The 109,701-nt window shown below is 42.8% G+C and overlaps 3 protein-coding genes across 4 annotated transcripts; all 3 read right to left on the bottom strand.

Annotated features, from left to right (window-relative positions):
- Positions 1–27,007: 27,007 nt before the first annotated feature.
- Positions 27,008–71,568, bottom strand: VXN (vexin). 2 transcript variants are annotated; one of them, XM_039526080.1, is made up of 9 exons: positions 71,505–71,568; positions 70,056–70,119; positions 51,062–51,234; positions 45,007–45,062; positions 36,379–36,526; positions 33,139–33,200; positions 32,175–32,268; positions 31,670–31,758; positions 28,120–28,246 (listed from the first exon to the last, which is right to left on the bottom strand). In XM_039526080.1, exons 3-9 carry the CDS (start codon positions 51,126–51,128, stop codon positions 28,241–28,243), a joined length of 522 nt encoding a protein of 173 aa, XP_039382014.1. In that variant the 5' UTR covers positions 51,129–51,234; positions 70,056–70,119; positions 71,505–71,568; the 3' UTR covers positions 28,120–28,240. The 2 variants fall into 2 exon arrangements, with proteins under 2 accessions (XP_039382013.1, XP_039382014.1); XM_039526079.1 differs by lacking the exon at positions 32,175–32,268 and having other exon boundaries at positions 27,008–28,246.
- Positions 71,329–102,973, bottom strand: ADHFE1 (alcohol dehydrogenase iron containing 1). Its single transcript, XM_039526076.1, has 14 exons — positions 102,837–102,973; positions 100,840–100,877; positions 96,383–96,426; positions 96,145–96,198; positions 93,340–93,494; positions 92,656–92,852; positions 91,228–91,305; positions 88,851–88,956; positions 87,569–87,721; positions 83,925–84,023; positions 82,629–82,707; positions 82,382–82,478; positions 78,141–78,298; positions 71,329–72,310 (listed from the first exon to the last, which is right to left on the bottom strand). The coding sequence occupies exons 1-14, from the start codon at positions 102,890–102,892 to the stop codon at positions 72,227–72,229; spliced, it is 1,398 nt and encodes a 465-aa protein (XP_039382010.1). The 5' UTR covers positions 102,893–102,973; the 3' UTR covers positions 71,329–72,226.
- Positions 102,974–107,991: 5,018 nt separating this feature from the next.
- On the bottom strand, positions 107,992–109,449 carry RRS1 (ribosome biogenesis regulator 1 homolog). Its single transcript, XM_039526078.1, has one exon. It carries the CDS (start codon positions 109,302–109,304, stop codon positions 108,258–108,260), a length of 1,047 nt encoding a protein of 348 aa, XP_039382012.1. The 5' UTR covers positions 109,305–109,449; the 3' UTR covers positions 107,992–108,257.
- Positions 109,450–109,701: the final 252 nt, after the last annotated feature.

Genomic DNA, 109,701 nt, shown 5'->3' with positions numbered 1-109,701 from the left:
AAATTGACCCCGTTAATCTGTTTTGTTATAGAATAGTCAACTAAATGGATCTGTCTGGTTTTAGTAAGCAGTATTGTACAGTAGATTTGATTTTAAAGTCATAAAGAACTGCAGGAGAAGTCTGTGTTTTAAATAAGGGAAGGAATCCTGGAGTATGTGAAGCACTTTACGTTCCTCTCATCTGTATGGCCTGGCTGTCATTTCAAGATATATTATTAGATGATTACTTTGTTGGAAAGTTGGAAGTAAGGTTGTGTGCTGCAGTGGGACTTTAAATTGATAGTGCCCAAAACAATCTTAAAGTCAACAGAATTAGCACTACACTTGCAAGCTCTGTTTCAATATGTTGGAAATGTCTATGTACTACTTTACTGAATATTGCCCTTAGATGTTGCTCTCTCCTCAATTCTATGATGAAATATGAATCACAGAGTCTACGGATGGAAAAGACCTATCAGAAACCTCTCGTCCATCTTCCTGTCAGTGCAGACTTGTTCCCTACAGAATATTTTCTAGTAATTTGTACCAACTAATTTTAAATGCCTCAAGTACTAAAGTCTGGTCTACAGTGGGGATTTGCCCTAATTTCAACCAGCAGCAGCCAGCTGCCACTGTAAATGCACTGATGCAAACCCCTAGTGTGTCTCTACCAATGCAGAGACAAAGCTGCTCTCTGCATTGGTAGAGCGTACCCCTGCTTGAAACAGGGTTAAGGTGCACAGATGCAAATCATGGCTTATATTAGCTTGTTCCTGCTGGTGGCTAGTTGCTTGTGGCTGAAATCAGGGCAAGTCCAGGTGTAGCCAAGGTGTGGGCCACTTTAGCACTTAGATCAGGATTGTTATTCATATTAACATGATTGCTCAAGTGAAGAAAGCAGAGCATAGGGACAACCCCAATAAGCATAATCACTTATTTGAAAAAAAAAGTCCTTTGTTTGCTCATGTGGAGCTACTCAGCAGAGTTTGCTCATGGTACAGCCCTGCTGTGAAGGAAATGGGTTTTAAAGGGTTGGGCAGCGAGAATAAAAATAATGGGCCCAATCCACTGTTGCATTACTCCAGTCTTAAACTAGTGTAACTCTATCAGAGTTGCTCCAACATAAAACGAGGCCCACAATGGTGAATCACCCCTAGTGTTTATTAAAGATATGTTTGGGGTATTTCCATCTGCATAGTACCCCCTTTAAAAGCTCTGTAGATCAGAAAAATTCATTTTTGGCTTTTAATCTGAATTCTGTTTGGCTCAAAACAATATATTTGTCTTCTGCCTTCACTTCTCCCCTTCATTCTTCACAACAGAGACCACATGTGTTTCCAGTAGACGGCCTGTTTTACCCATAATCCATAGAATCACATTAACTAAGTCACACTGAATAACTCACCAGAATCACCCAGCACTAGCAGCCAAGTATGGCAGGTAGATCAAAGCAGACCAGAGCATTTATGGAAAGAAATAAAGTGGTGCTGGGACTGACTCTTGCAGCCAATGCAATGAGCCAATTTATTGATGCAAGTAGAGCTTTGTCATCTTAATATTGGGCCACGTTTTTATTCCAGTGACCAGCAATTAACTTGTTCTTGGACAGAAACTCTGCTACAGACTCAAACTCAAAGCCTTGCCTATGTAAGGAAAACTGAGAGAGAGAGTTATTTCTACATCAGGTATGCCAATATCTCTCACTGTCTTGGCGCCATAGTGTACTAATCCGTGTAGTAACCAGTCTCTCTCCCTACACTGTTAGCAGGAATCTTGCCTTGCCGTTGCATGAAGGTAGGAGGGAATAATAGGCTTTCTGTAGTTTCTTCCCCATGCTAACGCATCTGCACAGCGCAGGGTAAGATTTGGTTCTTTGTACATATTTTTATGTCCTGTATACAATTTAAAAAATCCAAAACTCTTAATGTTTCTTCCCACTGCAATTTTTACTTTCCATTAATTCTCTCTCATACATTTTTTATAGTATTGCTTTTATTGTAGGCTACAAAAGAGATAAGCCGTTGCCTGCAGCTAGTATAGACAGCACATCCCCCAACAATAGTAAAGCAGCTGCAAAGAGGCTTCTGCCTACTCACTGCTATGTTCTCTATACCACATTTATTTCACCAGCTGCCTTTGTAATCCCAGACTTTGTTCAAGTTTATTTTTTAAAGACTGTATATCAGATTTCTGGCTTCCTGTATATGGTATCCACATGGCCTCTAATTGCGGAGGGATGGATTTGTTGAAGCCTATGGCTTGCAGGAGCAACATGGAAACTGTCTGGGTCTTTAGTGCTGATAGCCTGGGGCTATGGAGTGTCCTCTGTTTCTGACCCTGGGAGAAAGAATGTTCCTGTCATAAGGCACAGGGTTGGGAGTAAGATCTGAGTTCTAGTAATTGCTCTGCCACATACTTCCTGTGAGATCTTGGACAAATCACTTAATCTTTCTGTCTCTCAATTTCCCTATCGATAAATGGGAGATATTTACTTACATCACAGGGGGCTTTTGAGTCTTTGTTTACGAATTTTTGTTAAAGGCCTGGTCTACACTACAGAGAGAGGTTGACATAAGGCAACTTGCATCGACCTAACTCTGTAAGTATCTACACTAAAGTGTAGCTCCCACCAATGTAACTTACCCACTACGCCGACTTAACTGCACCTCTATGAGAGGCAAAGCGCTTAAGTCGATGTAGTTAGGTTGCTGCAGCATCAGTGTAGACACTGCTTTGCTTACATCGACTGTTGCTGCCTTTCAGAAACCATCCCACAATGCCTCACATGGATAGTTTAATTGGTGCAAGCGCTCCTGGTAAGGACGCACACTGATGACACAAGAAGTGTAGTGTGGATGTATAAAACTGACTCAATTACTGTGGTGGCTATATGTCGATGTAATTTAGGTCAATTAAAGTTTGTGGTGTAGACTTGCCTTTAGATACTATTGTGATGGGTATATCAGTGGCTTAAAGTGTCCTATCCCATTGATCAAGGGTTGTGTATTGTGTAAGGGTTTGTGTATTGTGTATTGTGATATTGTATTGTAGGTATTGGTAAAAACCTGTTATGGGAAGAGAGAACAGGATATTGGATTGGTGAAAGAATTTAAAATAACCTGATCAAAATTTTATTGGTGATCTATAAAATTATCACCTACCTTACATCTATTGAGTGGATGCTGCTCAGAACATTACAGGATCAGACCCTTAGCCTGTGTTTAACTGTAAAGAGCATAAGATACTTTTGTAGTTAGGGGTTATATAAGTTATGCCTATTAATTACTGGTATTTGTTTTTCATTAAAACTCCTGTTGAAATAAAGGGGAAACAGCTGAGATTTGATAAAGCACTCGATCTCGTGAATTAATCTCATGAGCACTCTTTCTCTCTCATACTTCTTCAGGTAGGGTTTAACATTCCTCTCTGGTCTGTGGGATGAGCAGTGTTGCAGGAGATGATTTTCCAAGACACAGATCCTGTCTTGAAAGGAGGATAGAGTCCTGCTGTCTGCTTGTCTGCACATTGCAAACATTTGTTTGCAGCAATATGTTACTGAGCTCATCAGTGTAAGTTATATATTCAGTTGAATGTGTGTGGTGATATTATGCAACAGTATAATATATGGAAGGATGCAGATCTGTTTCAGGTTGCAGCATATAGCAAATATCTTAGGCACATTAGTTGGAAGCGTGTCCAGCGTTGGGTCAGAATAACTTTATAAATCAGTTGACTGCAATTTGCAAATGAATGAAAAGTTCTCTGTAGCCATAAGGAAATAAGCAGATCAGTAGTGTCTGGAGGGCCTGCTTCACCAGAAGTGGGCCAGTTTGTGAGTCATTTTGCTCTGGCAAACGGCCAGGCTTTGTGTATTCCAGACACCAGATGGGAAGCAATTATGGATGTGACAAGCAGGTCATCTGGCAGACATGCTGTGGACCTGCTGCTGCTGTTGCATAATTTTTGGCGGGAAGAAGAAAACTTTCCTTTTCAAAACAACAACCATCTCTTTCTAGGTAATGGATCCTTCAGAGAAGCCTTTTATTTACAGTGCATGTAGTCCCTTGCTTTTGTTTAGGGTTTGCTTCCCTAGTAATCTCTCTGGCTCTGGCTTTTGCTTCCCAAAGGAGCAGGCATTTTTACTGGGTCTGCAGTAAGTGATGGATTTGTGTTCGTATCCCATGTAGTTTTCAAGTATTGGCCTGCAGAGTTAACATTGGGCACAAGCAATGCAAATTAGGTCCCAAAAAGTGAAGAGTTCCTTTTTAGGGTCCTGCACTAACTTGGCAAACCTGTGTTGATTGCCAGTCCGTTCAGCAGCAGAACGGCAGAGAGAGAAAACTCCTCTCCTGTCCAGATCTCTCCCTCCGAGGGTTAGACGAAAGGGGGGAAGAAACTCGGCACCTATCCAGATCTCCCCATCTGATGGCAGGACCAGATGAAGGAAACTCACTAAGTCTGGGTCACCCTTTTGGGGCCATGTTAAATCTATGTACAGAGTACAGTTCTTTGACTGGCCTGCAAAAGAGGAGTTATGTCATCTGGGACAAATTAGCTTGGCTGACTCCAGCTGAGTTCAACAACAGAGCCCCTCCAATGAATACACGTTGCTAATTGCACTACAAAATATGTATTGCCCATAAAGGAAAGCAATAGAACGTGTATGTCTACACAGCAAAGAAAAACCCATGGCTGGCCCATGCCAGCTGGCTCAGGCTGTGTGATGGGGTGACAACCCACACAAGACTGAAAGGGGTTATGGTAGCCAGGTTGGCCAATTAATTCCACAGGCTGCACCTGGAGGAAAAGCCAGGGAGCAGGGAACTAATTGGAAGCAGTTTCAGCCACAGGCACCGACTTTCCAGAGTGCCGGGGGTGCTCAACCCCCCGGCTCTGTCCTGTGCCCTGCCCCTAAGTCCCCAGCTCACCCCACCTCTTCCTGCCCCCTCCCTGCCTCTTCCCACCCAGTTCTGCACCCTCCTCCAAGCGCCATGTCGTCCTTACTCCTCTCTCCTCCTCCTCCCTGCTGCGCGCGAGCTGTTCACAGCAGGTGGGGCAGGGGGGGGGGGGGAAGGGGGTGGGTGGCGTGATCTGTGAGTCACCACACCTCAGGGTCCGCCCCCGCCAGCCAGCCTGGCTGGCCAGAGTACACCACAACAGCCCCCCAGCCCCAGCCCCTGAGCCTGGCCTGAGAGTCCTCTACTTGAGCCACCTGTGAGTGACTAGTTGCTATGTAGACATACCCTATCACACCTGGGAAAAAGGAAAACCAACACCGTGTGTGTTTGTGTTTTTTACATTTTATTTTCAAAATTTGAAAAGCCAAAAAGAGCAGCCTCTTTCTGCACATCAAAGAGAGGGCAGAGAGCTGGTATCTGAGAGGATTTTCACTATTGCATCACCACCACCCGAGACACCACCAAAAAAAGAGGGAAAAAAAAAACTTATTAATCTTTAACTGTTTTGTTCCTTGTTTTTTCTCATCACTCATTAGTCATTGTAAACACTAAACACTCCTAAACTTTTCTGAGCTCTTTTTTGAGAGCTGAGGACTACGTTAGGCATGTAAGGTATATATATAGTATATAATATATAGTGAAAGTTAATAAAAGTATGAAAAAAATTCAAAAATCTGAAAAACAGATTCAAAAGTTCAGATCAGCTCAAGCAGCTCAAATCTCCTCAGTGACTCTGACCACTGACCAACTCTCCTTCAGTTCACAGGGCAAGGCTTCTGCTTGAATTGGAGCCTTTATATAGTTTTCATTTATTGCTGTTTCTTTTTAGATAAAGGTATGTAAGGAAATAGATATAAAGGTAATAAGGGGAGAGATCAATCAGGTGAGCAGGTCAAGGATTCAGTCAAGGGCCCCCTGCCCAGGCCCCTGCTAGCAGGAGCTCCCCTAAGTTTTTCCCATCAACCTAAGCTCTCCCCCTCATTGAGCTTTCCCTCCTCAGAGGGTTTAGCAGGCTACTGTCCTCCACTGGGAGGCTGTCCTCCATAGAAGATGACTGAGCAAGTGAAAAGCCAGAGCAAAGGAAGAGTTTAAGCAGGAGTTTTGAAGTGAAAAGCAAAGATAGGAAGTGAAAGTGAGGGAGTGAGATGGGCTTGGGCAGAGGGGGAGGGAGTGGGAGGGGGAGGGTGAGAGGAGGGGAGGTGAGAGTTTTTGTGTGGGGCTTTTTTAGGGGAAGGAGGCAAATTCAAAGGGAGGAGGGAGGGGAGAGGTGGTGGAGGAGTGATGAGAGGTATTTTTCAGCTCCCCATCCCCTTCACATCCCATACCCCCCCCCATCCCACCCCCATCCAGTGTTGCAACAGTTCTTCAGCTGTTCATTTCAGTCAGGCAGCTGAGCAGTCAGTCTGCTTGCTTTCTGCAGAAGAGAAAGCAGAGTGCTGTGCAGAAAGCTGGAGAGCAGCAGACCTCAGCAGCAGAGTGCTGAGCCTCCAACACCTGGGAAAATAGTGCAGCAGCTCTATTGACAATCCACACTCTCACTCTCCTCCAGGCAGGCTCATAGTCTTTGCAAAAAAAAAGCATAATCTCAAAAATCATTGCCTGCCCACCTTAAAAAATAATAAAATTCCAGCCCTGTAATTCAAAAAAAAAAGAAAATTAAAATCTAAAAAATTAAATCTCAAGAAAATATGCAACATGTATAATATTGAATGCAATCTATTATGGTGGGGGGGCAATGAAAAGCAAGTGGCAAAATAAATCCACTTCAGCAATCTGAAATGTAAATGACAATCTGAAATAATACAAATTGGACTTTAAATAATGTTCTCAGTGTTTACAAATCTGAAGTTTCTTTGGTTGTTTTCTGTCTTGACTCCATTGAGTGTTTACTGGAAGTTGCTTTTGGCAATTTTTAAGGACATGAAGTTTGCTCAGACTGAGCCTTGACTGAATTGGGATTTTTTTGGTCCCCCCGGTTTTTTACAATTTCACTGGACCCAGTTTTTTTTAGGCCATTTTTTTTATCAGACCCATCTCTGAGTAAGATTTCGCTCGATTGCATTAACCTGTCCCAACTGGGAAAACATTTCACGTTTATTGATTGTTGTTTTTGTGGAAATGTTTAATAAATGGAATGGAAGTTATCACATTGCATTAGCTACGCCTAGTTTAGTTCCTTAACATGAACACCACAAACCCTTACCTGAACCTCAGCCACACCAGACATCCTGTCTCCTGCTCTCTCTGCGTCTCCACTGATCATGAAGAAGGCTGTGCCAGCTATTGAGTTGCCTGAGCAATATGTCAGCTGCAAGGCAGGTGAACTGAATTTTAAAACACATGATCTCAGACTCAGATCATCTCAAAAGGAATGAACCTTTATTCCAGAGAATCAAATTGAATTATCTGGGTGATTTGCCAGACTTGTTGCTCTCCCATGATTGCCTCATTGGAAGGCTGTTCTCTCCCCTCCACTCCCTCTGCCCTGCCAGAACTGGGAGCATGGGGGGAAAGCTGCAGTTTGGTTTGATGCAAGTGAAAACCAGCATTTTATTTCTAAGGGCAAAAGTTGGGTGGGGGGAGCTGAGGCCCGAGCACTGATTGGTTCCAGTAATGTTGCCATTGAGATTAAGTGTCATTTCCACTGTTGGCTGGAGTGGGGCTTTCTGAATGACTTCACCCAGGCTGTCTGCGCTGGCTGTGAGTCTTGCCAAGTAATCCTGGTGATATCTGAGTGAAACTAAGATGCAATCATCCCTGCAGCCACTGCTCTCTGCCACCTCCCATGAGGCCGGGGGTAGTTACATTTCACTTTCTTTGCTTGTCTTTATTTGACTTCAGGATAAAAATCTTGAATTTAAATTTCCAGCCTTGCTTTAGAGCTGTCCCAGTGGAGAGCTTTGGAAAGCACCAGTCACGGGTACTTCTCTTCCCCTCCTCCCTCCCCTTGGTGTTATCTTTGATTCTGGATTCTCCTTCTCTGTAATTCTGCTGCACCGTTTGCCATCTCTCTGTCACTGCTTATATCTTTTGCTGCCTTAGCAACTTAGTCATGATTTCCTCTCCTCTCATCTCATCTCTTATTATGCACTTCTCTATCGCCTACCCCAAATTCCAACAGTATATTTGGAGGGCTGCTGCTCCGCTTTTCACACTGGCAAAAGAGCTTATCCACACAACTGCATCATCCCCAGCCTCAACCAATCTCAGGGTCTCCCATTCATTTCAAGATCCAGTTCAAAACTGCCCTGCTTGCTTTTAGACTCCTTCACAGATTTGCTGTGGCCTCTCCCATGGGTCCTTTCTCTCTCTATTCCCCTTTCAACTCCCCCTGCTTCTGTTTTCTGTTCCTCAACGCAATTTACCACAGCAAGTAGGGTTCTTCTTTGCAGCTTGTGCCATTTGAATCACCCTTCTTGTCTTTCTTTCCCCCAGGCAGGTTCACGAGAGGCTTGTAGGGTGCCAGGGTGACCAAAGGAAAGTAGGAAAGGATGCATTTCAACTGAATGCTAATGGCACTCCAAGAGATTTTTGGATTTGGCTGCAGCCTGGGGCAATCTGACCAATCTGTTGGCATTTTCATTCTGGGTGAGGGAGAGGGTTCAATTTCTGCAGCAGTTGTTGAAATGCCCCGATGCTGTTCCTGATCACTAGATGCCATGATGATGCAGTTTGGTTATGCTGGGCAGAAGGTTATCTGAGCTAACTAAATGTACAGCAGAGCCCATACCTTGCAAGGAACAGCAGAGAGAGACCAGACAGAGTCAGGGGTGTTGATACAGCATTTAGGAGGGGTAGGGGGCTGAATGTTAAACAGCACAAGTTCTGCCCTGGCTATGTTCCACTGCCCTCCACTGAGGGAATGTGAAGCCTGCTCTGGGATTGGTGATGATGTGACTGTCTAGAGACTGGCCTTCTGAAGGACAGACAAGTCTCTAATAAATTCTCTTTTTGACCAAGTGTAGGGTTATTCTAGGTTTTAAACAGAAGATCCTGAGTTCTGCTCCCCTCTGATGACATTGAAGTACATGTAGCCAATGAGTGTAGAATAGATGAATGTGAAGCCCTACATGGGTGGCAAGTTTGTAAAAATTTTGGTGGTGTCCAGAACCCGCCCCCCCAACTCCGCCCCCACCTGCCTAAGGCTCTGGGAGGGGGCTCAGCGGGGGAGGTCTGGGGTGCAGATCCTGGGCTGGGGATTAGGGTGCAGAGGGCAGAAGCAGCACATGGCAGTGGCGGGAGGGACAGCTGCAATTGTTAGCCTGCTTGGTAGCTGCTGCACAGGGAACTTAGGGGCATGGGGAGCTGATAGGGAAGCTGCCGGTCCACCTTGGTTCCAAGCCCCCACCAGCTAGCTGCAACAGGCTGCTCTTCCTGCAAGCAATGGACACAGCAGGCGGCTGCCAAACAACGTTGGAAGGGAGCATTGCACAACTTTAAATGAGCATGTTCCCTAATTGATCAGGAATGAAACAACATTAACTGGGACGACTTTAAGTGAGGAGTTACTGTACATAAGATACATCACTAACAGGAGACACTAAAAATGATGAACACCCTTAAAATAAACTCTTTGGAAGTCACTGTATAGAGCTGAGTGCAAGGGTTGAGATACTCACCAACAGCTAATGCCCTGTTAGGAATGGAGCTGCCCGGATGCCTTGAATGTAAGCACCCGTTGCTGCAGGTCCTCTCTTTGTGGGACTGCCATTGAAGTCAGGGACAACTCTGCATGGAGGGCCTGCAGGATTGGGCCTTTAGGCTCAAAAACACAGAGAACGAGATCCTTGGTCTCTACTTTATCTCTTTGTGTTTCTCCTGCAGAACAAAGGTGACAGAAAGCTGCCCTGACAAAGCACTGGTGATTCCCTTGGCACAAGAGAATGCCCTGGTGACCTAAAAACAATGGAGCCAGCTTTGCACCATCTGCTTCTGGCCTCTGCCTTCCTTTCTCACCAGAGTGGGCATGTGTGGATGGGAGAAGCAATGGATAGAGCAGATGATGTCTTGGTGAACATGACAGTTACTTCTGGTACAAGTTAGAGCAGCCCTAAGGGTGCTCCAACATGAACTGGGGGCTGAAGTAGTTACAGTTACCCCCATGATAGGGAGGGGGAGTGGAAAGCCAGCCTCTTTTTTACCTAACTTCCCCTCCTCAAGTGGATTCGGTGGTGCTCAGATGTACATCAGGATCTGGCCCAGAATCTTGAACACGGGTCTGACAGATAAAAAAAATTATTTCAGTTTACTTCTACATTTAGATAATCATGGTTTACTTGTATCAGTAAAATATTAATGCAAGGCTTTGCTTTGTGATTATGAATAAGGCATTTCATCACACAGGATTGTGTAGTGTAAGGTGGCATTTATAAGAATTACTTGGATAATTTTTAAAATGTTCAGGGAAAGCCCATGAAGCATATTTTCTTCCTTGAGTCTGGTATCTGCATCAGTTCTCTGTCCAGTAAAACTCCTGCCTACAGGCAGATTTTCCCAGTTAAATGAGTTTGCTTATAGGCAGATTAGATACTAATGAAGGCTTTGATGTCCTGCCAGTTTTCTGTTAGCTTTTATTTATGATCAGAAAACAAACATAACAAAGTTAATTTCTTTCTGCAGTTTTTTTTGTCAAGCATGTTGTTGATTGATCGTAGGCTCAATTCAAGGCGTGCCTTTCGCAGAAGAAAACATTGGGAGCTCCACAGCCTGACTAATTAGAAATGACATGGACAACTTTCCCTGCTTAGTATTTCATAAATTGTTATAAGCCCATAATAGGAGGATTTTAGGATCAGTGTACAGTTTCATAATATAGGGACTGTAGGCATTAAGTTGTTTCTTTCACTTTCTGTGTACTGTACTTTTTAAATGTCGAAAATCTCTGTTTGCAGAGGAGGCAGCAATTTTCTTCCTGTAATTGCTGCAGCCCGATACAGGTTGATGTACACCTTGTGCTCTTTCAAGGAGACTTAACTTTATTTATTTTTTGTTGGTTCCTTAATCTAAGATGAAAGTATATAGCTGCCCTTGGTGTATGGAAAGTTATAACGACGTATTAAAGTACCACCTGCTGGAGTTTCCTTTCCATCCGTGGAGCCCAAGGGAGAGGTCTCTAATTGCTGTCACCATGATTGTTCAATGACTTATAGATTTCTATGTGCAGAAGGGGCTATTATGCAGGGGGTCAGACTAGATGATCATAATACAGGCCAGAGAACTTCACCCAATAATTTCGGCCACGTCACACACTACTTCTGTTAAAGCTACAACATATCTTTCAGAAAGACACTGAATCTTGATTTAAAAAACCTGATTAGAGGATTAGCAAGCAGGGTATTCTTTATGGATCAAATACTGGGAGAGTGGCGGAAGTCCAGCTCTGTTGAAGATCTGCTGCAAAACCCCAACTCCACCAAAAGTACTTGAATATTGCTTCAAAAATTGCCAGTAGTTAAGAACTTAACAGCGTTGACATGTGCACTGTTAAGTGTTGACTGAGTCCTAATGTTCATTTGTTATGGATGAGGGCAGGTTAAACCTCTAAAAAATGTTGGGCTAGATTTACTTTTGCATGCATAGGTAAGTCTAACTTGCCACTGAGGGCCCTGATTTTTGCTGGTGGAATCTGGCCCATTGTTTCTGTCTATTTGCAGACTCAATAGGAGACAGCTCATTATATGGTCACATTTGGAAGGTTTTTCACAAACCTAAGGGCTAAAAACATTTTTTTTAAATTAAAATGTAATTTGTGCATACAACGATGGGGGCCACCAGAAAGCTGCTGGTACATCTTTTGCTTTGTATCGGCTCACTCAGATCCTTGGAATTTGATTTATATTTTCCACGGCTCTTTATTAGTCCCTAAATCTTTAAAAAAAATTAAGTGATCGTACTGAAATTCTAGTATGCTAGAATCCAAAGTGCTTTGCTAAGATTAGGAAGAAAGTTCACAGGAATTCAGACAGTAACCTAGTGTTGTCTCATTCAGCTGTCAGGCAGATACATTAGCTATTCATGGAAAGTGACATCTGTGAGCGGTTATTTGTTTGAAATATACACTGGTTTGTTTTTTTTGCAAGTCTCAAAGAGCTTTACAGATTAACAAACTGCAGCCACCTCTGGAGTGCAACATGACTGCCAGTGTAATGGTACCAGCAACATTAGACCATGATTTAGGAGCTGAATGTGAATAAGAATACTATGTCTAGTTAAAGCAAAAGGGGGGATTCACTAAGTACATAAGGATGTAATTACCCAATTGGAATTTTGCCTGAAGTTATTACCCCTCTTCTTACAAACAGCCTCATGGGATCTTTAATGACCAACTCTGTTTTGTATCTCATCTGACAGCAGTACAGTGCCCCACAGGGATGAGGCACTGGTTACATTGTGGCTCAGACTGCTACCTACTGCTTAGTCCCAAACAGATCTTTAAGAAGCATCACAGTAGGTATTTGGACATTGTAAATATTCAATACTCCTTCAGCAAGGTATCTTACACCTTTCAGGGTTTTCAGATCAGAATGATTCATTCCCAACCTTAGACACATAACAGTGACGTTGCAAAAGAATGAGAAAAAAGCCTGATGGCTCCTGAGCATTGTTCACAGCAGGTATGTCAGTGCTGCTAAGAGACAAACAAATTAGAAAAGAGGTTTCGTTTCTAATGAAAAGAGACATTGGCATTGCTCATCAAGGCAAAGATGCGTGAAACCATCAGCTACAGTTAAGTATTTTTAACTCTCATATTTCTGAGGTAAAGTTAAGTGGGTCTGTAGAAGGAGTTTTGATATGTCCCAGACAGCTGCTGTGGTTGGTATGCAAATTGGACTAGAAACTGGTTTGCATGTTTGCACATGAGAAGTGTGTGCATTGCATGTTTTGCTGCTTCCTGTCAAGAGGAAATAGAGCTTCTTATTGAGGTTCCTGATGCTATTACCACTCACATTTTACCGTATTCACTGGACCTTTCTCCTGTGATGGAGACGGGTGGCTCCAGGCACCAGCACGCCTAGCGTGTGCCTGGGGCGGCAAGCCATGGGGGGTGCTCTGCCGGTCGCCGTGAGGGTGGCAGACAGGCTGCCTTTGACGGCATGCCTGCGGAGGGTCCGCTGGTCTCGCAGCTTTGGCGGACCTCCCGCAGGCATGCCACCGAATCCGCGGGACCGGGGACCTCCTGCAGGCAAGCCGCCGAAGGCAGCCTGCCCGCCGTGCTTGGGGCGGCAAAATACCTAGAGCCGCCCCTGGATGGAGATGAATGTAGATGATGGGATCTCTAGATGCTTTTAGAAAACTAGCATCAGGCACAGCAGCCAACCAGATTATTGTCTTGTGCTTCTAATCTGCTAGGAGGACTGAAGTGTAAACCAAACAGCTGCTGGGAGTTGTATGCCAAGCAGCTATACCTGTTTTGCTATGCATATAGAGAACATAATGCACATCTCCTCTGGGTACAGTAGATATTTGTCCTATTTCTTTTAGTTACAGAAAAGTCAGAAAAGGACATGTCATCTGAGGTATAATACACTTGCTATGCTGCTCAGATTACCAGCTTTGTGACCATGCTGTGCAGTTTTGGAGCCCTCATTTGTAGAGAGTTATCAGAAAGCCACACAATTTTCAGATACATTTAATTTAAAAATGCCACAGGATCTTGCAGAGGTGGTCATTGTCTCAGCAGTCACGAAATTAGACTTTGCAAATCCCCATGTGCTGTTAGAACAGTCCATACAGCGAAAACCTGGCTGAGGGGAGAAGTTGTACACTGTGTACTCAAGCTTACTGTATTTGATTAATACATAAGAAAAGGGGTACTCCGACCTGCTCTCTTTAAGGGTGAATCTCCCTTTCAACACAAGAAGCTGAACTTGCATTGGGAGGTGTGAAGTATTCCTTCTAGCACCAGACTCAGTGAATCTTGTCCCATGTTCCCCCAGGCTAAATACTAGAACAATATCAAGAAGAAACAGGAAAATATTCTATGGGGAAGACATTAAAGTATTAAGGTAATACAATTCTGGTTTTATTTCATTTAGGGCCTGATCCTGTGTCCCTTGTGTAACTCTCCCACTGAGTTGAAAGAAGGTAGGACCTAGCGTGTAGCTAATATATGTGATGTGAGATTTTCCATAGCAAAAACATCCTACGCTTTTAACATATCTCTTCACAGATTGAGCACCAAGTCCCTTTTGGGGATTGTTTCCCAAGGATATTAAAGCAAATAACAGACAATTATTTTGCTTTCCTTGGTTATACCATTCAGGGTCAGGAATGATTTCCTTAGGTTAGAGGAAGAGACATGCTATGTAACACCCCGTACACTATGTATTATATCTGTACCAGATGCTCAACAACCACAGAGAATCCTTCCCAGATTTTGCAGTGGACACTGTGCATGGGAGGATAGAACTTTGGGAGCCTGCTCTCTGCCTACACTCAGTTTTAACCAAGGTTGTAACCAGTTAGTGGCATAATTGGTAGTAACTTTGGCTTCTGATCCCTCACACGTATAGTAGTAACTGTGGCAGCTGACTGTGTTGTCCTTGCCCAGAGGTCTGTTGGTTTACGTTATTGACAGGCCCTATAGAAGTGTTTATGTAACCAGGTTGGCCAGTCCTCCTTCCTCCCAGTGTTCTGTGCAGCAGGATGTCCCACAGTGCATTGCTACAAATGCTCCTGATTTTGCCATGTGTGCATGACCCATAGATCTCTATCCCTTGCTGAGGTACAATGGGGTAGCTGCTCAAGTTTTCCCAGAATTCACTGGTATGAATCCAGTGAGGCATCTGACAGGTATCGATATATAAAAACACTCGTCACCTGGTTATGTTGTGAAAAAAGCTGCTATGTTGACACAGCTCAACTGTATTTGTTGTAACTGGCTCCAATGAGAAGATCATGACCTGGTATCAAAAACGTAGTTGCTCTTATAGTGTAGACAGGGCCTTGGGGGGCACAGTGTAGATATAGATGAATGCAGTACAGACAAGATCAGTATGTAACTCATTGCTGAGTCTCAGGGCCCTATTTAAGGCACTTCCAGTAACACAACAAAGTAGAGCTGCTAATAATTATCTAGACAACTTTTATTTTAAGGTTGAGAGCAAAGGGTAAAAAAACTCAACAGAATGTTGTAGTTCCCAAACCCCAGCTATTCAAAGCCTAGGGCAGTCATAAATGGGGTCAAATTTACACCCGAGCACTTGTAAGACTGAAAGTTGACAGTACCTCAAGTAACTTGGTGCTTGGAGTACCATCGAAGACTCCTTGGCCCAAAGATTGCTGTAGCAGGCTGATCAGCTTGCTAGTAGCTGGGAAAGTGCATTATCCTGCCATGCCTAGTGTCAGGGGCGGCTCCAGGCACCAGCACGCCAAGTGCGTGCTTGGGGTGGCAAGCCATGGGGGGCGCTCTGCCATTCCCTGCGAGGGCGGCAGGCAGGTTGCCTTTGGCAGCATGCCTGCGGAGGGTCCACTGGTCCCGCGGCTTCGGTGGACCTCCCGCAGGCTGCCGCCGAATTCGCGGGACCGGGGAACTCCCGCAGGCAAGCCGACGAAGGCAGCCTGCCTGCCGTGCTTCGGGTGGCAAAATGCCTAGAGCCGCCCCTGCCTATTGTGTCCATTTTGATGGAATATATGGGCCCAATGGATCAAAGGTGTTAGCATGACCCTGTAGCTGTCCAACATTAAACAGTTTTAAACATGACCTGGGTTTTGGCACAGAGAGACCTCAGCCTGCTTGTAGCATAGCACAAACACTTAAAATCATTTGTACCATTCATTAAAGATACAGAAAAGAAAGACAAAGACTTAAAGCATTTGAAATATAAAGTAATAAGTATTGCTTTCATTTTAACAACATCCTGTGTTCCCTTTTCCTTTCTCTGGAGAGAGATTTTGAAAGGCACCCCCTACTTAACAGCCACTTAGATGGTATTAAAGTGGTAATAACTGTCCTTGTGGGGAAAAAGAGAAGACATTAGGCCTTGTCTACATGACACAGTTTTGTCAACAAAAGTCAGCTTTCATTGGGTGTACATGCTACAATGCTCCCACTGCCGATTTAACTCGCCTGCTACACTGACAAAATAAAACCATCTCGATGAGACGCGTAGAGCTTTTTGCAACAAAGTTAGATTGACTCAGGGTCAGTGCACACATTGTGCCTGCTTACATCACCCTAATTGGTCTCCAGGAAGTGTTCCTCAATGCCCATCATGACCACTCTGGTCAGCAGTTTGAACTCCGCTGCCCCCTCCTCTCCTCCTCCTCCCCAGTGTGCACTGTGTCCTCGCTCCTCCCCCTCCCTCCCAGAGCTTCCTGCCTGCCACCTAACAGCTGTTTGGCAGTGCTTAGGACTTTCTGGGAGGGAGGGGGAGGAGCGGAGATGCGCTGTGCTCAGGGGAGGAGGTGGCGGGGTGAGGGTGGAGCAGGGGTGGCAAAAAGGCGGGGAAGGGGCAGGGCCAGAGTCGGGGGTGGGGGGTGTCGAGCACCCAGTGGGCAGAGGGGAAGTCGGAACCTATGCTGAGAACAATGTGATAGATGAGGAAGTGGAGTTGGAGGAGGATGTGGAACACACAACAGGGTCCGGTGGCACGGCGAGTCAGGATTTCTTTTTGAGTCTGGAGTGCTCTAGTCAGTCCCTGCTCTCCAGCTCTGGCATGCCTGAAGCAGAGGACATAAGCTCTGGTACCGCACACATTTTGCTTTGATACTGCAGGATGGGAGGAGATTGAGTTCTCATGTACTTTGTTGTATGGTAGAGGAGGGATAAGGGATAGAAATTAACAAATAGGCTATGCAGTGGGTGTGGGGGGCCTGGCGGAAAAGTTTGTTAACATACACCAGGATGTCCTGAGAATCCTCCATAGAGATCTCCAGGAAACTTTCCTGTAAGTATTCTGCAATCCTCTGTTGAAGGCGCCTTGGCAGAGCTGCCTTGTTTCTCCCACCACTGTAGGAAACTTTGCCGTGTCACCCTTGCATCCTGGGTTACCCTCAGGAGTGAGATCGGGTTTGATTATCCCAGCCTGTGGAAAAGGGTGCCAATATACAGAATAGTCTCTCTAGTCACTTGTAGTGACCCTCTTTGCAAACCATCCAGAACCTTTGTCTTTTCTTACCCATTCCTCGTTCCTCACCCCACCAAACTCACCATTTTCCAGACTCTCGCCGAGCTGTGTGCTAGCCAAGGCACCGTGTGTGTAACTTTTGAGATTCATGGCTGTGAGCAAACTCACAATACTGTCTCTGTTCATTGTTGCTTTGGCTTCTGCAGCTGTGCCCTTGAGGACCTACTTCTCCATACCGGCGGAAGTGAACCAGGAGGAGTAAGGAGGATATGATTCGCTCAGTGCTGCAGTCAACAGATGTAGCACATAGTGAAACAGGAGCATGGAGGGAGACAATTTAATGAAAGACTCAGGCTGGATAGCCTGGAAAGGACATGGGCAGGAATGGATGATAAAGCTACTAGAGGGCCAGACAGAGATGCTTAAGTCTCTCATTGCATCTGTGCTTGACTCCCCCTGCAGCCAATACAGAAATCTGTTCCATGCCCTTCCCAAACTCCCCCACCACATTCCTCTCGCATTCCCAGTTCCCTCACAGTAACCTGTGCACTCAGCCTTAGCGACTGGTTTCACAATGAAAGCCGGAGTTACACGCAGCTCTGAGAGCCATGACTGAGAGAATGTTCTTCATTACCATGTCATCTGTTTCCAAAATTCTTGTTTTGTTCTATTGTTAAACTTTAGTCTTTGAAATAAAATAAGTCTTTATTTATGTCATACATATGTCCATCAGTGCTAACATTCAGACACAGTGGCTAGAGAAGGAATATTTGCTCAGTACTATTAATGCTCGGGAATCAAGCACTACCGGGATAATTCAAGGCGACAAGCAAACATTGCCAGGCCGAAAGCATCACATACACACACATTACTGGGAATCATTGTCAAAATGCTCCTTCAAAGCCTCCCTTATTCAAATAGCTACCTGCTGTATCTCTCTAATGGATCTGGTATCTTACTGCTCAAAATCAGTAGCCACCTCAGTGCTCTCCCCCTGGGGAAGCTTTCCCCCCTTTGCTTCCCAAATGTTATGTAGAGCACAGCAGGCTGCAATGTCCATCGGAATTTTTTTTTCTCATTGAGGTCTAACCTGCCAAAAAGGCAGCACCAGTGACCTTTTAATCATCCAAAGGCACATTCAGTGGTCATTCAGCACCTGCTGAGGCTGCTGTTGAAGCGCTCATTGCTGCTGTCTAGGTTTCTGATGCAAGGCTTCATGAGCCACAAGACCCAGGGGTAGGCTGGGTTCCCAGGATCACAACTGGCATTTCCACATCCCCCCTTGAGTCTTCTGGTCCAGAAAGAAAGTCCCTGCTTGCAGCTTTCTATACAGGCCAGTATTCCTAAAGATATACACCTTTCCTGACCAACTGACATTGATGTCAGTGAAACGGCCCAGGTGACCCACAAGTGCATGCAAGACCATAGAGAAGTAGCCCTTCTAGCTGATATACTCCCTCGCAAGATGGCCTGGGGCCAAAATTGGGATATAAGTTCTACCTATCGCCCCTGCCACAGTTAAGGAATCCCATTGCTTCAAAGCCATCATTTCCTGCACATTACTGAAAGTCACAGTCCTTCATAGTAGGAGGTGAGTAATGGCCCTGCACACTTGCATCACCGCATGCCTTCACCTCCTACCCCCCCATGGACTTTCCAACTCCAACCTGATTCACGACTGACCAGTAGCAGTCTGGAGTTACTAGCTTCCACACAGCGATCACCACTCACTCTTCCATAGTGAAGGCAGCTCTCATTCTGGTCCTTTCAGTGCTGGGGTGAGTTCCACACACAGTTCCAGAAAGGTGGATTTGCACATCCAAAAGTTGTAGAACCACTGCTTGTCACCCCATACATGCATCACAATGCAATCCCATCACTCAATGCTTGTTTCCCGAGCCTGGTCCACTGTGTGGAGCTGCTCTGTGACTGCCAACAGCAATCTTGAATTATTTCTTTCCATGGCACGAGCAGGGCAGGTGCCACTGATTCACTTTCTGATTCGCAATTCATGAAATACTGCACGACCAGCTGGGTTGTAGAAGCAGCAAAGAATCCTGTGGCACCTTATAGACTAACAGATGTTTTGCAGCATGAGCTTTCGTGGGTGAGTACCCACTTCTTCGGATGCAAGCAGTGGAAATTTCCAGGGGCAGGTGTGTATATATAAGCAAGCAAGAAGCAAGCTGGAGATAACGAGGTTAGATCAATCAGGGAGGATGGGGCCCTGTTCCAGCAGCTGAGGTGTGAAAACCAAGGGAGGAGAAACTGGTTCTGTAATTGGGAAGCCATTCACACACAACACAGCTGGGTTGTGTTCATAATGCTCATCACCAGATTGGTCAGCAGTTCAGGAGCCATGCTTTCAGGCAGAGAGGGTGGGCACACAGTTAACAAGGGCTGTTGAAAAATGGCACAAAATGAAGTCAGAAGCCCATGGAATGATGAGATGGAAAGAACTGCATCATGGGATGGTGAGCATGCCCCCATGATGCACTGTGATCCGTTCTCAGAGCTCCCAGCAGCAGAGGGTGGCGAGTTGTATAGTGGGTAGCTACCCATGATGCAACACTCTCTCTGTCAATGCACTGACGTAACTTAAGTCGACTTAACTGTAGCGTATACATGGCCTTAGCTGAGATGGGCATGAGCTAGTGTTGCTGTTGCTAAGGTTTGAACTAGGGCTGTCAGTCAAGCAATTAAAAAAATTAATTGTGATTAATTGCGCTGTTAAACAAGCATAGAATACCATTTATATAAATATTTTTGGATGTTTTCCACATTTTCAAATATATTGATTTCAGTTATAACATGGAATACAAAGTGTACAGTGCTCATTTATATTTATTTTTATTATAAATATTTGCACTGTAAAAATAATAGAAATTGTATTTTTCAATTCACTTAATACAAATACTGTAGTGCAATCTCTATCATGAAAGTTGAACTTACAAATGTAGATATGTACAAAAATAACTGCATTCAAAAATAAAACAATGTAAAACTTTAGAGCCTACAAGTCCACTCAGTCCTACTTCTTGTTCAGTCAGTTGCTCAGACAGACAAATTTGTTTATGTTTGCAGGAGCTAATTGTAACCCCCAAGGAGATTACCTAGATTCCTGGAGCTCTGTCTGCACACTGTCCTAATGCACACTGTCCCTGGAAGGGAGGGGGAGCTAAGACAGACTCAGAGTCTGCCTGGCAACCAATAGGGAGTGAGATGCCCTTCCCGGGTAGCTCAGGAAAGGGGAGCAGCCATTTTTTGAGGCAGTCTGGAGCCAGCCAGAGCAAAGGCAAGACTGGCTGTGTGGGGAGCTGGTGAGTTCCAGGCCTCAATGCAGGGTTCCTCCTTAGAACTGGCCTCTAAGGACCTGAAAGAAGGATCCCTCAGCTGGGCTTTTCCTTTCCACTGATGACTCCTGGTTTGTAGAGTTTTGCTGGGAAACTTCCCCAGCCAGGCTGAGTTAGCCCTCCAGCTCCCTAGGTGAGACCAGTCACCACATGGTCAGCTCTGCTAGTCCAGGGCTGCTGCCTGCTGTGAGTGTGTCTGGATGCTGGGCTAGGAGACTACAGTTTGGATTTTAGTGTAGCCCTGCACCCATTTGTGGTGAGGGGAAATCCTGGGACCGAAGCAGCCTGATTTCTGCCTGAAGAGGAGCCCTGCCAGCAGAGATCAGCCCTTCTGCAGTGACAGAAGAGTCATCTTTGAACCTGAGGATCATTCATGGCGTTTGAGAGTGCACCATCTTTTAGTTAGTCAGGGAAATTGTTTTGGGGACGCTCAACTCCCTGAACTGTGTCCTCAAGCCAGGGAGTAAGGGTCTGGGGATTTTATAACCTGCTGTGTATTAAACCTGTGGAGGGACTTCCCACCTCCCCCCACTTGTGAGTCCTTTGGGCTGTACTGAACCCAGTCAGCCACACCACTAAACCACTGCAGAGAAGACATCTTGGTCATAGGTCATCAAGGGCCCCAACAAAGTACGCGTACCAACAGGACACTAATCCTACATTTGCTACATCAGGTCACGTGACTGGGGAAAGTCACAGGGATTAGCAGCGTGGGCACCAGTGACCCTCTTATATTTGTCTCCTGTTTAATATAATTACTGGGTTGAATATATTGTATGTATTTGTGTTATTTCTTGGGAGTCTCCCAACTATCTGGCAAGTCAGTGGAGATTACCGTGTGGTTAGAATTTTTCTCCCAAGCTGCCCTGGTGACTCTGCCTGGAAGGAGTGAGGCAGGGTGGAGGCACCGCCAAATAAATTCATAGGGAAAAATAAAGAAGATACACCCTGCTGAGTGGGTGACGTGATCCAGAAGAACCCAGACCTGTCCATCAAAACCTGTAAGCAGATTGGCATTAAAGAAGGTAACTGGGTGGAGAGGGGGCGTTACATAATGCTGCCCACTTCATGCTTACGACATCACCTGAAAGTGAGAACAGGCATTCTCATGGCACTGTTCACATGACTCAAAATTTGAATCAGTGACCAAACCCCCCCCCAACTCCATGAGGCACACAAAACTTCAAGGCGCTCTGACCGTGCAGATTGTAGAGCACAGAGTCAAACTTTAAACAGAAAGTTGGTCTTCACCTTAACTATAGCAGGGCTGGCACCCTGCTACATAATAATTTAACCATAAAATAAAAACGCACCAAAATTAGTCCTAAACTGCCAAGTTCAACTAGACAGTGTTTTATGAAGTATTTACTGTATGTTTAGTGACTCTTGTTACTAGGACAACTGGTTTGACAATGATGTCATTGGTTCCTGAGGTCTACCTTGCTTTCACTGGCACAAGAGGCTAGCAGGAAATGCCTTGGAGGGATGTTTTGTTTATGAAATGTCAACGCTCTGCTTAGTTACACTCAACTAAGCAAGTGAAGTTTCCTTTGAGGCGCACTACATTTAAAAAGTGCACAGTTCATCATGTGAGGTGGGGTATTTGTGCACTTGCAATTGTCTTGTGCACCTTTTTTTCTATTACACAGTTCAGTGGCAGAAGAGGGCGGCATTGGGCGAGTGTTGCCTTTTGCCATTTCACCCTGATACAAAATGTGACTAGGCAGCAGGAAAATGTTCGTCTAAAAATAAAGTGGCGACAAAGTACTTAGGCAGAACTTGCAGGTGAATGTACAATTGATGTTTAGTATTCACTCAGTATCCGACGCAAACCAGGGCATTCAGGGCCTGACAGTCTCCACAGAGTTCAGTCTTCAGGTCTTGGTCAGTGTGCTGAGCTTACCAACAAAGGTACTAACAGTGATGTTGTCTTTTGTGACCAAGACAACCTGTCCCCTGGGAACAGACAAGAAACTGTCAACTGCTTTCACATGGGCTCCCATCTGATAGTGTATAGTGCTGAACTGCTCTGTTTATAAGCTCAGCTGCGGCTCCCTTGGTTTTGTGAGTTGTGTCACTCTGTTAACTTTACAGGGTGGTTGGTGTTCTCCCCACCCTCCAATTTTAGTTCCTCATTTTAATGAGACGCCCATTAATTTAAATAAGGAGTCAGCGTTCAAGCGGTGTTCAAGCCTAAAAGTTGGACCTGATCCTATAATTTGTAATGAATAATTTATTATATTAATTTAGCTTCTTTTTTTTAATTTTTGGAGTGGTCACAAAAAGCTTATGCTTTTTCTCAAATATCATTTGACTTTATTATATTTTTTACCTATAATAGTCTGTAGAGTGTTCACAAGTAGCTCTTTGTGCAAGTGTTTGATATGGGATATTTGAGCTCTGTTCATAGTGTCTGGACACATGGTGTCTCATAGGTCAGGTGGTGTTATAGCTGGTTTTTGACTGGCTGAGTGTCACTGCTGGACATTAGAGTTACGGTACAAATGTTTGAGTTAATTTTTAACTTTCTGCACCTATTTGTGACAATTTCCCCAAACAGTGCTGTTCCTGTGACCATGCCAGGGTGACTACTCATTCACTAGAGTAGTCATAAAATGAACATAAAAGAGGAAGCTAGGTAGTAGGCAAAGCAAATTTAAGATTTTATTCAAGCCAATGCATGGTGGACAAAAATGTTGAGATAACTTCCCAGCTTTGCTAGCAATATAGTTTATTTCAGCAGTGATATGCAAATAAGTTATGCAAATTTTCATGAGCAATAGCCCATTTTTAAAATTAAATATTGTGAAGTAGTGTTGAAAAACTAGGCCCCAGTTCCCTGAAAATGAAAAAAAAATCTTGATTATCAATTGCTGGACAAAATAGCACCATACATTTTTCTTGCTGCTTTATAATCCCCTGTATTAATGCCCTGAAGCTGACGTACTTGGGCGTTTTAACCTTTTTTCTGTATATTGTCCATCTGGAAATTCCTATGTTGTACTGCACACATGCTGGTATTGTTACCAAACTGAAAAATTATGCAGTCAACTGAATTCCTAGAAAAAGCCAAATGTCCTGGAAAAATTGAAACCTGTGGCCTGAATGATTCATTGAAAGAAAGGCATTCTAAATGTAGACCCCACCCACATTGTCCTAAGGCTCTGCAAATCTTTGAAGCACTGCTAATGAAAATAAGTTTGAACTGAAGCTGTCTGGGATAAAGGTAGCTAGACTGAAAGATGGGGCCAGTCATGCTGAATTCACTCAGAAAGTCCAAGTTGTGAGATGATGTCAAAAAACAGAGATTTTCATTCTCTGTTGCATCCTGAAGCACCAGTCCTGCAGTCAAAACCATTAGCATGGGACCCCCGTCTCAATATGATATCCATGCTGGTGGATCTGACTGTAGGCTTGAGGCCACGGATTGTTTTGTGGTTCAGCACAGCGTGTTATGCTTTATTAAGGTTAAGGCACAGAACCAGGAGTTCTGTACTCTGCCACAGTCTTTGTGGGACAGTGGGAAATCTTTGCCTTGGTTTTCCTCATCTCTTGAATGGAGAGGATAATACTTATCTCACTTGGGCAGGGGGGAAGAGTGGGAGGCAAAGCTGAAGCCCAAGGGCTTCTGCCCTGGGTGGGGGGGCATATAACCTTAGCCCTGGGCAGTGGGCCTTGGGCTTCAGGCCCAGCACCAACACCAGCCTTGGTGACCCCATTAAAATGGGGTGGTGACCAACTTTGGGGTTCCGACCCACAGTTTGAGAACCCCTGATCTAAGGTACCACAAGAGTTGCCTGTATTTTCCATGAAAGGAATCCATTTTTTTTTTTAAATAATCAAGACCCACATGCTGCCATGTGCTACCTATTTGTTTTATTCTGTATGAAGAGGACATACTTTATTTCAATCAATAAAATAGATACTTGCTACGATACAAGAAATCACCACAGTACCTTTTGGAGTACAAATTGAATAATTTATACTGTCTGTCAGTCTCCCACTGTCACACCGATTGCAGTTACAAATGAAAAGAGAACAGAAATACAACACATTTCAAGATACAGTGACTGTTAGGTACAGCATGTATTAGCTCTTCTGCCCCATCCCCCTCTTCCCATACTGCTCAAAGCTGCTATTTAACAGACCCAAATGCTAAAACATAGACCTTTCAATAGATACATTTGATGCTTTGGATTAGGGGCTAAGGTGATGGAGCTGTATGGATCAGGTTACCAGATAGGCAAGCATTAGCCCTCTCTGTTTCCCCACATCGTGTTAGTCTGTCATTACTAGTGAGGTGGTTTTTGTTGTTATGTTTGGCTCAATCTAAAGAGACTAGACCTAAAGAAGGGGAGCTGATAGACATAGATCCTGCAAATATGTATGCACATGCTTAACTTTACGCAGCTGAGTGGTCTTGTTGAGCTGAGTGGATACAATTAAGCATGTGTATGTTTGCTGAGGCCTATGATAGCGCTTCCATGTGCACAGCTTAGGTAATTGTGGGAAGTGGCGTGATGGGGAAATCATTGAAGAGCTGCTGGTGCCTCGTGGAAAAACTTGGGAAAGAGTTCTAGTGGCAATAGTTCTGTTTCCGGAATAAGTTATTGTTGTTTCTCTTTCATCATCTTTTATTTCTCAGGGTATTTGCATTAATGGCTTGATCCTGCAAGGCGCTGAGCCCCCTCAGTTCCCACTGAGGTCAACAGGATTGGCGGGTGATCATCTGATCAGTCCCTAGAAGAGTATAATCGTGTTAAATTATTAATCTGCTCCTGTCTTCCCTTCCTTAGCAGAAATCATCCTGATCTTTTGTTTAAACTGCAACCAAGTGTAGTCACAGAGGATTTTGACTTCAGGTGGGTTATAATGCCCCAGGAGTGTTACAGTTTAGGTGTGCAGCACTCCCAGTGTACAAGACGCTTTACAAAGTGGATGTGCCTTTGCAGAATAAAGCTTGTTTCCATACAAATCTCCTGAAGGCTAAATGCTAATGGCATCCCTTGCTGGTGAGACTGCACTCAGCTTTCCTGAGCAATTGGCAATAGCTCTGCTCCTCCACATCCATGGCCCCTGATCTAATTCACGCACGGCCCCAAGCCCAGGCATCGAGAGTATGGCTCAGAGGCTAGGGCCACTGCTAACAATACTGCAGTGAGGATGCTCCTCTCTGGTTTACAGAACTTCTATAGCATAAACTGCTGCAGGTCTTTCTGTGAATAAGTTGCTCAGCAGCAATGTTCAGCCACAGACATCAGCACTGGAGATGTCTCCCTTCATTCAGCATCAGATGCCTTCTCCCATTGCACTGCCCGGCAGCCCACCCCTTTAACACCTGGCTACTATCCTATTTCAGCAGAAAACATGGGCAGACTCTGGGCCTTTTGAGGCAGGGCTACAGGCTCTTTTCACATCTTACATGGAGCATGCAGAGAAATCTGCTTCTTTCCCATGTGGGGGATCCACTCTTCTGGACTGAGTCTGTGTGTGGATCCTGGACCAGAGAGCATTTTGCCTTTAGTAAGAAAGAAAAAGCAAAGAGAAATGCAAGAAAGAAAATGACATGTTAGGCTGAATTGTTTCTAAACAACGATTTTCAAAGGTTTTCTAGAGCAATTCAGCACCTCTTTCTAAAGGACGCAGCTGTGATGGAGGCCAAGTGCACTGGATAGCAGCGGTACATTATGAAGGTCTAGTTTCTCACTGTTAAAGCTTGATACAAGACCCTGGAGTAGGATCTGTATCTGCTGAAAAGGAAACATCTCGGTAGACTGTTTTTAACAAGCACTTTCAAGCTGCTCCATGTCTCTCATACAGTCTTCTTAAAGACAATAGGTGTGATGGATTTGACCAGTTTGCTGATGGCTTAGTATTGGTACTCTCTAGGTTGGATGGCCCTAAAAAGAATGGGGAGCTCTTACCACATGAGCTGAGGAGGAGCTGGGTGGGGTGGGGCAGAGATGCTAGCTCAAGACAGAGAAGGGGAGTTGCACAGTCCCTTGCACCACCTTATTTTAGCCTCTGGCTGTAGGAGTCATTCAAAGATTTAAAAAACTGAGGACATTTTTCCTCTAACAAATGCAAATGGGGACGTGTGTCTTACTTTTCAGCTGTCACATTTCCTTTATTAGGAATAGTCTGATCACATATTGCTGGCATTTGACATCATCTTTTGATCACTTTCTGACTCTGAGACTCTAGGCTACCTCTAGCTTGCCTCACAAGAGATGCCTGTAGAAATATTTGTTAAAGTGTAGAGTTATGAACACATTTGCACAACTTTTTATTTAAATGTAAGTCTTAGAGCATTAAGATTGAGATGCAAAAGCTCATCCTTGTAGGTGTTCATTTTGTTCACAGGGAGGTGCGCGTCAGACAAAATCATGTTGGAGTCCTGCACTGGGACAAATTTAAATCCCTTCATTCTGGCAGATGATCCTGCAATAACCAGTAGGAATATTCATGTGACTTAGGGCTGCAAGATTGGGCCCAGGATTTGTCATTCTTTCAATTTTTGCATATTTTCCTCTGGAACAGAGAAAAGGAAACAAGGTTGGCAGCTCCTAAACTGCGAGAAATGCATAGTCAGCAATTTTCCTCCATTTGAGCAATCCCATTAAAGTCATTAGCTTACAGCAGGGTTTCTCAATGACTGGTACGTGGACTGGCGCTGGTTCCTGTGATCTCCCTGATGCAGTTTAGGAAGGCAGGAAGCTGGTCCTTGGTGTCAAAAAGGTTGAGAAACACTGGCTTATAGGATCAGGCCTCTTGAGAACAAACCTACTTTACCAAGTAGTCCAGTTTTGCAATCTACACATCCTTTCTTGCCTCCTAGCATCACATGCACATGATGAAATTTTCTGTAGCACAAAGTTACATATTACAGTTATACCTAGCACTTGAGCAGGTTCTTCAGAACAAAGTGTCTGTATTTGATGTGCCATTGTTGGTACAGTTTGATCTGGACAGGAAATTTTAATAGACTGATCATTTGTCATGGATCAGAGTTTCAGTAAATATGCACCTGGAAGTCACTAAGGCCCAGAGCCTCAAAGGTATTTGTAGGTGCCTAACTTCCATTGAAATCAATGGGAGCTAAGTGCTTAAATAACCTCAGTTCTGTCTCACCCTCCCTTTGTTTACTCCTGTCTAATAAACATCAAAAGTGAATAAAAATGTACTGGTGGATGTCCGTCAGCAAAGTGTACCTGATTTAAGGTTTGGTTTTTAACTCTTGTACCTCAGAGAAAATGACTTTGGGGAGGGCGTGAATTCAGTGGTGGCAGTGGTACAAAATGAACAGCAGGACTCGGCTTTAATGGCACATCGTCGTTGATATGAGGTCTCATAGGAATATACAAAGCTTCTTGTAGGCTTTTCTCTTTGTGAATCTAAGTTAATTGGGACAGAATGAGTCAACAGTAGTTTTAGCATTAGCAAATCAAAGGTGGAATCTGTTACAACTGTACTGGTATCAGAAATATTCTAATAAAATATGGCTGTTGAATTAACTCATATTCACCTTTTATCTCCATTATCCTTCCATCTATCCAGGTTAGGCAAATGCCCTGAATAGCACAAGTAATGTTATGTCCTCAGATATTCATCAACAGAGTTACATCCATCCCTAGGGAAATCCTGAAGCCTTCTGCCCTTGCTAAAGGAATATTCATCCTGCAAAAGCAAAGCTGAGGCTTGTCAGTCGGCCTCAAAGGCACTGTTTGTTGCCCCCAGATATTCTGATTTCTTCTTGTGCTTCATCCACATTTTCCTCAGGATGCTGGGTGTTCCGCACAAGTTGTTGCCAGTCAAAGGTAAAGAGGCATCTGCTTCTGGGGCGAGGGTTAAGTCATGCTCAGTGTTCTTCCTCGAGTGCCGTCTATGGCTAGAGAACAAAGCAGGACACACAAAATGTTTCTCTCTTGTGGCCCTTTGCGAGGTTCATTTGTATTTTCAATGACTAACTAAACAAGCTGAAATAATCTTGCTTTAACATAAGGAAAAGAGCTGCTTAAACTGGGATGTAATTACATTTGTTATAAGTAGATCCCTCTTCCAGCCTCCTGTTCTTTCGACTCTCTCCAACACTGACCCTCTGTGCCAAGTGAGCAAAATATGGATTAAATATAAATACAATTAAAATAGTGAAACTAACACTGCAAAACTGAGTGACAGCTGGACTGTATTTTGTGCAAACCTCACCTCTTCCTTTGACTCCTCTTTGACCTCATTGTTGTCATGTCTAGAGGCTTGGTTGATTCCACAAACCTCCCTGCTCATGACATCAGTCCCAATAGGCTAGACTGACCCTAGACGCAGCCCCGACTAAGGGACAGCTCGTGACTGGTCTGCCCCACAATTCCTTTTCTCCCCTCTTGCTCCAGGAGAAGTGACTGCAGCTCTGGAAAGAGTGCAGATTATTTCCCTCTCAGCCTGGCCTTCCATTCAAATCAGCAAGAAGAGAGGCCCAGGAGGCTCTGCCCATTCCCTTCCCCTCTCTGCCTCCTTCTCATCCATTTATTTGCAAGGTGGGAGTATCTAGAGAGCAGGGGCCATGCTCTGCACCTGACCCAGAAGCAAGTTCTTGATAGACTGACCCCTGGTGGGGCCTTTACCCCCCAGTCTAGTCCAATTACTTCAATTCTATCACTTCCTTGTTTGAATATTCATGTGAGTTTGAATATTCATGGAGTTGCAGGATCACATCCTACATTACAACCCAATCCTGAAAACACTAATGGGTACAGTGTTTACTACTCCCCATTAAAGCCAATGGACTATGGCAGTGTTTCCCAAACTTGGGATGCCACTTGTGTAGGGAAAACCCCTGGCGGGCTGGGCCAGTTTGTTTACCTGCCGCGTCCGCAGGTCTGGCCAATCGCAGTTCCCACTGGCTGCGGTTTGCTGCTCCAGGCCAATGGGAGCTGCTGGAAGCAACACGGACTGAAGGATGTACTGGCCGCCGCTTCCAGCAGCTCCCATTGGCCTGGAGCGGTGAACCATGGCCAGTGGGAGCTGCGATCAGCAGGACCTGAGGACACAGCAGGTAAACAAACCGTCCCGGCCTGCCAGGGGCTTTCCCTACACAAGCGGCATCCCAAGTTTGGGAAACACTGGACTATGGGAAAGGCTATGTTTATGTCACGGAGGTCATGGAAGTCACAGAATCTGTGACTTCCAGAGACCTCCATGACATTCTCTGCTTCAGCTCCAGGGGCTGCAGGACTCTGGAGCTGGCAGCCAATGGGGCCCTGGCAGGGTTCCAGCAACAGGGGGCCCCCTGCAAGGTTCAGCGACAGGTGACAGACTCCTGAGCAGGCCCTCGGGGTTCCAGCGATGGGCAACAGCCTTGTGCGGGGGAAAGGGAACACCTCAGGCAAGCGGCTGGGGGTGTCCCATTTTCTCTTTGGGAATATGGTCACCCTGCAGCTCCCAGCCACCATGGGTGGAGGGGGAACCCACAGCTCCCAGACAACACAGTGGCACGGGAAGCCATGGAGCTGCAGCAGCAAAAGTCACGGACAGGTCACGGCTTCTGTGAATTTTTGTTTGTTGCCCATGACCTGTCCGTGACTTTTACTAAAAATAACCATGACAAAATCTTAGCCTTAACTATGGGTATGCCTACACTGGAGCTGGAGGTGTAATTTCCCACTTAAGTAGACATACACATGCTAGTTCTGATCAAGCTAGCTTGCTAAAGATAAAGAGTAGTCATAGCAATGTGTGTGGTGGGAAGGGCTAACCGCCCTGAGTAATATCTTATCCAAGACTGTAGGTACATACTCAGGACAGCTAACCCCTCCCACCACTAGTACCACCGCGGCTTCATTTCTATTTTTAGCACACTGGCTTGATCAGAGCTAGCACGGGTATGCCTATTCAAGCTGGAATTCACATCTCCAACTCCCGTGTAGACAGCCCCTAAGTCTGGTGGTAAGCACTAGGCCCAGTAGTGTTTGTGACATCCTTAGATTGTAAGATCTCTGCAGCAGGGACCATAGGCCAGATCCTCTGCTGATGTAAACTGGTGTAGCTCCATCTATTTCAGTGGAGATACACCAGAGGAACAGCCCCCAGGTTTATAATTTGAGTGTAAAGGCATGCCCATGACATGTCTAAATAATGATGAGAATAAATATGGGCTGGTTGTTACTGCCTCCACATAGCAATCCATTTATCTACATTCATCTCTGATGTAACTTGATTGACAGATTAATTTACGTGAGGAGTCCAATTGGCCCAGAGGAGCCATTTTCTATTTAATATAATTATCTATTTAGAAAATATAAGGAAACTGCATCTTATGGTGGCTCAGTGCTTTGGGCTAAATTCTGCAGATGACTTCAGTCTGAAGTCATGTAATCAAGGGGTCTGAAGGATGTAATCAAGAGCAGAACTTGGCCCAGTATCTCCACATACTGACCATGGCTATTTCTTTTTCTTTCTAAGGGAGACCTTGGCTTGAGTAAATTGGACTCATGATGTCACACTAGTTAGATGTTTATAAATAATTAGGTTTCAGAGTAGCAGCCATGTTAGTCTGTATCAGCAAAAAGAACAGGAGTACTTGTGGCACCTTAAATGTGTTAGTCTCTAAGGTGCCACAAGTACTCCTGTTCTTTTTATAAATAATTACTCAGACATCATTAACTTTTTTTCTGATTAAGCAAGAGAAATTAAATTGACATATGTCCCACACTTAAAATAGCCTAGGTTTATAGTGCATAATCAATAAAATCAGCAAAGAATCCTGTGGCACCTTATAGACTAACAGACGTTTTGCAGCATGAGCTTTTGTGGGTGAATGCCCACTTCGTCGGATGCAAGAGTGGAAATTTCCAGGGGCAGGTAAATATAAGCAAGCAAGATGAGGCCTCCCTGATTGATCTAACCTCGTTATCTCTAGCTTGCTTCTTGCTTGCTTATATTTACCTGCCCCTGGAAATTTCCACTCTTGCATCCGACGAAATGGGCATTCACCCACGAAAGCTCATGCTGCAAAACGTCTGTTAGTCTATAAAGTGCCACAGGATTCTTTGCTGCTTTTACAGAACCAGACTAACACGGCTACCCCTCTGATAATCAATAAAACAACACCTTAGGCAAATATTTTGGAAATTAATTACTCATCTACTATAGATCATTGAGATTTATTACTCCAGTCATGGGTAATTTGCAACTGACTTTTTGTATATGTGTGTGAGAATTTATGACCTACACTCTGGGCCACCTGCTGCTTTTCCTTAAAGCCCCAGGCAGAACTGCACTAAGAGTGGGTGGATATAGTGAAAGGGGACTGACTTACTCTTCTGCAGAAGCACTGTCCTGTGTAGCTGGCTCTATGGCTGCAGCCCGTTTCACTGTGATATGGGTGACTGGGGATGTCGAAGGTTGCTGGGGAAGAAAAAGGTCATTAAGAAACTTCTACACATTTCTCTAATGAATGGGGACTGCAGGTTACTTGGGGACTTAAGGGGAGAGGTTTTTAAACCCTTAACCACAAAATAATCCTTACTAATATGAATAGTCACTTCTATAGATTTCAGAGTAGCACCCATGTTAGTCTATATCCACAAAAAGACCAGGAGTACTTGTGGCACCTTAGAGACTAACACATTTATTTCAGCATGAGCTTTAGTGAGCTACAGCTCACTTCTTCGGATGCATAGAATGGAACTTCTATAGAGGCGCTCTTGTGAGCAAGGATTACTTGTGTGAACAAGGGTTGTGAGACTGATGCCTAAAAAATCCTGTAGGTTTCATTGCTTTTTGGTAAATCATTTCTTCAGTACTGAGGGACAACTACTCACCTGCTGTTAGTGGGTGCAACTCCATATTGGGCCCTGACTGTGCCTGTAAAGTGGGGATAATGATCCTGACCTCCTTTGTGAAGCACCTGGAGACCTACTGATGAAAAGGGCTAGATAAGAGCGAGGTATTATTACTACCGCTACTTCAGGCTACAACTAGAGGGGCTAGTTTTGCTGAGGATGTTGGACTTAATTCACTGTGGTCACTATTATTTAGTGGCTCCACTTTTCTTAAACCAATTTATGTGTGTCACATAGGATTAAACTGAGAAGACTAGACCTTCCTTCTTGTGTTTTCTAGGGTTGTTCCAAGAAGCAATCATTAAAAATGTCAGACATTACTTTTGCGAATCTAGTCCAATTTGACCAGTTTAAATGCAGGTAGGTGACGTGATTTTTGTATTGGGTGAAAAAGTAAATTCTCTATTCACTTTTTTCACACCATTCATGATTTTATAGACCTCTACTATATATCCCTTTAGTCATCTCTTTTCTAAGATGAACAGCTCAAATCTTTTTTAGTCTCTCCTCATATGGAAGCTGTTCCATACCCTTGATCCTCTTTGTTTCCCTTCTCTGAACTTTTTCCAGTTCCACTATATCCTTTTTGAGATAGGGTGACCAGAACTGGGCACAGTATGAATCCATGGTATGCTCACACTGTGAATACAGTGCAATTATCATATTTTCTGTCTTATTTTTTATCCCTTTCCTAATAGTTACTAACATAGTCTTTGTCTTTTTGACTGCTGCTGCGCTTTGAGCAGACGTTTTTCAGAGAGCTATCCACGGTGATTAAAAGATCACTTTCTCTGGTTGTAACGAGCATTTTAGAACCAATCATTTATCTAGTTGGGATTATTTTTTCCAGTGTACATTAGTTTGCACTTCTCACCATTGAATTTCATGTGCTAGTTTAAAGCACATCACATACAGGTAGCTGGTCTTACTGAATTTTACTTACAGAAGATTTTCCATCCGACTGGTTATCACAGGACTTTGATGACTCTTGTTCAGAAATTCCCACTGCAATGCATAATTAAGATGCCATTATTGGTAATTATTTTTCCCTTGGACTTTGTGTAATTAAAAGATTATGTGGAAAGAGCCAGTAATTAGAGTAATAGTCCTATTAGATTTCACTATGGCCAGTTGCAAAGATCTATATCACAAAAGGGCTGACTACCTTTTGTTATACAGGAATGGGAGGACTTGGAATTGCTAAAGTAGACTTGCAATGTGGTAGGGCAAAATCACTCAATCTCCCATTCTTTGGCTTTTGAAATGGTAACTTCAGCTATTAACAATGGACCAAACCTTCACGTCCTTACTCCATGTTTCATTGTGCATGGCCTTGTGTGGAGGCAAAAAAGGAAGCTGCAAAGAGCATTTCCCCCACCTCCCTCAATTCAGGCATTTCCATACTTTTGAGAGCTTCACTTTTTGCTACCTTAATAATGTTCTTTTAACATTGTTTTTGTGTGTGTATTTTCCTAGATTTTTTTTTTAAAAAGCAAATAGTAAAAACAGAGATTCCACCATATGGCATCATATTGACACCCATGTGGTTCATCAGCAGGGTTGGATCGCCTCCATTTGAGCCAAGGAGCAACAGATAGAAGTAGCTTGTCATCCTCTGTGTGGACCAGATCTAGAGAGGTAGGAGAGTGCAGATATTTGTTGATAGCAGAGCAATGGTGAGACTCAGGAATCTTGAGTTCCATTCCAGGGTCTGGAGGGGAATGCGTTCTGGTGGACACAGACACTTCTGCCCATTTCCCACAAGCTTGTCCCAGTCTGCTCCATACCCTCAAACCTGTCCTTCTCCTAGTCCTGCCTTTTTTCCCATCACTGACTCCTTGTACCTGTCTCATTCCCCTCACCTCCCCATTCCTCAGGCTTCTCATCCCCGTCCCACTCTCCCTGCCTGCCAGTCCCAGTACCCCTCTCCTGGCTCCTTGTTTGATTTCTCCCTCGCCCTCCTCTACTGTCCCTCAATCCTAGTCTTACTCCTAAAACTCCTCATCTGATCTGTGGGTACGTCTACACTACCCACCGGATTGGCGGGTAGTGATTGATCTATCGGGGATCGATTATCGTGTCTAGTGTAGACGCAATAAAATCAATCCTCGATCGCTCTGCCGTTGACTCCAGAACTCCACTGCGGGGAGAGGAAGAAGCGGAGTCAACGGGGGAGCAGCAGCAGTCGACTCGCCGCCGTCTTCACAGCCAGGTAAATCGACCTAAGATACGCCGATTTCAGTTATGCTATTCGTGTAGCTGAAGTTGTGTATCTTAGGTCAATGACCCACCCCCCAGCGTAGACCTAGCTTAAGTCTCTGCCTCCTTGCCCCAGCCTCCTACCTCTCCCTGGCTCTAGTCCCAGTCTCTTTGCCCAGCCACTCCCAATTCTTTCCTCACGCTCCAGCTCCTTGTCAGATCTGTCTCATTCCCCCCTTTCACCCTTCATTGGTTCCTAGTCCGAGTCCCCTTGTCCAGTCAGTCTCCTCTCGAGCTACTATCCTATCTATGTTTCCCAATTGCCAGCCAACTGGCTCTCAGTTCCCCATCATTTCCCTCAGTGGCTCCCAGTCCCAGTGTCCTTGCCCAACCAGCCCAGCCTCCCCTTTCCCCGTAATTGGCTCCTAGTTCCTGCCTCCCCTCTCCAGCTCCTAGTCTCCTTGCCCAGCCAATACCAGTCACAGTTTCTCCCCACCTCTAGTCCCAGTCTCCCCAGACTCCTTGTCCCTATCTATTCCTTTCCCTCCTTGCTGGCCCAGCTTTTGTCTCTTCTTCATTCAAATCAGATGCTGCCTCCTTCAAACTGCCTGGGTGCAGGGGGCTCACTGACAGCACAGGACAGAAAGGCTCCCTGCTATCAGTTCCAGTGTCTGGCCTCAACTAGGCCTGGAGTACCCATTACAGCCACAGGGAAAGTCCTTCTGAGCCCCAGTAGCTCTGGGCTGGAGTGGGGATGGTCACAGTGAATGTGCACCCCTGTCAGGCTTGAGCAGGCTCAGTGAAATCTATGAAGTCTCTACTGATCATGTGTGAACTGTGTTTTTTCAAAGGCTTAGAACTTGGCCAAATTTGGGTGGATTGTCATGAGTGGCTAAGGGCACATTCATGACACACAGACCACCTCTCTGCCAAGTTTCATGACTCTGCTGCAAAGCACAAGGGCACTTAGAACTGTTCAAAAAAAAGTTGCAAGAATTTTTTAACAATGGCAAAAAAATTTTTTCTCTTGCCTGGTTCTCAGAAACAGCTGACCTGTTTTGTACTTCTGGAGGAATTCTGTGCCATTGCACATGTGCAGAATTCATTTGCCATGCAGAATTTTTTTCCACAGAAAATACATTCTTCAAGAAAGGTACTGTGGTTATGCCTTTCACCCACCGGGGGCCACTGTGGTACCAGAACAGAGAGCAGCTGCTCATGGGCCAGCACCAGCTGTGGATAGGGAAGAGAAAAGGCTGCCTTTTTCACAATGGCCTGGCCATAGGGCCAGGTTAGGAGGCACAGGATATGGGGGGACAGACATGGAGCTCCTGGGGGGTCACAGTATGGGGCTCAGAAGGGGTAGTTGGGGGGACAGATGGGTGGGGGCTGAGTAGGTGAGGTTGAAAGGGGGAGCAGGGCCACATGGGGTTGGGGGGAGAGGTATCAGAATGGGGGTGCAGGGACACATGGGGATGGGGGAAGGAGGTTCAGGGACACATGGGGATGGGTGGAGGAGCAGTGGGTGAGGGAGGGGTGCAAGGACACATGCTCCTCGGTTATTCCTGACTCCCTGAAGCCTTTGCAGTGCCCTTGAGGGGTGCGGGAAATACATTTCTGTATTGTAGTTTAAATTAATTATTACTCAGAGTTCTCTATTAATATGCCTAGTAAGGAATCTATTTGTCAAAAAACATTTTCTGAATCATCTTTGTTGTCTGTATTGTTACAGAAATAGCTGTTGATAGGTATTTTGAAATAAATTACCAAAATAATACAAACAGGCATGTTTACATTGTGTTATTTTGACAAATAAAATATGCAGAATTTTGAAGAATTTTTAATTTTTTGGCACAGAAATTTTTTGAGATAAATACCCATTTTAATGAAAACTTCATGCAACTAGAAGGCTGCAACATCAAACAATGTTCTGAGCAATCAGCACAGAGATGGCAGAGTAACGAAGTCATAGCTGAGGACTTACTGTGCTTGGCAGGACAGAATCCTTCCTGTTCATTCTGTAAGCGGCCAAAGTTCCTCACCACATCTTTGTACAGGACTTGGGTGAGATCACCTTGGCTTGGAAGCAAGTCCTCTGTCCTGTAGGGCCGATAATCAGACACTGTCACCACCTACGGGAAAGAGACAAAACTGTCCAATTACAAACATCCTTCGTTGGACCTATGTATGAATGTAAGGCATTCGAGTCATTACATTGGAATCTCTATCATTGGTTCTGTTGCATTTAGTCCTTCAACTTGTTTCCCCATAAATGAAAGGGGAATATTTTGATTTTGAAGTGTGAGCATGAGGAATGATAAACATGTTGGAAAATAACCTGCATTCTCTTTGCAGTTGCAATATGTATGTGCATCTTTCCGTATTTATCTCAAGGGCTAAAGTGAACATTTTAAAAATGACAACTGATTTTGAAAACACTGATTTTTTGATGCCCAATTTGAAACACTGTGGATATAATTCTTCATAGCCTTGTACCTTGGGCAGACTTCTTCCCCGTTCGTCTCAGTGGGAGCATCCTCTCCATAGACTACAGGGGTGTACATGTGGTTGCTTGCTTTAGTGGCCCCTTGAAGAGCACAACGAGCTTGCTTTTGCTTGGAAGAGGTCAAAGGGGAGCTCAGAAGCTGGGCTGCCACAAGAGGGGTGAAGGCACACGCCACAAACCAGGCAGGAGTCAACCATGCACTCTCCCGAGCCATAGTCAGACACATTATCCATTGCACCACTGGCCCCTACACCTTAGCTTTTCTCTGGGATGGTCATGCTGCCTATGTGAGGCAGAATGGTAGCGTGAGGGGAGACCTTCGTGCTCTCAGCTCTGCTTTCCTCTCCAGAAGATGAGGAGAGAATGCAAGAAGAAAGGCAGTAGCGGGCAAAGACGACAAACGGGGAGGGTTTAAATTCTCATAGATTATTTCCTGGATTCCCCCCACCCTGCATTTGGGGCTTCATGCTTCAGCTGCAATGATGGTTCTTGGGGCTTCAGCCCCATGGGGCACTCCAGTGTTCGGGGCTTCAATCCTATGGGGGTGTCTGGGTTGCAGGCTTCAGCCTCGTGGGGTGTGCTGGAGGCTGGGGTTCGAGGGTTCCCCCATGAGGCCTTGCAGAGCTCCTGAAACTGGTTCTCAGCTTCTCCCAGGCATTTGAAAATATTTACCAGCCCTCTTCCAGACAGCTCCAGCTGATTTAAATCCGGATTCCAAGGATGCCAATAGCCGTAGGCCTCTTGCTGCAGCTCAAGCAGTCACTACTGGCTTTCTCCCAGGCCCTCTGTAGCAGCTACTCACACTCTGCAAACTCCCAAATGCTGTGCCCACATATTAAGTGGAGTCTGATGATAAGAGCACATTATCCACATTCTTGAGGATCTGCATCAGCTGTGACTAAAGGTGCATGCAATCCAAGCTGTAACAAAACCCTGGATGGTTTGGAACCTGGTTATCGGAGGCCCCATCACACACTGCCACAATTTGGTCAGCAGATACATGCAGACTGCACCATTATTAATTGGATGAAGCTGCTGCTGGCAGGGCATTCTCCATTCAGACCCTCAACTATGGATTTTGCTTTCCTCCTTGCTCTGCCAGAGGCCAGATGTGTGATCTTTTCTCCCCGGCACTGGGGACAGGGTATGGAGTGGATTGCTCGTCCCCGGATATATGACAGAGGATGTGTCACACCCTTCTGTCAGACTGGAGGAACTTCAGATCCTTTACTTTGATGTTGGCCTCGAGAGGGTGTCTTTGGTAAGTACGATGCTAGTTGTGAGGGCAAGAAAGAGTATGTGATCGGTTCTGATTTAAGCAATTAATGACATGCAGGTGGATTGCTGCATCTGCACAGAGGCTCGCTGACTTCAGGAAAGCTTTGCGTAGGCCCAGCAGTACACCTGTGCCTTGTAAATTTCAGGCTTCTGTGTGTACATAGGAGGGTGGTTTGTTTTCAACTCTGTGCTAACTGTAGGATTTATTTATTTAGTCCTGTTACCTATGTTTAAGATTTCTAGTTATATTAGGTACAAGAGGCCTTGAAGCATGAGGAACCATAGCAATAAATTACACTGGTCTACAATTTTTGAGACGTTGTCTGCTTCAGAGATAAAATGTGCTATTTATTATGTATTTTGATGTGCTGAATTCAAATATGACAATTAAAACAACTGATTGGCTACTGTTTCTAAGATATTTAAGTTTTTACATTTTATGTCTATGTATATTGTGTAGATAGTAGAGTTTTAATCATAAATTGTAAACCTAGGTCTTTTCATGTGTTTCTGGTTGCTTTACATGATAATATTTCACCTGTCCTGTTTATGTAACACTTTAAAAATCAGCAAAAGGGTTATCTAACTGAAATTTATTATGAAACAAAAGGCAAAAAATTATTATGTACATAGTTTATTCAGTGGCTCGGCGCTTCTTGGCTTGTCTCTTGTATTCATTAAATGGAGCATCTCTTGTCACTGTCCAGCAATAGTCTGCAAGCATTGATGGGCTCTATTTGCCCTGATAGCGTTTCTCCATTGTTGCAATGTCCTGGTGAAATCGCTCGCCGTGCTCGTCGCTCACTGCTCCGCAGTTCAGTGGAAAAAAATCTACATGAGAGTGCAAAAAATGTATCTTTAGTGACATGTTGCAACCAAGGCTTTTGTATGCCTTGAGGAGGTTTTCCACCAACAACCTGTAGTTGTCTGCCTTGTTGTTTCCAAGAAAATTTATTGCCACTAACTGGAAGGCTTTCCATGCCGTCTTTTCCTTGCCACGCAGTGCATGGTCAAATGCATCATCTCGAAGAAGTTCACGAATCTGAGGACCAACAAAGACACCTTCCTTTATCTTAGCTTCACTTAACCTTGGAAATTTTCCATGGAGGTACTTGAAAGCTGCTTGTGTTTTGTCAATGGCCTTGACAAAGTTCTTCATCAGACCCAGCTTGATGTGTAAGGGTGGTAACAAAATCTTCCTTGATTCAACAAGTGGTGGATGCTGAACACTTTTCCTCCCAGGCTCCAATGACTGTCGGAGTGGCCAGTCTTCCTTGATGTAGTGGGAATCTCTTGCACGACTATCCCATTCGCAGAGAAAACAGCAGTACTTTGTGTATCCAGTCTGCAGACCAAGCAAGAGAGCAACAACCTTCAAATTGCCACAAAGCTGCCACTGATGTTGGTCATAGTTTATGCACCTCAAAAGTTGTTTCATGTTGTCATAGGTTTCCTTCATATGGACTGCATGACCAACTGGAATTGATGGCAAAACATTGCCATTATGCAGTAAAACAGCTTTAAGACTCGTCTTCGATGAATCAATGAACAGTCTCCACTCATCTGGATCGTGAACGATGTTGAGGGCTGCCATCACACCATCGATGTTGTTGCAGGCTACAAGATCACCTTCCATGAAGAAGAATGGGACAAGATCCTTTTGACGGTCACGGAACATGGAAACCCTAACATCACCTGCTAGGAGATTCCACTGCTGTAGTCTGGAGCCCAACAGCTCTGCCTTACTCTTGGGTAGTTCCAAATCCCTGACAAGGTCATTCAGTTCACCTTGTGTTATGAGGTGTGGTTCAGAGGAGGAGGATGGGAGAAAATGTGGGTCCTGTGACATTGATGGTTCAGGACCAGAAGTTTCATCCTCTTCCTCGTCTGACTCAAGTGAGAATGATTCTGATGCATCAGGAACCGGCAGTCCTTCTCCGTGGGGTACTGGGCGTATAGCTGATGGAATGTTTGGATAATGCACAGTCCACTTTTTCTTCTTTGACACACCTTTCCCAACTGGAGGCACCATGCAGAAGTAACAATTGCTGGTATGATCTGTTGGCTCTCTCCAAATCATTGGCACTGCAAAAGGCATAGATTTCCTTTTCCTGTTCAACCACTGGCAAAGATTTGTTGCACAAGTGTTGCAGCATATGTGTGGGGCCCACCTCTTGTCCTGATCTCCAATTTTGCAGCCAAAATAAAGGTGATAGGCTTTCTTAACCATAGTGGTTATACTGCACTTTTGTGATGCAAAAGTCACTTCACCACAAACATAGCAGAAGTTATCTGTACTGTTCACACAAGTACGAGGCATCTCTGCTCACTTTGGCTAAACAGAAATGTGTCCCTTTGCAAAATCAAACACTGACAAATAAGAGAGCACAACACTGTATGACTTCTAGAGCTGATATAGGGCAATTTGTTCAATAGAGTGATGTAAGCTTCGTTATGATTGCATCATCCATGACTTCTAGGAATAACATGATGCAATTCATATCATGTATGACGCAATACCAGCTTCAGATTGCATCATTCATTGTTTTGCCTAAAAAGCAAGTACTGTCCAAACCCAGTCTTAGATTTATTCATAGATCCAGTCAAAGATGTATTTTAGTCATTTCTGGTTTAAATTGAGATCCCTTCCCTTTATAGATCCCTCACTTATCCTCCGCTATTCCCAAGTCAAGGGTCGTATATACTGACCCAATAGCATAACTTGGGAACTAGAGCCAATCAACAATTTTAAGCATCATTTTCGTTCTCAGTGACCCAGAATTAGTAAAGTTTGACTACATTTATTTCAGAAGCATTTTGCCGGTAGAGCAGTGTTATAACATTTCTGTCACACTAACTCAAATGTAACAGCACAACCCCCACTGAACATTCCCACATACACGTACTAATAGCACACAGCTAACTAATAGCAGTACATTTTCACAGTTTCTTATCTCCTAGCATGATGTCATCATGACTGGGACTACCCAACGTGTTACTATAAGAAGGCAAGACCTAGATAGGCCAGGAAACCGAACCTGCTGCAGCCCAGTTTAGATCTAAACAAGATTTGACACTTCTTTAGGTCATCAGGAACATGCTGGGTAAATCACATGGATTATTTTGAAATCACTTTTCTAAATGTAACAGTAAATCAAAATCCATGTGGGTTTTTCAGTTATTCAGGTGAATTGCCAATTATTGGCAGAATCATCCACACCAAACAGCATTACTAAGCTGCTCTCTAAATATTTGATTACTGTTTTTACTATGCTTTACTGGGTTATCCTGTTCCCATGCTCATGAATCCTGAGGCCAAATTCCACTGACTTCTGTTACTGAGATCGACCACGGAGAGTTATGCTTTAAAAGCAGTGAGGCAGTACATAGTGATGCTGTCTTGTAGCCCCAGTGTTAAAATTAGCTTGAAACGAGTATGGAAGAGTGGGCAAGGTAGGATCCAGGAGCGCTGTACAGTAACGTGTGGGCTATAGCAACAACACACAAAAACACTCTTGGACAGTGGTTCTCAAGCTTTTGTAGTGGTGACCCCTTTCACACAGCAAGCCTCGGAGGGCGACCCCCTCTTATAAATTACAAACACTTTAAAAAATATTTAACACTATTATAAATGCTGGAGGTGAAGCGGGGTTTTGGGTGGAGGCTGACAGCTCGTGATCCCCAGGTAATAATCTTGCGACCCCCAGTTTGAGAACCCCTGCTCTTGGAATTAACAAACAGCATTCCCATTCCAAAGAGCCAAGCAAACAAACAAAAGTGAAGCAATTAAAGACATGACTTTGATTGCGATTTTGTGGCTTAGCCTCTAAAGAATTATGCGGTCAACGGAAAAATTCCATATTTTATGAGCTACATTCTTGTCGCTGGGCAGATTGGGCACTACTTTTAGCAGTAGAAGTGCTAGAATGTACAGCAATATTTGCCACTTTTTCTGCCATGTAATCAAATGTCAGTTTCAATCAAGACTATTTTTATATAATTCCAGTCCACATTTTGGGGGATGAAGAAGGGAGAATGGGAGGAACAGATGAGGGGTGGAGCTATAGTGAAAATGTCAGAAGGACAAAAACGAGTATATAGAGGGAACATTTGAATTTTTAAATCATGCATCTTTTTTTTTAATTTCCATGATTGCCCTCTTGGAAAGGATTAATTTTAAAGTGATTGAGGTTACCTTGCAAGGTCAGTCACATGAATATATAAATCACTTAATACAGCACTGGCATGCTCAAGTGCTGCTGCTATGAAAGAACCTGGCAGGTTTCCACATTGCTTGCTATTTTTGCTCTTGTCTGGGATTAAATTTGTGCATCCACTGTGATTACCAAGGTAGAAGACCTCATGCCATCCCAGGCAGACCTACAATACTAACAGTAGGCAGATGTACAAATGAAAAAAAATATAACCACTCCTTTTCTTTGTGTGGAAGAAAAAGTTGATCATCACAATATCCTCAAAGGCTTGTATTTTCCAGCACATACAACGCTATTGGATGATTACACATTAGCTGCAGTCAGCTGCACTAAACTGAAACATGGAAATAAACAACTACAAGGTTGGTGGTTAGTTATTTTTGAAAGCCCAGTTTGTCCTTATTTGCAGTGCACAGACTATCCTTGTGCTGTGGTACTCTGATTGTAAACGTGGGATCATAAGCACTGACAAAAGAGGACAGTCAAGAGGGTTATTCTCTAGGAATGGAAGAAAAACAAACTATAAATATGTACAAGATTTCTTTAAAAAAGTGACAAGACAGGCACACGCAGCTCAAATTAAATGTTGCAGAAGCCACTGCCTGATTAGTAGCAATAAATGTATATTGAGATTATAATGATCACATTAAAGGATAAAAATAGCAGAACAGGATTGTGACTAGAGCGGGTTAAAAGTTTTCAGAAAATGCTGATTTGGTAAAATCAAAATGTTTTGCAGGAATGTCTTTATTTTTGTCAAAAATTTCAAAAGGAGATTACCTAAACATTTCATTTTGATCAGGTTTAAACTAATTTAGATGTATTTTGTTTCGACTTTATCATTTCAACTTTTATATTGTATTAGTCAAAACAATGAAGTCCAAATGAAGTATGTCACAGTATTTTGTTTCCGGAAAAATTCTGATATTTCAACTTTTTTGTCCTGATTTAGGACAAAACCAAATTTTGAAATCTCTGAATTTCTCATGGAGTGGAAATTCCATTTTTTGGCCATTTTAAATTATGATTTAGGGTTGTAGGAATGCATGTTTGAGAATGTTTTTACTCATTCAAACACCCTGAGTGTAGACTTTCTTCTGGGACAGATCTTTTTGAGGTTCATGTTCCATTTAAGACCATCCCATTAAGATATATAGATGCAATGGGCTGACTGGGCAACCAAGAATTGGCATTGGGATTGCAAGAAATGTAGTGTGGTGTTGTTTTCAGTCCATTGATAGGGGTGCTACACTGCAGAAATAGGGAGGATTCCTGAAGTAGAGAGTGGAGCCTGCTGACTCTGGAGCACAAAGTGAGAGATTAAGCTAGAAGGCAGGGAGCAGCCGGGGAACTGGAGAAGAACGTCTTTGACAATGGAAGATGGTGGTGAGAGATTTCTATGTAGGGAGCTCTGCAGAAGAAACAGGTCTGGGGCAAGCGCAAATACCTTCCAGACAAAGTCCCAAAGCTGATAAAGAGGGGTCTGCACAGTATGAGAGAAAGATAAAGCAGAACTGTCACAGAAAGAGCAAGAGAGACACCCAATAAAGGGTCTATGAGCTGGCTAGATGGATTTTGGGAGGGCAAGGGAGGGAAAAGGGGGCCCTAAGACAAGAAGGCCAGGCCCAAATAGCTGTGCCAGAGTATCTAAGCCTCGCAAATAGCCTTTCACCGGGGCTAAGGCTAACACTTGTGTTATTTCCACTGCAGCAGTGTGGAGAAGATGCAGTCAGGTCTGGGACCCCCAGGAGCTGTACAGACACATAAGTAGACACAGTCCCTGCCGTGAAGAACTTACAGGCTCTTTAAGGGAAAGCTGCAACAAATGAGTGTAAGAACCAGTAGGCGGGAAAGGAGAAGTGAGGCTGAGGGCAGGCTCACACAACTGCACAATACGCTTTTGAAAAAGTTAAATAACTAACTGCTCAGCCTCCTTTGGGTTCACTTGTTAGCTCTCCTTCACACTCACACAAGGGAGTCAAAAGGTGTAAGGAACCCCACTACTTCCCTGCATGGGCTATCCAGAATTGGAGCTTATGTGTGTGCATATGTGTATCCGCACGTGGGGGGAAGGGGGAATCAACTGCTGTCAGACTGTTTCTCTCTTTAGCAGCTGAGTGAGGAGTGGGTAATCAGGAGTGGACACAGCCTTGGCTCCAACCCCCAGTGCACAAGCTAATGGTCCAGAACTGGCACAGAGGGGAAAGCAAGCTGTGCTAGCAAAAAGGGCTGGCACAGATTGCATCTCCCTCGATCAAGGGGAAGTACCAGAGTGTGAGTCTCAGAGGGAGTCACAAGCTGGTTCCTGAGGTGAACGACCCTCCCAGCTCCTTCAGACAATCATTTTCTGACAAGATATTACGTCGTTTATTTTGTTATAATGTTTTAAGTTAATTTTGCTTGGAAAAAAAAATCTTTTTGAAGAGTTCAAAAAACCTTTTTCTAAATACCTGCAATTTTCCAGAAACATTCTAAAAGTTTTCCCCAGCTCCAGACACCATTTCAGTTCTATGCTCCCCATGCCCCAATCTGGAAAGGTCTGCTTTCCCATCCCTGAGACTTTCAAGGAGAAGTTAAGCCAACTTGAATACAAAAAAATGGATACTTTTCTTACTCTCTTTGTTAGGATGTGTTGCGTGCTTTTGTCTTTTCTTCTGGCTGGACTACATGCTGCAAAGAGAATGAAAGAAACACGATCAGCGTGCAATAGTGGCTGACACCAGAGACGACAGCTTAAGACACGGATGTATATTATATACTATTTAGGTTTTTGTTGATTAGCAATAGAAACTGGCAAATCTCAGGCTGGTGTAATTTGTTATGAGATCATCAAAAATGCAAGCACAATTTATTTGAAATGTCATTACCAGCTTTGAGGCTGTGTCTTTATAACACTAACAGACTCCAGATAGTGGTGGGTGGGATTGAACCTGGGGCTTCTGAAGTGCAGTGCATGAGCCTTTACTGCATGAGCTAAAAACCCTATGGTGCTTTGTGATGGCTGTAGAGCAGATTCATTACTCTTTCTCTCTAAGTGGTCTCAGTGCCATTAGATGGGACAGAGCACCACCCCCAGGAGGTGTGGGGGTTATATCTTCACTCTGCCTACAATAGCATGCAGTGCTGGGACATGTTTCTTGTTCCACTGAAAGAACCATGGAGTACCAGGCATAGCTGGCAACATTGGAATTGTGTTTTGGTGGATGTAGCTGGCAGCACCACTCTCACAATATTTGTGATAGTCCTGAAGCGCCATGTAATTACATGAGATTCTTGGCTTTCGTTTAAAAAAAATGTAAATTGCTAGCTCTTGTAATTCAGGAGAGAAGCTGGAAAAAATGTGGCCACAATGCACCCGAAAGACTAAAAAACTAGAAGATAAATAAAAAGAACCCAAAAGGTGGCATTAGTAATATCTCATGCAACTATTTTTAAGCCAATGTCATGATTTTTTAAACTGGGGTTTGCAAGGCTGTAGCAGTGATGTTAGGTGAAATATGCACTTGAAAGTAGTTTGTGCACATCCTTTTACTCATGAAATTTAGGAAGCGGCTACAAAGTCTCTATAGTAGTAGATGGTGCTTCTAACAAAGTCTCCAAATGAAGCTGATTTTCTTAGAGGAGGAAACGGGCTAATATGGCTTTCAAAATCTACAATGCTTTTACTTACATCAAATGCCACCAAGAGAAGGACCTTCAATTCAAGTGACCTCGCAGAGGAAACACAACCTCTTGCTTTCTTCTAATTGGGAAATAAAAACAAGAGGGGACATTGCCTGGAAAAACCATCCCTCTCAGATTTTTAGGATCACTGTGTAGCTGCCATATTGTGAAGTCTTCATTAATTAGAGCTGTGTGAGTAGTTCCTTTCAAATTTCACCTGGTTTCATTACCCAGTTGACACAGGCCAAGCTAATGACATTTTTGGAGAGGGCCTAGGCCCAGACTCAAGTAAAGATGGGCCAGTTTATAGTTTTATATGGAGATGAGAGGTAGGTTTGAACTGTGGACTTCAAAGCCAGGTAATCTAGCTGTGCTGATGGAACATATTTGTGACACACTGTACCTCAGAATGACGCCTTGTAACCCCCATCATCATATATCGCTGTGATATTTTGTACAAATCATGCCATGTAAGGTATCATATGAAAAGTCATGATCTACTGAAACCCAGTGTTCTGTCCAAATATGTCTATCATTAGCGTGTATAAAGTTATAAGATTGTGCTGTATGGTTGTTACTGAAACGTGCTGTAAGTTTGCAATTGACATGTAAAGGATCCCTGCCCAGGTGGGTGTTTCTCAACTGTGTGATTCAACTATCCAAGCCCCACACAATGGAAACTGCTGGATCACTGTGACTTGGGAGCTGCTTGTTCACTGGGGCTCAGCAAAGCCAACCAAGCCATGCCTGGGCTAGGGTCTGCGAGGCACACAGGCCAAGGGTATAAAACAAGTGACAGTAGCATCATGTCTTAGCCTTTCTTTTCCTGCACCTTTGCTGGACACAACTGGGATGACAAGACGACAACTATCATCAGAGGAGACTGGTCCAGGCTTCAGGGGGAAGTCTGTGCACTAAGGACTGTAACATCCAGGGGGTGAGAATATTGCTTGATCTAAATATTGCCTAGTGTAATAAGGTTTAAGATGTAGATTGTGTGCTTATTTTTATTTTCTTTGGTAACATCTCTGTCCTTTTATGCTTACCACTTATAATAATTTAAAATCTATCTTTCTATAGTTAATAAACCTGTTTTATATTTACCTAAAACAGTGTATTTGCTTAAAGTGCTAGGGAATTCTCAGCTCAGTTACAAAGGCTTGTGTGTGTCCTCTCCACACTGAAGGAGGGATGGACTGGGCTATAAACTTACAGTACAGGCTTCTGACCAGGGCAGCATGGTACAGCTCAGGGATGCAAGGTCAGGGAACAGGGGGGATTTTCATGCAATCTAGCTGGGTGTGGGGCTCCACCTGCAGTTGTGCTGAGTGATAACAGCTTCCCGAGGGGTTTGCTGCTTGTCACTAGCAAAACATTGGGAAAGACAGTCCAGGCGGTACCTCAGTTCCAGGTTGTACCCCAGGGATCCCATCACAATATTAACGACTTTTTATTAAGCTATGAAAATATATACATTATTGCCCCTTTGGCTTGCTCAGTTAACCACTATTCTGGGCCTAACAGTATTGTTTCTGTTCAGAGAGAAAACTGATAGTACGAGAGAGGGAGATGTCTTTGGTGCAATCCCTTTTATTTGCAAAAAACGTAGACAAGTCCTGTTACCCTGAACACAGTGGAAATAAAGAACAGCAGGCAGTGTCCTTGCTCACAGTTCTAAGCCTGCCTATGCACCCAGCACTCTGTCCAAAAGAAACTCTTTTTCTTGGCTTCCTCTTGGAGCCATGCTACCCATGCTTCTCTCACTGGCTGCTTGCTTCTGCCACTGGCACAAAAACCTGCAATCCAGTCAATGCCCTTGTGTTTTTGCCATCCATTCCCAGAGAAACCCCTCTTATTCTCCCTGAGTTAGTTTTTGCTCAGGAATTCCATATGGCCAGTGCTGTGGGTAGTGGCTTCTATACTTGCAGCTATATTAGTGCATAAAGGAGCTCAATTGCTTCTTCCATTTGGCCAGAATGGAAGGCAGCTAGCATACCCAGCTGCTTCAATGGGGGCTTTGCTTGCCCATAGATCAACGACATGCTTGCTGGTAGCCACCAACACCCTCCAGCACACCAGTATGTTTAAGCTGAATGGTCTTGTGTTTCCTCGCCCCATCCCCTTCTTGTTACTTGTTGCCTTTCTTTGTATCTTTAAAGCTAGATTGTAAACTTTCTGGGGCAGGTTTGGCCTCGGTCTTACTCTTTGTGCTGTAAAGTGCCTCGGACACATTTGAGTGCTGTGCAGTGAGTAGGAATAATTAATCATTTCTCCAGCATTCAGACATGCAGGATTTGGTGTTCTCGTTCAGGCCCATTACAGAGAAAGGTGGTAGGTTGCAGCTGCAAATTTCAAATCCATATCTTAATCCAGAGCCAAACTTTGAGAATGGGGGCGTCATAGGGTTAGACTTGATGAACCTTGCAGACCCGTATAACTCCCTGTTAAGAAGCAGGATTTGTTGCGTCTAAGCCATCCAAAACAGATGACTATCCAGCCTCCTTTTGAAAATCTCCAATGAAGGATCTTCCACAACCTCCCTAGGCAGTCTGTTCTATGGTCCTACTGTTCTTAAGTTAGGAAGTTTTTCCTAAACTTTAATCTAAATCTGCTTTGCTGTAGTTTGAGGCGGTTTGGGGTCCAGGGATTCTGTTCAGTCTTAAACTCTGGTCAAAACCAAATGAAGCCTGCAGTTTTGGATGGTTTGTTGCAAAATCAGGTGTAACTCTTAATCTCCAGTTGAGTTTTGCTTTGCATTCTTGGAATCATTCAAATTCAGGGGTTACCAGCACAAATGAATGTTTGTAAGGCACTTTGAAGATGTGCTAACGCTAGGTATTATAATTTGACTAATGAATCATTTAATGCTACGATTCTGGCTCTCTCTATACTACTATGAGGTATCGTTAATATTGGACACTCCTCTCCCATTAATAATACTTTGCTCTTACACAGACTTTTTCATCCAATAGTCTTGAAAGGGCTTTGCAGAGATGAATGTGTCTGACCATGCAGAGTTTACAGAGAGGGAAACTGGGGCACAGTGAAGTTAAGATCAAAGTTTTCAAACTTGAGTGCCTAATGTTGGGCACCTAGACCCATATTAGTGGCTTAATTTTAGCGGTCCAGAGTACCTGCAGCTGCCACAGAAAATCAGGCCACTATTTAGATGTCTTAATATGGATTTAGGTGTCTAACTTTAGCAATCCAGGTTCAAAAATTTTGGCCTGTATTATGTTTCCATGGTTATACAACAAGACAGTAGCAAAGGCAGGAATAGGTCCAAACTCCACTGATTTCCAGGTCCATGCTCTAACCTCGTCTAGACAATACTGCCTCCCTATAACACAGGGTGCTTGCTCACTTGACTCACTACACTGAGAATGTGCTCCCAGGTAAGAAATAGTTACAGGTATGTATAAAATGTGACACAGTGTTCAGCTGCAGGCGGGGGGCTGGATAAGCATCAGTTAAAATAATACACATGCCATTAAGCGGTTATGGCTCCAGTTTCACCAAGTTCATGAAGTGGGAGGGAATTCACAAGCATCCCTACAACCTTTTGCCTTGTGAGGTTTATATTTGAAAACAGTGCAAGAGGGAGACAAAATCAATTGACCAGACTGAAGGGGATTTTCCATAAATGATATAAATAAGCTATGGCTCGTTTTTGAAGCTGCCCAGAGGTGTCCAATGAAATGAACAAACAAAAAACCCCACACACAAGTCTAGATTTCACTGGGTAAGTAATGGCTACATTCACTGATGCCTTATAAACAAAACATTTAATTAAAGAGGCGGCAGATAAGTTTAACTGATAGAAAAATTACCCATGTCTCTCAGGGCAGTTAACCTATTTAATGTCTTACTGGACAGTGCAGGGTAGAGTTGAGTTTCCATATTTTCTCTAATTTGGGGAAATATTTTGTTATTTTAATTATGTCGCTGATGCCCAGATACTCCATGGTGAGTTCCTGATAAAGGTGTGGGCACATTTTCAGCTTATTTGTGAGCCACTGGCCAAATCATTGCATGTGTTCTGCCAATGTAAGCAGCAATCAGCCTACATGAGCTGAGGAAAGGAACTGCATGAAAGGGACGTCACGGTACTGGCAAACATACAGCTACTTGAATAGCCATAGAAGTATGAGTGAAACATGAAGCTAGACATTAGTGACCTACTTGCACAGGAATACAATGACAGCAGGGAAAACAGCGGAGACACCATTGTGAACCTTTTTTTTCTTGATGGGGGATATAAATTCTAGCAGAAACATGCTTCTGTAATTTGCCTGCTGAAAGGATGTTTATATGAATGATCCACAGAATTTAACAGATGAAAACAGTTACAATGCTGGCCACATCAGTGGGTCTATTCATGTTGTGAAAATAAGCAGCAGAGTGCCCGCGTTTACAGCTTGCAAATGCAGATTAGATCTGTCCCCCACAAATAGTTTTTCATGCTTTTATCTGGCTTCTTTTGGTATAAGCAGTTATTGAGTTTAAACTATGTTCTTCACTCAAATGCATACTGTGTTTTGTCTGGTATTTATTCTTCAAATTATCAAATGTAAGTCAGGTTAATACACATTCATTCCTAAAACATGATTTTGGAAATGTTCCCTTTATTGATCCAGCAGATCAATATATAGCCAGTTCCGGTGAGTGAATAACTCTTCATGGAATTACATTGTTATTTTCTATGTCATAAACCAGCCCTACTGTTGTGAGCTATGCCTTATTGATCACCTATTCAGAATATAAACAAAATCACATGGCATCAAGAACATTCATCTCAGATTTTTTTCCTGTGGAAATATTTCACATATCTACATTATCCAGGCATCTGCATGCATTAGCTTCAGAGCAACTAGAGAACACAGAAGTGCAAGTATAATACAGTAGAACGAAGAGATGAGTTTATCACTTGAAAGGATTTCTCTACCGGTAAAACATTCTAGATAAAAGACAGCACTGTCTGCTACTCTGCTTTAACATGTACTCACATTTGGATGAAATCACAGTGGTGAAAACTTCTAAATTTTCATCGCTACAGCTGTAAATCTGGTGCATTTTTCACCTCTCTCTTCCGACTGCCTGTCGGCTTCATGCAACTGCTCTGAACTTCTGGTAAATAGGTTTCACTAATCCAATCTGGCTCTGTGATCATTGTCCAGGTCTACAAAAGACAGACTGATGCCGTGATCTCATCTCATTCCATATTCTTAATTGCAACATTTTCTACTACCATCTGTCTTTATATGAATTCTATTAATGCAAAGATTTAATTTAGCTGTTACTTAAGCCTTTGCCACATTTTGTTTTGTGTGTCCTTCCTCCTGTACAGGTTGCCAAAGCCTCAGGAATAAAAGTGGTTAGTAATGTAAGCAAGCTGGGTCTGTTTTGTACAGCTGGTGAATTATCAAATTGAATATCTGTTCTTTGAAAAGCTACTGTTAGGCATTCTTATTATGATTTTTCTTAGGTTTCATGTTATATATTCTTTTACATTTTTAAGTCTCTCCATATAATGGGAATCCAGTAATTGACACATGTAGTAAAAAGGTATATTGTATTTCAAAGTTTCTATAACTGCATATGTACAGATGATAGTGCCTGGATCCTTGGTATCTTGACCAAAATTTTCAAACGTGGGTGCCAAAAGTTGGGAATCTAAATCCATATTCAGGCACCTTAATAAATGGCTAATTGACAAAGGTGCTGAGCCCACATTGAAATCAAAAGAAGTTGTGGCTCTTCAATGCTCTGAACCTTTTTTGGGTGTGTAATACAGATTTAGGTACCTATATTTGAAAATTTTGGCCCTAGATACCACATGTGATGGGTGTATTAGCAATGCCTTGGATAGATTTGCTAGAGCACTCACATAACTAGTGTAATAGCTACCCCTAATTACTGTGCTACTATTATATCAGTCCAGTGGGAGGCACATTCACTACCAGCATGCAAATATAATTGACACAGAAGTTAAGCTAGCCCTCCGCCAGAATTGTTAACATCCATTAGTGTATGCGGAGTTTTTCATAAGCTTGAAAACTTCTCTCTTACACCAACAGAATTGGTCCGATAAAATATATTACCTCACCCACCTAGTGTAATATCCATTATAGACGTCCCCAGATGACAGGTGCTAGAGAAATACCAGCTGTCACTGTCATTTTAATACAATCTTTTTTCTTTAACCCTCCTCCCACCCAATATTTTACCAATTATAATCCTGGACCAAGAATTGTTTCAGCTTTAGGGGTTTCATAAGAGGACGAAGAACAAGCTGGCATCACTTGTTACCTTCCAGGGCAGTTTCCTGCTGTTTCAGGAAAGCAAAGCTATTAGGCGATCCATTGTTACAGAAAATGCTGGAGCGTTTAAAATGATCAGCGGGACGGCAATATAATCAACCAAAAGTTCAATTAGTTTTTGATTTATTGTGCCACATGTTCTGCTTGTATGACTGATGTCATTAACATCAGGCTCGACTGGCGTGTTCATCTGTCTCTCTCCGAACAGGGACACACTCAACAGATGGGGAATTTCACGGTCACAAATGGAATTGTTTATCCTTCTATTGTTCTTGTGTCAAGCTATCAAACCAAATCCATTACCCACCAATCAAAAGATCAGCCACCATCTTTTCAGCCGCGGAGGAGGTTATGCAGTGGGGATTTAAAGCTTTTAAAAAGGATTTAAAAAAATAAGCAAGCCCAACACTGAACTGTAGACATAGATGGAAAGCTAGAACAAATTTAGCCTTTTTTTAACCTGCAGGTTTTAGGAGGACTAGGAGAGGAGACACTTCAAGGTATTAGCCATTAAGTGTTTTTCTAATTTGGAAACTTGAGATTTATTTTTTTGGTTTGATTGTTTTTTAAATCACAGATGTAATTTGGTTTTTGTGTATTTTAAAATAAAACCAGTGATTGGCATTTCACTATTTTCCTCTGGCTTAGAGGTGGAAACAAAATGTCAAATTTAAGAACAAAAAGCTGGTTACATGTTGGCATAAGGCTTTATAGCCTGGGTCTTGAGCAGGCATCTCTGAACATCCAGTCCTACAAGAGACAGTGGATCACAGTTACTCCTGTGTGGAAAACCAGCACAAGGTCTATGCACCACCTAAGACCGCACAATGGGAGTACAAGCCTTAACAAGTGCATAGGCCCTGGCTGGATCTCTGCATAGGGATTGATTTCACCCAGTTCAGAAAATGAGCCTTTTGCTTCATTTTCCTCCACTCCCACAAAAAGATGACCAAGCACTAGGTATACCCAGGGTCTAATGTGACCTCCAGAGCTGAGGAACGGTAGTCAGGGTTACGGATTCTTGGGCAAATCATGCCTCTCTGTGCCTCAGTTGTTTTAGCTATACAATAGGTAGGATATGACCTATGCCAAGAGGATATTGCAAAGCTTGACTGATATTTGTCAGCTGCTTTGAGATCCTTAAATGAAAAGAGCCACAGTAAATTAAATGTCAGGAAAAAATTGCCCATGCTTACTACATGAACATTAGAAGTCTGTTGGTAGAACAATGTCATAGGACTCAGTATGACAACCCACTAGGTGGTTGTCACTCTGGGTGGTTTTTAGGTCCAAATGCAGAATACTGATTCTTCTAAAAAATGTTACAGTAGATGCTATTCTTCCTATGGGTAACTAGCCACTGGGACCTTAGGAAGGATATTTGTAACTGTGATTTTAAAAAAACCCAACACTGGCAAGCCTGTTCTGTGTGTATACAGCACTAGCACGATGAGGGTCTAGTCCATAACTAGGGCTCCTCGGTGCTCCAGTAAAACACACAATATATAATTCTGTACGAAGGGCCTGATTCTTCTATCCTTACTCACACCAAGTTTTCCTTACTCTGCACATAGTTCCATTGAACTTTCAGACTTTCTGCCACATTGGGTGGAAAATCTCACAAGAATTAATTGACCAGAACTAGAAGACAGGCCTCTTTTAGTTCTGGATTTGGCCTGGAACCCATCTTGTAGGGACAAGCTCAGATGAGGGATCTGAATCTGTATCTCCCACATTCAAAAGTCTAGAAAACAAGGTTCCGTTTTTTGCCCATTGCTAACTGTGCTGCTGGCTGGCAGCCTATGTGCCAGCTCATGCCAAGGTCCTGATGTCTCAATTGAACAGTGACAAATACAGAGCTGAAATCAGTCTGGCTCACCTCTGTGTTAGTATTGTCAAAACAGGCATTAGAATGATAAGCATCTGATTGACGTTTAGACTTTTGCATGCTTCTGAGTTGCTCCATAAATTAATCTCACTTACAACATTTGTATCCCATATTGTGAGGTCATATTTTAGGATTGTGAACCTCTGAGACTGTAAATCACCAGATGGGAGAGAGACATTAGTTAGTGTGGAAGGTTGATCTTCAACAGAAAGTATTACACCGTCCCCCAGATCAACTATTGTGGCATCTTGCATCTGCAATTTCCCTATGTATCATCAAGAAGAGGACAAGATTTTTTTGTTGCTCTGCTTTCCTCTCCATGAAGATGAGTCATGCAAGTGGACTCCTACTATCAGCTGAGGTTGCTGCTCAGAGCACATGGCAGGAGGGGGCTAAAAATCCCATACAGAAGGAACTTGGTATTGCTAAGCTACTTGGATTTGGGGGCGCAAAGTGGCATAAGCAAGAAATCCCCAGCTGCTTAGCCTCGGTTAGGCCTACAGACATATAGAGCTTGCTGATCATAGTCGCTTCCGTTACCTTTTGAAACTTACGTTTGTAACTCATTAATGTTTATATATCTACCTGCTTTAACCTTGTAAATAACTCAGTTCCTCTTCCTAGTTAATAAATCTTTATATGTTTTAGTATAGGATTGGCTATAAGCGTTGTCCTTGGTGTGAAATTGCAGGTACAATTGACCTGGGATAAGTGACTGGTACTTTGAAACTGGGAGTAACCTGAATATTGCTGTGATTCCTGGAGTAAGAGACCATATTCCACAAAGGTAAGCTCACTGGGATGGCGAGATAGATTGGAGTACTCAAAGGAACTGTGTGTGACTGCATGTGAAAGCGATAGTTATAGTACTTGAGGAGATTACACTTGATAACTAGTTGGCGAAATCTACATATAGACCTCAAAACCAATTTGGGATTTGTGCCCTGCTTCCTAACAGTGTTCCCTGAGGCTGGTATTCACACTCCGGAGTCACCACAGGCAGTGTCACAGTAACTATATTATTAACGTAATAAATTGATTGTGGGTGGTTCTGCTGCCACCAGCAGCGGACTCAAGGAAATGAGCTATTGGATTATAATGTGCCGGCCTTCACTGAAGACTCAAAATTCAAACGGAAAGTCAGTGGGCAGGACTTAAATGTCGATAATTGTGATGGATCTCTGCCCACCCAACACCTTAATACCCAGCAACATCAAAAGATAACCACTGTGACATTCAGTGGTGGCACAAGCTTTATCATGTGATTTGATTACCAGAGGGCCTGGCAGTGGGGGAAATGAGGGAAGCCATGGAGCTCACAACCCTCTCTAGATCAGACAGACCTCAGGGTTTTTTGGACTACAGCCTTGTACACAGGCTAAGGATGGGCAAAGTGCTTTACTTTGGGTGCAAGGGGATATAAACATGCATAAAACTCTACAGCTGAAAGGCTGATTTCGATGTTTCAGAAAATCCTTAAAAACTGCTGATTTATGTTCTTCCTGGGCAGTTTGCCTCCTCTCCCACTCTGGTTTCTGGCCCCTTCAGCACAGCGGGGCTGAGAGTGTGATTCTACAAAAGGCACTGAGTAGCTCCATGTCCAGTGTGACTTACTGTTCCATGTCAAATGGGCGCAGTTTACAAATAAGCAGAGGTTTTTTTTTCCACTCCCTTGCAAGCTCATCCTGGCCTCTAAGACTCAAGGGAGAGTCTTTCTTTGTGAGTAAGGATTCTGCAGGCCAACTTAAGTCCTGAATACCTGAGCAACCTCATTGTCTTACAGCTCTACCTGCTGTGACACCAGTGCAGCTCCATTGTCTTCAGTGGGTTTTCACAGGGGTAATTGATTTGACCTTAGCAAACCATTCTGTTGGAGATGCACAAGCAGGGACAGAAGGCAGCTCATGCTCTCTTAGCTGTGTTGACACTGCAGGGTGACCATTACTGAATAGCATGACAAATGTCTTTTCTGTGGGAGGGTCATTAAAGTGAATAGCTACCATGCTGAATTCACACCAGGGGCACATCTGCCAAGTAAGATAGTACCATTTTTACAGTAAACTCTGGCCGCACTTTCAGATCCCCAATTCCACCTCTCTCAAAGGGGGTGAAAGTTAGTACTATTGTTTATGATGGCCGTGCCTAAGGACCAACCAAACACGGAGTAACAGACTGTCCCCACCCCAAAGAGCAGACGATCTAAGTAGACAAGACAGACACAGGGAGGGAATAAGGGACTTAACACAAGCAGGCTGAATGATGTGATGGCAACAAATGTGATGTTAATTCCATGATTACCGTCTCCTTTTGGAGGGGCTGGTGGAGGGGCTAAGCTAAATGGAAAGAAAAATGAAGGGAGAAGAGACATTGAAGGGAAAGCAGCTGATTGGGGAGAAGAGGAGGGTCAGGGGGCAGGTGTGAAGTGAGGCGGAGATGAAGAGACAGAGGGTGGTGGTTGGAGTAAAGAGCCAATCAGCATCAGGCAGTCAGAACTAGCCACTTCTCCAGTGTCACAGACACTGTCAAAATCATGCCACTGTCACACCCTCAGAAACCGCACTGTGCAGCCAAGGGAATTCTCTGTGGAATTGGCGCTGTCCCGATCCCTTTTTTAGGCAAAGGAGGAGGGAAATGTGCCCTGTTGAATGGGTCACTGTTAATTACTTGGAAGAGAATCAGCTTAAAAAAAATCTCACTATTGAAAAAAAGCCACAAAACAATTAAATCCATTAGTGAATTAAAGACACTGAACATCAGAAATCTTCAGGTGCTATTTATGCTGGCTTCACAAAACATGCTAGTACCTCTCTAACAGACTCAACACCTAATCCTGCTCCCAGTAAAGTCAATGGCAAATATCCCATTGGCTTCAGAGGTGGGCTCAGGGTTTCCCTGGCCTGTGTGGATGGGAGCTGTTACCATCTCAAGTCTATAACCTCATTGTTCTCATTAGAGCCTATACTCTGTTGCATAACAGGTAAATCTAATCCCTACTGAGCCACCTGAGCCTATTTCTTACTGTTAACTTGGCAGTATGATAAGGCTAAACCACATGTATTTTTGGAATGGGAGTGAACTCAAATGTATGCACAATTAACCACTTAAAAATAAACTGGGACAAAACTACATATGCATGCTGTTTGCACAGAATCTCTAACACTTGCCTCTGTAGGCCAAAGCTGCAATGTTAGCGCTGGGTTTTTTGCTGGAAAAGAAGAGTTAAGTGTCATCTATTGTCCACAGAAATGTGACCAACTGTAACAAAAAGAAAAATAGTAACAAGTGCACGTGCAAGAATAATAGCATAGATGGATGTGGGAAATGAAGCTAGCCAACACCAGTTACTAATGAGTCAGTGCTAGTCTGATAGTCTGCTTCTTTCTCTAGATAAACGAACACGCTACAAAAAATTAACATGCTGCAAAACAGTCTTATCTTATTCTTATAATGGCTTACGAAAAAGTCTTTCAGAATTATAAGGAAAGCCTCACAACTTAAAGATTTGAAAGTATATGACAGGTTTATAAAGTGAGTATTTAAATTTGTGTTAATGTGAGTAAGAAAGTTATTTAGAAATTTTAAAACGATTCTGACCTTCCTAGTCAGTAACAAGAAGCCGGGCAGGATAAAGCAGAAATGCTACTATCTTAAAGGAAAATACAAATTGAAATACAAAGAAAATGCAAACAGAATCCCATCAAAAGCTTCAGAGCATCACACACAATAGTTACATAAAGATATTGCAGGGTTCTAGAGAAAAGCTGCTGGTTGGGTCATCTAAGAAAGAAAGAGGCATAAATAGATAATCAATGCATTTACAAATTATAGCCCCAATCATGCAAAAGCTGTATGAAGAAGTCCATATGACTACTCGTAAAAAGCGCTATGTAGTTGCAGGTTCAGATTCCTAATAATCCATCCCAGCAATGCCCACATCATTGTGTTTCGAGTTAGTTTTAACAAAGCTAGGACTCCAGACCGCATGGCCCTGTGAGCAGAACTCTCAAGGAGTTTTGCACATGAAGACCTTGCAGGCTCAGGCCCTGCACTGGTAATGGACTAAAGGCATTTAAAAAAAAAATCACCCAAAAGTCTGATACATTCAAATAATACTGTACTAACAAGCCATTACAGTGCTATTGGAAAACAAACTCTCATTAAATCTTTCAGACTTGTTCTGTGATTTTTTAAAGCAGCTTGATCTATATTGATCCAGTGACAACTTTTTCCCAGTCCGCAGGAACTCAGGATCATCTTGGCACATATTTTGCACTCTTCTGTTTAACCAAAGCTTATATAACATTGAGTATTGGCTCATAATGTGGATGTCATTTTCTAGAACAGTTGGAAATGTGGTTCCTGCACCTGTGTAGTTGGAGCTACTTGGCATGATGACACTTTGGGCCCCATACCACATGGCTATAAAATGCACTGCTTGGATACCTAGGCAAAGATCACTAAATGCCACGTATTGCTCTTCCATGGACAAACCCAAGAGATGATGCAACATGAACTGAAACTGCTATAGCTTTGAACTTATCGACTGCCTGGGCTGCCTTCCCCTTAGAGTGCAGGATTCCACAGCCACATGCTGGGGATGGGCATGTGACCTTTGGGGTGAGCAGATATGTTGGTAATAAAGAGGAGAGGCCATTCTCATTGGTCTCCCTTCTACCTGGCTGTCCAGTCTCCCCTTCCCACAGGGTAGAATGGCCTGGAAGGGAGCTCAGCTTCACTACCTTGTGGTCCAACCTTCTCTGTCCCCTTCAGCCCATACTGAGGATATGAAGCTGAACATATCAGGAGAGGAGGGCTGCATGCAGCAAGGAGTGGGAAGCACCAGGGAACCTAAATCTCACATCAATGAGCCTGCTGCCAATTTACCCCCTTCTTCTAAGTGTCTCATTTGGATCACACATCCATATTTCCTCAGATGTCTGCCCCTTTCCCGTCCTGCACAGCTGCAAATAAGGGAACAGGCGCACATTTTAGCATAGTATAAATAAAAAGCTAACTACAGAAAAACAATGGAATTGACACTTCCCGCCACTTGGCTGCCTGCACCTAGCATGTCACCTTATTTGTGCCCATGCATGTCCTCCTATAGCAGCTGCACACTTTCTGCTGTATGCCGCACAATGACATGCAGGATCAAGAACGGTGTCTTTGTAGGACTTCAAAGCCTGTTTTCCCCTTTTGCTTATGTTCTACTGTTAAAATAAGACAAATTTAAAACAAGGACGTCTGAGAATGTCACTAACCGTTGGCATCAGCACTTAGATACCACAGTAACAGGTGCATTAGAAAATACCTACTTTGGAGAGATGCATTACACCTACAGAAGAGTTTCCTATTAAGGCTATCGTTCTGTCCTTAACTTACCTTGTGGGGTATGAATAGTGAAGCACAGATGCTATGGGAGATCACCCAGCATTATCAAACCCCTGCAATACCTAGGTACAGTTGGCTGAGTTTAAGACAGATTGGTAGTTTTTGCACAGTTTGTATGTCAATGCCATACAACAGACTGCCATCAATCGGGGGGGAATTCCCATCCATGTTAGTGAACCTACACTCTGTGCTGAAAGGACTGAGATTGTTATTTGATTTCTTTGCTGATTCAGTCCTTAGCCTCTCTCCTGATACTGCCAATAAAGGTGTCAAATATCTTACTACTTTAAGTACATGACTTGTTTCTAGGAATCGGATTAAAGTAAATCTCCTCAGAGAAAGATTTGTTAATGCTGCAAATACATACCAAGGAGGATTTCCAAGATCATAATCTGGGTGTGAGTCAGTCCCTTTCAAATCTCCTTGCCCCCAAGATTTTTGATGTACAAGGAGCTGATGATCCTTACTTGTCATTTTCTTCTGACCCATTCGCCATTAAACTTAAAATGCTTATCCTTATTTATCCGCTGTGGTAATCCATTCAGTTACTCTATAAACCCCACTGCAACTATTGCACAGACCTCAGTTTAGGATGGGGTTTACTAATATAAAACAGTAAAGGGCTTGTTGGCTGTACACCAGTGATGGCATCTTTTTCAGAATAATTACCGATTTGTAGATTCTACATCCTTTGGATTTTAATGTGGTTATCTGTAAACACCTGGTGCGCGCCTAGAAATCCTCCTAAAGCACAGCATTGTCACATTGCTACCTGTTATTTTTCATTCCAGGCCTAGGCAAAGTTTGGAAATCATCAGCAGTCCAGCCAACTGAATGGTGATAATAAATTGTGAACTATGAGGTTTATTTTTAAAACAGGTTGAGACATATTAGCCCAAAGAATAAATATATCACTGGATCCTTCAGTAGGAGAAAAGTAAATGTCAATCATCTTTACCTAGGTAGGGACAAGCCCTATTTTTATTGCAAACTATTCCCCACTGTGCCCCACTAGGAAGCTCTGTTTTTCCAACGGAATTCAAAGCCAAGTCTTCCCTTTTTATATATAATTATCCCTATTTCTAGCTTTGAAATGCCTGGAGGAATAGGGAGGGAAATGGGGATGAGAGGCACATGGAGCTAATCCTCTCCTGAAACACACAGAACTTATCATATCACATTTAAAAATGGATTAAAGAATAAAAATGCAAGAACGTGAACCTAATTTCTCATGAGGCAAAAACAGAACACATGGGACATGTGATTCTTCACTACCCTGCACGGTCCACAAAAACGTAAACCTGCGTAAAGTGAGTGGCTGTATAACACTTCTCATTCAGAATGGCAGCCTTTAAATCCACTTTATGCAATGACTACATAAATTGCAGTGCAATGCAGAACCAGGGCCATTAGCTTTACTGTGGACAGCCTGCAAGTCCCCAAATAGTTCTGATATTAAAGAACAAGAACGTCCTGTCATATAAATTGTAGACACCCATTATAATGATCAAAATGCATTAAGAAAAAATCTGGGCTATTTCACTCAACTAATTGCCAAATTACAGTCGACTGTGATCCAAATTAAACAAAAGCAAACTGTATCAAAACATTCCTAATCATGCAAACAGACATGAAACACCCATGCCAATAACTAGGGTGAACAATGAAAATGCTAGGTCAGTGCACTGCGAGTCAACAGCTAAACAATGGGAATGTGGTTTAACTTGCATGCACCAAAACCAAATGGATTCTTCTTCTTGCAGATGAAGCATCACTAAGGGTCTAATCTTGCACCATTGCAGCCAAGGAGAGTTTTGCTATTGACATTAATTGGTGCTGTATCAGGTAATAAGAGAACATTGTTTGGTACAGATCAGTAAATTTCTCCTGGCTTCACCACCATTATTACCAAGTCCTGAACACTTGGAAACATATTAAATCTTTAGGGTCAGACGTTCAAGATGTGAAAATTCCACACATACCTGTGGGTGCATACTACTTGATTGTACAAATGTCTCATTTGTATATCAGATATTCACATGCATGTTATGCACATGCAAGTATATGCTCACCTTGCTTTGAAAACTCTCTCCCTTCCTGTTAGTGTTATATTTTGTCAATTGCATCATTGTATATAGTCTTGTTAATTACATCACAAGGGTAGAGCTTATACTTTAAATATAAAAGGAGTGCTTATGAAATGTGCCAGATTGACAGCACCAGAAAGTGACCTTAGGGGGAAAAGTCTAAGGTGGTGGAATGAGCTCTCACATGATCTAAGAACTGCCTTAAATGCACCATTTTCCATTCCAAATGCAAGGCCATTTCTTTTACCTTGCCTTCAAACATCAACACACACACACACACACGCGCCAGAGAAAATAGTTGTTCCAAAAAAAGCACTAAATTTTCCCTTTGGAGAGAAAAAGGGAAACATGAGAGAAAGAATCCCACATGTGAGAAATGCTGGTCAGCTTACTTTGTGCATTTCTGGAAGGTGCCCAGCTACTAGGATGTTGAGGATGTTAAAAGAACTCAATTGAAATTTCTCTGTTTATCCATAGAACAAACACTGATTTATACTTATGCTTCAAAATCACACTATGGAAGGATCTGTTGTTTTAATTTAGCTGGAATAAAGTCATACAGAGTCAAATGTGTTAATGAGACGCTGTCACTGTCCTATATCAAACAGTGACAAACAAGGTTTAGTACACAGAGACGTCAGTCTGCATAGTACCATGGCAAACACATTAGGAAATTAATGTCAAAGGCTAAAAATGTATTGATTGAAACACACAAAAGGAGAGGAACCAAAATGAGGCAAAGAGCACTGAAGCTGAAATTGAGTGATTATGCAAAATGATCAATCAATACCTAACAAAGTCCCGTTTTGGAGATGATGAATATTCATTATAGTGTCTTATTCAGTCAAACAGTCTTTGGTGAGGAAAAAAGGGTTAGTTCTGTTGTTCAATTCTGAGTCATTTTCCTGACTGGAACAAATTGATAAATTAAACAGTAATAAGTCACCAGGACCAGAGGGTATTCACCCAAGAGTTCTGAAGAAACTCAGATGTGAAATTGCAAAACTACTAACTGTAGTCTATCATTTAAATCAGTTTCTGTACCAGATGACTGGAGGATAGCTAATGTGACGCCAATTTTTTTAAAAGGCTCCAGAGGCAATCCTGGCAATTACAGGCCAGTAAGCCTACCTTAAGTCCCAGGAAAATTGGTTGAAACTATAGTAAAAAACAGAATGATCAGACACCTAGATGAACACGATTTGTTGGGGGAAGAGTCAACATGTTTTTTGTAATGGGAAATCATGCCTCACCGATCTACTAGAATTCTTTGAGGGGGTCAACAAGCACGTGGATATAGTGTACTTAGATTTTCAGAAAGCCTTTGACAAGGTCCCTCGCCAAAGGCTCTTAGGCAAAGTAAGCTGTCATGGGATAAGAGGAAAGGTCCTCTCATGGCTCAGTAACTGGTTAAAAGATAGGAAACAAAGGGTTGGAATAAATGGTCAGTTTTCAGAATGGAGAGAGAGAGAGTTAAATAGCGGTGTCCCTCAGGGGTCAGTACTGGGACCAGTACTGTTTAACATAGAATCATAGCACTGGAAGGGACCTTGAGAGGTCATCTAGTCCAGTCCCCTGCACTCATGGCAGGACTATGTATAATCTAGATCATTCCTGACAGGTGTTTGTCTAACCTGCTCTTAAAAATCTCCAATTATGGAGATTCCACAACTTCGTTAGGCAATTTATTCCAGTGCTTAACTACCCTGACAGTTAGGAATTTTTTCCTAATGTCCAACCGAAACCTCACTTGCTGCAATTTAAGCCCATTGCTTTGCATATTCAGAAATGATCTGGAAAATGGGGTAAACAGTGAGGTGGCAAAATATGCAGATTATACAAAATTACTCAAGATAGTTAACTCCAAAGCAGACTGCAAAGAGTTACAAAGGGATTTCACAAAACTGGGTGACTGGGCAACAAAATGGCAGATGAAATTCAATGTTGATAAATGCAAAGTAATTCACCTTGAAAACATAATCCCAACTATATATATACACAAGAATGGGGTCTAAATTAGCTGTTACCTCTTCAAGAAAGAGATTGTGAAGTCATTGTGGATAGTTCTCTGAAAACATCCACTCAATGTGCAGTGACAGTAAAAAAAGCTAACAGAATGTTGGGGATCATTAGGAAAGGGATAGACAATAAGACAGAAAGTATCATATTGCCTCTATATAAATCCATGGTACACCCACATCTTGAACACTGCATGCAGATCTGGTCACCCCAGCTGAAAAAAAAAGATATATTGGAATTGGAAAAGGTACAGAAAAGGGCAACAAAAATGATTAGAGGTATGGAACAGCTTCCATATGAGGAGAAATTAAAAAGACAGACTTTTCAGCTTGAAAAAGAGATGACTAAGTGGGGATATGATAGAGGTCTATAAAATCATGACTGGGTTGGAGAAAATAAATTTACTCCTTCTCATAACACAAGAACTAGAAGTTACCAAATAAAATTAATAGCAGGTTTAAAACAAACAAAAGGAAGTATTTCTTCTCATAACACACAGCTAATCTGTGGAACTCCTTGCCAGAAGATGTTGTGAGGGCCAAGACTATAACAGGGTTCAAAAAGGAACTAGATAAGTCCATCGATGGCTATTAGCCAGGATGGGCAGGGATGGTGTCCCTATTCTATGTTTGCCAGAAGCTGGCAATGGGCGACAGGGGATGGATCACTTGATGATTACCTGTTCTGTTCATTCCCTCTGAAGCACAGGACATTGGCCATTGTCGGCAGACAGGATACTGGGCTAGATGGACCTCTGGTCTGACCCAGTATGGCTGTTCTTATGTTCCTACTTTAGATGAAACAGACAGAAAGAAGGGAGATAAGAGATATGTTAGTAAAGATGGAGAAAATCCAGCTTTTGCTGGGGTGGCTGGTCAGTCAGAGACAGATGTTTTAGGCTGGCAGAAGAGCCATGAGAGCTGTTTTTCTGGTTGGTTTGATCAGGTCCCTCTCCTTCACTAGTCCTTCTCAGGCTGAGCAGAGCTGGACGGGCTGTCTCATCTCACCATGCTGGTGCTGTGCAGCACAAAAGCCAAGAGAGATTGGACAGGAGGCAGTTAGTGGAGGAATGGAAAAGAGCACACAAGGGAGGGGAAAACAGAGCAGGATCCCTTATGTGTCTGGCTGGGGTTCTTGCTGATGCAAGGATGATATCCAAGCATCCCCATGGGAGTAGCAAGGTCTGGTGTCACGGTGATGGTAAAAAGGTTTTTTTTGTCCTTCCCAAAGTCTCTTCCACCAGGGTCCCCAAAAAGGCAATGTATGGAATGGTCCATCCTCTCATTATTTTGCTCACAATTAGACCTAATTTCTGAAGCACCAATTTTGGTCTATTAATTTCTGGTCCTCTACTCCTCTGGTTTACCAGTCATAGTCTTAAAACAATCCTTGAGTGGTATTAATAAGCCCTTTAAACGAGTCCAGTCTTCCTACATCTGTTCCTTACACAATTTTATAACACAGTTCATTGTGACCACTCATAAACCTTTACCCACCTTTCACTGGGTAAGCTAACAATTAAAGTAGGCTCCATTTATTACAACAGACTACCTCAAAGGGAAAGTGACCCTGCTTCCATTGAAGTCAATGGCATAATTCCATTGGTTTTAATGATGTAGGAGGAAGGAAGTTCAGTCTCTGTACCCATTTATTCCTTGGCCTCTCTCCTGAGACTAGCTAGAAGGGCACCAAATGTGGCAACTGTGTTTATGATACAGAGACCTGTCTGCTGGGAACTGGACTAAGATCACCAACCCACTGCACAGAGGCTACTCAGCAGCCATGATGGTCATTGGAGGTCTAGATAAGATCTGTGCTAGTGACCTAGGGGTGAAAATAGCTTTGTTGATCGTTCCCAGTGGCATCCAGTTCCCTGGCTAGAGTAGGATTTCTAATATAAACAACCATTAATCTTTCTTAAGGTGAAAAAGGTCAGAAAAGCAAAATTTGCTATATGTTGTCATTTTGTTTTTAATGGAAGAGGAAAGCAGTTTTTTGCCCAATATCTATTTAAAATATGCATCCATATTTTCAGTGATGATTTATTCTTTGTCCAACTTTCATTTGAGAAGAGCTTAAACTCTACACAAAGAGTAAACCCCCTACAGCTGTGTCCACAGCAACATTAACAATGCCACACAATGGCATCCTTTAATCGCATAGAAGCAAGTGACACCACATAACGAGGCAGCAATGTATTAGCACCTTTGACAATCAATCTTTAAAATGTGTTATCCATTTGATTGCAGATGTAAATCAGCATCTCAATGTTACATAGCTAATTTTAAGCTTTTAGCTTAATAGAATCTGCTCTGTAAAAATGTACGGTCTTGAGTCAGGAAAGCCTCTAGGCATTTTCTGAAGTACATCCCTATTCAGGACAGCACTTCTTTGCTTAACTGTAAGCACATGCTTAAGTACAGCCCCAAACAGGTCCTGACTTGGGGCCTACTACTGGACAGTGTTACCTCAGGTACAATTCATTTGTAAGTCCAACGTTAGGATTTTGGACTAGTATTGCTTTGTACTGGATGGGGCTTAGATGTTTTGAGAGAGGCACCATACAAATAGGTTAAGTAAATACATCATAAAAATATAAGATGGCTTAGAAAATGTCAGCTTTAAGAAAAGCTCTGTTTCACAGAAAGGATAGTCACCTGCAGACCAGAGCCAACATTAGTTATAATCGCATTTTACGAAGTTAAAATGAGTGTTAAGATTGCAAAAAATCAAGCATTTAAGCGGGTACATAGTGCCTATGAAGTATACAATATCTGTTTGCACCTATCTATATTTTATGGGTTGTACTAAGGGATGCTTCAAATGCATCTGTCCGGTACAAGAATCTGGACATGCAGCAGAAAGGGTAGAGGACATATACTGCTCCCTCTGCACACTATCAGTGGAGATGTCATGGCAGAAAGGGACCCATCTCCTCTTGAAATGCTGCCAGGGCCTGTCAGTGCTTGAGGAGATAAGGAGCTTGATTTGATTTGATTTTATTTTATTCATTCAATAGTGTTCGTAAGTTTTTGCCATTTGTTTTCTGCCTTTGTTTTGTAGCTGACCTAAGTTTCCTTCCCTCTGTGAGCCAGGAATGCGCTGAGCCCATTGGGAAGACATACCTTTTGGTCCTTCAGTATCTTGCAGCAAGTAGTTCCTGCCCCCTGCCTCACCTGATGTAGTGAGGCCCTAGCGGTTTTATTGCTCCTTGGGCAGGAGATACAAGGGTGGTGGGAATGATGTACATGAGTGCTGGAACACCATGGTAAAGTACATAGATTTAGTTGGGGGAGTAGTTACTTAGCCTTGCTATATGTCTTTTCATTAACATCTCCCCTTTCCTTTGTTTTTCAGATCTGTGGAATGTGAGAAATGTTGCTGACTCAGCACCTGGCCAGATGCTCACAGCCCTGGCAGCCCCATTAAAGTAAATATGTTGTGATGACTAAGTGTAGGTCTAAACTACAGCTTAAGTCGATTTAACTTGCATTGTTCAGGGGTGTGAAAACCCCCCCTCCCTCAAGTGACGCAAGTTTTGCGCTGTCTACACCGGCACTATATCAGTGGGAGATGCTCTCCCGTTAACATAGCTGACACTTCTCACCAAGGTGGAGTAATTATTCTGAGGAGAGAGTGCTCTTCTGTTGGCATAGCACGTCTTCACCAGACGCGCTACAGCTAGGCAACTGCGCCAACGAAGCGCTATAGTGTAGACTTGCCCTAAATGCATGTCTTAACTAACCTAGATTTTGCCCTGTGTTTTCCAGAGCTACTCACATAAGACAAAAAAAGTTGTCAAAGATTAACCTGTGTTAAGTGTTTTTAAATAAAAGTATTTTTCAATCTATTTTTGTCTCCTTTGCTGCTCTGGGTATTGGACTTTTTTTTAAAATAAAGATACTCAATATACTCTGCATTTGATTAAGTGGGTTTTAGCCCACAAAAGCTTATGCCCAAATAAATGTGTTAGTCTCTAAGGTGCCACAAGGACTTCTCATTGTTTTTGTGATTTAAATGTAAACTATCCATAAGAAAGTCCTTGAATCCATGTAAACATCAATCAAGCTCTACTGCTAACAATATGACATTCAAAATATGCTGGTCTTGTAACCATTTATAATAGGACTTAAACACTATATATTGAATATTCAGTGTCCAAGGCCTGGTCTACACTGGAGGGCGGGGGAAATCAATCTAAGTTACTCAACTTCAGCTACGTCAATAATATAGCTGAAGTCGACGTACTTCGATCTACTTACCGCGGTGTCTTCACTGGGTAAGTCGATGGCTGACGATCTCTCGTCGACTCCGTCTCTCACCCTGGTGGAGTACCGGAGTTGACAGGAGAGTGCTTGGCAGTCGATTTATCGCATCTAGACTAGATGTGATAAATCAACCCCCACTGGATCCATTTGATCCAGCTGCCCGTTATCCAGTGGGTAATGTAGACAAGCCCCAGATAAGTGTTCAGACAGAGACAGTACAGTAAATAGGATGCTCTTTATTTTTGGAAATTGGACATTCTTTTCAATTATTCACAATGCAATGGTTTGTCAACATACTGTCAGCTCATTGAGTAAGCATCTAATCAGGAATAATCATACTGCCCAGTGAAGCTAATGAAAGCTTATTTCCGCTGAACGGTTTGGATTCACAGGTACATTTCAAGATTCAAGTTAACATGACAGTTAAAACACAGTTCTCAAACATTTTCACATGCTTATATTTGTAGGAAATGCATAATTACTTATTTGTATTGCAATAGCTCTCAAAAGGCACCATTCAAACTATACAAGATACATTATGGAAGGCTTTAGAGTTTGAGGCATTAACATTTTTATAAATCAGATGACGAACAAGTGGCTCAGATTTTCTACACATGCCCAAACAATGGGTGTTCACGAGTTGTAACCACACATGCACAAATCCCATATTCATGAGTGCAAACTGGACCTGCACAAAGATGTGTGCACACTTTTGAAAATGTGGACCTTCAGGTACGGAATAGTATATTTTATTACATTAAAAACCTCTAACTCAGTGGCAGATAAAACTGCCAATAAACTGTACTTGTATCCCGGATCCTGTTCTGGATTTAACATCACTAGCACTGTCAAACTGTTATTATTTGAATGGGATGGTGTAGACATGCGGACTCACCCCTGCAGCACCTCCTGCTCGTGACTTCTGGGAATTAGCTTGTTCCAGCTTGGGAGCACCCTCTGCAGGCCGGTGATCCACCTTACCTGTGGCCCCCATGTCCCTCCCAAGACCCCGGTGCCCCATTTACCTGGGGTGCTGCCCCCTGGCAGTAACCCCTTTTAACCTCAGGGTCTCCCCATCTCAGGGGAACCCCCACCCACTATCCCCACCTCGCCTCAGTATATGGCTACTGCCAGTCATTGTCTAGCCCCCACGCCCTGGGGCAGACTGCAGTATCAGCCTACTCATCACTGGCAAGGTTGGGTTTGGACCTGCTGCCTTTGCCTACCCCTGGGCTGCCCTCTGCAGCCCCCAGTACCCATTGGCCTCCTGCTAGGCCACAGCCTGGGGCTTTCCAGGCTGGAGCTTCCCCAGCTTCTCTGCCCTTCCCCAGCCCTGCTCCACTCAGGTACCCTGTCTCTAGCTCCCTGCAGCCAGGCCCATCTCCCTCTACAAACCGAGGGAGACTGTTGTCTACCCCTGGCTTCTCTGCCTTTATAGGGCCAGCTGAGTCTGTTTGGGGTGTAGCCCCAGCTCCAGCCACTTCCCCCAATCAGCCCAGCCTTTTAGAGCTGCTTTCTCCAGCCACAGCTCCCTCCCAGGGCTGGTTTAAGCCCTTTTGGGCAGGAGCAGGGTAACCACCCTGCTACAGATGGATTCATCTCTCTTGATTCTTCTCACAGTTTTCAGCACCAGCTAATAATTAGTAGTAGAAGGATGGTCTTATGGATAATGCGTAAGACTAGGAGTCAGGAGACTTGGGTTCTATTTCTGACTCTGCCACAAGCTTCCTGTGTGACCTTAGACAAGTCACTTAATTGCTCTGTTCCTCAGTCTCCTCATCTATACAATAGGGGTAATAATATTAGCTTACCTCACAGGGTGTTCTGAGGCTTAATTCATGAATGTTAGTAAATTGCTTTGAGTTCCTTCAATTAAAGGGGTTATATGTAAGTGTAAAATACTATTAGTAGTGAAGCCATTCTACTAATTACTCGCATATAAATATAAATGGTAAATAAGAACCATGATAGAATGAAAGACCCACTTTCTTTCTTACCCATCAAAACACCCAGGAGAAATAACATACCTAACAAACTCCTCCGCTGTTCAGTTGGAAGAAGCTACATCCCCTCCAATTCCAAAATGTCTGGCTAGAAGATAGAATCCCACAAATATTGTCTCCTCAGTGCACTGTACCATTTCTATTGCACAAAAATGAAACTTCACAGAGAGGGAGAACGGAAATTATGTATAAAAGATGCAACAAAAAAGTTAAGTGCAAGGCGAACCTTTGTTGAGATAACAACGTAATATAGAAAATAAAATCCACACATTGTGAAACCAGCTTTCACAATTGAGGCTCTTGTTGGCATTTTCACTAGAATGAGCAAGGAGGTAATGGATATGGAGTGACAGGGAAAATGAATTAGCTTCTCAGAATAGGCTGAGGGATATTGGCAGAGCTGTCTGTATAACCACTGTCCATGCTTTACCCATTCAGTGGATAGACAGAGGAACGTCTGTCTCCATCGCTATCCATCCAACCTTGTAACAAGCACTAAAGGGACCTAAAAACCCCACATCCAATATACTTGCATCATAAGGTCCTAACATGTGGTTGGAAGGCACCAGTCTTATTGAGCCAAGATTAATAGTCATAAATGTACAAGACATCCTTCCTCTACTTCAGTGGAAGAGTTGCATGTGGGGTGGCTGCCGAACAGAATTATAATGAGGCAAAGAGTAAAAGTAACTGAGTAAAGGAACTAACTAGCATGTTATGCTTTTCCTACACCGAGCTTGTGCTATGGCAACTGCATGAAATTGGTGCCTGAACAGAATTTAAAAAACATCAGAATTTGTTTTTCAAATGAATACAGTATGAGTATTGTATATACTGCTGCCGGTGTTGCAGTACACAATGCCAATGAAATCTGTGCCTAATAGAAATAATTTTCAATTAAAAAAACCCTTTTCTCTCTTCTGTTCTGTGATAGAGACATGTGCCAACTTCCAGAATTTGCTGAAGCAAACTGTGACTATGACATGACATTAAAGCCCTGTCTAGTTGTCTAGTACAGAGAAAACATCTTATAATGACTGATATTTTTTGCTTAAGAAATTTTTGAAAACTGATCTTTTTTGGAAAACTTTCTGCCAAATTTGTCAACATTATCAAAATTTTCTATTTTGTGTGAAAAAAACTTTCTGCAACATTTTTAATGGCTATTTTCATCAAAAAAATTAAAAATAAAAATTTGGTAAAAAAGTCTGATAAAATATTGATAAAAATAGCAATACTAAAAGTCACAGAGTTTTTGTGAAAACCACAAAATGGATTCATTTTAAAACTCCACAAAACAGAAATAACTTTAAAAATCTCTTCAAAATAATCTTCCTATTTTCCAATATTCTCTGTATAAGACTGTTGCGTGAGGCAGCAAATGCTATGCTATGCAGGCAGCAAAACTCACTACCCTAACGGGGCTCAGAGGGTGAAAAATCCAGGAAAGTTTTAAAAGATTTTAATACTTACATTTGAATTTTATCCCTCTTCTGCCAGTTTGCTTTCTCAGTTGACAGGTAATCAGTTAGCTAACCTGTCGGAACAAGCAAACTTATTCCCATGAATAACTTCTGAATGAAAAGGCAAAAATGTCTGGCAAGCCACTTTAAAAATACTGTGGAACAAAAGTTTTGTGACACCTTTTCCCACTTGTTAAAAAGTTATATATTTTTTTTACCCATGATGTTAATCATCTTTATATATCAGGCCCTAAATTGAATGAGATAGTAGAAAAATCATAAGGTGAACCTTCTGAATTGAGCAGGTTCAAATTTTGTGTTTGAGAATATTGCCTGAGGAAGAGTGGCCTGTTTTTCCCACACAGTTTATAGTTTTGGTTTTTTTAAGACAAAAATAGTCATAGAAAATTGAAATACAAGATAAAATTCACCTCCTGAACATTTTAAAAAAATGTCCATGACAAATTATCTCCATTTTTTATCCAGCTCTCAAGCAAGAGAAAGTCCTTTGCAAAGCTTAAGATCTGAGCCAACAACCTTTACATGAGTAGTCCCTTTGATTACACAATCAGCCCCTAAATCACAAAAATAGTATTGAACTGAACATGAATTACCTGACCTTTTGGCAGCGGATAGTAAAATACAAGCATCAGAGTTCCATTTTCCTTCATTATCTGAACTGATTTAGACCATGCTAGTTTTTATTATTAAAGAACGTGCAATATATTTAAACTAATAAAGTTTCATGGATGCCTCAAACAGGGCAGATAGCTCTTCTTCGGTCTGGGGACGAGGTGATAGTTTAGTCACTCTTTCCTGAAAGATTAAAGTAAAATTGGATTACATAAGGCTTTTTGCAAAATAAACAGTGTTGCATATACAGTAGAATGTCACACATTACTCAGCATTAATCCACACTATAGATTGCACCAAATTTTGCAAACCATCAAAGCATTTAATAAAAGAAACCAGGCTAATGCGTCACCAAATGTACTTTAATCAGTTATTTTAACAATGTGTGAAGTAAACTAAAACACACTCACACACACACACACACAACATTAAGGTTGTGAAGTCAAACACTCAAAAGCTAGGAAATGCCAGAAATTAGGTTGCCTTTCTAACCTTCTTCCACATATGATTAATAGATTCCAAGGCCAGAAGGGACCATTGTGACAATCTAGTCTGATCTTCTGTATAACACAGACCAGAGAACTTCCCCACAATAATTCTTTTTGAATTAGAACATATCTTTTTAAAAATAATCCAATCTTGATTTTAAAATTGCCAGACCCACCAGAAACCTTGGTAATTGTTCCAGTGGTTAACTACCCTCACCGTTAAAATTTTACTCCTTATTTCTAGTCTGAATTTGTCTAGCTTCAACTTCCAGACACTGGTTAAGGCATGTTTTCTAATGCTTTAAAATCGTCCTTGTGGCTCTTCTTTGAACTCTCTCCAATTTATCAATACCCTTCTTGAATTGTGGACACCAGAACTGGGGATGTCAAAAGGAAAATATCTGTCATTAAGGCCACCTGCCTGCCAGATTTCAAGCCTCTGCTCCAAAGTTCAAAGGAACTAGAGCTTTCCAGAGAAAAGGTTGGCAGAATTTACATGGACAAGGCCAACATATTTTCCCCTTGCTTTGTTCTTGGTTCCTGTGGCCCGCAACGACACCTAGAATTTGTAAAATAATTAATAATGGGCTTGATACCATACACAAATGTCATACATCACTGATCATTTTAAAAATAGAGCAGATAAACTTTCAGACTGCCAGGGACCGACTCATAGCAAAAATACTGCTAACAATAGCTTGTAACAATGAATTTATGCACATAACATGAACTGAAAATGATGTTCCAGGTGCAAAACTGACATTCTTTAATTGAAAGGCACTCTAAAATCAAGCTGAAAAGATGGTTACAGTGTTGGGAATTGAAGCATATTGGGAATAAGAAGGAACTTGTTGAAAGGTAATGTACATTGGCATCGTTGTTTACATAATGTCGAGATTGTTGAATGGGAAAAAAATCAATGAGGATTATTGTTTATGATGAAATTTATTTACTGCTAATATTTGTTATTAAAATATTCATTGCCGAGTGCGATTCTCGTATAATATTATACAAGTACAGCGAAAAGGCCAATGCACTACGAGAACTGTTGTCCGAAAAACATGGAGGACAGTGCGTTGCATCATGGTCCAATTTACCTGTAAATCTATACACCTCTACCCCGATATAATACGACCTGATATAACACGGTAAAGCAGCACTCCTGGGGGGTGGGGCTGCGCGCTCCGGTGGATCAAAGCAAGTTCGATATAATGCGGTTTCACCTATAATGCAGTAAGATTTTTTGGCTCCCGAGGACAGCGTTATATTCGGGTAGAGGTGTATTTAGAACAGTCAACATACGATATCGAGCCCTATTTTTAAGCGTGTTTACTTACCTACTCTTTGTCTTTCTGATGATGCCGCCATCTTGAACGGAAGTAATTCTAAAAGTAAATATGTGTTTTGTCGTTTGAGTGAGGTGCTTTACTGAGTGTTTATATTTTATTAAAAACCCTCGGAAATGACTTCAGCGTCAAAAAAACACTCATGGAAGAAAAAGTTTTCCAAGACAAATGGGAGAATTTATATTTTTTCACAGAGACATAAGATAAAATTCAATGCCTTATTTTTCAGCAAACGATTGCTGTTCCCAAGGAGTATAAAGTGGGTCGGCACTACGACACGATGCACCGTGAAAAATAGGATACATTCACCTGAAGAATTTGAGAGGAAAAAGTCTGGCAACTTAAAGCAGCATTTGCCAAGCAAAGAAATTTCTTTTAGGAGATTAACAAGTCTAGTGAAGATTCATTAGAGCAAGTTTTGTGATAGGTGAAATAACTAAATCATCGCGACCTTTTACAGAAGGCCTATTCTTAAAAGAATGTCTTGTGAAGGCCAGCGAAATTTTATGTCCTGATAGGAAGAAAGTTTTTGAAGGCATAAGCTTGTCTGCCAATACAGTTGCCTGTAGGATAACAGATTTAGCAGATAGTGTGCAAAAACAATTGATTCAAATGGCAAAAGACTTCAAAGCATTTTCAATTGCTCTTGATGAGATTACAGATGCATCAGATACTGCACAGTGTGCAGTATTCATTAGCCGTATAGATTGTAATTTGAATACAACTGAAGAATTGCTAGACTTAATGCCACTGAAGAGTACCACAATGGGATGCGACATATTTCAAGGACTAGAAGAGTGCATTGAAAAAGCGGCGCTGCCATGGAACAAACTTGTATCTTTGGCTACGGATGGTGCGCCATCAATGTGCTCTGAAAACATTAGTGTGGTTGGATAATTGAAGACCAAATTGAACAGCCTCAATATACCAGGAATTAGCTTCACCAGTATACATTGCATTTTGCACCAAGAAGCTCTGTGTAGTAAAAGTCTACAAATGAAGGACGTTATGGATGTAGTTGTTAAAACCATTAATTTTATACGTGCACGAGGGCTGAATCACAAACAGTTCACTTCCAAGTATGGAGAGCGAATATGGGAACTTCTGTATCACACTGAAATTAGATGGCTGAATTGTGGAAATGTTTTGAAGGGTTTTTTGCACTTAGAGAGGAGATTGATTCCTTCATGAAAATGAAGGACAAGGAGGTTCCACAGCTTGCTGATGCCACTTTTATCTGCAACCTTGCTTTTCTAACAGATGTAACTGATCACTTGAATGCACTGCACTTGAAGCTTCAGGGTAGAAAACAGGTGATAACACATATGTATGACAGTATTAAGTCATTCAAAGTTAAGCTTACTTTGTGGGGGAAAACAGCTGACTGCTGGCAATTTGGTCTATTTCTCAACTCTGAATGCCGTAGGAAAAGTTGAACTCAAATCCTTGAAAGAATATGCAGATATCATTTCTAACTTACACAAACAGTGATGTGTGGTTTAAAGATTTCAAGGCACTTGAACCACATTTTCAACTTTTTTCCACACCATTTGCTGTGGAAATTGACAATGTTGCAGAGGAAATGCAGATGGAGTTAGTGGAGCTTCAGTGTGATACCACTTTGAAGCAGAAGTATGCAGATTTTGGACTTCCAGAATTCTACCTGTTTCTTTCACAAGAAAGATTTCCTATGTTATTCTCTGCTTCCGCAAGGGTAATGGCAATGCTTGGAAGTAAATATATATATGAACAGTTTTTCTCTTCCACGAAGATAAACAAATCTGTGTTAAGGTCAAGGCTCACTAATGAACATTTGCAAGCAACACTAAGATAGGTTTGATATCCTGAGACGAAACCAAGTATTGATGCTCTGGTTCATGCAAAACGCTGCCAGCTAAGTGGCCAAAAATGAAATGACTGTCAAAATTAGCACTGACTTTTTGCATTACAGTTTTAAAAAACTTAATACATTGACTTTTAATAGCATACTATTTTACTCTTTTTTTTTCATTTTTGACTATACTTTTGTATCGTTGTATGAAAAGTGATGCAGCCCTAGGGCCAGTGTGGCCTCGTGTGGCCCTCGTGATTTGAGTTTGAGATCCCTGGTATAGAGAAAAAACTAACACGCCTTACATAGTGTTAAAAAAAGGCTTCACATTACTTAGGACAAAAACTAAGGTTCTACCTAAGTTTACCACTAGTTTAACACTAAAAAAATTAGTTATTTATGGTGCTCAATGGTGTCATCAGGCCAATTTTCCTGCCCGTCAGTGGAGCGCACAGATGGGCTAAGAACACCTGTCCAAGCAGATGATGGGAGACATGACAACTGTAAAGGGCCACAATGTTCCCAATGGCTCTGGATGGAGTGCAATGAATAGAAGCTTTTACTATACCTTTAAATAGATGCAGCTTGCATTCCCTTAACACAGCCCTGGTGATATTGCCAGTACACAGAGAATGGAACTGTGGCTCTGCCTCTCTGAGCTGGTAAATTCTTGTGCCAAGGCTAGTCATCCACATCCCTGGTGCTCATCAGTGGTTGCAGCCAAATTATGGCTGCCTCTTGTATGTTTACATGGAGGCAAGGTGGGGCTAGCAAATAGGCCCTTTCTGACGTCTCCTTTCAAATCCACCCTTCCCGCCCCCCCAACCAGAACACCCACACAGGACCAGCCATTATGTTGGAACATAAACTTCTTCTCCAGGTTTCCTTGCTGTGTCATAAGCAGGATCATTTTCAACAGGTTTTCTCAAAAATGAGCTATTTCAAGTGTAAACATTTATGCTCCAAGGTTTCAAACCTCCAAACCGGCTGACTAAAACCTGTTGATCATTTTATTTCTCTGCGGCATGCATTTTATGGTGGTAGTACACTTGGCAGTGTTTGTTTGTTTGTTTGTGGTCTCAATCTGGACCAAGGTGTTTTGTGAATATTAATAGGTGGCGTTGGTGTTCCAAAGAAAACTGATGGCTGGATCAAAAGAAAAAATATCAAAGAGATAACTGTTTGAAATCCCCTTGTAGGTAACGTATTACACAGGCAGTAGCAAATGAATTTGGACCACATTATACTTTATATACTAAATCAGGGTTTGAAAACACATTAGCTCACCCCGTTACACATGCAATCACTAATTACTGCTGCAGTAAAAGGACAGTAAATTAAGATGGGCTTCTGAATTAATAATCAGTTACAGATGAGAAAAAAAAACAAGCCACAGGTGAACCTCAGCAAAGCAACAACAAAAAATATACCTCCTTGGGATGTTGTGTTTATAATTATCTGTAAAAAGTAATATTTTAAAGGACCAACATATTTATCAACACAAACTGTCAAAAAGGCCTGTCACACACATTTGGCAGGGCATCAGATTGGGAGCAAGAGACCTTGGTTTTATTGCAAATTTGCCACTAATCAGTTTGACAACTTGATCAAGTCACTTCCCCTCCTGTAAAATGGGAATGAGGACATCTTTTGTAACAGGCTTTGAGGTTTATAGATGTTTAAGAAAGTGAACATTTTTTACTTTTTTCAGCATGACAAATCTTCATAATATGTCCTCATTTACTTGGGAATTAATGAATTTTCCTCTAATTTCAGTTCATCTTACTTGAAGTGTTTTTTGTTAGTATAAAAATGTAAAGGGTATTAAAAGTGTAAACTGTTTCATTCCAGGAGGACATTAGTTCAAATTCAGATGGAGGGCAGTGGAACAAAGCCATCTAGGAGAGTATTGCAACTCCGGGAAAATCTAATGCAAAGCAAGTTTAATCATTCTTAGCATATAGCAGTCTTATAAAAGCATCAGATAGAAACTTACTTGCCTGTATAATTAGAACAGCTAGATAAAAAATGGGAACATTTTTCACAAAAAATTCTGCAAAAACATGTTCCTTTTCCCACCTGAAAAAATGTGCATCTTGGATTATTTGACCAGCTCTAATAATTAGCCTGTCCTTTTGAAGATGAATTAATGATAGATGAAGACCAAACAAAACACCCCCCCCCACACACACACACACACCAAGGAAAACCCGATCTGTACTAGGAGAAGAGAACTGACTTTCTCTATCATTCTCTCCATTTAAAACTGCTAAATGGAACATTTATTTTAAAAACATATTTTAAAAAAGTTTGCTTTTTAAGAAGAATCACCTGCGCTTTCGCCTTACCTGAGGGAGAGTGCCTTTGACTAAAGCAGGGATATCTGCTTTAGAATAACCAATTGCAGCTAAGCCATCATCAACATTCAGATCAAATAAGAATTTCCGGAGCGTGTCTGCCAAAATAAGCCCAGCATCTTTGATTTTGGCAGTGCGGATGTCAGCTCCTAAAATAAGACAAAGCCTTGACTGTAGGGTGGAGAGAGAGGAGGAAGCTGTTCTGGATTTAATTTAATCATAATAGCAGCGGCATATATTCACATATAACAGCCTGCTCGCTAAAGGCAACCCCAAATAAAAAAGGGGAATCTCTATCTTCATTTTGCAGTTAGACTAGTTTGTAGAGCTGGAATAAAACAAAATCAGAAGAGGCAAGTTCACTGCTGCTAGAAAGACTAACTGCCTTGTCAAGTTAACTTCCTCTCCCACTGTGCTTGCCTGGAAAAGCACTTCTCAGTCAGACTAATTGCTGGAAGCAGCGGTGGAAAGGAAGTTAGAGCAGATCAGGGTCAGTGGATTGTCCCTAAAAATGAATATTATGGCTAAGTGCTATATGCTCATTTTTTCAAAGCCTTGAGTTTGCTGACATCTAGAGGATGTGTGAACCAGTGACTAATGATTCCCTCCCACTTCTCAATTTTATGTTGACAAGCATTGAAAGAGAGGAAGGGGGGAGCAGAGGGAAGGAAGGGGCCTCTATGGGTGGAGCTACCTCAGGTGTTTGGATAATATATTAGTTAGTATGATATAATAATATAGATTAGAATAAATAGGTAGATTAGATAGAAGATGAGGAATTACAGTCCTAGCAACAGCTATGAAAAGGAGGTGAAAGACTCAACATTTATGGAAAAGCTACAGATGTTTCTTATAAAAAGGCTATTCCCCCTCCCTCCCTGGGTGTCCATAGCTCCGTTAGAAATGGGAAAGATGTACATGCATAAAGGCAAGAAAAACACCCCAAGTTTTATTTTTAACCATTTGGGCCAAATTCATTCCTAGTGCAAATCCAATGAAGTCAATGGAGTTACACCAGAACTGAACTTGTCTCATGCAGTTTACTGAAAAAATGAGTAAATGTGAAACATAAGTACAGGAAAATGCACTCTGGTTCTCCAAGAACTCAGTGCAACAGTCAAAACAGTTCAAAGCTACTGGGAGGACAACAAACTCATTTCAGGGGGCTTAGACGTTTGGATAGTAAAGTAGCAAGATGGCAGTGGCTATAAGGGATTAGGCAATGAAGCATGATGGAGTCTCATATGAAGTTTCATGCTACTGGAATTATTGCCACGCAGTCAATGGCCATTCTCTGTGTTGCAGTATAAAGGGCATTTAGAATATAAGGGCTTCAGGGAATGATCAGATAGTAGCAAAAGAGAAGGAAAGGAAAGAAAAGAATGAGGAAGAGAAGAGGAAGTCTGAAAAGCCAGACTAAAAAGGTGATAAAAAAACATCCCAAATGTTATTGTTCCAGTGACCAGTCTTTTGCTAACCTAAAGAACGCATCACTCTTCAGGCTGCACTTATATTTCCTTGACTGCAATAAATCTACGGCCACACACCCCTATTTCCATTAGGAGAGGCATTACGCTTTTATTTGGCTGTACTCAAATCTGCAGCTGTACATACACATAAACATGGCTGCTTGTTACTACTTTACCGCTAGGCACGGTGTTTGGCAACCTAACGTATTTGAATCAACTACTGCAGCCACTTGGACACTGAATTATGGTCCCAAAGTAAATACCCAAGATGAGAATCAACAAGTTCACTTATACACACTTGATTCATTTTATACAGAATCCTTTATATAACAGCAAAGCAGACAGTAACCAGTTGAATTTCCATTGAGGAAGTCAAATGTAACTAAGAATTGCAATGCCAGATACTCTGAGCTGGCCATATAGGATACATATTTTTAATATTTTCTCAGCCAATGTATAAGACAGAGTATTACCGTTTGAGTTATAGGTTATTATTGAAGGGCTTCTTGTAGGGACGTAGGAATTGCTATATATATATATATATATATATAATCAGACGATTTGTCCATCTAGTCCAGTATCCTATCTCTGAGTGTGGCCAATAACAATTGCTTTGGAGGAAGGTGTAAGAAACCCCACATCCAGAAATTACAGAATCATCTGCCAATAGGGGAAGATTCTTTCTAACTCCATGAGTCAATGGGTGGCATATGTTCTGAAGTAGAAGTGTCTAAATCCCTTCTAGTGTTGTATATATCCTTTTTAAAGTAAGTATAGACATGCTCACAATCCATCTAAAGGTCTAATCTTTTCTTGAAATCTACCAAGCTCTTAGTCTCTGGATATTTGGTAGCAATGAGTTGTACAGGTTAATTATCCACTGTGTAAGAAAATATTTCATCTTTCAACATGTTTCCTGCTTGCAAGTGTTTAATTGTATTTGTTTTATAATCACTTCCTTTTAGCTAATGCAGATGCAAGTACTTAAAGCTCTATGCTTTATGCTATCTACTCCTAAGTGTCTTCCCTTCTTACACACCAGAGACATCAGTCATGACTAATCTCTGCTAAATGAAATCAAGCTAATCTTCATTTCATACATGAGTTGTTTTCAATTTGAAAGTTTTCCAGTTAGAAAGAAGATTTCTAGGGTCAGCTCCTCTGCTGTCATGTGCCACATTACCAGCAGATCCTGCCTGTGAGCCAGCACACCCAGCTGCAGGATGATCACCCCAGAGCAAAGATGGAACAGGTGGGAGTACAGAGCTAGAGCAGACGTTCTGATATGACCTAACTTTCCAGCATAAGAAGAGTGGCCAGGGGGAAGGGGAGCATGGCTGGGATGTCCTTATGCTGCACCACTTCCTCACTATAGTGTTGGCCCCTTGGAGTGTAAGTTGAGGTCTAAAAAGACAGAGGATGAAACCTAAAGGCTCCTTTAACTTCCGCCTGGAGACCCATGGATCCAGGATTGGGGGAAGTGACAAAGGTGAGCTTTACCCCATCTTTACACAAACTATCCCCCCTTGTGCTGTGCCCAGCCAGACTCCAGGATCTAGCCCCAATTTTTAGATCCTGAACTATCACAACCCACTTTTTAATTCTTTATATATCGAGATTCCCCACCCCACAAAAAACTAGTTTTGAAAGAACTTTGTGATGCATGGCTAGAAAGGGTTAAACATTCTGCAAAATAAATAACCCTCAAAAGTCATGTGGGAAGATAATGTTTGTGTTTTTCTGTTTTTACATATATATGAGTAGGGTCAAGGATGTAATCAACAGTCCCTGTCTATGCTGTATTCTGATAATTCAGAGATCGGAAGAACATCCTAGCATTTAAATGAATTGTAAACACGGGATATCTCTGTATTTATCTCTCTTTGAAATGTACTGAGAATAGTGAAGGAACAAGCAAATGGCCTTATATTAATTCTATAGTTAAGTACCGGTGATGGACCGCCTTCAAAGTCATGTTAATCAGCTTTTGAACTCCAACTTCTCAAAAAGGACATGAAAGTGGATAAAAGATCCTTGGGTCCTGATTCTGTTATCTCAGATCTGCTTAGGCTTTATCAGGGAAGTTTGAGTAGCAAGAATGAGGTCCCAGTTATGCTGGTATGCCCTGAATATGATGTTTGGACATTGGACGATAGCCTATGAACTATATCTAAAATAACTCTTTGCAACTACAAAGCTCACCATCTCTGATATAAATCTGCACCTAAATGAACTGAACGTGTGTGCGTGTGTGTGTGTATATATATATGATTAGATAGATAGATCTTTTAACCATACTCTCTCTCTCGTTTTTTAATAAAGTTTAGTTTAGTTAATAAGAATTGGCTAAATAAGCTATTTATTCTTATTAGCTAATAAGAATAAGTAGTGTGTATTTGAGTAAGATCTGGCATATTCAATAACTTGGGAGGTAATGTGTCCATTCCTTTTCTTTTATGTGATGAAATAAGATTTTCAGGAATCTTCATTATATTTGACTTAGGTACCTGGATGGAGGCCTGAGGCTGGATCACTTTAAGGGAACTGTGTTGTTTGGAATTCTGAGTAACCAGTGAGGTAAGAAAGAAGCTGTTTTATGCTGGCTTGGTAAATCTAAGTATTGGAATATTGACCAGCTTTTTGGAGTTTGGCTGCCCCATTCTTTGCAGTTCACCCTAATGGAGTGATCACAGCTGGCCCCCATTGGGACCCTGGTCACAAACTTGATTTGTACCAGTAGGTTTTATGAAGAGAGATTCATACCTAGTATCTCTGCAGCCTCCAAGTGCCGTTCGGGGCACATCTCTGCTGTGAAAGTAAATACTGCGGGGGAGGTGAGTACCACAGAAAGACCATGTGGCTGGAAAAAAACAAAACACAGTGCACATTAGACAGACTTCTCACTGCTGCCACAATAAATTTGTTAGGCTAACATAATTTAAAGCTTGTTAATGTAAGATAAATACAAGAGCTAGGAATGTGTAGGAAAATGAAAACAATCAGTTCTTACCACCAGAGGATGATCGACATTATAATCCTTTGCTCTGTAACTCTTCACCAAGCCAGAAATAGGGTAAGACATTCCATGGCTGGAGAAGAAAGAAAGTGGTCAGGGAACTAGCCTGGGACGCGGGAGACCTCAGTTTAATTCCTTGCTTTGTAACACTTCCTGTGTGACCTTGGACAAGTCACTGAGGGGCAGAATTTTAAATGTATTTAGGAGCTTAAGTCCCACTGAAGCCAATGGGAACACTTCAAAAATCTTCCCTTAGTTGCTCTGTGCCTTAGGTCCTGATCTATAAACTGGAGATCTCAGCACTTCTCTACCTCACACATTAAAAGATCATGAGGTGTTCAGATACTGGGATAATGGGGTTGGCTCAAAGTACTGTAGACATTTTTCACCTTACTATCAAAATCTGGGAGCTTCTTATCATGCTAACAGTGCTTAAGGGAAAGTTTTGGAAGTTTATTTACAAAGGGGATTTTACTTGATCAAACCAAAGGAGTGCAGAGACGAGTTCAGAATAGATTAATATTTATAAGAAGTTGCAATGATTTTTTATAGAATTTTGGGTTTAGGCCTTGATTCAACACATTAAGCCCATATGTAACTATGAGCATGGGAGTCGTGCCACTGACTTCAATAGGAACAGTCATATGTACTTTACTGAACTGAAGACGTGACCGTCATTAGCTCATTTGGATGGGCATTAACATTTTTGTGGATATAATTAAAGAGCTTTAAGTAATTATAGCTCATTTTAGCCTGCAAAACAATTAAGCCAGTAACAAGTTTTATTGCACGTGAATGTGGCCTTGATTCACGAAAGGCAGAAGATTTTTCCTCTGGGTATGTTCACTAGCTTGTTATTATAGGGGTGTTATTGGTGTTTATTACAGGGCTGCACAACTGAGAGAGTTAAAACATATCATTTATTTTTAGAAGAGTGAACACTGACATTTGATTTTTTTATATAAAAAAGAAAAACATTATGCAACCTGTGCCTACAAGCAAGGTAAAGTAGGTCAAATTTTGGTCCTAGAAACTTTCATAAGACTGGACTGTTTTATCCTTCTGAATAGCAAGAAGTACCTTGCTCCACAAAGGGTCCTATCAACTTCAGTAGGATTACTCATGACATAAGGTACTCTTTCACGTGAAAAGGATATGAAAATCTGGCCCAAAGCATCTTATCAAATCACTAGTTCAGGGAGTGCTTTTCTGAAAGCTTCCTATGCAATTTGAAACAAACACTAAAGAAACAGGGTTTTAGAAAGGGGCTGACACACGTCTTCTACTCACCAAAGATGAACACCAGCATTTCCAAAGCCGATGCCAGCAAAAGCACTTGCTAGGTGCATGTTAGCCCTTGCTTCATGATCATCTGGCATTCTGACAGCTCTGTGCACAAACATTGAACACTAAGAAATCCATACCTGCATTGACTCACTCAGGAGAGGGGAAAACACTCATTTGGGGGGTAATAAAATCGGAACTAAAATAAAAATGGAAAAAGAGCTGGGCAAAGGATCAGATAGAAAGAGAATCAAAGAGAAAGTCTGTTTACACTAAGCTGCTTCAGTAAAGGCAAAACTTACCCTTCACTGTGCAGCAGCTGTGTAAATGGGATTGTATTGGCGTGGCTGCCCCACTCCAGGAGAGCAGGGGTTAAAAGCAGCCCTTGGAGAGGGCTGTGGCTGCGAGCCAATTAGAAAAGGGGTGAAGAGCTGCCACAGCTGTGGCCACACCCAATCAGGCCACAGCTGGCCCTGATATAAGGGCCAAGGGAGGAGCTGGGTCAGTCTCACTCCAGCCTTGGAGTGGGAAGGACCTAGCTGTCTGAAGGAGCACAGGGTACCTGAAGCAGAGCAGTGTTGGGGAAGGGCAGGCAGAGCTGGGGAGCTCTGGCCTGGCGAGTCCCCAGGCTGAGGCCTTGCTGAAGGCCAAAGGAAGTACTGGGGCTGCAGGGAGACAGCTGGGTCAAGAAAGGCAGCAGGTCCAACCCCCTTGCCAGTGATAAGTGGCCATCAAACAGACTGCAGTTTGCCCCAGGGAAAGGGGGCTAGATGATGACTGGAAGTAGCCACTGAGGCAAGGTGGGCTTAGAGAGTTGGGGTTTCCCTTGGGAGGGGAGACCCAGAGTGTGGGGGTACTGCAGTGGGCAGAAGCCCAAGGGAAAGGGGCACTGGGGTCCAGGAGGGACACGGGGTCTGAGGCAGGAGAGACACCGGCCAGCAGGGGAGCACTCTGAGTACTGGAATCGAGCTAATTCCCGGATGACCAGCAGGAAGCGCTGTGATGGTGAGTCTGCAATCTGCTACTGCAGGGGTGGCCAACCTGAGCCTGCGAAGGAGCCAGAATTTACCAATGTACATTGCCAAAGAGCCACCGTAATACATCAGCTTCCCCACTGCCAGTGCCTCCCACCCATCAGCAGCCCTGCCCCCTCGTTTCCTCCCCGCACCTCCTGATCAACTGTTTCATGGCTTGCAGGAGGCTTGGGGGAGGGAGAAGGTGTAGAGTGGAGGCAGGGCCTGTGGCGGAGCCAGGGGTTGAGCAGTGAGCACTCCCCGGCACAATGGAAAATTGGGGCCTGTAGCTCCAGCCCCGGAGTCAGTGCTTATACAAGGAGCCGCATATTAACTTCTGAAGAGCCACATGTGGCTCTGGAGCCACAGGTTGGCCACCCCTGTGCTACAGGGGCACAGTCCTCCATGATTGTTATGACGATCAGGGTCCAGACACCCCAGGGGGAGAACAGGGGACTGAACTCCGAAGAATAAGCAATTGCATCAACTGACTGTATACAGTATTACTGTATTGCAAACGTGTATTGAGTAAGGCTTTTTCTGAAAGACGGTGATGCACAGGTGATTAATATCATTGTGAAATGTATGTATTAGCACTGTATGAGGAATTATTGATACCTATTGATATTCGGCTCTGAAATCTGTGACCAAACAAAGGGAGTACAGGTTCTCTACCAGCCAGGAGTGAAGGCAGCTATCTACCTGTCTCCGGTGTAAATTAAGCTTTATGGAATCAAAACAATGGAAGCCCCATTTACACACATCAGTAGGGGGATGGGAAGTCAACAGGAAGGGTAGAATAGCAGAAGATCACCCTGAGGGTGGGGACAAAACAATGCATTTTTAGTAATGGAAGGGGGACAAAGACATTTTAGTTATCTGTCACTTAGGGAACAGCACTTTGATTCTGGGAATGTTGGGCTAGGGATGCTGGCAACTTGTAAGAAAGAAAACTGCTTAGACAAAGATTGTAACATGCTGAGATTAAGTTTTAGTTATTAGGAAGTTTTATTCTGATGTCGGTTTTATTTGTAACCTTTCCTATCTCTTTTCACTCTTACTTGTAATCCCACCGCTTTGTTAATACACTTATTTTTGCTTTATCACAAAACCACTTCCGTGCTGAGAGTTAAACTGAAACGTGGGTTTTCAGACAAGCCACCAGGCTGGTGTGTGCTCTGTCTCTTTGGAGGCAGCGAACTTGATAATGTCTGTGAGGGTCCAGTGAGAGGGGCTGAGCACCGCAGGGGAGACGGTTCTGGGGAGACTTAGGGCTGGAAGGGCAGTTGGTGTCACCCAGCAAGAAGTAACCAGGCTGGTGGAAGCCAGGGTGAGGGTAGGTGCTGTGGATAGGCTGCTGGTGCCAGGGCTCTGAGCCAAAGCTGAACAGCACAGCAGCACCCAGGGTAGGGGTGACAAGCCCTTTCTGGTCTGGGTGATCTTCCAAAACATTACAATTTTTATTATAGTTTAGAAACTGGAATTACGGCCACTGTTCCTTCCCTTCCCCTGTGTAGGGGTTCCTGCCTACTAGCATAAGTGCAGATCCCAGACCTCCCCCAGCTCTTCCCTCAACAGCATCTGATTTGGTGCTGGCATGGAGCCTGCCTTCAGAGCTTCAGAGGATTTGGCCACTTTCCCTCCTTGCACCCAGGTCTGCTTCAGGACTTTGATGATACAGAGACTCTCATGGGTAAATTCAACCCTATAGTTATCCTAAATAGGATGTCAGGATAACTATGTGCTATAAAAGCCTTTTAGATGGAAAAATGTTGATCCTTAGATTATAAAAAACAGAACAGCTGAAAGTTACTCACAGGCTAGATCTTCATCTCCCACTGAAGTCAACAAAAGCCTCTCCATTTGGGCTGTACCCTAAATGAGCTACTTTCAAACAAACATATAATTTTAACATCTCACAGGTGAACGTTTACTTGATGTACTTGCATAGTATTTTGTATAAATGTCCTTTCACTATATTGAAAGCCATAGAGACAGATGATAGCAGTACTTATGTGTCCTGCCTAAGGTTGTTATGGAAAAGTGAATATTAAGAGGTACATTGCTCTAGGATTTAGCTGTGCAACTCATGACTATACCTCAGGGATTCTCAACTAAATCCTCATACATTGCTTTAAAAAGTCACCCCTGAAGATCAACTTTGTTCAGCCTAACCTAGTTCCAATTTTACTGGGCATTTTATGCCTTGCTAAGAACAAAGCCGGGGTCTAGGATAGAAAATGATGTCCTAATATAGCGATTCACCTAATCTCCGGGTATGTCCACACAGCAAAGAAAAACCCATGGCTGGCCCGTGCCAGCTGACTTGTATTTGCGGGGCTTAGGCTGCAGGGCTGTTTCACTGTGTAGACTTCCAGGCTTGGGCTGCAACCCGAGCTCAGGAACCTAGAAGGTTCTAGAGCTCGGGCTCCAGCTGAGCCCAGATGTCCACACAGCAGTGAAATAGCCCTGTACCCCAAAATCCCAAGTCAGCTGGCACAAGCCAGCCATAGGTTTTTCTTTGCTGTGTAGACGTACCCTCAGAGTCTAGCACTCAGGTCCTCACCAGCATTCTTCCTGGCAGGTGTTCAGGATCAAACCTATCATCAAGGTGAAAGGTTGCTAGGCATACATTACCTTTTCAAATACTTTGCCACAATGCGCAGTGCGTGGACAGCCCAGACATCACTGATAGGGTTGCTGCCTTGGTAAGCAGGCCGGTTGATTGGATTTGAAGGGCAGGGACTGCGCATCTTGTAAGGAAGAGCAGTGTACGCTTCTAGTGCATGGCTAAAAGGAAGAAATACTTGAAAACTGAAAGGTTCCATTTTTCTCCTATACACAATCTGTCCTGCAAGGGATTTGGCATTTTACAAGCTCAGTTCCATTGAACAACACTGAGCTCCTACAAAAGGGGCATTCCCTTCTTACAGGACAGGAGATATTTAAAGACTCCAGGACTATCAACATAATAATCTACCTTCTTTTAAAGGATGACCTTAAAAAAACTGGGAGTATGATAGTCAAGAATACTGGATGGACAAGTCTCCTAGATATGGCAGTCATGAAACGTAAGCATTATTTACATTTTTAACCAATTGAAAAGCATTTAAAGACAAACCATTTAGAGCTTAAAAATAAATAACTAAACTCCATTAAAAATAATAAATTTTTCCAGACACTATAGTCAGCTAATAGTTTGAGAAATACAACAAATATAACTTTCAATACATTTGTCATCCTATTTTAACATCTGCTATTTCCTTAAGGTGTGTGTGCATAAACAAGCAGCCGTATCAATGAATCCAATCTTCTGCATATCTTCTGTAGTTAAAATACTATGATTGTTCCAATGTGTCTTTCAAAACTTGCAAGGCTTTTTGTACTAAGCAACGTACTAAAAGCACTGGTTTGGAGCAGCAATAATGCAAACTGGGCCAGTCTTGTGAGTTAAGGAAGATTGAGACCTTGTGTGCAGCGCTCAGCACCTCACAGACTTCTACAGAAAGCTTTATCAATGCACTTCAGTCCTGCTATTTTAGTCTCTCCTCATGAGAAGCAGATGACTGTCAGACAGCCTAAATTAGGTTTGCCATGTGTTGCCTGTGTTCCAGCAAAGCATTTAAACCTCCAAAGCTGGCCTCAAGGATTCACACTTCTGGTAGTTGGTATTTTGGTCCATGCATCCAATGTACATTTCATCTTATACAACTGAGTGAGGCACTTGGATTTGTTTCAAAGGGTGAGAAGGACCGAGGGGAATGGTGCATTGAAGAAACAGGAAGGTGGGACTGAGACAGACTGAAAATGGACATGTTAGGGAAAATGGTCTTTTTCTCCCTCTAAAGTACCGTTATTTGTTTTTCTAAGTTAAAATGACTCCTCCCCGCAAATCCAGCACCCCACATAGACTACTTACCAAAGCACATCAAAGCCACTGTTGGCCACTACTCGCTCTGGCATATGGATTGTATGTAAAGGATCAATCATACCCAATGTGGGCTTAATGGCTCTAGAAGCAATGCCTAAAAACATGTGAATTATAAAAGTGTGTTAATAAAAAGGATTGTTGTCAATAAACAGCACAGAAGAGAGAGTCTTAATCCTCAAATTGTAAAAGAAAAGTTAAAGTCTCAGGACAAGTGATTGCCATTAATAATAAAAGAAGGAAAGGGAGAGCCTGAAATGCATATGCATCTAAATTCTGTTGAGAAAACTGACCAAGATTCTGAAAAATATTCACTTTATCAGTCTTAAAGACAATCTTTCCGGGGGTCTGAATTACACAGGTAATGGGACAGGTTTTTCACCTCTAAATCAACTATTCAAATTCATCTTAGGAAGGTCGGTTGCTGAAGGGCGCTACTAAATGCTGGCTGATGAAGACCCTAAAGTGAAATGAGCTTATGCTCTTCATATTGTCCCAGGTTTCTACATCCCCAAAAAGTGCACCCTCACTGGCCGACTCAGCAGAAGGATGAAGATACAAAGACGGAATAGACACAGAAATTGAATTATCCACTCAGCCCTACAGTGATCCATATTTTCCATCCTAGCATAGGAGAAGGAGGAGACTGTCAACCAGCAGAAACAGAAACTGATTCCTTCCAAACAAAGAAGTCAGACTTGGTGGAAAATAATTCAGATGCTGATTTACCAATCGTTTCTGCACACCTGTACAAGGATTGCAGGTCTCGAACCCAGGTCTGCAGCCAGCAGTTCACTGCTACCAGCAAGGAATGTGGGCTGGTGAACTCCAGCTCACCAGAGACACTACCCACAAAGCTCCTGATTGGAGAAGACATCTGTCCTCTATGATTGGCTCAAACTCACTATTTAATCCAGACAGAGGCCCAAGATGTTGTATGAGCAACTAAGTGAATCCCTGGCTGACTTCTACATTGGACCCTGCCCTCTCACTTGAATCCTGATCCCTGCCTTGTTCCTGCCCTCCTGACTTTTCAGATCCCTGCTTCTGAGCCCCCACCCCCAACTATTGACTCTGACCCGTGGCTTGACTCCTGACTGTCTTCAGCTCCAACCCCTGGCTCCCAACTCAGGCTTCGACCACTAGTCCTGACCACCACCGCTGCTCTAACCACTAGAACTGACCGCCTACATCCCAGTCTTTGACAATCTACTTATTAGAACCTTTACCATCCCCAGTTAACGTGGGAACTTTGCCTTTATTTCTGATTTGTCTCATTTATTGGCTTTGGTCAGGGTTACTAGCCCCCGCAATCCAGCTGACTTTGCATGCACAAATAAAAATCCGAGGGCACAGGATGGTTATCAACTGGAAACTTGTAGTTTTTCTATGAGCTTAAGGGGTCTGTTATACTGGAGACTAGAATGTTTCCTGCAGCATGGAGCCTGCGTGAGTGGTGACCCTTGCCTGGAGTGAATTCCCCAGGGCAACCCTTTGCCTCTCAGCTGGAAACCCTCCATAATGCCCCAGCAGCTACATTGTCAAAGTGATTGTGGAATGGCCCAAGCCACACTGCTTTTTAACCTAATTGCTCACAAGTAAGCAGCCATCAGACAAGCAGAAGGAAAATTTGGTTCATTTTCTAGAATGAATTGATGTTTTGCTGCATTTGGTATCTGTGTCTTGATACTTTCGTGATGGCTCTTTAGACATGCTAATAATAATACTTACATGCTTTAGACTGACTGAAATCACAACTAATCTGAGTTAAAACTCCTTAATCTTCTCTGTTGGGCCACCATATATTGCAACATACATGGTACATTAAAGCCACCCAAAGACCACAGCAAAATCTCAGACTAGCTATAAAGTTTAAAGATGACATTTTAGCCTGAATCCTATTTTCTAGGGATGAAAAGGTCAAAGGAAGACAGCGTCACTTTCTTTTGCTGCACTGCAGGCATGAGGTCCCGAGAGGTCAGGAAAACAAACATTTGGACCCAACTATACAACAAAGAACTAGCGGTCTTAAAAACAGGAAGACCAAAAAAAAGGAAATAAGGAACAGCTGGCTGAACCCAAACATAAGCAGAATTTTCCTGTGCACTTAACATATTCCACCAAAGATTTTACTTTCCCATTATGCTTTCAAATCATGAGCTGCTGTATTATATATGCATTTCACTGCTAACATCCTTTAAAATTTCATTCAAGAGAGAAAGCTTTAATCTGCTGAGATTTGTCTGTAGCTGTTGAATACAGTGACATAAGACAGCTGACATTACAGAAGGTGTTTCTTTATCTTATAGCAGAGGAAAATGATGCAAGTTTGGAAAAGAGTCTAGATAAGTAACAGACAAAGTCTTACCAGTTTTTACTTTTAGTTCTTTGTAATCAAAAATGGCAATGCCAGTGGTTTCACTTCCAGTTCCAGCTGTTGTGGGAACTTAAAAAGAAGAAGAACAGACAATTGTAATAATGCAACAAAAAAACGTTACTCACCTGTCACCAGAGTTTTTGGAAATGGACTCTGCACAGTCACGCTCTTTGGATATGCTGACAGCGCACCTGATAGCACAATGGGAGCATCCCAGGAGTAGGAACGTGCACTCAAAGAAGATAGTATTTTAAGTTTAAACTTAGCATAAAACAAAGCACAATGTTATATAAAGAGTAGCACAGCATTTTTATCAACTTTAGAAATGGCTTTTCTAGCATAGGCGCAGTCCAGGATTATTACATATTTGTATCGTGGTAGCACCCAAAAGCCATAAAGAGTTTTGTGGCCCCATAGTGCTATGTGCTGTACAAAGGCATAGCAAGACAAGGGATGCTATGGACCCTTTAAATTACAATTAACATCTACTGCTGTGCATCCAACCTTAAACCAGGTTGTATTCATCCCTGGTGAAAGCAAATGAACATTTTGTTAATAAAAGCAGCTCTCTTCACATTTGGAAGCTGGAACAATGATGACTTGGGCTTAATGTGCCTCGGTTTGTATATTTAAGCAGCTTTTAAACTTTACTAATCACCATTCTTTGTTAATCGTCCACCTCGTGGGATCAATTGCACATGGTTTAATAAGTGTGAAAGAAAGGGAGGGCTGTTTGAAATGGAAAATAATAAAAGTGGTATGAACAAAGAAATGTGTCAATTACTAAGAGATGATTCAAGCCCATTAAAGTCAACAAGAGTTTTTCCATCACTTCAATGGGTTTTGGATCAAGCCCTAAAACCAGAATGTAACAGGTAATGAACTGGTTAGATAAATGTATCACCAATTATCGTATTTGCGACTAGGTAGGCCAATGCTAATAAAATGCTGATATACTGAACCCTTAAAACACACCGTGATCAAAAACGGAAAGAAAACACATAAGCAATAAAATGCATTCTTTATAGCATAAGGATTATATAGTTACTAGTGGGCTGTACAGATCAGAGTATTTTATATTCCTCCCATCACGATGTACTTTGGTTTGGTACTGTATACCAGACCTAGATCTATTAACTGGTTCTAATGGATCAGACAGAAGCAGTCATTTTATCCTCTGACCCCCCGAAAGGAGTAAAATAACTAACTCAAAGACGAGCAGCTGGTGATGAAGAAGAAGATCCCATTCCCATTTAAATCAATGGCAAAACTTCAATTGAATTCAACTGGAGCAGAAGCAGGCCCAAGGGGAGGGTTAAATGGTCAAAGGTAAACTTAATTCAAGAGGAAGACCTTACACAGAGCCTTGAAGGAAGAAAAACAAAACAAAAAAAACACACCACACTTCTGCTTCTTTACCTGCAATGAATGGCTTGAGAGGCACAGTAACAGACTTTCCTTTTCCAATGGGAGCATTGACGTAATCTAAGAAATCCGATTCAGGACTGGATGAATACAGGTTGGCAGCTTTGCAAGTGTCTATTACAGAACCACCGCCCACAGCAACATAGGCATCAAACTCCCCCTTTTTAGCAAATGTGATGGCATCCATGAAACTTAGAAGGAAGAGAAGATTTTGTCACTAATCATGCAATTTACAAACTTCTGCAAACACTGTTAAGCAGATGTACATGTCATTGACACATCAGAGGCACTATGGGTACATCTACACTGCAAAAAAAACGCTGCAGCAGCAAGTTTCAGAGCCCAAGTGAACTGACTCAGGCTCATGCTATGGGGCTAAAAATAGCAGTGGAAGTAGACATTTGAGTTCAGGCTGGAGCCCAGGCTCCGAGACCCTCCCTTCTCCCCAGGTTTCAGAGCCCGGGCTCCAGCCTGAGTGTCTACACTGCTATTTTTAACCCTGCAGGGTGAGCCCCCTGAGCTTCTGTCAGTTGACCTGGGCTCTGAGACTCACTGCTGGGGGTTCTTTTTTGCAATACTGATGCACCAAAAGATACTACAGTGATATGTATAAGAACCTAAATAGATAGCTTCTATTCTCAAAGTTTCGGAAGCATATAAAAAACCCAACAACAGTACCTCTGATCCGTTGGCTCCACTCGGACATCATCATACATTTGAAAAGTGATTCTATTTTTTGTCAAGGAATTCAATACTGCTTTTACTGGAGGGAGCTGGCAGAGGTTCTTATCTGTCATCACACAAACTTTTCTAGCACCCAGATTCTGCAGGTCCTACAATATCAATTAAAAAACAAAGTCTGAAATCTAGAACTGCATTATTTAAACCCCAATCCAATTAAACTGAATTATTTGATACAAAATACTAAATTTGTAATAAGGTCTTTCATCACAAATGTATATAACATCTATACAGTAAAATAAAATGTTTCACACATGCATATACAGTTATAGAAAAAGGTGTAGTTTAAAACATAACTCAAGCACATAGAATTGAGGACACATGCATGATAACGGAAGTACACTAGTAGCTGCCCCCATGAATGAATAGCCAGCAAGCCAAAGCCACATAGGTGCTAGTCAAGTTTATAGAATAAAAAATCATCTTCGATTTCAATCAGTATTTTACAATTACATTTATTTACACACCCCAGGAGGTCTAAGAGGGCAACACCAGAGAATTGATCTCGCTTAGATTTTCAAATAATGCTTATAAACCAAGTACCTAAAGCCCAGATTAAGCAGAGTATGTGCCTAACTGTAAAAGCTAATTTTTCTGACATAATGTGAACAAAATGGACCAGTTCATCTGGGTCTATGAATTGAAGCTAGGTCTCCTATATGGCAGTAACTTTGCATTGCAGCATTAGTGAAGAAGTGTGTCTCATTGCTCAGCACTGTGAGATCATGTATTTGAAGATCCTATTACAACACATACTTGCAAGGGGGCCAAGTTAAGGTTGCTATGAAGACTAACACTTGACTTTCCTTAATTCTACAAAATTAAAATCTGAAAAATTTAACACTGCATTGATAAAATATAGCTCACTGTATGCAATTTTTTTTTAAATAAGTGATCAGTAAGAATGTGAAGATAGAATACCAGCTCAGCCTTCACTACAATAATTACTGCTATAGAATTCTATCATCTACATAAATTCTGAAGTTTTTACTGATCATGGTACAGTATTCAGTCCTCAATACTATTGTCCAATGACAGCAGCTATATTTAACTTATTCTTGCTATGTACAAAACAATTTCATTTACAGTGTTTACACTGAAATTAAAACTGGCAATGCATAAGTGCCAAGAAGGGGTAATAACTGCAGAACCTGATAACAAAGACGGTGCAAAACACAAGAAGTTAATCATGACACTGGACTCATCCTACACCATTGATAGCAAGGTGGGGGAAAAGTCCTGACTTCAGTGGCACAGGATCAGAGCTCAAGGTGAACAAAAATTAAGGGCCCCAATCAATGCCCAATAAAGTTAATGGAAACTCTCCCATCACTTCCATGAGCAGTGGCTTAGGTCTTAAGTGACTGAGGTCTTGACTTTAAGGCTGAGCTGGGATTCAGGAGATCTGAGTTAATTCTCCATCTCTCGTTGAGACTTCCTGTGTGACACTGGACAAGTCAATTTAATTGCCTGACAACGTGCAAAGTTGATGTAAAATGCTACTATTCTGATTTGATGGTATTTTACAACCATTTTACAATATTGCAAATGACTGTATGTGGTGCAGGGCAACAAAGAATCAGGCCCATTATATCTAAGCCTCGGTTTTTCCATCTATAAAACGGCTTGATAACACTTCCTTTTTCCTCTACTGTGTCTGTCTTCTCTATTAGATTGTAAACTTTTTGGAGCAGGGAATGTCTCTCACTACAAATATATACTACATCTAGCACAACAGAGCCCTAATCTTTATTAAATAATTCTTAATGTTAAGGAATCTAATCTAGGGGCAAATGGAAATTTTGCTCTGAATCTAAAAGGAAAGGCAGGGCTATGTACTGTGCTAACAGGTGAATATGGCTTTTTCTGTCACTGGCAGTACTCTAGTGGCCTGTTTCCAACATCTATCCCCTACCCCTGCAAGTGCAACTGATACCAATTCCCGTAATTTATCCCATCCAGAATGTGTTTATACATCTCTTATTATTTGAGTTTGACACTCCATTAACTTCAAGATTATGTAAAATCTTCTGCAGGTGACAAACTGAAAAGTTCAAGAGAATTGTTGTTGTAGGGGAAGTGTATTCAGCAGGCTTACCCTGAGCAGGAACTCCACACACTAGAGGGTATACACACTTAGTATGCAGTGTTTAGTATGGTCTCACCGTCTTTCCCTTTAGGTTCCTTTTTCACATGTGCATTGTATATTCAAATAGCTTCATAAACACCTAATCAGAAAAATGCATGCGCTACATTTTTTTATATTAAAAATGTATTTTTCTCTTGGTCTGGAAAGCTGAGAAATATTTTTAAATCTCCTATTTATTGTTTTTAAAAGGTTTCCAAAATTTCACTTAGGCTGAAGACTGGGAATTTTCAGCCCAAAAAAGTTTTTTTTTTCTTTTTAATCATTAAGAACAACAGAGTATATGGGTTAAGAATGAAAGTTTCAATACTATTATCTAGGCGCTATAGCAAGACAAATAATAATTAATGATACCACCACACTTGTATTTACTACTACATATTTGCATGTGTGTAACTCATATTATAACTATTTGTTACAAAAAAGTATATTTTCAGTTCCATATACAGGATATTTAGTCTTAAGTCTTTTAAATTTGATGTACAATACAAACATTTCTGTAATCAGCTAAAATTAATGTCAGTTGCTGGTAAGTATCATCATTTCATTGGAAAGTAACATTTCATAGGTGAAAGATGTACCAGATAAGAGCTTACCATGCCTACTTCTTTAGTGACACCTTCTCCATATCTGATATTTGACACAGCCATCTACAAAAATAATTAAAGAATACTTGTTTTAGAAATATAACTACACTGAACTCAATCCAAATGCTTCAATTGTGAATACACCATTTTAATAATTGAAATATCTTTTTTAAAAGGCTACACTTAAAGTTATATAACATACCAAATCTTCTCTCTAAATGGAAATATACATATTTATTAAATCTACCTCAAAAGCATAGTCTGTTCTCCTCAAAGCAGCATGTTCAGGAGCTGGAATGGAAATTAAATAATAGCATTAGCAGGAAATTTGATATGTAAAACAAAACAAATCATCATTACAATTTTCAACAGTTTCAGCTAAGGAACTCCCTGGCTTTAAAATGTGATTTTTAAAAAAAATGTGTTTACATATTGCTCCTTGTTTGACTTTTATATCTCCATTTTTGTTTGGGATCCGCTTGTTTTGAGTCTGATTTTTCCAACCCTTACTCATGCTGAACACTGGCTCAGACCACTACTGATCCTGCAAACCTATCCATATAAGTAGTCCCATTGACGGGCTAGTTTGATATATGTTGACATAATTGAATAAGAATGGAATTTTTAAAAAAAGATAGTTCTTTGTTCTTACATGCTCTGAATAAGTTATCAGCAATTTTGCATGTATTTATAGCTAAAATATTTGCTAAGACTCTCAAAAGATGAAAGATTCATTTCAAATGATAATACAGACTCCAGTATTTGCACAGCACTTAGATTCCATGACATGTGTGTTATATCCAGATCTAGGAGGTAGGTATACGTTGGCCTCCAAGGCAATATTCATTACATATAACACATATTTGGGTAAAAGGCCCTATTTGTACACAAGAAACTGAAGAAAGATTGGTGTCAGGATTTACAATGGCCCCTTGCTCTGAATAGTATGGAAATCCTACACTTTCAGTCATCTCATCTCCCCATTGCCAAATCTTTCTCGTACAAACCTGCATACTCACAAGTTTGCCACAAAATTGAATAAAGAGAGTATCAGAGACAAAAACCAAAACGATAAAATATTCTGCCCTCCCAGCAAATGATCAAGTCATTCCATATGTATGGAATATGAAGTGGAAACTTACTATTTGGATTCAGATCCAATGAATGAAGCCATGATAATGAGCCTACAAGTGCTTTGCGTTGCATTAGAGTGCTGATCCACAAGACCACCACAAACATTAGGATCCCTTTGTGCGCGCTCTATTCAAGCTCAGGCCTGCTACAATCAGTTGGTCCATTACTGCCCCTTGCCAGGCTGTACACGTTTGACCTTTCCTAGTGTTGGAGTCTATTGCTGTTTCAGTAATTAGTCAGTCTGAGGACGAGGACAAGCCCCTTACATCCATTTCCTTTTGATGGTAAAATAGAAGTTCTGCTCTTGTATTCTTTGGTACAGCTTAACTTTTGTTAAGGACTTTATTGTGCCATAAAAACTGTATTGCTTCTGCAGAACACTGGCATGAAACAGACATTTTTCAGACAGAAGTTGCTATTAAGTCATTCCCCACTTTTTAGAGATCTATAGAACTGATAATAGCCTTGCTACTCTGTATCATCAATTTTTGCTGTAGACTGTAGAGTATACAGGTGGGATTCCTACATCATGTAAACTTCACCTTCAGTCAGACCTGTCTTGAATTAACTCAATAGGGCACCAAACAGTCAGGAGACCTCAGATCTACTTCCAGCTCTCCCATTTTCTTGCTGTGTGATGTTGGGCAAATAAATTTACCCTCTTGGTGCTTCAGTTTCCCCATCTGCAAAATGGTGATGGTAATGCGTATGCATCTTTGTAAAGCTCTTGGAGATCTCTGACTGAAGTGAATTGAATAAGTGTTAAATACACCACTACCCCAATATAACACTGTCCTCAGGAGCCAAAAAAATCTAACCCGTTATAGGTGAAACTGCATTATATCGAACTTGCTTTGATCCGCTGGAGTGCGCAGCCCCACCCCCCGGAGCGCGGCTTTACCGCATTATATCTGAATTTCCAGAGCCCCAATCCTGCAACTAGGTGTACCTGAGAAAGCACTTTCCATGTAAAACTCCATGGCACACGGATCTGCTCTATTGAAACTAGGGTGACCAGACAGCAAATGTGAAAGATAAGGACAGGGAGTAGGGAGCCTAATATAAGAAAAAGGAGCCTATATAAGAAAAAGACCCAAAAATCAGGACTGTCCCTATAAAATCGGGACATCTGGTCACCCTAATTGAATCTGATTGCAAGATCAACAAGGCCTAACACTGGAGATGAAGAGTTAAAGACGCAGGTTCAAATTTTCATAAGTGGCTAATGACTTTGAATGGCTCAATTTTTGAGAACCCAGCTTGAGTTACCTAACCCTTGACCCTAGCCCTAAATTGACCCATTCAAAAATCACTAACCACTTATGAAAATTTAGGCTATAGTTTTAATTTCTATTTATAACACAAGTCTATTCCAGGCATATTTCCAGCATTTTAAAAACAAACTTACAGGATGTATTCAATGATTATGAAAGGACACTTCATATATAAAAATGATGAAATCAGATTTAATACTTATAGAATTAAAAGTGAAATACATATATATAATGTTTATAATGTTCCTTTATACATGATTGGGGAAAATATCCAATTTCATATTAAAATTAGGGCTGTAAATTAATCACAGTTAATCGCATGCGATTAACACAAACCAAAATAACTAGATTAAAAAGGTCATTAATTGCAGTTTTAATCGCACTATTAAACATTATAAATATTTCTGGATGTTTTTCTACATTTTCAAATATATTGATTTCAATTACAACACAGAATACAAATATTCTTCAATTCACCTCATACAAGTCCACTCAGTCCTACTTCTTGTTCAGCCAGTCAAACAAGTTTGTTTACATTTACAGGAGATAATGCTGCCCTCTGCTTATTTACAATATCACCTGAAAGTGAGAACAGGTACTGTTGTAGCCAGTGTTCCCTCTAATTTTTTACGTCCACATGCAAAATGAGTTTTCATATGTGCACCAATATGGAGGTGATGTATGGCAAGGGTGGGGCCGAGGGGTTCAGAGTGTGGGCGGGGGCTCAGATGGTGGAGGTGCAGGGGTGGTGGTGAGGGCTCTGGCTGGGAGTGCGGGCTCTGGGGTGGGAGAGTGGATAAGGGGATAGGGGTGCAGGAGGGGGCTCAGGGTTAGGGCAGAGGGATAGAGTGTGGGCGGTGATGGCTCTGGCTGAGGGTGTGGGCTTTGGAGTGGGACCAGGGGCTTGGGGTGCAGGCTGCCTCGGGGCTGTGGCAGGGAGAGAGGACTCCCCCCAGCCTTCTCTTGCTGCAGCAGCTCGGGGCCAGAGTGCCTCTCCCTGATTGTGGCAGCTCCGGTGGGGTTGGGCTGGGCCAGGCCAGGCCAGGCCAGGGAAGGGGCTCCTCATCCCGCTTGCGTGGCCCTTGATAGCCTGCTGCGTGGCCATGCAGCTTAGAGAGAACTTAGGCTGTAGCCAACATTGCCAGGTATTTAAATGCCAGATACGCTAAATATTCATATGCCCCTTCATGCTTCGACTTGTAGGCTCTAAAGTTTTATATTGTTTTGTTTTTGAGTGGAGTTATGTAAAAAAATTTCTACATTTGTAAATTGCAATGTCACAATAAAGAGATCTCATACAGATATAGTAATGCAGTGAATTGAAAAATACTATTTCTTTTGTTTACCTTTTTACAGTGCAAATATTTGTAATAAAAAAATAAAGTGAGCACTATATACTTTGTGTTCTGTGTTGTAATTGAAATCAATATATTTGAAAGTGTAGAAAAACATCCAAAATAGTTATAATAAATTTAAATTGGCATTCATTATTGTTTAACAGTGAGATTAATTGCAACTATTTTTAATCTCATGGTTAATTGTGATTTGAAAAAAATTGTTTGACAGCCCTAATTAAAATGGGAGTACTTGTGGCACCTTAAAGACTAACAAATTTATTTTAGCATGAGCTTTCGTGAGCTACAGCTCACTTCTTCGGATGCATAGAATGGAACACACAGACAGGAGATATTTATACATACAGAGAACATGAAAAGGTGGAAGTATGCATACCAACAGGAAAAGTCTAATCAATTGAGATGAGCTATCAGCAGCAGGAGGAAAAAAAACTTTTTGAAGTGATAATTAAGATGGCCCATAAAAGGTGTGAGGAGAACTTAACATAGGGAAATAGATTCAATTAGTGTAATGACCCAACCATTCCCAGTCTCTGTTTAGGCCAGTGTTAATTGTATCTAATTTGCATATTAATTCGAGTTCAGCAGTTTCATGTTCTCTGTATGTATAAATATCTCCTGCCTGTATGTTCCATTCTATGCATCCGAAGAAGTGAGCTGTAGCTCACGAAAGCTCATGCTAAAATAAATTTGTTAGTCTTTAAGGTGCCACAAGTACTCCTGTTCTTTTTGCGGATACAGACTAACACGGCTGCTACTCTGAAACCTAATTAAAATGGTTTTTACTTGTTTTTGGTATTGATTGCATACATTTTCTAAGTATGCTATATTTATTATCACTTTGCCCTACCTCTGTTGTAACTTTTATTGAATGCAAGCCTGAATTTGAAAAAGTGAAAATGCAGAATCATTTGGGACACACACATTAAGGATAATCTTACCTTGAGAGTAAGTGTGGGAATGAGCGGGACACTGGCATCTAATTAAACAAAAAAGAAATATCTGTTTAAAAAAAGAAATAGAAAAGCAAAGACTTTAACAAGTCTACATCTTAAGAGCAATTGTCATGTCTTGTAAATAATTTATCTTGCCATCATATCTCACAAGATTTGTCACAAACAGGGACTGCCATCTAGTGTTTCACATAGGTAACTACGATGTTTCTTTATTACACAAATGCTGAATTGTTAGACCCTAATTTAAATGTGTCTGAGTGCAGCTTAGGTCTGATTTTGGTGCAGTTTAAATTAGTTCCTCAAACCATCTGTTGCTTAAATTGTACTAGGAGAATAGGTGCCTATGGAAACACCAGAGAACATGCCTGAAGTAGAGATAAAACTTCCCTACCTCACAGGAGTCAGAGTACATAGTAATAGAGGCCACAGAAGAGGCTAAATAGGCAGATTACTAGAGGGGTGAGGATCCCAGGGAAGAAGAATCACTCCACTGGAGAGTGAGGAAGATGTGATGGTAGTAGCATGAAATTTGCATTAAGCAAAAGCTTCTTGTGTTGTACTTATGGAGTCCTAAGGAGATGGGTGCGGAGCAAGCCCTGCACTTCTGTTGGGCTGCTGTGCAGCAGCCACAAGGCATAGTTAGGTCCGAGTATTGTGAAAGATGAAGTTACTGCTGCTAGTTCTGGGGACAAGAAGGGTATCCCCTATCTGAAGATTTTAAATGATAAAAAGATACCTTTCCAAAGCTCTAGGGGCTCTAATGATTCATTAGACAATACACTGATTTTGATTATACTCAGTTTTAAGAGTGGCCAACTATACTGAGACCATCAATGCCAGTGTCAATTAGGAGGTGATGGTTTTTGTGATGCACACAACTGGGAAATATATGGTTTCAGCAATCACTTACCATTTCACTACTACTGCATTTACAAAAGAAAAATAATCATAGTATGTCCAATATTGGGTTGTTTGCCCTTCTCCAGATTAAATACGTGGTCTTAAGAAAAAATACAGACAGTGGTACATAGAGGTTGGATAATCTGCACTGAGGAGTCTGGCTATTAGCCAGAATGGGCAGGGATGGTGTGTCCCTATCCTATGCTTGCCAGAAGTTGGGAAATGGCCAACACGGGATGGATCATTTGATTACCTGTTCTGTTCATTCCCTCTGAAGCAGCTGCATTGGCCACAGTCAGAAGACAGGATACTGGGCTAGATGGACCTAGTATGGCCATTCTTATGTACTTTGGCCCAAATCTACACTTATGTTTAGACTACTGAGAGGCAGTCAGAATGGACAGATGTATGATTAGATTTGCTCACCCTGGCCTTTTTGAGAGAGTATTTCTTCAGGTGATTTTGTATTAGTAGTTTGTAACAGCATGTTTGAAAGCCTTCATATGACACCCCTTCATTTTGCTACTTTGACACATGCAGTGCACAGGCTAATGCCAGCAGCAAGGCCTGAGCACAAGGTTTTGAGGTGGATGAGAGAGATGATGCAGATTTGGATTAAACAGCAAGACTAGTTCTGTCCATTGAGAGCACCATGACACACAGTGAAAGAGACTTTCTTCCTTTCCTGCAGCAAGGGTACCTGCTCCTGCCCCTTCACAGCAATAGACATAAAGAGAAAAGGCATCTGAGGGGTTAGTCATCTCCCAATGCAGGACAGAGAAGGCAGACACGGTTTGCTGGACGTGGGGTGGGAATCGTCTCCTATGCATTCATGCTGCTCCCAGAAAATACACTGCAAAAGGAACAAGTTTCTAAATTGCACACAGTCCTGCCTCTGTGGAGCTTGCAGATCTATGAAATGTGTTGCAACAACATTCTCTGGCTCTTACTAAAGAGGCTTCCAAAGTTGACTTATCAGCCGTCTCATGTCACGTACCCTTCCTTCCCTCCCTCCCCCCAAGCCCGGCAGGCCCAGGGGATCAGGGAAGGGGACGGTGGCAAGCCCAGAGGCAAACACTCACGCTGCGCGCTGCAGCTGCCTTAGCAAGTGAGCGACTCTCTCCCGTCCTCCTGCCATCGCGGCGGCTGCTGGGGGATGGCAGGGCACCAGCAGGGCCTGCCGGGAAAGCGAGCGGCAGCAGCTCAGCTGCACACAGCATGCATGGGAGAGCGAGGGGGCGGGCGGGACTGCAAGTTATTTGCTGAACTCTCTCCCCTCCCCTTTCTGTGGGCTTCTCCTGCTGGATCCGGCCGCCACATGACAAAGTCGGCTGCAGGGACACGGGTTAGCTGGATCGCCTTGAACGCCCGCCTTTGGCTACCTGGTCCATTTGAGCTAAGGCAGAGATCCGGATCACTGATCTATGTATTTGGCTATACCAGGGGTTTTCAGCCTTTTCTCATTTGTGGACACCTTTAAAAAAAATCAAAATAGAGGTGCAGATCCCTTTGGAAATCTTAAGTCTGCAGCCCCTCATGTGTCCACAGACCAGAGGCTGAAAACCACTGGTGTTTACTATTGGCTTGTTCACCCAGCAGAATAGGGTACTTACAAAATTTCAACAAGTTTATAGTGTTATAAGACTGTCCATAAAACACTTTCAGTGGTGGATAGGTCCTTAAATTTTGTTTGTTTCAGTGTTATAAAAGGATGGGAGAGGTCCTGAAGCTACCAAAAATGTTTTAAGTAATTTATGGACAGCCCCTATCTGAGAAAAATCTCTCCCCCAAACAGAATCCTTAGTTTTTCCGGCACACCTCTGCCTCACTTATTGTTCATTTCATAATGAATCAGGCATCTGGTGATGCCGTAATTAAAGTTTTGATTTTTCCCTCTAAAACCTGCCTATACAAACTCAAATTATCAAAAATGGGCCCCAATCCTGCAGAAACTGAAAGTATATCCATAACTCTAGGCATTAGTTCTACTGACTTCAATTTAGCACATACATACCTATTGGGTTCCGGAAGCCCACCCACTGCTAAAGCATCCCCCTCCCTCAGCCTCAGGGGAGGATCTATAGGACCTCAAAACCCAACTGAATTCAGGGGACAACTAATAAAAGAACAGGGACAGGAGTGCGGTCAGAAGGTCAAAAGAAGGGAGCCTGATGGGGACACCGAGCAGAGAACCCCGGACAGCGCCCACTGCTCCTCGAAGGCGTCAAGGGAGCCGGTAGACGCTGCCCAGAGGAACTCTGCTCGGATACGTGAATGGACAAAGGATCAGAAACAAGCCCCCACAGTCCCAGGGGTCTCCATTGGCCAACCTCCTCTCCCCAGTTGTGTAGATGGCCGTTTTAGCCAGGGCTAGGAGGTTGACCAGGAGGTCCTGTGACTTTGTGGGGCCACAGATAGGGAGTGCATAGAGAAGGAGGTGTAGCACATACATATGCAGGCTTGAGGCCTTAGACTGCTATGAGGCAGAAAGCACTTTTAAAAAAAATAGGTCTCTCTTCCTTCCATAATGAGATTAGTCAGAAGCAAAATTTAAAAGCCAATGTAAAAGACAAATAGCAATCTCCCAGTTTAGGAGACTGACCTGAACAGTGAAAGAGTGCCAATTACTTAGTTCAAAATGTGGACTAATAATTTTTAAAACCATGGGTCGTATTTGAATGCAGACAGTAAGTGGAGAGAGATCCCTAGACAAAATGTGAGATGTACTTTAGAAATAAAGGCATCCCAGAAATGCAATATTAATATTGCAATCAACACACATCAGTTTGATTAGTCCAGGTGACAGGGCCTACAATTAATTTTTTAAAAATAGGTATGCTCCATCTTTCAGAATCCAGCTGGTACTCTGCATTCTAGGAAGCAAAGGGGTGTCATATTGACAGGTACTTATAAAAGTAGCATGGGAAGAGGGCAAATGGAGACGTTACATTAGACCTGATTAGGGTTTGGATATCCCCTCCATTCCCTTGGAGGAGCAAAACAGTATCCTAAAATAATACATGTATGGTTGAATTGTTGGTTACAGAAATATAACTTTTTTTTTAAGTCATTATCTGCTAAAGACTGATATAAAAAAAGCCAGTGTGTAAATTCATGGAGGTGGTGTACTTTTTATAATAGTATTTGCTCAAAAAGCTGCCTCCATTTTAACATTACGATCTCATAATTATACCAGTAATCAGACAGGTCTTTTAATTATGAGTATTAAAGGCTTTCAGCCAAAAAAATGTCTACCCTAGGGTAAAAAAAAGACAACAGCTCTTAATACTTCTCCCATTTCTGAAATCTTTTAAAGACTTCAGTTTTCACAACTAGCAACAGCCCTGGGGGTCCCACTCCCTATATTTTCCCAGTATAGCCTCTCAGAGATCCATATCCTGAGCATTTTTAGCTCTACAATGCTAATAATTAATGGCTATATCATCCCTCCAAAATTCTTGCGACTCTCAAAGAAGATCTGTTGCATTCTGGCTGTTGTGCAATCTGGATCAAATTTCACAGGATATGCTGAGACTAGAGCAGTGATTCTCAACCTTTCCAGACTACTGTACTCCCTTCAGGAGTCTGATTTGTCTTGCATACGCCCAGTTTCACCTCATTTAAGAACTACTTGGTTACAAAATCAGACATAAAAACACAAAAGTGTCACAGCACACTATGACCAAAAAATTGCTTACTTTCTCATTTTCCCCATATTAAAAAATAAATCAATTGGAATATAAATATTGTACTTACATTTCAGTGTGTAGTATACAGAGCAGTTTGAACAAGTCATTGTCTGTATGAAATTTTAGTTTGTACTGACTTCACTGGTGCTTCTTATGTAGCTTGTTGTAACACTAAGCAAATATTTAGATGAGTTGTACCCCTTGGAAGACCTCTGCACAGATCCCTGGTTGAGAACCACTGGACTAGAGTTTAAGCCTGGGCTTGAAACAGTTGTCCCTTTTACATGGCTACAAGTGCTGACTCACCTGTTGTCCCGCCAATGGCATAGCTTCAGTGACTACATCCAAATGAACTCTTCAACAGGTGGCAAGTGGGAAAGTAGTGACACTCTCAGTTCCAACCACTTGACCAGAATGACGGTACTTAGAGCAAAACCATTAAGTATATGATGTTTACACAAGTTACATGCAGTAGATACTCCATTACTCAAGCCTTCAAATCTGTGTCATCCAACCCCCATCCCAATCCTTCAGCTCCCTCCAACCCCACTCTCTTTTCCTCACCCACAGTACTTTTGCTAAGAAAAGCTGGGCCTATGCAACATCTGACTGGCTTGTGTCCAAAGCATGTGAACTGAGAATCTGCAATCTTAGGAGTAACAACTTTTTCAGATAGTGTTAATATTTTAAAGTATGTAAACCCTTCCAGTATGAGCTTTCACTTGATTTTTCAATTAAAGAGCAAATTCATAAAAAAACCAACATTCCTTGTGGAAACAAGGAAGTTGTGGGAACTAGAGTTCCTATTACCTCATTTAAACTTTAAAATGTGTCACTTAATTTCAGTCTCTCCCCCCCAGACTCCTGCCCCATCCAACCTCCTGTTCCCTGACGGCCCCCCTGGGATCCCTGTCCCATCCAACCACCCCTTCTCCTTGTCCCCTGGAACCCCTGCCCCTGACTGTCCCCCCAGCCAACCCCCCTCCTTCCTAACTGCCCCCCCAGGACCCCTCCCCCATTCAACCCCGACTGCCCCAATCCCTATCCACACCCCACCTCCAACCACCACCCCAAACTCCCCTGCCCTCTATCCAACCCCCCCTGCTCCCTGCCCCCTTACAGCGCTGCCTGGAGCGCCAGTGGCTGGCGTAGGGTGATCAGACAGCAAATGTGAAAAATCGGGACAGAGGTGTGTGTGTGTGGGGGGAGGTAATAGGAGCCTATACAAGAAAAAGACCCCAAAATCCAGACACTGGTCACCCTAGGCTGGCAGCACTGGAGCCGGGCCATGCCACTACCACCATGCAGCTCAGAGCACTGGGTCAGCCCAGGCTCTGTAGCTGTGCTGCCCCAGGAGCTCACAGCCCAACCACCCAGAGCACTGCGCTAGCGGCGGAGTGAGCAAGCTAGCTGAGGCTGCAGGGGGAGGGGGTCAGCAGGGGACGGGAGGGGGTCAAGCCTCATGGGCCAGGAGCTCAGGGGCCGGGCAGGACAGTCCCGTGGGTAGATGTGGCCTGCGGGCTATAGTTTACCCACCTCTGCCTTAGAGACTAACAAATTTATTTGGGCGTAAGCTTTCGTGGGCTAAAATCCACTTCATCAGATGCAGAGAATGGAAAATACAGTAGACAGGTATATATACACAGTACATGAAAAAATGACACCCCCCCCCCACTTGGTAAGGCAACTCCCCTCTTTTCATGTACAGTGTATATATACACACACACCTGTCTACTGTGTTTTCCACTCCCTGGATCTGATGAAGTGAGTTATAGCCCACAAAAGCTTATGCCCAATAAATTTTAGTCTCTAAGGTGCCACAAATACTCCTCATTGTTTTTGCTGATACAGACTAACACAGCTACCACTCTGAAACCTGTCACCATTCAGGATAAAGAGTTGCTTTTATTCAGAGATTCACCCTTTCAACTTATAAAGGTGCTAAATGTCACAACTATCCAAGATCTTCTACAGCCCTCCCACAGAAATCAGATGAATATTTCTGCTGTTTCTAAAAAGGCTAAAACAGTAGAAACCCCATACACATTAAGATAAGGAGTGCCAGAGAATGTTTTACACAGTTAAAAAAAATTTGTTTTGCAGATCACGTTTCTCCAGAGAGAGAAAGAGCAAGAGCACATGCTCTACAGCTAGGTGAAGATGTATAACTCCTGCACAGTCCAAATCAGTCAAGACCACAGTATGGTAGCAGTAAAGTTGAGTACACATGTTATTTTAAATATACATTAGATCCCTTCTTATCCAAATCCTACCAACTGGGGAAAGGAATTGGAGCTGAACCTGTCTCTCTTATCTTATTGGAACTTCACCTCCATCTAGCTGGGTGAGATACCAGTTTACTCTCTGGAGAGCAGAGCCCAATCCTGTTGGGGTAGGCAGCGCTACCTGTTGTGCCACTAGCACACAATACAGCTACATGTTTTATGCTTGTAAAGGACCCCAGCTCAACTGCCACAGGACATTAGAGGCTCCTGTCCCATCTCTCCCTCATGCCATACACCCCCCCCCCAACTGACGAGCAGACAGCTTGACAAAGGCAGGTTTTATTGATAAATAGGAGGGCGAGAAGGGGATCCCCAGCAGGGGAGCAAGCCAGCCCCTGGGATCCTTAGCAGCTACAGACAGCACAGCTCAGTCCCATGCAGCCCCTCGGAACGGGACGGAGGAGGCGGCAGCTCAGTGTCCCACGAGCCCCCCAGAGGCCTCCCTGGAAGCTCCGTGTCCCCCACAGGCCGCGGCAGCCCCCGCGTCCCTCCGGGCTCAGTGTCCGGCAGGAGGAGCCCTGCGCCCAGCTCAGCTCCTCTTTCTGCCCGCCGGGCGCTGCTGCTGCTGCCGCCGCCGGGCCCCGCCTTTCTTGCCCTTGCCGCCCGCAGGCCCCTTGCCGCCTCCCGGGCGCTGCCGGCCCCGCTTGCCCCGCTGCCCGCGCTTCCTGCCCTTGCCCGCGGCCGCCTGGGCGTCCTCCTCGCGCAGCTGCTTGTTGACGGCGCGGGTCAGGTCGAGCGGCGGCTTCTTGCTGCCCAGCCCCCGCAGCAGCTCCAGCTGCCGGCTCCTCTCGGCCGCCAGGTCACCCAGCAGCGGCTCGAAACGCCGCTTCTTGCCGCCCCTGGGCGGGGGCGCGGGCGGCTCCTTGGGGAGCCGGGGCTGGAAGCGGCCCAGGGAGGCGGTGGAAACGCGGGCCACTTGCGTGGCGCGGCCCAGCTCGGCGCGGCTCTGGTGGCCGGTGGGGTGGAGGCCGCGGCCGGGCAGGGCGCCCCGGGCGATGTTGCGGAGGCGGTTGAACTCGTTGCGCGCCACTTTCTCGCGCTTCTCGCGGAGCCGCTTGGCGAACTGGTCCTCGTGGGGGTCGGCGCCGGCCGGCACCTCGATGAGCCAGTCCCGGGCGGGGTCCCCGCCGGCCCGCTCGTAGCCCCAGCGCCGCCGCCACTGCTTGGCCGCCTCGTCCCACACCAGCGACGTGCGCTTGCGCCGCCGGATCCCCTTCAGCCGGGCGAACTGCTCCCAGCGGGTGGGCGGCCGGGGCCGCGGCAGGGGCTTCTCCCGGGGCAGGCGGTAGGAGGGCTCGGGCAGCTGCGCCACCAGCGGCCCCGTCGCCCCCTCGGCGCGCCCCGCCGGCAGCCCCCACAGCTGGGCCACCAGCAGCTGCGTGTTGTCCCGGGCCAGCGAGAGCAGGCGGCTCTCGCGCTGGGCCCCCGCGGCGCGCGGCATCGAGGGCGGCACGTTCCGGTCCAGCGCGAGCAGGTTCCCCAGGTCGAACTCCAGCTCCAGCTCCTTCTCCACCGCCACACTCCGGTGCGGCTGCTCCGCGCGAGCCAGCAACTCCTCCACGCACAGCGCCGCCATGGCCGCGAGACACCGGCCAACCGCACCCCACGTGCGGAGGCTTCACCCGGCTGGAGAAAGGTTAAAGGGTTCGGTTCCGGCTGGCGTGGGGGCACCGGATGTGTGTATGGACCAATGGGCGCGCCCGTAACCGGGAAGGCCCCCTTTACCCAGAACAACAACTCCCAGAATGCACCGTCTCCGGCTGTGCTTAACCACGTGGGTAACGTTGCCGCGCTGCCCCCTGGGAGCTGTAGTGCTCTAGGGCTAGCTGCTCAGGCCGATAGTTTGTATTGCTGCTGGGATTTGTAGTCCGGCTTCCTGTCCTGGGTGCGCGTTGGGGCCTGTAGTCTAGTCTCCCAGGGTTCGGGCTAGGAAAGCAGTGCATTATGGGAGGCACAATCTGCACAGTTCTGTT

This window comes from Mauremys reevesii, linkage group 2 (assembly GCF_016161935.1).
Source record: "Mauremys reevesii isolate NIE-2019 linkage group 2, ASM1616193v1, whole genome shotgun sequence".
Lineage (NCBI taxonomy): Eukaryota > Metazoa > Chordata > Testudines > Geoemydidae > Mauremys > Mauremys reevesii.
Note: the sequence above shows the minus strand (reverse complement) of the source record. Positions and strands in the feature narration are given on the sequence as shown.

Coding starts and splice junctions, on each gene's coding strand:
- VXN (XM_039526079.1), bottom strand. CDS start 51,128: ATGCACCAGATTTACAGCTGTAGCGATGAAAATTTAGAAGTTTTCACC. Junction 45,063..51,061: donor CACTGTGATTTCATCCAAAT/GTGAGTACATGT, acceptor TTCTCTTTGCAG/CATGTAGTCCAGCCAGAAGA. Junction 31,759..33,138: donor AGTCGGATGGAAAATCTTCT/GTAAGTAAAATT, acceptor TTTCTTCCCCAG/CAACCTTCGACATCCCCAGT.
- ADHFE1 (XM_039526076.1), bottom strand. CDS start 102,892: ATGGCAGGAGGACGGGAGAGAGTCGCTCACTTGCTAAGGCAGCTGCAG. Junction 96,427..100,839: donor TTCCCACACTTACTCTCAAG/GTAAGATTATCC, acceptor TTTCCATTCCAG/CTCCTGAACATGCTGCTTTG. Junction 92,853..93,339: donor GTGGAGCCAACGGATCAGAG/GTACTGTTGTTG, acceptor CTTCCTTCTAAG/TTTCATGGATGCCATCACAT.
- RRS1 (XM_039526078.1), bottom strand. CDS start 109,304: ATGGCGGCGCTGTGCGTGGAGGAGTTGCTGGCTCGCGCGGAGCAGCCG.